At 37.5% G+C, this 121,896-nt stretch overlaps 5 protein-coding genes across 13 annotated transcripts in view; 4 read left to right on the forward strand and 1 right to left on the reverse strand.

Moving 5' to 3' along the window:
- Positions 1-1,434, reverse strand: part of iqca1 (IQ motif containing with AAA domain 1) — a 42,845-nt gene extending 41,411 nt beyond the window's left edge. The window contains exon 1 of one of the 2 annotated variants that reach the window (XM_060868570.1): positions 986-1,429. In XM_060868570.1, coding sequence (XP_060724553.1) covers positions 986-996 — 11 coding nt within the window. In that variant the 5' untranslated portion in view covers positions 997-1,429. Of the gene's footprint in view, positions 1-985 lie in introns of both variants that reach the window. The other variant, XM_060868571.1, reaches the window with a different exon arrangement.
- A 2,819-nt stretch (positions 1,435-4,253) lies between these two features.
- ackr3b (atypical chemokine receptor 3b) lies at positions 4,254-8,750 on the forward strand. Its single transcript, XM_060868572.1, has 2 exons — positions 4,254-4,417; positions 6,872-8,750. Exon 2 carries the CDS (start codon positions 6,901-6,903, stop codon positions 7,996-7,998), a length of 1,098 nt encoding a protein of 365 aa, XP_060724555.1. The 5' UTR covers positions 4,254-4,417; positions 6,872-6,900; the 3' UTR covers positions 7,999-8,750.
- Positions 8,751-51,935: 43,185 nt separating this feature from the next.
- trim63a (tripartite motif containing 63a) lies at positions 51,936-53,505 on the forward strand. Its single transcript, XM_060867163.1, has one exon. It carries the CDS (start codon positions 52,034-52,036, stop codon positions 53,081-53,083), a length of 1,050 nt encoding a protein of 349 aa, XP_060723146.1. The 5' UTR covers positions 51,936-52,033; the 3' UTR covers positions 53,084-53,505.
- Positions 53,506-58,810: 5,305 nt separating this feature from the next.
- Positions 58,811-70,299, forward strand: mlpha (melanophilin a). 2 transcript variants are annotated; one of them, XM_060867164.1, is made up of 15 exons: positions 58,811-58,853; positions 59,420-59,577; positions 60,470-60,691; positions 60,782-60,894; positions 61,750-61,791; positions 61,933-61,994; positions 63,231-63,320; positions 63,415-63,526; positions 64,835-65,028; positions 66,470-66,553; positions 67,127-67,351; positions 68,005-68,175; positions 69,367-69,531; positions 69,659-69,730; positions 69,918-70,299. In XM_060867164.1, the coding sequence occupies exons 2-15, from the start codon at positions 59,468-59,470 to the stop codon at positions 69,978-69,980; spliced, it is 1,725 nt and encodes a 574-aa protein (XP_060723147.1). In that variant the 5' UTR covers positions 58,811-58,853; positions 59,420-59,467; the 3' UTR covers positions 69,981-70,299. The 2 variants fall into 2 exon arrangements, with proteins under 2 accessions (XP_060723147.1, XP_060723148.1); XM_060867165.1 differs by lacking the exon at positions 68,005-68,175.
- Positions 70,300-73,471: 3,172 nt separating this feature from the next.
- Positions 73,472-120,608, forward strand: lrrfip1b (leucine rich repeat (in FLII) interacting protein 1b). 7 transcript variants are annotated; one of them, XM_060868578.1, is made up of 19 exons: positions 73,482-74,088; positions 96,335-96,421; positions 98,299-98,316; positions 98,906-98,953; positions 99,861-99,905; positions 100,852-100,902; positions 104,674-104,751; positions 105,010-105,039; positions 105,126-105,251; positions 105,792-105,962; positions 108,083-108,175; positions 109,417-109,509; positions 110,747-110,839; positions 110,931-111,057; positions 116,398-116,447; positions 116,574-116,691; positions 117,840-117,919; positions 118,013-118,117; positions 118,629-120,608. In XM_060868578.1, exons 1-19 carry the CDS (start codon positions 73,999-74,001, stop codon positions 118,737-118,739), a joined length of 1,614 nt encoding a protein of 537 aa, XP_060724561.1. In that variant the 5' UTR covers positions 73,482-73,998; the 3' UTR covers positions 118,740-120,608. The 7 variants fall into 7 exon arrangements, with proteins under 7 accessions (XP_060724556.1, XP_060724557.1, XP_060724558.1 ...); XM_060868580.1 differs by lacking the exons at positions 109,417-109,509; positions 110,747-110,839 and having other exon boundaries at positions 73,485-74,088; XM_060868573.1 differs by lacking the exons at positions 116,398-116,447; positions 116,574-116,691; positions 117,840-117,919; positions 118,013-118,117; positions 118,629-120,608 and adding an exon at positions 111,577-112,591 and having other exon boundaries at positions 73,472-74,088.
- Positions 120,609-121,896: the final 1,288 nt, after the last annotated feature.

Here is a 121,896-nt window from a genome sequence, read left to right on the forward strand (position 1 = left end):
AATTTCTTTCATTTCAATCTTTTAAATAGAATACACATTGCTCCAATAGATGCCCCCTTTACCCTCTTTTAACCCTCCTGTGTGTAGGAGTCCCCTTTGTGTATCTCTGAAAGGGTTCAGAGCGAGGGTGAAACTACCGTCTTTTCGTATTCTGATGGGGCCATACAGTGGGATCTCAGCGTGGGCAAAACCACTGTCAAGCGCCATTGGATGTAGGAGTGACCAAATCAAAGGAGACAGAGCATTGAGTGGGAGTGTGTGGGGGTTGGGAAGCAGCTGTGGGTGGAGGCTGGAAAGACGCTTCTAAAGCAACATTTACAATAAAACTGGGAGGGAGTCTTTTTTTTTTTTTTTTTCGGAAATACCCTACCCTGCAGCAGGCAGCAATACAGTTGGACTGAATAGCATTTTGCAATGAAAGAATATATTCTTTTCTAGGTATCCCAGACAGCTTTGCTAGGGATGGAAGGAATATAACTTTTTTCTGATAGAGTGATCTATGAGTTGTTGTTGATAGACCTTTACACTTTCACAGATGTCTCAATGTGTGTGCTGATGTGTGGCTCAGAATTGGCTCAGCCACAGGTTTTAGCTGAACATAAGCTTCATTCAACCAACTAATACTGTGGGAAAGGCTCTGGAGCCATAATTTGTTATTTGCCATAGGAACTGGAATACAATGGATCCCCACTCCCCCCACATTTCACTCTTCTACAGGGTTGCAGAGTGCAGTTTAGGTTGCATGCGTGTTTCATTTACACAGAAATTTCTGTCCTACAGTCAAGGATCATGTATGAAATCACGTCATTCTAGGCTATATTATAGGTTTTATTCAATGCATGTATAATTGTATACATTATATGGATAATGATATACAGAATATACAACATTCATGTTATTTAACATTCCACATAGTTCTATTGGTTGTGGAAACAATGCATTAATATGGTATCATATGTAAGAGGTCGGGAAGTTTTTGTCATACCTGTTTGACATCCTTCTATACGATCACTTCACTTCTCCACAAGTCAGTTCGCTTCAGTATCAGAGCTTCAGGCACAATATTCCACGCTGAACTGCGAAACTTATGTTAAAATGCTCAACAAAAACAAAAGCACGGGTTTATGCATGGGAAACCCGCATGAAATAACGAAAGTAAATACGTATATTAAACCATCATCCATGTCTAATCAAACTGCTGACTTTTGCCTGTCCTCGCGCCACGGGTAGTTTGCTAGACGCTTCGAGTCGCTGCCATGGCGACGAGATCAAAGTCTGGTGAATGTGAGCGCGCGCTCAGCTGGAGACGCGCTTAGCACAGAATGCGCGCAGCTCAACAGAGCTGTTTGAAAACAGAAGAAGACAATACTCATTAAATTATGTACCGCAACGGCGCAGTAATTAAAGGTGTTACCTTTTGTGATCATCTTATCTTATCGAGGGATTAAAAAAAAGAAAAAGAAACGCGAAGTGCCAAAGTTAAGCGCCAAATCTTCTATCCCCAACCCAAACTGTGGCGTGAGCGCGTGCAGCTCGGTTGCACTTTGTATTCAAATGAACTACGAAGTTCACAAGCTAAATAAATTAAAATTGTATTCCACAATTTTACACGTGTTTTTAGACACTATCCGTTTTGCGCATTTTGATTATTCCCCCAGACACCTCTCCAATCCCACAAGATTATTATATATTCAGTTCTTAATGTTCCCTGAGATCGTATCTATGTACAGTATATGTCATAACATATCGTTCACATAATGTCATGCATTTACGTTTACATGAACAGTTTTAAGTCATGGCATGGCGGATTGCACCTTCACGTGCTTCACACCTTCACACGTTGCTCACATGGGAAAACACATGATCACATGTAAAGACATATACGTTTTTTCTGTAAAGCAATCTGGCTGAAACTTACACTTAATCCTGTGGCTTCTGAATGGAAACATATATTTGGTTTATTATATCGATTATAACATAATTATGGGTGGTACATGATCTGTCATGCTTTCCTGTAATGTTGTTCATTCCCTTAAAACAGCTTAACATACAGGTATCCTCTGGACACAATATTAGATTAAAACTTAAAGAATCAATTTCAGCAGAAGAAATGAAATATTTCGATTAGACACCTTTCTATTTTAATGTATAAATAAAAACAGACATCTTGAAAAAAAATTATTGAAGTCAGGAATGCAAACCTAACTGGGGCCTGATAAATGGCTTAATAACAGAGAAAAAGTTTTTCCTCCCTCACCATCTTTCATTTTGACATTTTTTGACCATACCGGACCCCTAACAGAAACCAAATGTGCTTCAAACATGTGTTCATCGACCTACTGTTCCAGTCACTTCCTTAGCCCAAAAATTCCCATCCTCATTACTTTTAATAATAGACATCATTGGCCAATCATTGTTGTTTTGCACCTATTTAATGTCGTCTGTTATATTAAATAATCTGTGTGAACTGTTATAATGGAAATTCCCAATAGCACGCCTTGAATTTGTCTGCATGTGCATTCCTCCTGTTCAGCTGCAGTTTGCTTCAAATACACAGGAAATATGTGTGTATTGTTTGGTCAGGTGTTGCTTAATGCCTTACATTTATTTGCGTACTCAAGGCCTATTGATCCACCTCCTTCCTCATTAAAGAAAATGCTGGCACTGACTGAATGCATTTGGATCCATCCTGATTGCTGAATGAAAACAATATTTTCAAAGCCCAAAATTTGTAGTTGATTTACAATAGGACATGAACTCCAAAGAATAACTGGAGCGTATGGAATCTGAAACAGATTTTGTGTTCTGTCTAGGTGAAACTTAAACAATAAAGTATACAATAATTGAATTTGCACTGGCATGCATAACTCGCCCGTTTGCTACTTTCTCAACTAAAGCTCACTTGGAAAAAGATAGTTTACCCAAACAAGATTTAGTTTTTGTCAATGATTTTGGTTTTCTATTTTTGAAACTTCCATTTTCTGTGTCTACCACACAATATGCAGTGGATCTGAGCCAGCTAGCAGCCTTAAATCAATAGACTTGGGGGCAGCTGATCACTGGAGCAACAGGTGAAACCCTTTTCTGCCTATATTAAGCCTCTTCTCTGGAATCCTGTGAGCCTTTTCCAAGAGGATAGATGGTAAATTAAACTCACAACAGGAAAAACAACATCACAAACAACTGCAAAATAAAAAAATAACACACTCATAACACAGATGAATAAAAGAATTTTCCTGTAGTTCATAAAATGCTTTAGTACATAATTAAATAGGTCATTAAAGACTATTGAATTTATGCAGCCCTATAGAGATGACTGAACTAGAATCCAGAATAAATTATTAAAAAATGAATTATAATAATTTATAAAATGTCAACCATTAAAATAGCAAAACAATATCAACAACAATAATAATACAAATCTAAAAAAATAAATAAACTGTAAGAATATAATACAAGTATTAAAAATGAGGTTTAAGAAAGACAAGAATTTGGAGATTATAATCCAGAGAACAATTTAATTGCTAAAATGAGAGTTTGTTATATAATACAGGGAATATACCCTCTGCGCTTGTACCTGCTTGTACAATGTACCAACTTTAGCCTGTACAACACACTGTAGTTAAAATGCAAGTATATAACCAGAAATAAACTCATAATATTTAAGGCAGGTCATCTGTGTGGGAATATTTGTATTTATTTATTTAGGCATATATATATATATATATATATATATATATATATATATATATATATATATATATATATATATATATATATATATATATATATATATATATACCCTTTACAGCTATACAAAAAATTAATAACATATAAGGACAATACAAAACCATTAGAAAATTCATTACCACATTTGACCCTTGAAATTCATGTCTTATGAAACACCCAATGTCTAAATAACTGGCACTTTCAGCCTGTAAAAATGAGAAGTAGAAACATTTTATAGACCCGATAGAGCAGGTTTGGTTTTAAGTGTCGACTCGGGGTTCAGTCTCAAATCTGTTGGTTGTGTCTCAAATCACTTTATGCACTTTATCTGTGACGTCGTAATGCTCGTTGAACTGCATGATGTGTTTATATTGCCGTGTGGGGAAATCCGACGTGTCGCACGTCCGTTCTCATTATTGTTCAGCTAGACAGAAACTAGTTTCTACAGTTCAATTCCTCAGTTCAGCTGGTGGGAGGCGTTCCTGCTCTCCTCCGCATATAAACCAGCGCCAGTAGCGCAAAGCGAGACCATCTCTCTCTCTCTCTCTCTCTCTCTCTCTCTCTCTCTCTCTCTCTCTCTCTCTCAGACTCCCTCAGTCCCTCTCAGACTCCTCTGTGCTTAGGACAGACCTGGGACTCTGCAGGATTAATTACGACACACGCAAATCTGGAGATCGATACCAATAACGTAAGGATTGTGTCCTGCTTTTTCTTTTCTTACGGTGAATTCAATGCGATTTTAACTTTATACTTTGGTTGAAGACGTTTACACTGCACGCGCAGCTGATTTGGTCCCAGGGTGGGTATGTGGTGCTGAACTGGTTTTAACAGCTTAAAACCCTCACATACTCTGAGCTACTGAACCGGATTAACATTCTAGCAATTCGGATTACCTCGTTTTTAAGATCACAGTGTGGAAAAGTTATCATAAGAATGATTTCACTGTCTGAGCCACGAGTAAAGGTTATTAGGAAGAATGCATTTGTAAGCTTTGATGAACTGCTTAACCATTTGGGTTAAATGTAATAGACTTATTGCACTTATAAGCTCTGTTTTTAAACCATAAAATCTTTTTTTGTTTAATTTATGATCTCAGAGGAGAATGAACACACCCTGCTGTTTTGTACATCTGTTCTCACATGAATGCTGTGCAAGATTTTGATATGTGAGATGCTGTGACTATTCACAGTGACGCCTTTTAGTGATAATTTATTGCACTTTACTTTGCAAATATTTCTTACCCTTCAGCACCCTTCCAGCATTTCTTCCAAGTGTAAATAAGCAGGCAATTTTATTGGGGAGTGTAAACTTGTTCTCAAATGTTTCAAGTTTTTTTCTGATTTATGATATTGCTTCAATGCTTGTTTTTCATTCATTTCTGCTTGCCTTAGCATATTAACACTTTCACTACATTTTTTAGGCTCGAAGTATGTTTAATATCCACTGACCATTCCTTCCCTTTCTGAGCCAAATGCTTTAACTTGTTAAAGGAAAACAATGCAGAGTTTCAGGGGGCTTAAGGAGAGAGTGAGAGACAGAGAGACAGAGAGAGAAGTGTGGGGAGGGGGACTGAGTCGAGAGTTGCCATATTCACACAGGGAGCTCTTTGTGCCTTGAGGCCTGGGGGTTCAGGTAAAGTCGCCCGCTATATCTGAGAAGTGTAAACACAACAGTTTTACAACAAGGTGGGTGGGGAACACTCATAGACCACAACATTTTATTGCACCTGATGAGCCAGGTCGGAGCTTGACATCGTCTCCCTCTACCAATAATTACAGAGGAGAGCTGTATAGGCTATCGGCTCCACTGCTGCTGTGATTTTGTAACATCGGTAATCCTGTAGTGGTGCATTAAGAGCAGCTGTATCTCTTCTCATATTTCTCTTAATGGCATTAAGGTTATATGCTATCACTGTTTCTTGCATGGAACAGCCAGCCGGTGTGGTATAAAGCTAAACAAACTTAAACAGATTATATCAGTCAATGGCTCTTCAGCTGTGCGCACCGCACACAGACACAAGTGGTCCATTTGGAAGCTGACACTTTGTTTTCATTTCTTTGTAAATAACAGATTAAGATGTGGCCCTGGTTAGGTTAAAGATGCAGGATTTACTTGTATGTAATAAAGGTTTTGTAAAAGAAAAACCTTTATGAACTTTGATATGCTTGTCAGCTCAGTTCTACACTATTCTTTGTGTAATACTCCATGCACTTGGCTCCCTTAAAGACAGTAGAGTGGCTTTTATAATACAATGTGTTATACAGTACATCGATCAAGATGCTGCTTTCCCTGTTCTTTGTCTGTCCTAATTCCAGAGCAGATCTTTTACTGTACATGCTCATATTCAATGCAGTATTTCACCTCCAGAGCAATACTGCTTCTTTACCTCTTTCTTTCCTTCAGTCACTCTGATGCATTTTGGAATAAGAACTCTCTGTTTTCTGTCACTGTTGCTTCCTTATGGACTAAAAAAATACACGCCTAACAAATTATTTGTTATAGATATCATAATATCATGGAGAAGTGAAAAGTGGTGTTAGGTATTTATTTATTTATTGGTTCTAGAGCAATAGGAGTAAGGAATTCATAAGCTGTAGATTTTAGCTATAAAACTGTCATAGTAGGCTTAGTTATAATCCAGTTAGCATCTACAGTATGCAGAGTTTTTATCCTGTATTATGTGTGGAGCTATGTTGTTATCAGTGCTTTCTGTTTTTCCTAATGGACTGTGTGTGATAGCATTGTAAGACACTGATAACTGTCTTAGAGAAGAGGGATCTCCAATCTTATGCATTCTTTCTATCATTTGCATTTTATTTGATGCCTTTTAGATGCATTAGGCTGTAAGTTTCAGCTTTGATAATTCCCCTTTTTAACAGCCTAGCTATTGATAGATTACAAGCAATCCTGAGAAATGCCTCCCTGTTATGTATAAGGCTGAAAAAATTCCTTCAAACCACATGAGGTCCTGCCCTCTGACATGGGACCCTGGCGTGTTTGAGATGTTTTAGATTATGAATGTTGTTTTTAAAAATAAACATTCTTTGTTGCACATTTTTCTGTCTTCCCTGTACTTAATTGGGACCTGTTTACATGTCTTTCCAGTACCTCATAACTCACCAGTGGTTGTTTTACATTTCAGGATCAAGAGTTTTGGTAAGGAAAATCATCATGAGTGTGAACATGAACGAACTGACGGAGCTGCTGGACATTTTGAAAGAGCAGAACTTCTCCTTCCTCGAGGAGAACGGCTCCCGAGTGGAGACGATGGTGTGCCTAAGTGCCTTCAGCCATAACGCCATGCTCTACTCCCTCTCTATCCTTTACGTGTTCATCTTCATCATCGGCCTGGCAGCTAACACACTGGTGGTGTGGGTGAACATTCGCGCCAGCCGTGAGCGCCACGAGACACACTTGTACATCCTCAACCTGGCCATCGCTGACCTGTGTGTAGTGGCGACGCTGCCAATATCCATCAGCTCACTTCTGCAGCATGGCCACTGGCCTTTTGGCGATGGCATGTGTAAGATCACACATCTCATCTTCAGCGTCAACCTCTTCAGCAGCATCTTCTTTCTCACCTGCATGAGTGTGGACCGCTACCTCTCCGTGGCTCGTTTCGGGGACTTAGCAGGACACAATAAGAGAAGATGGATAAGGCAGGTCATCTGTGTGGGAATATGGGTGTTGGCACTGCTCGCTGCCCTGCCTGAGACTTACTTTCTACAGGCCGTCAAGTCCACGCACTCAGATATAACCGTGTGCAAATCCATGTATCCAGCCGAGAAGTTGCACGAGTGGACTGTAGGTGTTCAGCTGAGCTTCATTATCCTTGGTTTTGCAATTCCATTTCCTGTTATTGCTGTATTCTACGCCCTCCTAGCCAGGGTGATCAGCTCCTCAGCGGATCAGGAGCGCAATGCTAGCCGGCGCCTTGTCTTCACCTACATAGTGGTATTTCTGGTATGCTGGCTACCCTACCATGGCACGCTACTTCTAGACACTCTGTCACTTCTCAACACACTGTCACTGAGCTGCATCCAGGAGAATGCGCTGTACGTAGCATTGCATGTTACACAGTGTCTCTCGCTGCTACACTGCTGTGTTAACCCGGTCGTATACAACTTCATCAACCGCAACTACCGCTATGACCTCATGAAGGCCTTCATCTTTAAGTATTCCACCAAAAGTGGCCTGGCCAAACTAATTGACGTGACTCGTGCCTCTGAGACCGAATACTCTGCTGTTGAGAGCCAGGCCCCTCTGTGAGGAAATTTCCTGTAAATAAAATGCTAAGTGATTTTGCTGGACCCTCTGTATTGGGTTGAGAAACACATATGGGACAGTTACAAAGAAACTGACCTCTTATACTGCATTTCCTTTGAAACAGCATATACTTTGTAAGAGACTATAGAATATTGTATTTGTTCGGGTTATACTGTACATCTCTATACACAATCGAATTGTATTTTGTTTTGCAAATTCAAATGATTTTTTGAGAGGCATAATGACAGAAGCACTTGTACTGAATTGAAGGGTAAGACAGTAAGCTTCGGCGTTGACTGGTCAAGCGTATAAGGTCATAGGGGTCAGTCGAAATCCGCTCCCCCAGAGGAGACGCTTAGAGAACACACAAAGCCTCAGGGCCCTTTTTGACCTCAGGGTCGACTCTGTGTCCGTTTATCTGTACATTTCGACCACCTTTAGGCTGACTATCGTGGCATCACAAGTGTTTAGCCAATGAACCAAGACAGAGTTAATAAGGAGGGACACAAAAGAGCCAAAGCATGGTGTGCAGAAGTGGACAAGTCCAAAATCTCATTAAGAGACATTATCAAGGAATGACTGAAATGCTTGCATGTGTTATTGTATAATACCAGCTGTAGAGACCAGATATTTTTTTTAGATAGATGTATGCTTTTGTAAATACTAAGGAATATTTATATATTCATCAGTGTGTATGTTCAGTGTTTTGGCAAGTTAAAATGTACTATTGAAATAAAAAAAGGTATTCCTGAAAACGTAATTGTCTATTATTTCAAACACACATACCCACACACACCCTCACACCTGCAAAATAAAGAAAATCTAATACTGCTTGATTAACATCCGCTATGGCAATTAATTCTGATATATACCTTAAAGTTTTTATTAGTTATTTGGGGTAGAGACTTGGGATAACATCTTAAATTGAATCCTGTCGCAGAGATGCAGGGTTTAATGGAAAAAAAATCTTGATTGCAAATCCACTTGTAGCTTCACAGTTTAAAAGAAAATGTTTTTTTTTGTGAAAAGAAATCAAGACCAGCCGTCGCTCAATGCTTTATTTCAGTTAGTTGTACTATAAACAGCATGCCCACAATTTCTAAACAAATTTCAGCAAGATCTTTGTGTGCGTCATCAATTTATCTGTGCTAAACATCACATAGCTAATTGTACTGGAAATATTTAATACTATTTAAATCTGTCAAAAATAAACATAAACCAAAGAGTTGTGTATACAAAAACAATGCCATTTTGTCTCCACTTACACACTGTACTTTTGTATTAAACATTATTTGTATTAAAGTTATTTGTAAAACTATAATGCAAATATATAGCAGTTCAGTTACAGTAAGCGTGTTTAATATTCACCAGTCTTGTTTTAATGTAAAATCAATCCGTATGGTGGCCCTCAAGGGGAGCAGACATCTATACTGATCTAGTGGAGATAATTCATGTGCTTGCATGAGTGGGTGTGTGTGTGTGTGTGTGTGTGTGTGTGTGGGTGTGTGTGTATGTGCCTTTTGCTCTTGTGCATTCGCCTTCGGTGGCAGAGGGAAGGAGGGGTGGCTGGTTAATCAGTACCAGGGCTTCTTTTTCAGTCTTTCTGCTTTGTAGTTGTGAAAAGGATCCAGGTGTTCCTAGACTCAGCACAGAGTTTCAAAGAGACCCTCTTTCTCCCTCTTCATCACTGTGGCTCCAAGTGCACAGCAAATTACACTGTCTGTGCTAGGCATGATTACCGTCACCTCCCGATTGGAAACTCCCTACAAGAGAACAAGGTCTTAGTTTACCCATAAACATATAATATGAGGTGCCTTACAGTTCATATCCTAAACTAATATGTATAGGATGTACAGGAAATAACCAGGTGGTAATCCCCTTTAGTTTAAATTAAAGCAAAAAATGGAGTACACACGCATGTTAAAACCAGAGCAAAGTTCTTTTTTTGTTCTTGTTTCAACCTGTAAAAACCTGTACTATAATCCAGTGTGTTAATATAACAGACAGAGAAATGTTTACATTTAAATGGATTAGCAGTATTTTCTTTTTTTGGCAAATAGCACCCTCAGGGGTTGAGTATAGGACCAATAGGATTGGCTTAGAAGTGTTATATTCACCTTCTGTATCTATTGTACATAATATAATTCCACTGAATATTTCAAATAATAATTAAATTAATACTTACATTGAACATTTTAGTCAGTTAAAATAGTGTGTATTGTTTAATAACATACTCATTTAATCCATGGATTAAATATAAAAAAAAAGCATGATTGCAAATCCACATGTATCTTCACAGTTTAGTCTGTCAATTAGCACATAAGGTTTCTGTGGCATGAATTAAAACTGACAATCAGATTTTTGAAATTGAAAATGCATTTTGTTTTTACAGCAGCTGCAAACAATAAATTGCCCTCACAAGGACAGCTATTGCCAGGCCTGGTGGTAAACTCACACTCTGCTATGGCTTTGAAAGAACGGATCTTCTGAGTGTTAGTGTTATGAGGTGTGTGTGTGTGTGTGGGTGTGTGTGTGTGTGTGTGTGTGTGTTTGTGTGGATGTGAAAGCCAGTGGGTGGTGTTGGGGTGAAGCTGCAGGACAGAACACTCTTTCACAGTGTCTTCATTTATTTGGATGATGGAGAGACTTGCTCATTTTCTCACGCTCGTGCTTGTGCGCTACTGATTCAGAATGATTAAGCAATAATCTTGTCACCTAAATAATGCAGTGTGTCCTATTCTCAGGCTGAAACCAATTCTGCTGTCATGTTTTGTGAGTTTAGGGAAGTGCTAATTTCAACAAGATGAAGTCATAGGTGACTTGTTCCATAGTTAGAAAGTACTTGTGTGTATGAATACACTGATTTATTACCTTAGTCATGACCTCATCTCATGACCATTGGCCTGGGTTCACCAAGGAGACTCAGAAGTATGCCCAAAACACTGAGAAGAAAGGTCACATTAAAGACAGAGAGCTGTAAATTTTCTAGATCTAAAAAAGAGATCTAAAATCCTTTTTTTTTTTTTTTTTACATTGTGTATTGTTAAAGTGACTTAATTACTTGCCTATCTATTAAGGCTTTAATCAGACACAAATATTTTAATAGTTGAATTTTCTTATGACTTTTCTCATTTATAAATGTGGCTTATAAATGAGAACGATGTAAATTAACATTAGCATTTTACTCTACTGAGTTTTCTCTAAGAATGATCTAATGATTATTCCCTGTTAAAATAGCTCTAACATAAAAGCATAAAGAATTAGATTTTGTTTAAATAAAACCACATAATAGTTTACAATTGATTGGGATTGATACTGATCTTTCTCTTCCTCTTTATCTAAACTGTGTTAACACACAGAGACACTCATTATTCATATGAACAACCTTATAACCTTTATCAACTTCACCATTTGGCAAACACCCTTATCCACAGCAACTTACATGTTTTTGTCTCATTTTTATACAGCTGAGCAATTGAGGGCTGCTCAGGAGCGCAACAGTGGCAGCTTGGTAGACGGGGGATTTGAACTCACAATCTTCGAAGCAGTACTATAACAACTTAAACACTAGGCTACCAGATCATAAAACTGTTTTACATACTTTACTACTAAACACTGCTACTAATGTAATATGAGTCATTAAAGTCAACAGTTTGACACCCTAACCCTAGTTGGACTCTCGTCACCCGGTGCGCACTCTGCTGGGGATTGATCTGCATGGACAGCCAGTGACTCATGGGATTGCTGTGAATGGGGCTGACTGAAGACTGTCATGCCTTCTGTGAACCACTGTTGCATCAACCAGCTTTATGGTCAGGTCTTCATCAGCGATCATTTGAAGAATTAAGCAGGAAGGAATTAGTTTATGCTCTTGGATTAGCAAATTAGCTCTTGGTTGCCTAATTTTCACTTGACTATAAACTGTTGTAAAACTGACATTATTACAATTACATTATTTACTGTCCAGTGTCAACTAAATGAGAATGGGTTTCCTTCTCATTCAGGGTCAAGGTTTATTCCTCATATAATCTCAGGGAGTTTTTCCTTGACACCATCGCCTCAGGTTTGCTCATTAAGGGATAAATATTAGAGATTAATATTAATTTAATTAAACTTTAACCTTATTGTATTTTTATTCTGTTTCTATACTTCTGTAAAACTGCTTTGAGACAATGTGAATTGTTAAAAGTGCTATACAAAACAAATTGAATTGAATTGAGTATAGAAATTCACTAAGCGGTTGCTTTTATTTTGCTACTTTTTCCACATGCTGCTGTTTGTTTTATACCAGTCACCATACAATTATTATTATTTTTATTTCTTTCAATGAAACAAGTAGTGGTTTGCTTTTTTACTTCACTTTTCTGCATCTTTATTCAAAGATTTGTCTGGGAGAAAGAACAGGAACACAGAGCTAAAAAAAAATAAACCTTCTCAATACATTCAGGCTGATGGCTCTGTTTGGCTTCTGGTTATCTATGCAATGTGTCTGTGAATTCGGACAATCTGTTTTCAGCACTTGTTAATGTTTTGCATTGGGTTTTGTGCATGGAGTTATGTGGTGCATTTGTAGCAGCACTGCTTCTGACCCTAGAGTCTTCAATATGGTATTAAAAGCAGACCTTAAGGCCTGTGTGCTCTTACATTACAGCATAATTCTTTTATTGAATTAAACTATATTGATCAGACATTAGTAAAAAATAAGTCGGAAATGAGCAAGAAGAAACTAAGCATAGTGCAAAGTACAGTAGAACTGAATCTGAAACTAAGTACAGTATGTGTAAAGCATATGTACAGAAATGTGTCAAAAACTGTAATGTAATAACACACAGATAGTAGACAAGAAGTCACTGTAGACTCCTAAGGGGTCTCTATGGTGGAGGAATCTATTGGACTGAGGGAACAAGCTCCTCCAGAAACTCTCATTTTTAGCACTCACACTTTATGTGTTCACCTGATGAACTTACCACACTCAGAGTCAGTAATCTTTCTATATCCCAGGTATAATGCTTTCAGGATCGCTAGAGAGACCCTGAATTTCCTCAACAGTCTCAGGGGATAAAGCCGTTGACTGGCTTTGTTCAGCTGAGCTTGCAGGTGAACAGTCCAGGTCAGATCCTCAGAGATTTGAGAGATTTGGCAGGGGAGAGATCTTAATTTGAGGGTAGCCCTTCTGCTGCTTCTTCCCAAAGTCCACAACCAGATCTTTGATTTTACTAACATTCAGAGAGACAGTTAGTCAGGCACCATGCCTCATTAATGTAGGCGGCCTCCTTGTTGTTGTAAATGAGGCCCATAACCATTGTGTTGTCAGCAAACTTGTCTGTGGAGAGACTCTGGCATAAAATTGTTTTTTTTTATTTTATGTAATGAGGTCAGAGGTATTGATGCATGGGTTGAACAAATCTAATAACAAGTGATACAGATATGATGCCAGATGGATGACATTTAAGATTGCAGTATTTACAGCAGGGTTGGAACTTTCACATGCAGAGACTTTAAGTAGGCCAGAGAGGGAGGAGTCCATCATAACATTAGCATCACACACTGGGTGTCACCCTGCGAGCCCACAGCACCTTCTGTGAGAGTGACAATGGCCCATTCAGAGTTCCACTCTCTGTGTTTGGCCTCAGTATTTGGCAGCCTCTCGCTATCTTTTATTGTTTGGTAATGAGGCTAGATCATTTTTCATTTCAGCTTTATTTAACAAAGAAGTCTGCTTATCTGCTGTACAATGCAGGCCTGGCCAAAGGCTTGAAACTATAGAAGTTAGAGAGTGAGTGAGTGGTTGAAGGTTTCAATGAAATTCAACACATATACATGAAAAAGTCAACACAATTACCACACCATTGTCAGTGATATGCATATAATAAAATTATGCTGGCTAAACTTTCCTACTGTCAAGGGTCCAAATTCTGCATGCTTTATGTGTACATTTTCACACTGAAATCTTTAAAATGATTTGTGTGCCACAATTTCGGAGAAAAGTTTTATAGGTACACTACATTCATCATCCTAGGTAAAAGATATACTGTTTTCAATAGGAACAGATCAAGGCAACTTTGTTCTCTGAATGCACTTAGTGGTCAGAGATTCCTAGCTAATCAGTTTAAAGGATGTGTTGTAAAGAAGGAAGTGGACAGAGGGTGAACCATAAGTTTGTTTTCTCAGGAGTTCTCTGGCTTGAATGTTGTATAAGAACAAGATCGGGAAGATTATTTTGACAAGAGTGCTACATCCTCACACACTGGCCACCAGAATTATAGTAATACGGAGGACCCTTATTGTCTTGCTTATTTTCACAAGTGTGCTGGCGTCATTCAGATTTGGCCACATTAGCTGCATATACACTTTAAATGTATTTAGGCTCTACAAATAAGAGCTGAAGTCATGGCGTGTAGAAGAAAGACTCGAGGAAAGAAAAATTCCAGTTTTTCCAGCATGTGTTATTTAAGCAAAGGAAGCCTAACAAATGAGAGTCATTACTCTTGCCTATCACATCCAATAATAGCCTGACACTACTGATTGATTTTCTTGCTTATACATATGCTTTTAAAGCTGGCATTACAATAAGCTGACTAGAGAGGACTCTACAAGTGTTAAATGTTTGGAATTCTTTCCCAGTGAATTGTTGTCAGCTAATCACACACAATATTTATAGAAGAAATCTAACAAGCAGACATGAAATAAATCATAAGAGACGCTATGACTGCTAGTCTGCTAGCCGTTCCCTGTAATGCACCAACCCTTTAACTATTTTTAAAATTTTTATTTAACACTGATTATGATTCTAATCAAATGCATATGCTTGCCAACATCTTTTCTGCATCTCTCACTGCAGATGCTATAGTTCAGCCAGCTTTGTCAGGTGTCCTGAAAAGAAAATATGCCCCAGTCTGCAGTAAACCATTTCCTTTTGAACCGAGGCTGCTCAATGCTAATGCATATGAATGTGAGGCCATGCTACAAGCTCAGAGCCTGGGGCTCCTGCTTTCTGCTATTCTCAGGACATAATAAACAGGGCCCACGCGGATGAGTGAGGTGCAGGGGTGCTGTGGTCATCAGGAGGAGAAAAGAAGGTTGAGTTGAGCCCCTATTGCCCCGGGGCCCACTACTTTCACACGCAAGATGTACAGGAAGCCCCTAAGATGTGGCATGTATGTAGGTGACAGGAGAACTTTGAAAGGGATGTCAATTTTTATACTTCCATGTCTTATTATGGTTTAGATAGACCTCTTACTTTCATGCAGAATAGAATGTAAAGAACAAAGAAGAAACCTTAACATATGTACATACACTTACTATATTTTTAAAGATAGTGAATATGTTGGAAACCTTTTTTTATTTCTTTTATAATAGTACATGAATTTGCTTAAGCTTGTTGTATTTTTTTTCTTTTTCTTTCGTGGAAAAAATAAGTGCATGCAGCAAAGTTAGGCATGCAAGAGCAAATGGGTAATACTTTTAATAGTGTTTCTGCCAGGAACAATCACCTAGGCAAACAAACAAACCCATAATCAGAAACGGTAACGCATAAACAAAGGAAAGAAAGGTATTGGAATAAGGAAGCACCAAATAAACAAAGAGACCAGAAAAACAGGGTTAGCAATCATTGTCAAAAACATGGCAAACAGGGCAGTATATACAAGTATAAACAAGTTCCAATGAGTATATTTCAAAGAACTTGTCCAGGAAACAATGAACCAGTGATGTTAAAGTGGTAACAGAGCTGGTGTTGACCAATCAGCATTCAGTATTTATTAAGAAAGTAATGAGTCCTAAAAACCACATATTCATCACTACAGTAATATCCACTATGTCAAACCAGCACATTACACATATTAGTTGACATTAACATTAAATATAAGCCCAGAGATGAAATAAACTTTCTGGACTTCAATCGGTGCATTGGCCTGTATTTCTGCAGAAGAGTAACACAAAGCAACAGTAATACATTTTGTCACAGTACTTTACTCATATTTCTGTCCTTCCTGTAATGAAACACCCTCGAACACAATGGTATCATACAAGTAATGATACAATGTTTTCAGCAGCAACAGTGATTGTATTGAGGGATCAAGCATCTTAACAATGTGTTCTTTTGTGCATGGTTTGTGTCAGGATTTCACTGATTTATCGAGCAGACAAAGCTCTGTTTAAAATAAAAGGCAGAATAATTTAAACAAGATTCCAGCATGTGTAATGTGTGTGCCCTGTTTTTTTGTAGTTTTTTCTTTTAATTTATTGTCAAAAGTGCAAAAACCTACTTCTGTCGGTTTGTCTTCTGTTTTAAATGCCAGTGTCAATTAAAAAACAACAACTCTGAGATAGTTTTGAACCCAGGCAAGTGGTATTGAGAGCCAATATACAATACATAATCTAGTATGGCTAAATAGAAGGCAGAAGTTACAGAAATTCCAGATTAAATGTGTTCAGGGATGCAGTCAATCAAAGCCTCTTGAATCTGGAAAGAAAATCTAGTTATGGCATGTTCCACTAATTAATCACTGATTCCCAACATACAATCTTTGTTCCCAAAGATCCATCACTGATCACTAGTGTTCCCAACATCCAATCAATAATCACCATTTTTCCAAAGTTACATTCACTGATCAATGACGTTCTCAACACCCACTTTCGGTTATATTCACAAATAATAAAAAGTGAGCTATTCCATCTGTAACCATTTTCATTTGTGTATTTTTCCAAACTATTCACTACCACTGCTTCTTTTTATCTGGGTTAATTATAAGATTTATAGTTGTGAAAATCCATGATTTGTTTGGTAAGGAGTAAACCTTAGAGATCAGTTTATTTAATGAAGCTTGAAATCGTAATTTCTACCACCTAAAACTCTAGGACTTGCTTCAACCTACGTTCTGTAACTTCTGTATCTGATTGCTAGGTCCTACAGTTTGCTGTAGTTAGATATTTATTTTACTAGTAGCACTAGGATCAAAGTCTTTGTGTTTAATAATTGCTTTCAAGCTAAATAAATGCAATAGGGAGCTCAGCACCAGTGTTATGTAACATTACAGTATTTGTGTTTCCTTTGGACATACAGTACTTGTGGCAAGACTATGTTAATTCCTAGGCAATTGTTGATGCAAATACCTCTTCTCTGTTTTTTCTCTATGTAATAAAGTTATCAAACAGTTTCAGTCAAATGTTATTCAAAGACTTTGTGTTATCTCATGCAATTACATGTATCTGGTATAAAAGATGAAGTGATGGGTGCATGTAAGGTTGGGAAAATGTGGTATCAGGTAGATTTGAGTTATTAATATAAATTGTAGATCCATTATATGCCCAAAAGTGAGAGAGCTGAGCATCAGAGCAGACAGTATCCAGGTCTTCCCAAACATGGAAGCACACAATTGTGCTTCCATCTAAAATGTATTTGTATGACTTAGCAGTACTATTTCACTGGAACTAAGAGTGCCAAACGTCCCAGAAAAGTCCCAGTATAGCAGTACCACTGGCACAAAGTGAGGTCCATAAAGATGTTTTGGAGCCCTGACCTCCACTCTACTAATCACTTTTGGGATTAACTAAAACAAAGACTGCATGCCAGGCTTCCTTGCAAAATATCAGCATCTGACTTGACTAATGCTCTTGTGGCTGAATGGGCAAATCACTACGGTATGCAACATCTAAAAGAAAGCCTTCACAGAAGAGTTATTATAATAATAAATCCCATCAAAGGCTTTGATCAACCATATGGGTGTGATAGTTATGTGTTCACAAATCGTTGACAGAATAGTGTGTAAAAAAAGATGCCACTCTTTACTTCCCACACAAGCCTGAGTAACTAGCTTCAGCTGTTGCTTTTGCTTCCTTCTGCTTCCTCTCTGTCCATCCTGATAGAAAAGCAGCATAATGCTACAGGGCACTGAAACATTACTATGTTTCACTATCTGCAGCACCCAGATAAGATAAGTGAAGCGAGAGGAAACGATTAATGATGGCACTAAATTCAAAACAGAGCCATACATGGAGAACTCTCTACAATCGCCCAAATGTTCTTTTAGAGCTTGGGGGATCTTTATGCTGATTATTACTGTTCTGACCTCCGGTTGCTTTTATGGTTGTGTTGAAAAATAAAAACATAATTGTTACAGAATTCCATGGCTGAAAATTGAATGTGCACACCGTTGCTACTTCTATAAACCACCAACCTACTTTAATTCAATCCAATTCTATTTTATTTGTAAAGCACTTTACAAAGGACCTATCAGCTTAACAGGAGGAAAAAAATTCAGGATAAAAATGTTAAAGTTAAAAAAATATATTTATCCTTATGAGCAAGCCAAATGTAATAGTGGTGTAGAAAAACAACTTGAGCAACTTGTGAGTATGAGCATACGATTTCCAAATTCAGCACAGATTTTACATGAATTGCTTAATGCTGAAGCAATCCAATTTCAATTACATAGACCTGAGCACAAAATTGACCACAGCAACTACAGTCCAAAGCCACCGCCATGTCTCAGAGTGGCACTATCCAAAGCAATCCCAAGTAGTATCTCCAGGCTGCCCGTGTGGGGCCATCCTCATCAGCAGTAGCAGAGCGAAAAAGAGAGAGAGATTATTAGATACTGTATGCTTGTGATAGCATAATGATTAGTGGACAACGGCAAGACTAGGTATGACAGTGTAACTAAAACAATTTAAGTACTTTACTGTGCCAGTATGTAAGTATTCTACTGTGATTTATTTAATAAATGACAGCATGATACTAGTTTTCAGTGTCCAAAGCTCAATCTATAATCTGTTCCATATATATCACATTATATATATAGCATCAGAGTGTTCCTGTTCAGAGTGTATAACCTGTACTCAGGACAGTGGCTCAGCAGCTAAACTCCAGGGTCCCCAGTTTGATTCTAAGCTCAGGTTACTGTCTGTGTGGAATTTCAGGTGTTCCAACTGTGTCTGTCTTTCAGTTTGGATTTCCTCTCAGTTTCTTTCCATCTCCCAAAAACTCCCAGGTGTTAATATGTGTGCATGTTTTCCTGCAGTGGGCTGGCAATAGACATATGAATACATCCAGGATCTTCACACATAGTGATCACTCATATTCGTATTGTAGTTCAAAATAATCTTAGTTACTGTATGTACACTGGGCACTAATCTATTTGAAAATGCTAATGATACAGTTTTGTGCTATATAACTGTGCTATATATACACCGTTTCTTTTCTCTCTCTTTTAAATAGCATTTTACATTGAATAATCCTACACTGTCAGAAAGAGGAATATGATACAGTATTTGCATTTGAATAGTCCATGAACAGGACAGGTCTAGTCACTGAAACCCATGCTCGCTATCATGACAGTTGTGGTATGCAGATTTATGTAGGTAATGATGGAGCTTTGGACTTGAGCTTGTGTGACCATGCACTAGAGACCAGTCCTGTGCAGGGCTCCTATTCACTGTCCACAGTGAGAACAGATCAGGTGCTGAAACTTTGCAATAAAAAACCTGAGTGCCTCCAAGCAGTTAGTGGATACCTAACACCAAACCCCCACACCTGTCAACAGGTCACCTCCTGCACCTATCCCCCTTCTCGTTTTCTTAATGTTTTTTACTAACAGTGGCACAATACAAAATATTTTCCCAAATATTTCAATAGTCTTCTTGCTGTATAATCTGTTCAAATGTATCTTCCACTGTCTTTATTCAAGCGCAACAACCCTGCCAAATGTCTTTAGCCCATTAGAAAATGTTTACCAATGAAAGTAGCAGCTATCAGTAACCAAAATAATCCTTTCTCTAGTATAACAAAAATACAAAGTACTTTAATTAAGGAGGCAAGTTACTGTCTTAATGTGATGTAATCACCATTGTTCCCAACATTCGATTCACTGAACACCAATGTGTCCCAACAACCAATCACTAAAAACATGTTCCCAATGACTAATCACTGATCACCAATGATCCTAATGACCAATCACTAATAACTGATGTTCCCAGTGACCAATCACTGATCACCAATGATCCTATTGACCAATCACTGATCACCAATGATACTATTGACCAATCACTGATCACCAACGATCCCAATGACCAGTCACTACTCACCAAAGTTCCCAATGACCAATCACTTATCACCAATGTTTCCATCATCCAATTATTGAATTCCATTGGTACCAACATCCAATCACTGATCACTGTTGGGCCAAAAGATGAGTGACCGATTTGTTTTTCGGAACAAATCTTTAGGAATATATTGGCCTTAGGTAAAAACAGAAATACTCATGAAAGGATTATGGGAGCTGAATTATCTTTTTTAAGCAGGGTTCTGTGAGCCAGATAGGATGCAGTTTAACAATGTTGGTGGTAATTTTCATAATACTTTTTTATTTGCTACATAAACTGTGTGTAATGTTCTTACACAACATTTTGTAATTAGTCCCAGCTCAGTGCAGTTAAAACGTCTGGAGATATATTACCTGGTTTTATCTTGCTTTGTCTGACAGGCTGTGGAAGTCTATTAGTTTATTAAATAACATTTAGTAATACCTAAAGGAATCTGGTTGTTACTCAGTTTTATGAGTTGTGCTGACTTTGTGTTTGTACTGAACTCAATAAGAACTAGACTGGGGTAGTTTCATAAGCATCATTGTGGCTCCGTAAGGGATGTGGAAACACAATCTCATAAGTAATTGGCTTAATATAACCAGGACTTCAAGACGTAGCCCTAAAACTCAGCAGGAGATGGAACGCCCTACAAATAAGATGTTAATCATGGCTGCACATAACTCAGAATAATGAATGCAAGTCCACAAATATTGGCTAGGATAACATTTGGTTAAACTTTGTCCAAAGGTAATTCAAACAATTCTTGCTGTTCTATTCAATCTTTAAAGAACCTAAAAAAGCTGCCAGGGGACACAGCAGGTATTGCACTAATGCCACACTTATCAAGCTGCACCAAAGCAACAAAAACACGAGACCAGAGTTGGTATATGTTACCAAAACAGGCATAAAGGTTGAAGAAAAACATGTGTTATATGATATGTTTGCTTTAATTTGGAATTTACAGCTTTTAGAACCTTTGCTTATAATAAATGACATTAATACATGATTGATATCTTTTAATCCTTAAAGCATATTTTCAAATAATTTCTGAGTTCACCACAGACCCAACCCCCAAAATAATGTTAACACATGAAACATAGTTTAATGCATGTTATCTTAGCTCCAGGTCAACAATAATGCACTAACAAGATTTGATCATCACTAAAGCCATAAATGGGTTGATTGACAATTAAAAAAAAAAAAATTAAGAACTCACATTTTGCAACATTGTGGTGAGAGACAGAATACGTGTGTCTTTAAACAGTTTGATTATTACTTTATTGTTAATTTTCTAATTATTTTCAATGCTCATGGAAAAGTTCATGAAACAGGGAAAAACCCATTACGGTGTGAGTCAAAAGCAGGAAGTATAACATAAAAGCTGGGACGCAAAACACAGGATACAACGACTCAGAATTGATTAAAAAAAATCATGATAAGACTTAACAATGAGAGAAAGAAACCACGTGGATTAAATAGAAAAAATAATCAAAGGCTGATCTCAGTTCTGATGAATGAGCACTTTTCCAAAAGAGTAATTTTCCAAAACCATTTGCTTTATCAATCTTTTAATATCAGCACACCTCTCTCTCAGTTAAACTGAAATGAATCTGATGAAAAAGCCGGTATTTGCATTTTCAGTATATAAGTTTAAAAAAGTGAAGAACTAGAACAATAGTTGTTAGGATTCGGAAGTATGCATTTAATAGTTAATCCCTTGGTATGCCAGTGCAGAGAGAGCACACAGAGGTAAGATTTATTTGTCCCTCACTGGCTTTAAGAGAAGCTTAAGAGCTAACCAGAGGGTTAGGAGTTACTCTGGAGAGCTGTGGTCAGGTTCAGACTGTGTTTAGTGAAAGCAGGTGTAGAAGCCATGCTGTGAATACAGGCATCCCTCCAGCCAGAATGAGCCCATGATTTATCAGCCTCTGCTCTCCTTCAGACTAAACGTCTCCATGAAGTGGGTTTTAAGATGTCTGTCTCGCTCACACATGGACACAAACACCTACAAATACAGCATCAATGAATATTGTCTTTCAGTCTTCTCATAAATTCTCATGAATGCTGCTCTTCCAGTGCTTCCTCGCTGCCTCTGCTGTTCAAACATACCATGCTTCCTGTTTCTTTTATTGTATCCCGTGGCAAGCCTTCCATCACTCATGCCAAGGTTAATAGCACTAAAGAAAGTTTAAAAGCGTACAAGTGGGATGTGTTTGTGTTATATTTACGTAATAACGCATCAGCTCACCATAAATTGCATGTAAAGCTTTGCCAGCCTTTATCCCTAAGCCTAATTCCACATGATATATCATTAAAGTGAAAAGGAAAAGCCCATGTTATGTACACAGAGATGTGAGTCAGCCATGATGGATGATGGAATCGGGAGGAGTGAGAGTGTAGCTAACTGCTGGCAAACACACACCCTTCAGCAGTGTGACGGCTACACAAAAGATCCGGCCAGAGGTGACGATGTGGCTCGCCGCTTCCCTTTTAGTTTTTCCCCCTCGAGTGTGGGGCTCCAGTGCAGCACAAGCTCATCTATCATGATAAAAGTACAGGAAGAAAATGGGGAACTCTCTCCCGGGGCTCTAACTCTGCAACAGAGTGTGAAAAGACCTTTATGAGAGAATCTACATGAATGCCAGATACCTGTTCCCTCATTGAACTTATCACAGGAATTTATTATGGGTGAACGGTTTTTGCACCAAAATAGTGCAAAAAAAATACTTAATAGTTTGCACGAGGTATTTTATTTTGAGTAAGACCAACGGCAAAAATCAGTGCCAAAGAAAAGCTGATTGAGAAAATTGTGGTTTTTTTTTTATTTTATGTCAAGCACAAAAACAGGTTTTCACACTTCTGAGCGATGAATATCATGTTTTCAGGGTTATGTTTCATTTTTATTGGTACTAAAAGTGGAACAAGAGCATTTCTCTAAGGAGCATAACAAAGAAACATATAAAACTAAAAATACAGTGAATATAAAAAGTGAAAAAATGAAAACCAAGATTAGAACGTTTTCATCCTTTAATGTAACATAAGAAGCAAGAAAATTCAAGTGAAAATACAAAAGCCAAAAAAAACAACAACCCTTTTTAATATAAAACACCCTTATAAATGAGCATGTGACATATATAGCATGTTGGGGAAAAAAAAAACTATGGCATGCTTTATCTTGGTTTCATTTTTTACTTCAATAAAACCGTTTTAATAGCGAAGTGTAGATTTTTGAATTTACGGTATATCGAGATTATTTCCACCAAAAAAATGGAAACCAAACATTTTAAAACACAAAAACTAATTCACTGAAATTGAAAACACTGTTGATTTTAGTCTTGAGACATTACCTCCTTTTCATGTGTGTGCATCTATTATCACAAGAGAGTTGTGCAAGTGTTGAAAAGCTGTTGCAGTGTGGAACAAAAGTGCCACTATCTAGAAACTGCATCATGTGTGACATATCACATTTCAGCCTAAAGTCAGGAAAAAGCCTTAACAAGTTGTGGCATGTCTGGATGCGAAAGACTACGCAATTACACAGAATGTTTCCGTCTAGAATACTGAAGCGTTTCGGAATTTGTTAATCTGAGAAATTAACAGTCTAATTTGTCCTGTTCCACTGACTGAGTCTCACGTTGTCATTCCACAGATATAACACATGTACTGTATATATGTATAGAAATACACCTCTAGCATATGTACATTTTATCTTCTATTAATTTTAATCATTCTATTTTCTATTTTTTATAGATTGTATAGGTTTTTCTTTGTTGTTACTCCTCTTACTTCTGTTGCTGTATCACTTCTTTCATCTCAATGCAGCAGAAAGTTTCCCCTGCAAGCTAAAAGCCCATAAACATCTAAACGGACCTTTAGCAACCCTTCCCACATTTTTTTAATGTGTATAAAAGGAGACTTTCCTTCCCGAGAATTCCCAGCGTTATTGACTTTTCTGTCTATTTTCTGCCAAAAGGAGGCTTGGCCTGTCATTTGTGCAGCAGGGTCTCTGAAGTTGGTCACAGATGGCAGACTGACGGTCTCTGAGGCAAACAGTTTCATCAGCTGCCATCATCCTGGCCATTTTTCTCAGTGTGTGTTTGTGAACGGCTACTTCTGGGAGACACGGGTGCAGGCGCAGACATACGCACACACACACATTTGACAGATAGAGAAAGAGAAAAAAGGGTAATAAATGTCTGTGTGTTTGTGCCTGTGTGTGATGAGAGAAAGAGATTGATGCATGGGAGGTCTGAAGCTTGTCACTCTTCACTCGTCTCTAACAGGGATCTGTACGCTGGGACTTAACCCCGGGCCTTAGGCTTTTGAGCCGCTGTCACACACAGACAAACGCTCAAATGTGATGTGCGATCACAGACGCCACCGGCAAACAAAATGCGTGTTTACTAAGCTGACGCCGTGTTGTTCGTGCACCTTTAGGATCTGCAGTTTACTTATATGAATGAAAGCAGGTTTGTGGCTACACTACATTCCAGGGGGTGAGGTATTCCGAGTTTGTCAAACAAACGACAACAGGAAGAATTGCTAACACACACACACACACACAGACAAACTCCTTATTACACTCACACATTCATGCATGCACTATTTTTTGATTTGTGTATCAAGCCCATATTCACAAACCCATATAGGTCTGCCTAAACATTTTAATAAACTGTCATTTCATAGTACAGGTACATGTCATTGTATTACATGCATGTAATGTTGATTAAAGCCCTAGTTCTGTGCTGTAAGAATTTACCTGATAACTTATAACAGTGTTTTAATGCAAATGTCAGTGTAATGTCAGGTCACGACAAGTCAAGAAGCTTTTATTGTCATTTTAACAACATATAGCTGGTAAAATACACGAAGTACACTAAATACAAAGTAGAATAAACAATACTTGATGAAGTGCATGTGTCCAAATGTGTGCAAGACATTGCAAGACAGAAGACAGGGCAAGACAGACAGTACAATACAATACCATACAGTACACCAGTACATGTTCTGTAGTTGAGAAAAAATGCAAATATATATGCTACGGATGTAAATACAAAGGACAATTAACAGCAGGTTGTAGTAGCATTAAAATGAATGCCAGATAATGTCAGTTCTTTCTCTGGAAATTAAGGAGTCTGTTGGCTTGTGATGGCCTGAATGCTTCAGTCCCTTTATCCAGACGGCAGAAGGCTGAACAGCGTGTGTGAGAGTTGTGTAGGGTCATGCACAATGCTGTTGGCTTTCTAGATACAACATGTGGAGTAAATATTTGTTCTGTACATGTGTATATATGTGTAACTAACTAACTAACTAACTAACTAACTAACTAACTAACTAACTAACTAACAATGACATGTGATTATAAAATTATGTTATAACCCTTACAAAAACATCATAAACATTTAAAATGTCATCAATGAGTGCTTTATGTGAAGTGCATATATTTACTTAATCTTCTGTATAAGTTGTAAGGAAAATATATTTTGTAATGTATTATTGAAACATTTATGACAATTTATAAAGTTGCCAAAAATTCATATACAGTACTGTATGTAGCACTTATGTAAACTTGGAAGGACAGAAAGGTCAAATTTTCAGTAACATGCCTCTATGTGTCTTTATTATTGTTCTGGTATAACGCGTTTCTGTTGTAGTTTAATGTTTATAATTGTTTAAAACGGGGTGTCTAATTTTATCTGGAAAGAGACGGTTTTCATTTCAACAAAGCAGAAGCCTCAGCTGAGTCCATTATCCGACTGATCAACTGATTAAACAGATGGAACCATGTGTGACTCCTGCTTGATTGGATTGAAAACCTGCACCCACACTTGTGCTTTGTGGATAAGATTGGACACTGGTTTTAAATATAACGTTTAAAGTAGAATTAAAACTAATTGTTAATAGATATTATCATTGATTTCAAGAATGTAGTGCAGAACATGGCACTATTATTAAGCAATATTGCACAGGCAAGTGTGAGTTTATACTGAATGTTTGCATGGTTGTGAACCCACCCATATTCAGTAAGTAAAATTTCTGACAAAATATTGTCAAATGCTCTGTTTATTTTTTGCTAGCAGAAACAGATCCCAAAGAGGCCACACTAACTTTATAGCTCGTCGGCTAGCTCACTACCAAGCTCACATGGATCTGTATTTTTAGGTTAAATATTGGCATCCCTTCACACTTTTCATCGTCATCTGATGTGTTAGTTATAATCTAAGCTATATAAAAGCATTTTGTTTTCACATCTGCCGATGATGCCATTTACTTAATTGATGAAATTTTATGTGGAGAACACAGAGCAACAGAGTGATATCACAGTGAAACACCCTGGTGTGGTTATAGGAAATAGAGGTGCTTTTGAAATGCCACTCACCAGAACAAACTCTTGCATAATATTACAATTACAGTTACAATTATAATGTTTCATGAACAGGCAGTGATACTGTATTTTTTTTCTCAAGGAAGTAATTTCTGCACATCAGGAATTTTCCTATGTCATTCATCTCTAAAAGGGAATCTGAACACACACACACACACACACACACACACACACACACACACACACACACACACACACACACAAACACACAAACACACACACACACACACACACACACCTAGCAAAGAATGTCTTTGCCAGCTACACCCTGCCAAAACATCATATGCATGATTAGCTCTCTGCTTTGCTGTTCCTTCATGCCCCCGAGTGCTAATCCATTACTGCCTTTCACGGTCTAAATATATTACTCCATTTAGATAGGCCAGATTAAATGTGATTAGAATAGCCTCCCACATGTCCCTATTCAGGCTAAAGCTTATAGACACTAGGAGATCAAAGATATGATGAATTCAGAAAGCCAAGAAAGTGCCAAAAATGAGATGAGATGAAATCCCCACGTCTGCACTGAACTGACAGAGATAGCACGACCTGCCTTTAGTCTCCATCTGGACCCTGAATGCACAGAAGGATGGAGAGTCATGGACTGATTGGTTAAAAACAGAGACAGTCTATATCTAGCAGGAAAAATCAGTTCTTTTTATCTTTTTTGTTCTTTTGCTCTAAGGGTCGGGGATGAACTGGGCTTTATTTTTCCAACCAATTACCGCAGCTGATTCTGTGTCACTCCTCCTACAGTAAATCAACAGTTTTCATATGACCACAAAGAGCTTGAAAGTATTTAAGCTTTCAGCATGTGGGTTACACTTGGCTCATTAATCAGTATAATAAATAACTTTATAAAACAACCCGATTTTAGGAAAATAAGAAAATATCCTCATTTGGATAATTTATTAAAAAGTGCCAAGAATGACTTGGATGAAGGAAAACCCCTTTTCTTCCTTTGTCTTAGACTTCAGAAAGTGAGACACTCGACACAACACTGATCTCATACACGGCAACAGAGATGTAAAAACTAGATTTGAAGTAAAGCCCTGTTTGCAGTGTAACCAAATACCACAATAGATATAGTCTCAGACTGCCTAATCCTACCTAAGAGTCTTACATTTGTACAGTGAAGAGCATGATTGGCTTATTCATCACTGCAACTTTCATTTCAATTATTCATGCAGAAGAACAACATAACTAATGTTAGTAACTAACAATGTAATTAGGCTCAGGTGATCGATCAACTGGCAGAATACAACCTACAGTATTACTGCAGTATTGTGTATGTTAGTAGAAACATTAACATTTTGAATTTCAAAATGTTATTTTATATGAATTATGAAAGAAAAAAGAAAGAAAGAAAGAAGTTGATTGGCATCTCTGGAAAATTGTCCGTAGTGTGTGATTGCGTGAGTGAATGAGAGTGTGTGTGTGCCCTGCGATGGGTTGGCACTCTGTCCAGAGTGTATCCTGACTTGATGCCCGATGACGCCTGAGATAGGCACAGGCTCCCCGTGACCCGAGGTAGTTCGGATAAGCAGTAGAAAATGAGAGTGAGAGAGTGAGTGTATTTAAATTGAAAGGGCTATGAACTGTGATTCATGCCCTTATTACAACACAGTTGGTATACTGTAATGCTGTATGCTGGCCTTCCTCCTGCTGTCTCATCAGACTTCCTCAGCTTGTGCAAAATACAGCAGCTAGATTTTAAGAGGGACCAAAATGAAGGATAATATTTCTCGTTTTTTGAAAAAAGAAAAAAAAAGAATTCCAGAAAAATTCCAGAACTGATTTTAAAATCTTTATTTATGTACATAATAAAGCTCTTTCTGGCATTGCTCCACCCTGTGGAGCTGACAAAAGCTGATGGAGAAAAAACAAACTCGCATTTTCAAGCTGTCTTTCGCCATATTTAATCTTTGTCTTATGATGTTTTTGATCTAATGTGATATTATATAATGTTCTTTGGATCAGCCATTGCTGGCTTTAAATGTGAAATCAAATAATCAGTTTTGATTGGCATGTTTATTCAATTCCTTTGCAACACTTATTCTGGCACACCACCAGTACTGACAACCAGTACAAGCGAATTAAATAACAATAAACATGCCAAGTAAAATTCACAGTGTAAAGAAATAATGTGTAACAATACTTGTTGACTGAAATATTATAAAATTTGGCAGGAAAGGTGTCAGTGCTCTTGTCCAATTAAACTACACTACTTTATACCCAATATAGATACAGTGTTGTGTAATTTCTTGGCAGTAAGGTGTTGCATGTTGTTATTGCTACACAGTTCCAGGATACTTGGTTCCACCCAAAAAAGCACCGGGAGGTGAACAGGCAACTCTAAATTTCCCCTAGGTGAGAATGTGTTTGTGCACTGTGTTGTGATGGATTGGCATCCCATTCAAATCCCATTCAAATATTAGGATTTGACCAAAAAGGTTTCTTAAAATTTTACATTGCATCACTGGTACGTTTATTTTAGTGGACATGAAGTATATACAGAAATATATAATAAAAACTTATGACTTATGAGTCAGCACAAATCTTTTGTTCTCACTTCTACATGGAATAAAAGTAAATATCATTGCTTTGTAGAAAAATCAGGTCTGAAGGTATGAAAAATTGTGAATAGATGTTCTAATATGAACATTCTGACTTTGACATTAGACATCTGACATTTTCAATCAGTACAAACAAATTAATTATTTTATTACAGCAAGTCTGATATAAAACTAGTCTGGGCACTGCTAGGATAACCTTACACAGAATTTTAGTGACTGTATGTAATCAAGTTTTATATGCTTACTGTATGAACAAGTACTTAAGGCATCTCAGCCAACAGGAATGGGTTTCATATTTACTTAGATATAAACATGTGTGAAATCTTTTTTGTGGGATCTTGTCTATGAATATATTTTCCCTAGTGTCTGCTTTTATATGAGCCACTAACCACCACTGTGGAGTGTTACATGACAAAGAAATTTACTGCTAAACAATGGCACCTCCAAAACAGGTGGAAATTCCATACCTCTTGGTAAAAAAACGACTTTATAATTTACATTTAGAGCGTTTGGCAGACAAATTTAATCGGAGTGACTTACAAAACCTACAAAGTGCTTTGTATTAGTTATTTAAATGATATCCTCATGTTAGCACTGTACAAATAGGTCTGGATGCAAGAGCAGGTTTGAGCTATAACCTTATTTATGTGAAGTTGATAGTTTTGAAATGAAAAACAGTATAAGCGGATTTTCTTAAAAATCACATTAAAGATAATTTAAATGGTTGATCAAGAAGCAGATCTTCAGTTATTTGTGTTGTGTTTGAAGACAGATAGTGACTCAGCTGTTCCGACAGCCAGGGGAAGTCCATCAACTGAGGAACAGAGGAGTCTTGATGCACATTTTCCTGGTTCTTGGAGAGACAGCTAGTCTGTGAATAACCAGGTGTGAGCAACCAGACAGCCTGAGTAAAACAAAACCCTCTGTTGTTAGGTCTAATAGACCAGGGCTGGATACTTTGGTGCAACTTGCCAGATGGTTTATGAGACACACAATTACTTCACACAAGCAAATACAATCCACGGAATTAAGGACCAATGATCATTGAAAAGTCTCAGCATTGCATCTCATTTGAGCTGTAATACATACTTCTTGAATATTATTTCATGGTAATTATATAGGCTGTAAAGTCCAGATGTGCAATCACAATTCAACCACTGTGAATTACTGCAATGATTTATTAATTCCTCCTCATGTTTGTGGAAAGAAAGTGAGAGCAAAGACAACATCTGATCGGTGACTGGTGTAATTGGGTACACATCATTCATCCCACTGAATCATTCACCAAGAACTTTCCCAAATCCCTAAACATGAGAAACTCAACCTTCTGGTATGTTGGGGAGAAACACCAGAATTAATTCTGTAAATATTATTTGCCTCAGCTTGAAAGAGACGGGAAATATTGATTTAATCTTCGTTTTAGAGGGTGGGTCCATGTCATTATTTTAATGCTTTTGTATTTTAATCGATTGTAGCATGTCACAGGGAGCATGTGAATCAAATTACAGTCTTATCAGGGACTGATGAGATCTTAATGCATTACATTCCTCAGTGACAACTTCAGTTAGGTTTTTGTTCAATTCCCTTGTGCAGTCTGGCAGTCAGACTGGAGAACAGAATGATAACAGATCACGAGGTACTGAATCAGAAAGTCTCCGCTTTTGTTTTTACTTTATTGAAAAAGTCTAGTTTCTAGCTCTCAATGTTTAGTAGATCATGTATTACAATAACTATTACATATTTATTGTCTATTTTCCCTTCAGTATTTCAGATTAATGATTAATATAAATATATAACTTGATAATTAATATGCAGTATTTTTCAACGTAAAAAAGGTAACTTCTCATGAAACATATGAATACAGTTTGAGCAAACTGCATTGTTTTTTTTTTTATCTATTACATGCTGTTTGGACCCTACCAAAAACATATCTGAAACAAGCTGCTTTGGTTTATACATATTCTTAAATCCTCTCACTGCCTAACCTGTGGTTCAAACACATTTTCTGGTCGAGAAGAAGAAGAAACATGGTTATTTTTCTCCAGCTCTATGCTAAATGAGCCTTGCTCATCTGTTATCGTTAAACATAATGAATAACTTGACTCTAATAGGGTTTTGTTCATCCTCATTCATAACTGTCATGGCACACAGCTCCTATTAAAATCCCCCAACTCTGAGCCATGCAAACTCCATTAATCTTTGCACACACCTACACACAGATTCCTCATTACTCAAACCCTCGAAACTAAGAAATAAACCTGATCCAGTGACGCCAACCCTGCACTGACATACTACCCAAGTCTGAGAGCTCTGCTCATTCCATGAGGCCTAACCACACTCTTATTAAGGTGACAGGTTTTTTTTTTTTTTAAGTGTCACCTTAATGCAAAACCCACATTTTTCACACACATTCATCCATCAGTTTCAGGGTAAACCTGTTCAGTTTGACTATTTGAATTTGGTTTTGGGAACCAAATGTGGTGCATTTTATTTGAATATCATTATGAAAGCATTATGCACCATTTTAATTCTAATGAGCTAAAACATTTTTTCCTGGTTTATGTGCTTATGTTTAGTATCCTAAACTTTGAGCCTGCTACCAAGAACCATTTTCACTTAATCTTCATGACAACAAAGTAATATTTTATTCAGCTGACGCTTTTTTATTAAATCAAACCAAACCTGGTTGCTCAAATTGGTGAAGATGTCTACAGACATTTCTATAACCGCAGCTCTGACAGTTCTGCCTGCAAGGTATATATATTTTTATGCAATTAAATTCTGATACGTTATCATTTAAGGACAAGGACACAGTAACTTGTATGGCCACATCAAGGTTTAAAACATGTATAATCGCTGATAATGTGAAGCTTTGAGGAAATGTTTATTCAGTGTCACTACTTTATTACAGTCAGTGGTTTAAAGATGTAACTTTAAGGTTACTGACACAGGAAAGGGGATTGCATTTCTCAGTTTTTGTTGCAAAGTTGTTCCCTTTCTTATAAATTTGTTGTGTGTTTCATGGCGTTGAACGTAACACTAAAATTGATAAAAAGAATAAACTACTTTTTGACATGCAAATAAAGAAAAATCTAATCTTCTTATCTCTTAACGACAAACACAAATGCATGTCCAGTAGTGTATTTCTCTAGCTATAATTCACCTCTGGTTTCTTATTGAAGAACAAGGAAATTTTATTTTTACAGAATTTTTGGACTCTGTTGTATCCTAATATGAAAAGAAAATACTAATATAAAACTGTGTGTTTGTATTTCAGGTCAAAAAATGGTTGTGACATTTATGAAGCTTGCTAGGCTTCCAAAGTAACTTTCATTTGAGCTACCCCTTCTTTGTCTTTTGTTCAGAAAGTCTGGGTAAATATTAGATTGCTGGGATAAGGTGAGCCAGGGGCAATAGTCCTGCACAAAGAGAGAAACCACAGCTGTCAGTCTACTGTATTTAATCCGGACCAGACCTCAGGCTGCGTGTCGATAGTGGGGTCCATTTCAGTTCTGCTCTATAGGTGCTCTCTTATATCAAACGGACCGGAGACACTAAATTGTCAATCACTGTCATTCATTGCTTTATCTTGAGTCTTGCTAAAGACCATGTACACACCAACCAACTTTTGAGATTCTCCCAGGAGCTTCTTGATTTTCTCAGAGGGACATCAGAGAAATTTTAGCAGCTCTGTCAACAAAGGAAACCTGCTTTACGTTCCAGGTTCATGTTTAAACTCAACATACTATATTTTATATGTAGGTGACAAGGCTTTTTCTTTGACAATGACCAAGGCAATAAAGTCAACAAGAGACTTTTAGACTGATTGAAATTATATCTCGATGATACCTTGCTCAATATTAAAATGTTTTAAACACAAAAACAACTTCTTTTATTACTGTGTGATTCTAACGAATAAACTTATTTACTTATAAATTATTATTTGACTTTTACAAAATAAAACATTACTGCATTATGTTAGTTACCATTTGTCATTAGGATCCCAGGTAACCTAAACATGAACCTGGAGCACTTTAGAGCTTTTTCTTTACAGATGATTAGCTAATAAATGTACAATTTTTTGGGGGCACAGTGGCTTAGTGATTAGCACGTTTGCCTCACACCTCGAGGGTTGGGGTTCGATTCCCGCCTCCGCCTTGTGTGTGTGGGGAGTTTGCATGTTCTCCCCGTGCCTCGGGGGTTTCCTCCGGGTACTCCGGTTTCCTCCCCCAGTCCAAAGACATGCATGGTAGGTTGATTGGCATCTCTGGAAAATTGTCTGTAGTGTGTGAGTGAATGAGAGTGTGTGTGCCCTGCGATGGGTTGGCACTCCGTCCAGGGTGTATCCAGGCTCCTCGTGACCCGGGGTAGTTCGGATAAGTGGTAGAAAATGAGTGAGTGAGTGAGTGAGTGAGTGAGTGTACAATTTGTTCACCCTTGTTTAAATAAATGCATTTATGATCCTGTAGGATCCCAAGGCTTCCCACCTGGCTTTTGAACATATCTTAATTTTTGGCAAGGATCTCCTCGTTCAGGTTCAGCTGCAGAGCATCAACATTAGCTAAGACGCTAAAAAAACATGCAGCAGTGTGTTTGTTTTCTTCTCTTCTTTTAAGCCAAGTCATGATCTGACTCGATTGAAATCCAAAATATTTGTACAGGTAAGCTCCTGAAGAGCATGACTCAAATCCACACCCAGCTAAAATCAGAGAGGGAGATAATTACATTTCATCTAAATTAGCTTATGGGGTTGTTACAGAGTGAATAGATTTAACACTACTTGTATAATCACCTGTGTTAAATGCCTATTTTGGGTAGCAACAATAATGTTTGCTTTGGTATAAAGCCCAGGAATGTTTCTGACAAATTCAAACCATGTGAGAGTAGAATCTGGGACAGTTCTGTTACTAGTTCAACTGGTCCTTTAAATCACACAATAGTTTTTGTCTATGGTAAAGCACATTATTCTGATGAATAAAAACCAGCAGATATCGAATCTGTAAATGATTATAGAAACATTTTTTAGTCTTCTGGATTTTGTAAATATTGTATCATGTTATTTTATAAGTCACAAATAGTGTAAATAGACAGTTCCTGTTCTGCACTGTTTATTATCTCAGCTACTACTGTATCTGTATCATTAAACTGCTGGGGATTAAACTTTCCAATGTCAAGGGCTTTTATGGCCAAATCTGGTGCTGTGGCTAAAACCTCGAAAGTAAATGTGAGCATTTTTGACACCTCACATATGAAAACAACATTTTTTTAAACCAAATCTGTCACTGTGTTATTTATCAGCAGTCTATCTTTGAGCTCAGTGAAATTAGAGCCGTACATTGATGAGATGTGATGAGTATTGTAACACATAACGCTCATTCTTGAATGTCTTGCTCCATGTTTCTACATCATTTACATCCCTTTTGATTTGGAGAAATTTAGAGTAAAGACACGATTTAATCCTGCAGGACTCCTGAAGTGCATACAGGATACACGGCACTATATTCCATATCTATAATCTTTGATTGTATCTTGGCTTTAAGCCTATGGAGGATTATATACAAGCTAGAATATACTCTTGAGAGCATTAAAGATGTAGTGATGTATGGACACCAGGTTTCATGCGCATGACCCTTCTAAAGATTGAACTTGAATTCATGACAAATTATTAGTCACTAGTCAATTTAGAGGCATTATTTTTATATTTCTCTTACTGAGTACTCCTAATATACTTAATTTGGCATTCCTATATTGTAGAAACATGTTGCCAGGTGACCAGATCATGCTTGAGGGCTCAATAAATGGATAGGAGGTCACCGCTCTTATTTCCTCCAATTCATTAAGCGCTTGATTGCGTTCTAACGTACGTGACTGCAGCCTGCACTTAAAATTAACACTGAATGACCTGGCTTTGTTTCAGTCCCAGCATGAATCCCTCACCTGGTAATAAATCCCACACGTTTAACTGCTGCTTTGTTTGTCAAAGATCATTATCCATGGGACCGAGATCCATAATTTAGATGTAATTACCCGGATGACTGAAGCTGTGTCAGTATATGTTGCAAGAATTTCCTTTGCCATATTCAGGAAATAACCAGCAATTTGTGTGTAAAAAACTGCCTTAATTACAATCTTTAATTAGTTGTGAGAGCATAGTTCAAGGTGAAACAAATAAAAAAGTCAAAGGAAAACATTCCTTTCTCCAAGAAAATGTCCAGTGGTGTCCAGTGTCTCTATAGTCCTCTAAACAGTAATGTCCTGCATAAATCTCAGGCTCTCAGGGTATTTAAGTAAAGCCTGCATACCATTAGTGCTATAAACCAGCAACACAAGTAAATATCAAAACACAAATTTCACATTTAGCAATGTTCTTCTCTGGTGTTTCGGTAGAAACAGTGTAAATGATTTCCCTTTGGGAAGATGTCTAATGTACAGTCGCTTGCAAATCTGTTGTTGTAGTTTGTAAAGCTACCAAAAGTTGCAAACAAGCAAATTCAGACATGACAGTTAAACTGCAGTGAGGTGTTTGGGATGCAAATTAATGCTCAGGCATCAGGAGAGGAAACACTGTTGCCCCTTTTCCACCAAAAAGAATCGGGTGCTGGTTCAGAGCTAGCACTGGTGCTGGTTCAAAGTTGGTTCCACTGGTAAACCTTCTAAGAACCGGTTTGCCTTTCCACCGGCTAAAGAGCCATAACAGAGCCGAGTCTGACGTCACTGTATACGTGTCACGTATCCCAGCAACTTTAGCGCAGCAGCGGCAAACACATCAACAATAGCGGATGTTGCTTTACTGTTAATGCTCATGGCTTTGTGAACCTACATTAACACCCAAACGGAGCGAATCCAACGTGTACGTGCAGCTCCATGTAATCTGTATAAATGGAGGTTGTAACCGAGAAAGTACATAACGTTATTTTTCATTAACACAGAAAAAAGTTAGCCTTAGCATGCAGCTACTTACTATCATGTGTGCTTAAAGTAAAAAGTATTAAACATTAGTATACTTAAGCTACATTATCAAATGCGCTAACAGTAGCCCCGCCCACAGCCCCTGACACAAGCGGTTCTTAAGTCTAGACCAGCAACGTTTTGGTGCTACTTAAGAACCACTTTTCCTGGTTCAGAGCCGGTGCTTTGGCGGTCGAAACAGAAAGAACTGCTTCTAAATTAGGCTCTGGCTCCGAACCAGCACTCGAACTGCCTCGGTGGAAAAGGGGCACATGTACTCCTCCTGTGGTGTGTTCACTGAGCCAAGCTGCAAGCCTCAAACACCAGGAAGGGAGAGGACAGTGAAAACACACGCCTGTCTCGGTCCCCTGCCGCCCAGACAACCTGACCTGCATTGTGGATGAGATTGCAATCAGCAAACAAGCAACCTCCAAGTCAATCAGAGACAATAAAGCTTTTCCTCGCTATTACATTTTTGCCTTGTTTTTAGCTCACTTCAAAGCAAAGCTTTGTAACACAAGTAAATGCTTCTAAGAAAAGAGTTTTAAGGAACAATTATGAGGGGTCACATAGCAGCAATATATCCTTAAACTAAGCTTTTTCTTTTCCATTTCCAACATTCTGCCCAACTAAAAGATTTAATTGCAGTGCTGTTGACCTGGCAATGACCTGCAATCTCACACAGGATGAAACAGACCCCAATTAAAAGCGCTTCAGCTCTGAACTAATCTAGAGTATTGGCCAAGAACCAAATTTGTAGCTTTGGCTCAGGAATCTGCTTGTTTGCTCAAAAAATCACTTTGCTTTTAAATTCTTTTTCATGATTTTGTTACAAGGATTTCCCACTAATGTGGTTGTATTTTAATTGACTATAGTTTCTTGAATACTTAATTTAGCATTTGCATTTTTGAATTTCTCCACAGACAGAGCATGTTTCATTGTTCTGAATTTGTCTATTAATTGTGGGGAGCATTTCCCCCCAGATCGTTTTCCATACACCATCAATAAATTCAAGCCAGGTCAAGGAAATGCTGCAGATATTTTTAGTCACTCATTCAGGCAGTAAGTCTGGTGGCCTTCCACTCATGCCCTTTGATCTCTTGACTTTGCTAATGAAAATTCCTTGTGAGCGGCTCAATGAACACAAGCCAACCGAGCTGGATCTTATCATCCCGATGAGGTCATCCTTGGCACAGACATTCCATAAAACAATATCTTGCCGACATGAGATCGGAGACAGGAGTCCTGGAAAAGCATAGCAGGCAAGCATGAAGAAACATAAAGCAAATAGATGTGGAGATAAAGAAGCAGGAATAACGAAGGAATAACCGTCGCATGCATGTTTTGACCTGCATTGTAGCAAGCTGGATACGCTCCAGATTCAATTAGAAAGTTGCTGGGATCTCTGGTTCTCAGTCTTAGAGAGTGAAATGACCAGGGTAAAGCAACACAAGGAGCTGGGTACCACTTGGGGTAATTTCATGGGTATTTCCAGAATCTCTGACTCTCCAGCTGTCCTGTCAGAGCACAGTCTGAGGCATGACACTCATGGGATAGCCTTGGGAAAAACGTGCAATGGCTAATCTGAATCACAGAATGCATTTGGCTCACAAATAGGGGTCAAAAGAAGAGAAAGGGTACTCTGGGACAACCTATTGGAGAAAACGTTTTTTGGAACAGAAAGAGTTTCTGATCTTATGCATAGTTAAAGTGATACCAGCACCTGCTAATGTGTTACCCATATGGCTATATCCACATGAGCTACAGTAATAATATCCTCACAGGTGTAGATTAAACGTTGGAAGGGGGTAAGCTGGGGGGATTTAATTGCTTTTGGTTTTAAATTTACCAACCGTAAAATGACAATTAATGCATACACTCACAAGTCACATAAGGCACAGAACCTTAAGGTACAGGATTCAGTACTAACTGCATGCATGCTGTAAAAAACATTCTGAATTCACCAAACTGTGAAATCACACAGTGACTAACGTACTGTAGTTCCAGCTACTCAGGCTAGTTGACATGCACATTAACACTCTTAGGTAATATTTCTTAAGGTTAATAATTGACTGAAAAACACAAACTAATAAGATTTGGGTTTTTTTTTTGTGTGTACTGTATGTCCTAGCTTAGTGGCTATGGCATTGACTTACCCAGCAAATGGATGTGAGTTTGAATCCCATGTCCACCAAGTTAAAACTGCTGGGCCCCTTCGCAAGGCCCATAACCCTCAATTGTACAAAATGAAATAAAAACGTGTCACTTTGAATAAGGACGTCTGCCAAATGCTGTAAACCCGGCACTTAATTTTTTTTTGCTGCAGTGTATTATGTATTTTATTTATGTATTTTTTTGTTGTTTTATTTATTTAAAATGATCTTTATGTTTTACAATTGCACTATGAGGAGCCAGTGTATGTGTCCTCTTTTCAAATGCAGGTACTTCACAGATAGGAGAAAGTGTTTGCTATGGTTGCTATGGAAGTTCCAGTATCTCTTGCAGACTACAAGTGACCTTGAACACTCAGTAGAAGGGAAAGTTTTTACTCTAAATGTGAGAAGTCTCAGTCAGTTAGACTCAGAGCTTTAATAAAAGCCATATAAAATTCTGCTCTTTATTGTAGTCCATTTTCATTTACTGAACTTACTACATTAACTGCTCTATCCTGCTGGACACAGAGCTTGTTCCAAGAGCGCATTATACTGTATGTACAGTATAAATAATTTACAATTGCCAAGGATAAAACTTGGTATGCATACATTTGATCATCAACAATGCATCATCTCTTCCTGCAGCACATCCATCGCTTCTAATGAGGGTTAATATGACATAAGGTATCATTCAATTTCATTAGTTTAAAGGAAGGCAAAATGTTTGAGTTTAACAGGTTTGAATACACATCTGGGTAAGCTTAATACAGTATATTTATAGTAGATATAATTGTTTACTTCTCCGAGTATTTGGAAAGCTCTAATATAAAATATTTATTGTGGGTCAAGTGACCCAAGAGAGCAAGAAAAAGACCATAGAATTGGCTTTGAACTGCTGTTACTGTGGTGGGGTTTGCTCTCGGGTCTCCATCATTGAACATTTGATGGCTTCAGCAAGAAGGAATTTATGTTCAATCTATAATGAATTAAGAAATTGTGCTAATGCTCATATGTTTCTCAAAAGTGCCTGGTGACACAAATTGTGCTTGACTATAGGTAATTGGTAATAGTAGACTATAGGTAAAGGTGTAGGTAATTATTTATAATCACACTCTCCAGTGTTACCCAGATGAGGATGAGTTGCTTTTTTGAGTCCGATTCCCCTCAAGGTTTCATCTTAATATCATCTCATGGAGTTTTTCCTTTCCACTTGCTTATTCATGATAAATATACAATAAAATTTTAAACTTTTTTTTTATTTTTTTTACCATTTTTATTCTGAATTTTTATATTCCTGTAAAGCTCTTTTGGGACATTGTCCGTTATTAAAAATACTATACGCATAAAATTCAAATGAATTGAATTGAATGTTATCAGTTATCATTTTGAGTATTTATATTAATTCATGTTTCATTTTCTTTTTATCTACAACTTTGAAGGCCTGTAAATAGAATATAGAAACTGATCTGAGATCTGTGGTCATTTTTATGACACCAGATTCTGGACTATCCTGACCAACTCCTGAGAGAACAAAGTTAAAGACCTCACATTCATTCTGTGATGACCCCGAGCCACTTTTAAAGTGACACCATAAAACAACCATGGAGGCTGTCACTTTTAGCTACCATGCAGGCTTAACAATAGATCTAAACATGCAAAGGAAAAAAAAACATAAATAACTATGTGGCACCAGCACTTAAATGTCAACCGGAACTTCAGCCGCAACTTTACGAGCTGCAACTGGACCTGAAAACCCCTGCAAGGTTTCTGTAATCCTTCCACAAAATAAATCTAGAATGACAATACTGAAATTCAAAGAGCCAAGCAGATAGTATACAAGATCCTTCTCTATAACCCTGTGAACCCACATTAGGCCTAACATAGGCAAACAGCACTATTATTTACAGGTCTATCCTGCTGAGTGAATAATACCCGTGACCCAGAATATACTTGGCCAGTATTCAGTTTACTCTACTCCAGAAGTCTTTAGATGAGAAGAGTGCAGAGATTTTGGTAAACTCCTTTTAATCTGCCAGGCTTTATGCTTCTGTTTGTTCCATTACTCTCAGTGAATAAGATGCTGATGGATATGATCTCCGTCCCGCCATGTAAGTTTATCTTCCTCCAGAACTCAAAGCAATGTTTGGGATGTGGTCTTTGAGGACATTGTGCAGATAAAATTCCAGAACCACACAATTATGAAAACCCTGAAGCAGAAAGACACTCAGTCACATTTTCTCAAGTCCTTTTGAGGCTAGGATTTAAATTGAGGAACGAATAACAAATTAGAATTTAATAAATTATCACTTCCCAGATAACCATCATTACAATCTGGTAGACCATCATTTTTTAGAAAGTGATATATTTGTTGGAATGTCTGACTTAGTATACACTTTGGTTTAATGGTACTGAGTGTTGTTTATGCTATGTTCCAGTTGCATTTGCTTGCTTTCCCTAGAGTTCCCAGAAATGGTGCCCCATGCTTAGAAATGGAGTAGCAACAAGAAAATTACAAACCAATGTGCCATATTCGGACTGTTAAATATATTTGGCAGCTTCCTAGATTATAGCAAATAATTGGCATAAAATCTAATATATTTCTGTAGACAATGCTTAAAAGAGGCATGAAAGAACAATGGCATATTAGGCATGATCTCACAAGCCTATTGCAAATTATATCACCATATAGATTATTCATTCGTTCATTCATTTGTTCATTCATTTATTTTCTGTGCTGCTTATTCTACACAGGACTGAAGGGGCTGCTGTGGATGGGGTGCATGCCACAGGGCACAATTGTGCTCACACTCACACACATTTTAGAAGTCTTCGGACTGGGGAGGAAACTTTGCCACTGTGCCCCCTGTATGCAGGTGAAGTAAATAAAAAGATGACGTATAAAGAGAAACATTACACTTGAAAGCATTCTGGATATAATTCATGTTTGGATTATCATATTAAAGCAGCCAGTACTATTTTTGTTCACAAGGTTGAAAGTTATCTTACTGGGAGCAAAGTATGTTACAGATATGGTTAGAAATCACAACACATTATTAAACATGTCAGTTTGAGTATCTACAGTACATGTATTTGTTTTTTTCCATTTACTTCTGGAGCTGCCTGAATTTTCATTTTAAGTCAAAGTTTTCACAAAAAAGGAACTGTGCATGTTGTACGTGCAAACTGAGTTCACACAAGTGCATTAAAATTCTCTAGAGATAATTGTGTTTGCAGTGAAATAGTTTTGCTGGTCATCAAAATGAGTAAAAATTTCATTGGTCTATTGGTTGCTTTGTTTCCTCTCAAAATGATGCCTTCCAGCCACTGTTTGTTGAAGAACAGCTTTAACACTGAACGAATACATATTAATCCATTATACTTTGTGTTCCATCATAAATCAAGCACAGCTAGTAAATATATAATTTTATAAAGTATGTTGAAAATACCAGATATTTACTCTCTGATATAGAAAGACTCTAAGAAAAGAGCGTTGCCGGGTTCTACACAGCCTTAAGTGTTGTAAATATAACCCTTTTGAAAAGATTCTTTGTATTGTTGGAAAAGAATAATAACATATTATGTCATCAAGTATAATCCAAAACACCCCTGAATTAAAGCTAACATTCTGTTTTTTAACCTCAGACAATTCTCCCTACATATCTACATATGGGTGCCAAATTAAAAACTGGTGGTTGTGTTGTGCTATATGGAGCATTTTGCTTTCGTGCCTTGAGTCCACTTCTTTTTTATATTTTAAAGAGAAAGGGCATTGCCTTATTTCATTTGCTGTTTGCAGACTGGTAATCCTATCCTAAAAGCACTGATAACACTTTACATTAATGGTACTGTACATGAATAATCCTGCACTAATACCTGATATAATATTCACTTAAGTATGAACTAATGATGATCACCAACAAATGAAGAGCTCACCTTGGCTATGATGTGAGTACACCTTAAATATGCCTGTGCATGTTAGTAAGTTTATGTTTTAATTAACATATAGGGGGAACTAAATAAATTCTGATGAAACTATTGGTGCATCATTCTACATTCAATAAGGATGATAAGTGTACATTTTGAAAGCAGCCACAATGTCTAGTGATGTTTGTGCATACAACTGCATATGGCAGATTATATAAACAATTTGAAATGATGCATGTTTAATTCATATTTACTGAGCACATTTGATTTATTTTACCCCTTGATGATAATCAATGTACTGAATGTATGTAAGGTGGTCGTTATTCATACATGAATTAACACCGCTAATTAAAGCTAGCTCTTCATTATTGGTGATTAGTACATGTCTTAAATCATTATTAATTAATATTTAAGTAAGGATCAATTCAGGTATCAGTATATGATTATTCATATACTGTTATTGTAGAGTGTTACCAAACATTCCTGTCTTGAAGGGACTGGTCTCTAGGATGACTGAATGGTTAGATGAGTATGAATATGACATACGTATGATGAGTATGTCATAAATCACAAGCTATGGATTTCATCATCACAAGATCTCAAGCCAATTGAACACATATGGCAGATTTTGGAGCAAAAGTGCTCTGTGTTCCCTACCACCAGCATCAAAGCAACAATCGAAGGAATATATCATTTGGATATATGGCCTTTGAGAACCTATGCCAAGGCATATGGAAGATATTCTGCCAATTTGCTGTGGCATGGCACCTTAGTATATTTTTTGTCTCCCTTCTGTATAAATCCAGAGGTACAGAACATTAACAACAAGAAAATATGAGTCACCAATAACTGTATACAAATAAAACGTTGATTCAGTAACCTCCGACTTTATGCTTGTGGATATTTGTGCCGGATGCCTGTTTTTTTCACAAAGGGTTACAGCATTTGTACTGACGCCAGCCCTTATTCAAACCCATGGGTGCCACCCATCTGCCCTTTGTGGGCAATGCCATATCTGAAGGGGCATTGGGAGTTTCAAAAGCGGAGGTGAAAGATCAAACGCTGAGCGCCATGGGAGGGAACAATACCATACAACTCCCACATTTTCTCACACATTCAACTGTGTCACGCAATGGCTCAAGTTGCCAGATTCCTGCCTCATTGTCCCTAGTGATCCATTCAGTCTCGAGACCTATCACATAAATAAACACATAAGCTCTATCCAGATCAACATTTGTCAAGAATATGAACAGAAATGTATGCAACATGGTTCTTTGTTGCATTCTTTACTCGGTTATGTTGTTCCTCTGTAAACCAATCATTGGCATCTGTTAACTGTTGTAACCATAATGATCTGATAGAGTTCTTTAAACCATTCGCTTTTGAACCACATATTCCCTGTTATATACTATGGTTGTCAGAAAATGTTAAATAATAATGGCATGGCTCCAGCTGAGAAGCTGGGATAGCTTCTTTTTTGTTAGATGATGTGCTGACAGTAAAGTGGATAAAATATTCAGTTTGAATCATGGGACTTCAGAAAAATGCTTCATACTGACAGAGATAATGCTGATTTGATGCATTTGAGAAGGTCTTGTAGAGAAGAAGAATTTTTTTTTCTTTTTCTTTTCAGTTTTGGATGAAACTCTTATATACCTTTTTGATTGTGTTGTTGTTCAAGATCAAAAGCACAACAGTTTATGATATGAGCAATTGAGAGCTTCTAGAAATGTCTTTTTATGAAATTCTAGTGCCACAGTGCCACATACTGTACGTGGACGAGGTGGAACAAACACTAATCCAAAACTAATACAGCTTGATTGTTTTGTCTTGGTATTTCATTGTGTCTTTCATTAGGTACAGATAAATTCAAACAACATGATTTCACTGGGACAGATTTATATCATGGCCAGATGTTAGATGAGAGGAGAGTGGAAAGTAAATCTTCAGTTTGCCTCATGGGGCTTTAAGAACGATGATTTGCCCTGACAGAGATGTATATAATATGAGGCCATGGTTATTTTTAAAAGTCTCCCCCTATATTTTTTCTGCTGGATGTATCTGATGCTGAACTTATGTGAAAAGGACAGACTCCTTCATTAATTTTTTGACATATTCATCCTCAAGAGGATAAATGGAGATGGTGGCGAGTGGTCCGACTGTGCAGCCTGACATGGGGCGTAATTTACTCACCACTTAACCGTGGGGGAAACACTTCCAGTTCTGCAAGCTTTGTGATGACTTTTATCTTAGAAAATTTGTAGTCTTAACTGACCTCCATGTCAAAGAGTACAATTTAGCATGGCCCATATATTTTCATGGCTACCTTGACATTTAAAACATATTGAATCAAATGAAACAGGCTTCATTCATGTCATGAATGTTAACAATACTGCTAATAATGTCACATGAGCTAATCCACATAACCTTAGTCTGATTTCAAGGATTGTTTTATTTGTGATTTTTGATTTTTCACTAAGATAGCTAGCTAAACTTCCATGTGCTAGCTAACGTTACTAAGCTTTCAACTCTATTTGTCATTAAAAGTTTGATTCTCTTAAATCTAAAGAGCATCCTAAAACCACAATCTTGAAAAAAAAGTTACAGCAATTGCATAATAAAGCTTGTAGCCATCATATTATTATTTATTTCTTTGTGAGTTAGCACTAAGCTCAGCAGGGCTGCTATTAGTTTAGATTTCATAGCTGTTTGTATGCCTTGTGATAACAGGAGATAGCTAATCTGACTATTTAATTCAGAAGCACTGTTAGCTTTTTGAGTTTACAACAAGCTTTGTGTCAAGCACAGTTAGCTATTTTAGCTAGCAATACATTCTTTATAAGTTTTGTTGGCAGGCTTAACTAAACAAGTTCTGCAAACATGGTAAAGCCCATATTAAACCAGGCATGGTTGTCACGCAGGTAAGATTTTTTTGATTCCTCATGTATATTTTGCTTGTCGTTTCTGACAAGCAAAATATACATGAGGAATCAAAAAAATCTTACCTGCGTGACATTTTTCGTGATACAGGATATAGACACAAAAACATACAAAGTACACTTTTCTGCTATTTAAGTTTAATCACACCAAATACACTAAAATACACTAAAAAAGAAAAGAAAATCTGTAGATTTGTTTAAGACTGACTGTTTAAGGGTATTATTTAATCATTTCCTTTCAGTATGTTGCTTATCATAATAGTTCATATTTGGGCAGTGTTTGATATTTTCTTTTCATTGTCAGTGATAAAAGTGCAAATGAAAAAGTTAAAAGAATATACTGAATTGATGCAAAGCTCTACAAATAAATCGCATAAAGTTATTTTCTTTATTTATTTACAAATTAATATATTTCACTGTAGCTGTGGGCAGCTTATAATTACATCTAACTTATTACGGATTTACTAACTGACATCTGTTTATAATTTTGTATCTGGTTATTATATATTTTTAATAGCAGTTTGATCAATAATATTTAGATTATTGTGCTCTTAGCATGAAACACTTTTCTCCATCAACATATTCTAGGTCTTTTTTAATATATAAGATATATATATTTTTCTGTCTGAATTTTTTTTGTAACTGTATTAACTGTATTATTATTCAATCAACACAACAGTTCAAAAATGTAATTGTAACTGTAATTTGGCAGCCAGCTTCATTCATTTTTTTTAATCTTGAAAAAAGTTCCAAAATCTACTCTTTTCTTGAGGCATTACTTTTTTTTTTTTTTGCAGAAGTATCTGGTAAAAGTATCCAGTGACATAAGAAATTTAGCAATGTATTGCACCATGTATTTGTTCTTATGCGCACTAAATATAGGATGGAGTGAAAGGAGGGTGCCTGAGGGCATGTGCATGGAAAGACTGACAGGAGGGACATAGAAAAACACAACCGATGGGGCTGTAACAAATCTCCACTTTTTCCAGGTGTTTTCCTCAGGCATGCGATGCACTTGCTTTGATCACACATACTGTACTGTATAACTTCAAAATATATTTTCACACTTTAAAATAGTAAAACAAAAATATAAATTAGGGGGCACGGTGGCTTAGTGGTTAGCACGTTCGCCTCACATCTCCAGGGTCAGGGTTCGATTCCCGCCTCCACCTTGTGTGTGTGGAGTTTGCATGTTCTCCCCGTGCCTCGGGGGTTTCCTCCGGGTACTCCGGTTTCCTCCCCCGGTCCAAAGACATGCATGGTAGGTTGATTGGCATCTCTGGAAAATTGTCCCTAGTGTGTGATTGTGTGAGTGAATGAGTGTGTGTGTGCCCTGCGATGGGTTGGCACTCCGTCCAGGGTGTATCCTGCCTTGATGCCCGATGACGCCTGAGATAGGCACAGGCTCCCCGTGACCCGAGGTAGTTCGGATAAGCGGTAGAAGATGAATAAATGAATGAAATATGAATTATTTCTAATTAGCAACTTTCCAGCATTCTTCAACCTGGAACTGAAATAGTCTGAATTGGGATAACACCCTTATCAGCCACAATAATAGGAACACCTGTACCACTGTTCATTCATACAATTCTCCGATTCAACAAACATTCAATTCAATTCAAATATATTTGTACGGTGCTTTTGTTGCCATGGACAGCTTTACAGGACATGAGAAACATAATACAAACATTACAATTATAAATATACAAAGATTCATACAAAATCTCAAGATTAATATATTAATATTAGACATATTAAATGTGTTTGTATTTATCCCCAAAGATCAAGCTGAGGTAACTGTGGCAAGAAGAAACTACCTTTGATGGAAGAAACCTAGAGAGGAACCAGACTCAAAAGGGAACCCATCCTCAGTTGGGTGTGTGTTATTTTGAATAATGTTCTTTCTACAGTCTGGCAATTGTGTATTGATTAGAAGGTTCTCGTCCTTAAAGACCACATGTAGTTGGCATATCCTCTTTGAATGTTTGAAATCATCATGAAGCGGAAACATATATATAGGTTTAGTGGAAGCTGATATTAAGAGGAGAAAAAGTGTTTGATTTTAGGAGAGTGTGTTCTTGGCTGAAAGAACCCGATGTGGTCTCCTGCTGTTGGAGCTTCAATGTGTCATTTCTGATATGCTTTTCTCCTCACCACAGATGTATAGAGTGGGTGTAAAGATTGCTGATATTCAGTTAGCTCAAACTAATCTGGCCCTTATCCTCTGACTCTCTTTCATTTGCAAGGCATTTCAACACAGTATTACAGCTTACTGGATGTTTTTGCATCATTATATGCAAACTCTAGAGACTGTTATGTCTCAACAATGGTCAGAGTCACCGAGATCATATTTTTCATCCATTCTAATATATATTATTTGAACTGAAGGTTTTAAACATGAATAATTTTATGCACTGAGCTGCTCCCATATGATTGGTGTAATGTGTAATTGCATCAATGAAAGCAACTAAATTGTCTATTTTGTGTAGATTTATGATATAGAAGATCATTTCATTTCCAGGTTCCAACACTACAGAATGAAAACAGAACAAAAAAGAAATAAATTCAGATGAATATTGCTATGGTGTTATCTTTATATTCATCAGTGATGTTATGCCTGATTTATTCAGGCCTGTTTTCTTTCCATTTCAGGGTTTTATAATAAATTCTTTTCTAAATTTCAGATTTCCTGTTTAAACAGTTCCATACTGTATACGCATCATCACAGAGTTCACCGCCAGACAAGCCATAATGTGCCAGGAAGTTTTAGTAAATATAATCTATTAACCGGAATCTTGTCTGCACAGCGTGCTAAGTCTGTCACAAGAAACAAAACCAGCTCCTGTACTGTTTCTGCTTAATGCAGTCACACCATTGTGCCTCATTCACTTAAGCATAATAAACTGGTATTGTAGGCGCACTTGGGAGCTGAGATCTTTCTGCTGATAGTAACTTGACTTCCAACAGGCAGGAAGCACATTCATGAGTGTGTTAAGAACACAAATCAGATTGTCACCCTGATGAAAGGCCACTGGGTATTTCAATAAATTAGTTTTGCAAACAAAGCCAGGCGACCTTTCTCTAGAACAGACCAAAATTACTGTAAGATTGTTTCAGATCTGAATGATGTACAGTAATTTAACACAAAACTGAGAAGTTTTTACTTTTTTCTCTTTTTGAATCTATAGCCCTTTAACTATTTGCATTTCAGCCCATAGTTGCATTGTTTTCTTATGCATTTTGTATTCTATACACAAGACACCCACACTAACACCTTGGTAGTTACATTATTATAGTTTGTTTTAATGACATTGCTGAACGTCTGTAGAACTGCTTTATATCTGATTGTATTATAATGCAATATATACACATCAGTATACAATCCAATAATCAAGGCATTTTTTACAATAATCTTGTATATTTTTACAGCATACTCTGTTCTTTTATTCTTAGTCCATTCATAGTTTTATGTTGAAATGAACTTGTTGCTGTCTGCAAGTTGCCAAACAAAGTTTTTTGTATTGTATACAATGACAATAACATACTTTTTTCAGTTCTTGGGCAACTATGAGCTCTAATTTCTGTGCCATTTTTCTGTTGCATAAATAAGGCACTTTTGTACCTTAAAATTGTAGATTGATCTGCGTATACTATGAAAGCAGCATGGTGTTTGGATGATGGTAGATTTTCTAAAATAAGCTCTGATACGCCATCTGGTGGTCTTTTTGCATTGTTACACTTTTCACAGTCATCTTTGTTTAAGATGTTAAACATAAAGAAGTAAATAACTGGATTATTGATGTACTTCAAAAAAACAGTAAGAAGGTTTGTTAAGAGAAAGTCTTTTTAGATACAGAAAAAAGGGGAAGGGGAAGTCATTTTAGTTACCTTAATGGTTAAATGTAGATTTTAAAGAAGAGATTTAACGCTGATGTAGCAAATCAAGTATAAAATAATTTGTTTATATGCACTACTAGAGATTATCTTTATAAATATACTTTTAAATGGTTTGTGCTTTAGTTTTAATAGCTTATTAGTTTTTTAGTTTGTCTGTCTTGTACTTCTTCCCCCTTCTGAATCTATAAATAATTCTAATAATATTTCTCAATGAATTTCCAAGCAAAACCTTTTCAACATAAAAAAACAAACTCAACTTTAGAAAAACAGAAAAATCGGATTAGCCAATTCCCGGCCCCTAGCCTATCCCTGGTGTGTAGAAGATTGGTGCTTGTGCTGTTTATCATTTTGAGCCTGAATTGTGTGACCCGAAATAGAACGCCAGTATTTGGATGTTTTCAGGGTTTCTTAGTAAGTGTGCTGATGTGATTTGATCTATGCTCTGACATATAATCTCACCTCATGACCAGACAACATGACCCCAGAACACAGTGCAGAGTGAAAAAACAGTGATTCTGACACCAGGAGACACACAGGTGTTTGATGTCATATATTCATACACCACTATCTAGCAACCAGATGAAAGGTCAGAAGCCTTGGCAGATGATTGCATTCTTAGGATCTTTTGAGCAGCATGTGAACTCAGAGTCCTTGGAACCAGCTTCACCTTCACCTTTTTAAGGCACTGCCATTTTTACTATCCTGCCCTAAATTTTAGATTTATTCGAAACCTCAGCACTGAAGTGTAGTATTGATTAAACCAAGCTTAAGGCAAAGAGGATTTTTTTGGTTATAAAAGAGAAGTTACCAAACTAATACTCTGGACAGTGACATCAGGGTCATGGTTACACTGGAAAGTGTTTCATAATCAAAGTGTCATGTACCAGTTGGATCACATGCTTGTTTATGTTTACATGGATGAAGAAGGAGGGAGTGTACTGTCTCTCTGTGTGTTTGTGTGGAAACTGACTGTCTGTATTAGAATTACATAATAAATGACTTCTAATGAAAGACATTGTAGACCAAGAACTGGGATATGGAGATACCTAACAAAACAAAAACAAAAGTGTGAGCTGGGATCTTAAAAAAAAGATAGAACTTAATTTTCACTTAAAACAAAAAAAGTTTGAACTATAAAGTTAAATAGATGTTGTTGAATAGAATCCACTGATGCAACAAATGAAAGACCTTTGATTACAGATGAACAAGTCATCGAAATGATCATAAGAAGGACTAGTGATAGCAGCTGTTTCTAAATTCTTCTTAATACTTATTTTAATATATTGTCTGTCAAGAATGTATTGATTTTAGTTCTGATAGATGTGCATTCATCTGTTACTTTTCTGTACTACTTATCCTACACAGGGTTGAGGGGCACAAGATGGGGGATACTCAGGATGGGGTGTCAAGCACATCACAGAGCACAATCACTCACACACATGTATACACATACATTCACAAACTACAGACTATTTAAAGACACCAATCAGCCTACAAAGTGTTATACAAATAAAATAAATTGAAATAAATCAATGCATGTCTTTGGAACAAGACTATCTGTAGGAAACCCCTAAAGCACACACACGCACACACACACACACACACACACACACACACACACTCTCTCTCTCTCTCTCTCTCTCTCTCTCTCTCTCTCACACACTCTCTCTTTCTCTCTCTCTCTCTCTGTGTCTCTCTCTCTAACACACACACACACACACACACACACACACACACACACACACACACACACACACACACACACACACACACACACACACACACAGAAGCATAGAAGCATGAATCGAACCCCCAAAAAGGCAATGTAACCATGCTAACCATAAAACCACCATTTCCCCCTAAATATCTCCTACCACCATGGTGCCTATGGGCTTCAGAGGAATCTCCTTGTGGACAGTGGTGATGGTTGTGGTCTGGAGCCTTCTTTGAAGGACAAGGATACAAAAGAGCCAATCTGCGAGACGAGCGCAGCGACATATACACATATACACATATACATTCACTGTCTCATTCACAACCAGGGCAATTTGGCATAGCCAGTCCACCCACTGGCATGTTTTTGGAATATTGTAGGAAATGCAGGAATCTGGAGGGCATACACAAAAATCCCACACCTTAATTATCCTTTATAAAGAAAAAATTTTAACATCATATAATTTAACAAACATTTTTCATGATAGATAAACAGAGCAATGAAACGTAGACTAAATAAAAATACATATTGATGATACATTTACTACATGAAAAAATGTCTCTCCATGAAGTATTTTCATCTTGCAGAAAGGTGTGACATCCAGAAGCATGTTCCAGCCTGTTAGCTTGATGCCATCGTGGACAACACCTGTTATTTTGAAAGTCTTTACAATGAGTGCTTTCCGTTCAGAGGAAAGTTGCACAAGCCGTTTCCAGGGGCAGTTAGGTAGAAGTGGTACATGTCTGTTTACAAAGAGGCAGTGGTGATATTGTGCAATAGTTTTTTCACAACAGAGGGATATCTAGAAGCATTACTAGAATCATCCAAAAAAAACTTTAGAAAAGTAGAAACCAATTGTGAGAACATTTGAAGCTCATTGTTGGATACAGATTTGGACAGGACTGTATGTTTCATCCTGTCATACATATGTTTTGGAACAGTATGTGATAATTTGATATGATGAAGCAATAATAGAGCTTAATGAAACAGTGCATAATAAGTAGTAAACAAACATTGAGTTATGTACAGCTTCACCTGACATGTTGTTGAGCAACCAGTGGAGCTCTGTATGAGTGTTTCATTGGTCACATGCTGCTTGTTTGGCCAGTGCTGTGTCAGTGGTCCCACAGATGGATTGTGCTTGGGGGGGGGTTGAGCTGCTAAGTTTAGCATGTGACTACCCAAGCGGGTTATGTCAAGAGGCTGCATGTCTTCTCCGAATCAAGCTTCACAAACAAGTAGAGGATGGAATCTTAAAACAGCCATCCCTGGATCAAATGACACAACGGCCGGCTGGTATATAAGTGAAGAGGGTTGCCTACTGGACCGGTAGATCAAAATAAACCTTGACAAGAACAGAAACACTGAGGAGAGCTTTACAACACACAGAAGCAAGGAACCAGTGAATATCTATACAAATGGACATTCAGAAAGGCCAACTGGTAATGCCCGTAGGTCCTATGGAGAGCCTGGAGAAGCAGCTGAGCTGCCCCATCTGCCTGGAAATGTTCACCAAGCCGGTGGTCATCCTGCCCTGCCAGCATAATCTCTGCCGTGGCTGTGCTAATGACCTCTATGACTCTCGCAATCCCTACCACTACTCCGGAGGAATCTTCCGCTGCCCAACATGCCGTTTTGAGGTGGTGCTGGACCGCCATGGTGTCTATGGGCTTCAGAGGAATCTCCTTGTGGAAAACATAATTGACATCTACAAGCAACAACTGGAGAACAGTGGTGGTGGTGGTGGTCTGGAGCCTCCTTTGAAGGCCAAGGATACAAAGGAGCCAATGTGTGAAGAGCATGCAGAAGAGCGCATCAACATCTATTGTATTTCCTGCCAGGTCCCTACATGCTCCATGTGCAAGGTTTTTGGCCAGCACAAGGACTGCAAAGTATCCACCCTGAAGAGCGTTTATGAAACCCAGAAAGCTGAGCTCCAAAATGCAACTGAGTTGCTTGCAACTAGCAACAGCTGCGTGCAGGCTATGCTAGTGCAACTAGAGGACACCAGCAAGACTGTGGAGGAGAACAGTCAACTACAGAAGCAGAGACTGGGAGAGAAGTTTGACTTACTCTATGCAATTCTGGAAGATCGTAAGGCCCACCTGCTGGAGCAGATCACACAGGAGCAGGATGAGAAGGTAGCAGTGGTGCGATCGCTAATTCAGCAGTACAAAGAACGGTTGGAGGCTAGCAGTAAGCTGATGGACCAAGCTACTCAGAGTTTGGACAACAGCAACATTGCTGACTTTCTCATCAATGCCAAGAAGCTCATTGCAGAAGCCAAAGACACAGCCAAAAACTCCCAATTACAAAGGCCAGAGCCTGGCTTTGAGAAGATGGACCACCTCAGCCTGTTTACTGAAGAAGTAGAAGACGTCCTCGCAAAAATGGACTTTGGTGCAAATGATGAGGAGGAGGAGGAAGAGGAGGAATTTGAAGAGGCAGAAGAGGAAGAAGAGGAGTAATCATTGAAGATCTTTGTTTGATACAGAGACTTTTTATGGAGTAAGAATAGATGAAGAAATTATAACAGCTTTGGTTAGCACAGGAACACAATATAGCTGCTTTTGAAAACTGTGATGTGTGTGTGCAATCTTAAAAGCGTTTTTTTACATGAAAAATTGCACCATTTCCACTTTCCACTTGACTTTTATACTTTTTTCTATTTATACAAATGTTCATATTTAAATATTTCGGTTAATATTCAGGTTTACACCTAAATATTACATTTGTTAGGATTGTTAACTGAAAATAATTTTTTAGCTGTAGAATACAGCTGTTAGCATTTAGTTTTAGTGTGTCTGTCAAAATTGTTGAATACTTGAAATGATGCAGTTAACTCATGAACTACTGTAAAAGTTTATTGTCATTGGATAATTCAATGGGAATAAAGTGTTTAAAAAAACAAGTTTTGTTGCTTAAAAGAAATCTCCTATACTCAAATATCCACACACAGGATTTCATGTACAGTAGTTGTTGGTATGAACAGATGCAACAGTAATAACAAATTTTCCTAACTTTGGTGAGGCAGACTATTCAAAAGGCAGACTATTCAATAGGGCAGACTATTTTTGCAGGGTGAGAATGAGACAAGCCATGTAAGTCCAGGAATAGACGACAGCACGCCTCATGTTTCCATCCACGACAATTACAGCTGCCGACTCACATGCCTGCCAGTGCTATGTGGCCAGGGGTCAACACTGATTCCATCAGCTACAGATAGTTGCTAGGGTACAGATTTAAAACAATAGCTGTACAGTACAGCACAAAAAAACGAAGAGAACATAATAGTAAAGACAATGTATTTGTAGTGAAAAATGTGTTGATTTGTAATTTTTATTTTATCTTGTATTTTCTTTTACAACCTGATACATTACAATACTGACTCTACAAGACCTTTGAAGGTGTGCAGATCTTTTAAGTCCTGTAAGTAGCAAAGGTCCTTGTGTTTTCAGCATGTCCCACAGATGCTCTATCGGATTGAGGTCTACGGAATTTGGAAGCCCCTTACGTTTTTTCATGTTTCTCAAACTATTCCTGAACAATTTTTGCAGCGCAGCAGGGAGTATTATCCTTTTGAAAGATGGCACTTCCTCTGTACTTGGCATACAACAATGTTGAAGTAGGTGGTATGCATCAAATAAAATGAATATGAATTGCAGGGCCCTGGATTTCCAAGCAGAACATTGCCCCGAACATCACAATGCCTCCACTGGTAACCACCTATCCTCATGATGTAAAATAAATATGGTTTGCTAGACCAGGTGACCTTCTTCCAGTTTTGATGCTCACATGCCCATTGTATATGCTTTTGGTGGTGTACAGGAGTCAGCATGGTCACTGTGACTGGTTTGCCTCTATGCAGCCACATGCACAGAAAACTATGATACACTGTGTGTTCAGACACCTTACTATCACAGCCAGCATGAACATTTTCAGCGATTTGTTTTAAAATAGCTCTTCTGTAGGCTAGTCTTCGCTCCTTATGTGCACCAATGAGAATTTCGCACCCATGATCCCTTTCCTGGTTCACCAATTGTCCTTCCTTGAGCCTTCCTTCCTAAAAAAAAAACAAACAAAAAAAAACTGTAAACAAACAAACAAATAAACAAATAAAATAAATAAATAAATAAATAGGATACAATTGTTAATCAATGCTATAAACCAAATAAACTATTACAATTATCAGACACTAAATTCAAAATATTTCCAAATATACCACTGATTAAAAAAATTCCAAAGACACACAAGAAAGAAAGTCTGTTATATGAGATTTTTCTTAAAAGCCGTCATTTTGTTGTGTTGCATAGCAGAACATTCCTTTTTCTCTCTATGACAGCTAACCATTCATGCTCCAAGGTTCTTAACTTACTCAATAACTTGGTGCCTCATGGATCAAATGCCCATAACCAGGCAGCTTTGAAGCTATAATATTTCCTACTATATCAGTGACTGTTTAAATGGAAACTGATATAGAGTTACCGTACCATACTGTACCGTGGTGAATTTATACAAATTCTACATATACAATAGAAAAATATACAGAACCCTGAAATGCTTCTACTAGACACCCGAAGTTTAGTTTGGGGTTAAAAGATGAATAAATGACATATCAGAATTTCAGCTTGCATTTCCTGATATTTACCTCTAGATGTGTTTAACAGCTTAGAACATGACCTCTTTTGTTTGAAACAAAATACTTTTCAAGTGACCTCTTAGTTTGAGCCCTTGGTTTTATCATCAAATACTGCATTTGTTATTAAAAATGATAAACCTACATGAAGACCAGAGAGCTGTCTTTTAGAGAAAAGCAAGCCTCTCTGAAGCTGAGAAAAGAGTAAAAATTGATCAGAGCCATTGAAAAGCGTTGGACATAGACAATACAACAAACTGGAATGTCATGAAAAAGAAATAGATGTCAAACAGGATGGCCAAAGAATACAAGAGCAGTTGATGATCGTAAGAGCTATGAAGTAAATTTAAACAACAGTCAGTGACTTTACCAAAACCTCAACAAAGCAGTAGTGAAGGTCTCACAATTGACCATTCAAAGAAGAACAAGATGACAACCACACACCAGTAGCAAGAATCAGAAGGCCAGATTGGAATTCATGAGGAAATACAGAATCAAGCCACAAAAACTCTGTAAGAAGAAGAAATGAGCCTCTAGTAAAGTAAAGAAAAGGCTAAAGTGTGGAGAGGAAAGTATCTGCTCATGATGTGAAACATACGAGCACATTGGTCAAGCTCAGCTCTAAATTTTGTAACATTTCTAAATAGAAATATCAGGAAATAAAAGCTAAAATTCTGATCTATGGAATCATATTTATCTTTTGATCTCAAACCCAATTGTCTTTATAGCAAGAATTTAGCAAAAACAAAAGAAATGAGCAGATTAAGAAACTTGATGGTTCAATATTTTCGGATGGAATTGAAGGATAGAAGTCATATTTGCAGCCTTACAGCCGAAGCAAATAACTTTGAAATTGTTTATTTCATTTGCTATTAAGATGATTTGTAATGTTGAATTCTACAATTGCTATAAAATTATATCTGGTTTAACAATACATTCATTACAGATTTATTCATGGAAAGTAATAAATTAAAAAATAAAATAAATAATAAATAATAAATAATAAAAATAATACATTTTTATATAATAACACTTCAGCTGCTGTCTCAATGGCTGACTTGATGAAAACCCTGAAACGCCACACCTCTGTTAAGCCCAGATGCTTGGAATAGTATTTTACATTCTGGTGGTATATGTATACTGTGTGGCATGAACAGCAGGTATCATGTTTCCAACATGTTGATGATGCTTTAGTACCAAGTACATTTGGCCAAGTCATGCAATCAGTATTAAAGTGTATCCAAAATAGTGGCTCACACATAGGTTTGGTGTTGTCATGATAGATTTATTTGTATATTAACCTAACCTGATCTCTATTTGTGGGTGATCACCCAGTGGAAGAACCCTATAACTCATGCTAACACATTCACCGGTACTTAAAAAACTGCTCAATTGTGTATAGTTACACCGAAAGGTGGAAAAGAATTTAGGGGACTTGACACAGTTCACTGTACAATTTTATTTAGGATGTGATAAACTTCACTACTTTTGTGCCACTAGAGATAATTCATTATTATTGAAATTACATTGTCCTTTTATTGAACAACAGGTCTCTGATGTCTACCAAATAAAGTATTAATGTCATTTTAACGGATGGATCTTTGAAGTCTTTCTTCTGTAAAGGCTGTAATGTTCCTTTGAGTCAAGGTCACACCAATTCCCCATGAACAAACTACTGATTCTCCTCCACTCTGTTTTCAACAATTTTGAAAAAAGATGTCTAGCTTTTTCCTTTATTACTTAGCTGCAGTTCTAATCAGCATATCTAGTCTGCTCCAGAAACGGCACATTGCAAAATAGGGCTTGAAGCTCAAAGCAGCTTCTTTAAATAAGAACAGGACTTCCCCTGGATGGCGAACATGGACCAGTATATTGCATCTAAATTTAGACTTGTGAATCAGCTCGCCTTTAGCCTCTGCTGTACCTCACTGAAGGACAACTCAGATAGCTTACAAAAAGCAGAATCAGAACTCCTACTCCTGCTGTAACCAGCAAAATAGGATTGTGTGTCAGAAATAGTATCAAAATGCAACAGTATTATATTTCATTAACTTCTCATTGATTGGCCTTTGTTCTTTGTTTAATAAACTATTTAAATGGATAACAAATTTCATTTGAGAAAGATGCTATATCTTTTTATATCTAAGTATTTTCCATGTATGAGGTGTTAAATATGGGTGCAAAACAAGGACACAATGAACAAGGTGACCTGAAAAACATGACCTGGGTTTCTGCAGAGTGTGCATCTAAGAGCCTTGCTGTGTAAAAATATCCACAGTTCATTTTCAGATGCGGCAGTCGCTGCCTGTACATGGTCGCGCAGTAAAGAGACTCTTTCTCTCTGTCTCCTTGCCATGTGTCTTGCTGGCAGAAAGTGTACAATCAGGTCTAGACAACTTTGCTTGTCCCCAATACAAAGACACTAATGCAAATAGTTATCTTTGGTGGGGAAAAAAAAATAATCAGTTAAAGCCTGGGAAAGCCTTGCTGTAAGTAAGTAATTAAACAAGACAGGACATAAAGTTATAGGAAAATAATTAATAACAAGATAACAAGGTGCCATGAAATGATGTGCCATGGTTTCCAAGTTGGACTATCCCATATATCTCCAGGTAGTCCACATGGGGCCATCCTCAACAGCTGTGAGCACTTCTAAATGCTGTCTATTTGAAATGTCTATATATTTGGAAAATGCTCTTTTTTGTCCCTCTATTTTTGGGTTTTCCAAATGTAAAAAATAATTGGAACTGCTTTAGAAAGTGAAAGTCACATTTTGAAGTATGTATAATATATTATATCACAAGAAGGGGCTGGATTTGGTTATTTGCACTTCAGTCATGTACTAGGTCCAACGGAACCATACTCTGGGTTCAATAATATAGTTTTATAAACAATAGTTAGCAATGGCCAGTGATAACATTATGGCTATATACATTTGACTGCAGGGGGCTCTTGTTCTGGGTTCATGAGCAGAGGCTTTTTTTTCATAAATGTTGGAACCAATTTATTGCACTAATGCATTATTGTCTGTGTGGACTCACATGTTCTCCCATTGTCTGTGTTTCCTTTGGGTTCTCCAGTTTCATTTCAACACCCAAAAAATGCCACAAGGTGGACTGGATGCTCTAAATTGCCCTTAAGTGTGAATGTGTGTATGCATGGTGCCTTGTGATGGACAGGTTTCACACTGACCCTGTTCAGAATAAAATGATTTTTGAATTCAAATGAAAGCATGACCTTAAAATTAAAGTATTTGTATCCACATGAAGAAACTGACACACAAGACATACTTTTCTTTTACATTTATATTTATAAATGCACCAGGATACAGGATTTTATAAGTAAAGTTTTGAAAATCAGTATGTATCACAATAGCTTCTTGTCTGTAGATGGTAGAGGAATGACGCTTTCCTTGAGCTATTTTAAATGAAAAAGCACTCCATTCACTGGAAACACTAAGCCTGTCTGTCTCTCCTTTTTTCATTTGAAAATGTAAGCATGTGATCAGCACAGGAGAAATATTTCAGCCTGCTTTAGTTCGCTTCATTTTCAGTGGCGTCAACAACAGCAGCTGATCTGTGTTTAACACGAGGGCGAGAGAGGTAAATACTCTCAGATCTACTTTAAATATTGTAATATTGATTTTGCAATGTGTTATTAAAGTGATAGTATTGCAATAGAACATGCAGAAATTAATGTCTCTTTAAATGCCTTAGATGCCTTCTATGCATGATTAATCTGCCTGAGCTCAGTTAGTCCAGTTCTAATCTTTAAATCATCACCATATGCACAGGTCTACAGATGGACATCAGATCAATACAATATGGATTAGGATTCAAAGCATCGACATGCCCCCTAGACTGTAGTTTTGCAGTTCTTCTTCTTCATCGTCAGTTCAATTTATACATTATGTTAATCAATAATTAATACTGAACACATCATCACTGCAAACTGTAAATGATTAAACTATGATGCCTAAGTTCAACTTAAGAAGAAGAAGAAGAAGACTAGCTGCTTTCAATCCCAATCAATATTGTATTGAATTTATGTTCTTATTTATGCTGTGAGAAATTCATGTTTAGCAAAATATTACAAATTTATAGATATTTAACTTAATTTGGAATAAATTCCTTACAGACTCACTGTTTTAATTCTATGTGAAATCCAGGTCTTTTTTTTTAAGGCTACAGTAAAAAAAAAAAAACAACGTTGTAGCATGGATAAGAAACTGGACCTATCCCGACTCACAGATGAGGAGGCCAAGCATGTGTGGGCGGTGATCCAGAGAGACTTAGAACTTAGGAAGAAAGAGGAGACGAGACTCGGGTGCGTTCGACAATTTGTAAATTTGTATTTAGTGTTTAATTCCTCAGACATTCCTTCCCTTTATCTTGATATTTTGATATCTTTATACTGTTATCTTGATTGATGCAGTTATTTTCACTTAGCAACAGGCTTTAGAGCATTTCAGGGTAAGGCAGTAAAGGTCATGTACAAGCAGGTCACTCCTTTCTGTGAAATAGTGAGAGCAGTTCTGTGCTGAACCCATTCCCATGATGATAATCACAGCAAAGTCACAAGGTCAGATTGCTCCACAACTCTGCCTGGGAAAACAAGGTGGTTTGAGAACTTGTCTTTTCTGTCCATTTAATACAAAGAGTTTTTCAAGCAGAAATTTTTTGAGAAATGTGTTATCCCACTCATTACAGATAGAATCCAAATTTCCAAAATTTAACCCAGACTAGAAAGGTTGTAGAGAGAAATGTTATTTCTATATTCAGCTTAGGCCTGTGATTGGAATATACTGGTATACAACAATGCTCGGCCCAATCTATGTTGAGAAAATTAGTCATGTATTCAAATACAAATATATCATTCAGATTAAACACATAAGATGTTTAAACAAATATTAATATGAATACGAAGTACACTATTGTTTTTTTGTTTGTTTATCTGTTTAAGTCTTGAGCTCATGGGATGCAACAAAAAATCATTAAACCCAGCAGGCTTGAAGCAGTAATTAGATATATAGCTTGCAGGACAAGAACACTGGCTATGTGCATTTACATTCATCTTTATAAATGGCGATTTATTTCCTGGGACACAATGCTAAGTTTCATATTTTAATTAAAAAACAACAACTTTCAGTTAAGGCCTTGCCCTATGTTAGAAATATCTGATAGTGACTCCCCTACTCTGTTGTTTCTGTGTTCACCAGGGGGTTAAGGACAATAATTGAGAAAGAGGCCACAAAGCGAGAGCTCCTGACCTCTCAGTCCAACCTCACTGATTCCCACTGCATTCGCTGCCTGCAGCCCTTCAAGTTCCTGGTGAACAGCAAACGGCAATGTCTGGACTGCTGTCTCTACACCTGCAAGACTTGCAGCCGCTACAGTACAAAGGAGCATGGATGGGTGTGCGATCCATGCCGAATGTCCCGGTCAGATTCATCCCTTTAGGGGAGAAAAGCTGGCATGTTTGAAATGAGTAAGGACTTTTGACATTTACTGTTGACTTTTTACTCATACAGGATCCTAAAAATTGGAACCCTGGGCTGGTATCATGACAACATACACTCTCGCTTCAAGCGTTTCGGCAGCGCCAAAGTGATGAGGTCCCTTTACAAGAGATTAAACGAAGAGGGTGAGTGCTAAAAAAAGCATACTGATAGCCTGGGATGTGTTAAAATGACCTCTCACATTACTGTACTGCATTATCATACTTTTCCATGCATGCCCTAAGCCTATTGTATTGAGGGGCCTCAAGTGTTTTGTTACACAATGTTAGAGTAAAGGATATTTCAAACACACGCGTGTCATTGCCATGAAAGTCATATGACATGGGGAAAGTCTTGTGAATTCCTAAGCATTCACCTTCAGAATAATGTCCTACTCATTAAGCCAGACCGCTCCTGTCAGTTCATCTTAAGCATTCATTGTCAGTGTGTGTATGAAGTAGATCAGTGACTTGTTGTTTAGTGTCAGAGCCAGAGGGTGTATCCAGAATACTGAGGCCAACAAAGATCACATGTTGTGCTGGTGTCTGAGCACGTTCTGTTGAGGTTATTTATGACTATCCTGCATGATCAGACAAGGTAAATAGAGAAATGGAAAACATACCTAGAATGCATAGCAGGCAGGAGGATTACTGAGCATGACCCGAGCTGATTGTGGTTTAAATCACTGGGCTTTTGAAGTGTTTGAGATCTTTACAAGCATATATCACTCTATTATTTTTTAGCTTTAAAATTTCTTTTTCATATTGAAACACTTCATTAGCACAACCTATACTTTAGATTTTTTCCACTATCATGATACTGATAATCAATATAATTAACTGCCCTTTAGGAATAACAAACTTAATCAACTGTATGGAAAAACACAAAGTTTATTCTTTCAATCATTAATGTCATATAAATGAGTAATACGACCAGCTGGGTTCCATAAAAAGCCTGAACTAATGTTGATATTCCAGCATTAATCCTCTTTGTTTGTCCAGGTCGCCGTGACGATGATGTGCAATCCATGCCTGACGTCCACAGTGAGTGGTGCTTGAACAATGCATTGCTTTGAACAAGAGCAGCTGTTCATCTCTTATAGTCACACAAGTAGAAAGGAATGAATCCAATGTATCATTTCATTTAACATGATGATTGATTGATTGTATAATATTTAATGTTAGATGTATACAATGGACATGATGATGAGCATATGGATGCAATGGAAGCCCAGCGTTATAAACAGGTAAACCATTTCCACTGAAACCATTTTCCCTGTGTTAATTAATAACATGTCATTTAATTGTACTTTTAAACAATTTTAAGCCCAATTACATCTCAAAAATAACATTCTTGAATTACAAGTCTTGAATCTAGCCCCAAGAAACACATCCATAGTAAAAGCAGACTCGCTTTTCTTTTTTCAGTCTTTACATGGTGAAGCAAGACCACTGTAGCGCACACACATCTCTGATATACAAATATTCTCCACTCTCTTATCCCCTTTAACCCTTTCTCAATCTTTTCAATATACAGTGTATTCATGTTAGAAACACTATTGTCCTGTCCACACTTATACTTTACTTTTGTTTGTTTGTTTATAAATATATTAGATTTACTTCTGATCATTTACTATCAAAGATGATCGTAAATGGCCACAAAATATTTATATCCAATTTGCAAAAAAGGAAAAAATGTGACTCTGGCAACCCTCTTATTTAAAGTCCTATCTGCTGCTGTTCCTCCATTGAAAATATAAAATATTTATAGAGCGAGCATGAGGCAGTATGATGCCTGCCTCACTGGGCCTCCATATTTGACCACTAAGTTCAGTTATAACTCTATGGAGCCAAATGGGGAAGTGAGCACACAGGCCCATGATTACAACTAAAAATCTTGAAGGTTTAGGAAACATTGTCTTACATCTGTAAAAAAAAAAAAAAAAAAATATATATATATATATATATATATATATATATATATATATATATATATATATATATATATATATATATATTTTTTTTTAAAGCATTGTTTAAATCATGCTTATTCAGATGAGATCATTTGTATTTCAACGTAATAAAAACTAAAGTATAATTTGTTAAATGACTAGTATACGTATATATAACAGGATTAACGTATACATATAGATATATCTCTTTTTATGTTTTCTTCTGTTTGCCATTTTACAAATGAGGATATATAGTTTCATAGTACTTTGTTGGTGACATCGTGTCATAGTGAAGCTGGATTGAGTGTTGAAGAATGTTTTTTTTTGCACTCTCTTTATTTTGCAAGGCTTTATGCTTGGACTTATCTTTTCTAATGGCACACAAGCATCTTGTAGGATTGGTTAAACTTTCAAATGCATGTTTCATTCCATCTCAGTTATTGTGATTTTATAACAGTGATTTCTAAAGTGCATCTTTTTCATTGCACAAATACATTAAATACTTTGTGCTTCATTCCCCAACCCAATGAGATACGAAAGACAAAACGTTTACTCTCTGTCCACCCTATGGACCTGGAAATAGATGACTATGGCAGCCATTCCCGCCGACATTCTGTGCAGGCAAGAGTGCTCTTTGATTCATATTTACTTCAAACATCAAACATGGAAATTTCCATAATTTATTTTTTCCAACATTTATTTTTTGATCTTTCAGTATGTACAAGATGAACGTGGAATGCTGAGGAATGATTTGGAATACAACGCTGACCATCACCATCATCACCGCATGAATCGGAGGAAGAGTCTGGACCGTTTCTCACGACCAGGTCTATAAGAAGTCACACACACACACACACACACACACTCATCATTTCTCAAATAATTATTAAATAATGAATGATAAGCAGTTCTTATATAACAAATTAGGTCTTTTGCAAAAAATGTCCATTATACCACAGTACTTTCCCAATATTTACAATTTGATATTAACTAAACAACGATTCAACTATACGTAACATTATAATTATAATGTACAACACTTTTTCTCTATTTCTATCAAAATGATCAAACTAAGCACTTGTTATTTAAGAGTATTAATGTTAGCACCTTTAAAAATTCTACAAATACCAAACCTGTAAAAGAGCCATTGTTGGGCCCCATGATAAGGCGAAAATACTCCTAACTTGTAGCCAGTGACATACTATATGAAGGATAATCATAAAATTGTTTAATTATTTATAGGCCAATGACCAACCTGCCATCCCAAACAGTTAGTCAGCAAACTAGCACCTAGCAAGCTTAAATTAGCCATGAGAGGGATCACAGTATCAGAGAGTAGACTTGCATTATTTCAGTGCTTATTTTAACAATATTATATCTTCTGAAAAATATGTTAGTGAAAACTACTACACTGTCCTCTAATGAACAGTCATATTGAGCCCTGTTGGTCACTGCTACAGGATTTTTCATGGGACCCATTTGGGTTCCTGTTCAGGTCTATATTAGAATTCAGTGTGATATTACTATACACTTTATTAGTAATAGGATAAAATACAAATTAAAATCAATTAAAATATAGTCATTTTATAACCAAATAATTTTACATTTAATACCCAGAAAGCTTTATTTCCCATTAAAATAGAGTAATAATAAGAGTAAAGAAAATAGAGTTTCCTTAATAACCTAAAGATCGAAGAAAATTCAAATAAGATAAGACAAACAGAAATACTGATCAAATAAGATCATCTGAAATTCCATTCAGATTTTTTGACAAAGTGTATATCTAACCAGAAATCCATCCATTCAGCCATTCATGAAGAGTTCATGAAAATCAATAACAACCAGGTTTAATAGCTACATCCTTGAAGGAACTTTGCCTTAGATTATTTTCAGTGCACTGCCTTGTATTAAGATATTTGTCGAATGATTAGAAATAGATCTACATCTAGTTTTCTCTAAAACTGCTTTGTGATCATGCCTACTAGTAAAATGCTCTACAGATCAATGCAATTGAACTGAATAAAGGAACTCAGCTTGAAAAATAGTGAAAAGTCTTTTTCTAACATTGTTCCTCCATTAGTAGAACATAAGGAGCATAAAAAATAATTAATATCTATCACTTTACCCCTGTTTAGATGATGGCTTGTACTCTGAGCACAGGATGGCCCGTGCTCGCTCTCTATCCAAGATCCCTGCCTTACCACAGCGCTCTTACTACCTGGACACCTCAGAAGAAGAGGAGGCTTATTGTTTCCCAGTCTATCAACTCCCATCACGCCGTCGGAGCCGGGCCTCCTCTCAGGAAAACATCACTCACAGCACTCCTCCAGTATGCATCTGTATAAAAAATGAATTACGTTCATAATTTAGAGAATACGACTTGAATCCTGAGGACACATTTAATAGAAAGAAGCTTTATACAGCACAGTGTAAGCTAATTATCATGCTATCAGCAGGATAACAGCACCACCAGAGGCTGTAATAAAAATATACCTAATAGTCTGAGACATTCACGTCAGGTGATCTAGTGGGTTGATATTTTTTAAATAACATTATTTTAAGCAGCAATTAATATTTTAAAGCTGAAGGTATGAAATGCAGTCAGTATAATAAATGTAAACAAGGACAGCCAATGTGACTGGAGGTTTAGTGAGTTATTATATATTCATTGTTGAGCTATTTATAGATCTTTCAATACCATTAGCTATCTACCATTAGCAGTTCGCCTTGCTGCCTAACCAGTTATGTAGCTAATGGAATGAATGATATACTAAGCTGCAATTAGAGAAAAAGTAAATAAATGTAGTTAAATCTAGCCAGTTAATGTCAGCAGATTATCTAAATTTACTCCAACATGCTTTTTCAAACTAGATGCCATCTAGTGTGTTAAGAAGAAACTTCATTTTATAGAGTCTTTTCTTAATCCAGCAAATTTTAATTTTATTTATTTATTTATTTATTCATTCATTCATTCATCTTCTACCGCTTATCCGAACTACCTCGGGTCACGGGGAGCCTGTGCCTATCTCAGGCGTCATCGGGCATCAAGGCAGGATACACCCTGGACGGAGTGCCAACCCATCGCAGGGCACACACACACTCATTCACTCACGCAATCACACACTAGGGACAATTTTCCAGAGATGCCAATCAACCTACCATGCATGTCTTTGGACCGGGGGAGGAAACCGGAGTACCCGGAGGGGAGAACACGGGGAGAACATGCAAACTCCACACACACAAGGTGGAGGTGGGAATCGAACCCCGACCCTGGAGGTGTGAGGCGAACGTGCTAACCACTAAGCTACCGTGCCCCCCTTTATTTATTTATTTATTTATTTATTTATTTATTTATTTTTATGTAAGGGTTCAATGGTGAAGTCTCGTGCTTATCCATATTCAGGTTCACAAGGTTAATTATAGCACTTGCTACAACGTGTAGCATAAGAAGATCACTATAGGTAAAGAACTGGTAGGATTACTGATAAGGTGTATTCTTCATTGATGAATAATTGGAATGATAAGGTTCTAAATTAAAATGCTTAAAGGCTAATCTGAAATAATTGGATGCTAAATCATAGTTAATTAAGTCTCAATTTGACCATGACCCTGACCCTCACCGCTATGTGTGATATTACTAAACTCCCAAGCTTGCCGATTTCTGTTATCAAACATGAGCATGGCTTGTATTTTTGACACTTATTTGCCTTATTTGACCTTATTTGCTCTTTCTCTTTCTCCCACCACCAACAACCAATACTTGAATGCAGATCAATGAACTGAACAAGAGAATGTTTGCCATTGAGAGTCTCCTGAATCGACTGGAGGTGAAGATAGCTTTGCCTAATGATCAGGTAGAAATAATGGGATAAAAGAATACTTTCTAACAGTCTAAACAGAATTCCATGCTATGTGATTGCTTGTAAAAAAAAAATTGTTATAATACACTACATGACCAAAGGTATTTGGACGTCTGAACATCATACCTAGACATGGGTCTTCTCCCAAATGATGAAGTTAGAACCATCCAGATGTCACCAGACATTTGGCCATATAGTGTATTTTGGGGAAATGCTCAGTGAAAGTCAAAATCAGATATTCTTTGATACTTTATACCAAAACAAGATATCCATGCACAATGTGTGGTTAAATGTAATTAATTCTGTCTTTAGCAATTTTTAATTCTTTGAACTAGATATATCTAGCAGAAATAAATCAAGGCAAGTGAGCCTGAGATTTCTTTTCTTCATCTAAACTTTAATCAGTTCCTTCAACAAGTGTTATTAGTTTTACTGAACCAATAGAAGCCCCAGTGAGTGGGGGCTTCATATATTTGAAATAATAAGTTTCTTTACTTGCCTTGACATACTTCTCTGCAATCAATTGTTGAAGGCAGAAAAGTGAACAGTTTCCCTGTGTCCCTGTAGCAGGCGCAAGTCTCAGCAAGCCAGCTGGAGGAGGAGAAGCTGAAAAAGAAGTTGGATGAGCTGATGAGTGACAGAGCACTGTCTTCAGAAGAGGATGAACCTAAGAAACCCACTCAATTCAAGGGGTCTGGTGTGAAAGGTGTCCAACACACTGAACAAGCATCAACAAGACAGGAAGCAGCCTTGAGCTCGTCTAGTGATGAGATGCCTACTGAGACTCAGAAGGTGAATATAGTACACGCACATGTCTTGGTATAAACAAAGAAGTATTAATGCTGAGTAACACACCGTACTTTTAATAAGATTTGTTCAACTTTGTTTCTGTTCTACTTTTCATTTTGACCAGAGAAAGTATTGTAATAAAAAAAAAGATTCATTAGTATGAGCTTATCAGATGATATCTAGCTCTTAAAGAAAAAACAAATCCTGATCATGTTACTTTATGATTGTTAAAGTAATGAAATTCGGAGTTGACGTCTTTTAGTTGAAACTTCTTTAATTTACAGCACTCTGGCACACGTCTTTGTCTAGAGCAACTTTTGTTTATCTAATTTATATAACTGGGCAGCTGAAGATTAGGGGCCTCGCTCAGGGGCCCAGCAGTGGCTGCTTGGTGGTTTTGGAATTCAAGCTCAGAACCTTCCGATCAGCAGTCCAACATCTTAGCTACCTCTGAACTGTTTATTGACATGCTGCTCTATATTCAGTGGTGTCCCACGTCCACACAGTGCCTCTCAACCCCCAGATGATTATTTATCTGTAACTAAAAATAGTGGTGCAGCAGTGTTTTAACCAACTAACAAAATAGCACCACAATTGTAGACATATTTACATAGTCTCCTCTCAGCTAATTGCTATTCCCTCTACATGGCTTTCAGAGATCCACCGCTGCGGCTCTGTGCGACATCACAACCGAGGTTCTAAGAACTATTAATGCCACAGAAAATGCTATGAGTGAGTTGGCCCCCTCAAACCCTAATGACAGACCTCAGTTAGAGGTCACAGACGTAAAGCAAGCTGATGCTGCTTACAGGGAGCTTGAGAAAAATGTAAGCCCACAGATATTTTACATACATACAGTCATGGCATAAAATGGCATCATGCAGTCTGTATTCATCCATATTCTGCCATTTATAATGAATATCATTCACTGTCACATAGTTAGCTAGTGAATGATTCATTGATTCAGTGAGTGAACATTAGTTAAAAGGTCCATGGAGAACAATTCTAAGCTTAGAGTTGTGCTGTGTTTTGTACCCTGGGGTGAAAAAATATTTTGAGCAATTATACTTCAATTATATAAGTAAAAGTATTGATAACATGACAAAAATCTGAACAGAAAATCTAAACTGTTGTCAGGTGAAAGAACTTAAAGAACTTAAGTGATAAAATGTTAATGTTTTTAATCAATTGAATGAAATTAAAGAACTTTTGTTCATTCATCTAAAGCTGCTGAAATATTACTGGTATTTTAAAGAATTCACACCTTTTATGTCAATAAACATCATTCAATCTCAGTGTCAGTTTCCGGTCATATGCACAACCAATGCTACATAGTTTGAATTGAATGAATTAATCATAAACATAAGAAAATATCCCATAACTTACCAATATTTACAATTATCTAGTTTTTATTAGCATCTTGTTATTGGTCTTGATGCCTAGCCAATTATGTTAGCTTCGGGAATAAATGCTAGGCTAATATGGCATTAGAGAAAAGGAAAGAATGTAGTTAAATCTAACCAGTTAATGTTAGCAAATTAGCTAATCATGCTTTTTCTAAACCAATGTCCTCCAATGGGTAAAGAAGACAATGTATTTTATATGAGTCTTTGCTTAATCCAGCATATTGAATTTTTTTTATTCTAAATTTCGAAGTTTGATAGTGAAATCTTTATACAGGTGCACAAGGCTAGCATTAGCACTAGCTATAGTGTGTAGCATGAGAAGGTCTTCACTAATGACAAACTAGTATTATTCTTGATAGTTTTTTTTTACATTGATGAATTTAAATTGAATTTTAATTGATGATTGGGTGCTAAACCAAATGCTCGAAATCAAAACTGCTTAACTGCAGTTGCTATACAGCCAAGGCTAGATAAAATAAGATATGTCCTTTATTATTTCTACAAAGTATTTTTAAGGTCTCAGCAAAAAACATAAGGAATAAGAGATTTTATTGTCTCTAATTACTCAACCATTTTTCACACCAGTCCGCAACACTGTCTGCTCTCTCTTAGGTATATCTGACAGCCGGGAAATCATTTGACATGGAGAGGAAGTTGAGGCAGATTGAACGGAGTGCTATGAACCAATATACAGGCCCTCTCACTGACTCTGAACTCTCTGAGCTGGAGGATCAGCTTTCAGCAGCTGCTGCTAAAGTGCACAACACAGAGAGCGAGGTAAAACGTTTAAAATAAACCTGACACTTATACACTATATGATATCTATTCCACTCTGCATTCTTGACCTACTGACAGTTATCGTCTAATATACTATTATGTAATAAAGTACATTTTTCTTTTTCAGGTGTCAGACATCGAGAATAAAATTGCTGTTCTTAATGCGTCAGGATTATCAATAGATAAAGCCAAGAAAAAGGTAAATTGTTCATTTTAGACAGCAATATGTGAAATGCAACTTTATTCAATTGGATTTCTGTAATTGAATGAATGAAATACCCACAAATGAAATTCACTGGTCTAATGCAAGGGAGCTTTTCTTTAATGTGTCATCAAGTTTTCTTCTAGAAGTTTTAACCTAAATGTTTTTTTTTCTGTATATGTAGGCATCAAGCATGCAAAAAAGAAGAAAGTCCCAAGACATCCCTATAAATAGAGTACATTTTTGAACCTGAACATGAAGGAAACGCTGATTTAACAATAATTTTCTACAGCTTTAATTCACACTACTGATTTAACAACATTGCTTTACTTTGTTCTGTTGTTCTACTTTTCTTTATACCCAGAGGACGTATTGTAATCTAGCACAAGGACCTTTTTCCTGTCCTTTCCACACATTTGCTGTGACATATAAAAATACATGAGACATGCTTTTATAAATCTTTCCTCTAGCTATGACTTATCACTTATGAACTGTCATGAATGCTTAAATGTTTCTTTTTTTGGAGTAAAAGAAACATATAAACAAATTCCCATGAAACCCTTTTTTGGCCCTTTTTCAGTTACTGGTTAAATATGATCTAATATTCAACACTGGGATTATTAGCAGCATGCAGTGTTCAATTTGCTCTAACATGTTAAATATTATGATTAAATGTATATATCAAAGACCTCTCAGTGGACTGCTGCTCCAAAGCACATGTTCCTTGTGTAAGGATTACACAAATAACATCATGTCCCTTCACCCAACCCAGATTGCACCCTTTTTCACTCAGTAAAAGTAGCTTCACAGACCAAACACACAGTTTAACTGTAAGTAGTTTATTATTTTATCAGTTTTATTAGTGTAATAGTTTATTGATAATTTTAGGACTTATTAGATAGATAAGGTTCCACCCTGTCATACCTGAGAGATGTTGTACAGTCTAATGGGCAGGGAGACAGAAGAGTTCCTCAGTCTTGTAGTGGCGCATGACAGAGACAGCAGTCTGCCACTGCTAATATTTACAGTTATTCAAAAGTGTTAGTTGTCCCCTGGTTGTTCAGCGGCAGGATCCCGTGTACTCATCGCTACAGCCTGGGTTTGATTCCTGGGCAAGGAACTAAACCAGCTACTGAAGGGTAAACTCTCAGTACCAGTCCTGAGACTGAATAATATACTGTAGGAGGGTTGTGTCAGGAAGTACATCTGGCATATAACCTGTGCCAAATCAAATATGTGGACCAGATGATCTGCTGTCGTGACCCTGAACAGGGAGCAGCTGAATGAACAACAACATTCAAAGGTGCTAGTTGTTTGCTGGTAGCATTCCATTTTACAAAATAGAAACTAACCAATATTTAAGATACAATTAATTACAATTATGTATGCATACTGAATGCATAGTGTAGGATATTAATTATATCCATGTATGAATACATTGTGACATAATCTAAAATATATAAATCAATCAAAAATGGAGGACATGTAACATCAGCATACAAATGCTGATCTGAGATGAGATGTGTGTATACTCATCTATTTTTTGTACTGTTTAGCCTATAAAGTGTCATGGGGAACCCAACCTATCCAGGGGGCACACACTCACACACACACACACACACACACACACACACACACACACACACACACACACACAGAGAGAGATCCATATATGAGATCATTGTTATTTTGTACATTGTTATTTATTGCATTATATTTCCTTTATTATTGACTGGCTGATTTAACTACATTGAACTACACTATGATAAGAAAAAAACTTTTTCTTTAACACCTGTGACTACACAAGAATCTGAAAAAGGTTCCTATAAACGAGTCAAATCGAGGAACTAGTATTATTAATTGTTATAGTCACTGATTAATGACTAAATGACTAACTAGGAATGTGTAACAGTAAGTTGCTTAGCACACTGACACTGACATACAGTAAACCAGAAGCTCTTTATAAATATATAAAGGTAGGGTTACATAAAGGTAGCAGGGGGTGGCTGGAAAGTGTTTATTTTAAACAAGCTTATAAAATACTCCCCCTACTGGCGACATGATATAACTAATTAACCGCTGATCGGGGGAAAAAAGTATATATAGTCACCAGGTGTGCTGCTGATTAGATATCTGACAAGAACAAGTACAAAAAGATACATTTTTATTTTTACCATTTTAGCTTAAGTAAATTCCTGTGGTCACTTTACACAACACAATACTCCATTTGTTGTAGTTGTCCAACAAAAACACACGAGGGCGCCAAAGCACCATTTAGACATCCAGGTGTTTTAAAGCTTCAAATGTGAGTAACTGCTAACTGATGTAAGTAAATATTAAATTATAAATTCTATTTAAATCCTGTTTTTTTTTAACCTCTCCAATTACTGAACAGTTATGTTCTGTCCTTAATATTGAAAGCTTAGTAACTAAAGCCTATTCTTTTCCTAGTACTTAATAGAAATGACCTAATATTATATGCTAATATTTATTCAGGGTTATAAAATTGGGACTACTACTTAATATGCAGATATTTTTATTTACTGCATTGCGATCATATCATTTTAGATGCTGATGCTGTTGTTTACTATTTAAAAATCTGTGTTATGCTGCTACAGCAAGAAATAAAATGCCAAATCTTACTTGTGTTTAAAGCCATTTGATCTATTACTATTACATAAGATGTTAATGGTCAGTTTTAGAAATGATTGGTTTGAATTGTAGAGCCACAAGGATGAGGCCAGTGGTGCTCTTTGCAGTCCATAAGAGTTCTTGCACTTATCCTAATGGATCTCATATTGAATCAGAATTGTGCACTTTGTCATGCTGGAATAGATCACTAGTGCTAGTGATCTTGTTGTAAGCAGGATTAGTGCTCACTTTGGTCCCTTGTACCTTAAGGAGAACCAATGATTTTTAAAACAGAAAGTCGAATTTATGTACAAAATGAGGTAAGTAATGCCAGAAGATCACAAACAAGCTGTGTTCATGAAGCCATCTATTCAAAACAGTAAACAAAATAAAGGTTAATTTATTAAATTTAGTCAGTTTGTATGGTGCTGATGTATGATGCTGAAGTATTTAGCTAGGATTTAAGTAAGAATTGTTAGGCTAACACACATGTTAAGATACCATAAAGGTGCGGGGCTGTTTTTATGGTGCTATAAGGAAATAATCTTTACATTAGATAAGTAACATTCAGTAACTTCAGATCTCTTTTTTTTTTTTTACTTTTTATTAATGCAGTCTGTTTATACTGTTTTTCAAAAAATTGGCTATGAATTTGAAAATGATTGAATATTTTCCTAAACTCTGTGATTTTTGTGATTGTAGTAAGGAATTGATTATAGGATGTTGCTCAGTCCAGCATCTTAATCTAGTCAATGTATTCTACTCTGTTTTCACATCTTACTATTAATTATTAATCTACTGATGCTATGAATAATTTATTCGTTCATCTAGTTTTAACACGTTCAGCTGTTTTTATTCGATTGCATTTGTGTGCTTTGTTGCACAGTTTCACATATTTGTTGTGATACTCAGGTGTCCACAAACACAACATTTGGCTTTGAATTATTTGCATTGTCATATTTCACTCCTATGAGTTTTGGTTTTATAGATCAGCAAATTATCCAAAGGAAAGCCATTGGTTATGTTCTGTGTATCCCCGCCCACATCCAGGAGCACAGGCTGAAACACCATTGGTTCAGAAACATCCAGCAGCTGGAACTGAAACCCGATTGGTTCCGAATCCCGGAACGAGCAGATCACCTCCTTCGGCTCTGATGTCCTTCGGGCTTTTGGCGTGTCGTAAAAATAAATGCAAACTTTTTTCACGTGCAGTTTCTAGTTATTTGTTTGCATTTGGACGCCGTCGAGCGGATGCACGTTTACGTCGTGTTCCAGGACATTTGCACGGTTGTGATGTTATATTCTGAGCTGTCATCAGTGTGTTGTCTGTTATCGCAGTGGATTAAGGAATTGTCATGATCCTGTGTGAATTTTCTGACACAACCGAGGCGTAGTTGAAGGAGCAACAAGCTCCTGTAGGATCTGTACACGTGCTGTGGGGCTGCTATGTGGGATCCACTGGGGGAGATCCATAACTCTGTTGTCATCGCATGGGAACGGATCCAGTACAGCTGGACACTTCTGTTTAAATAGAGATCCAGTTGATTACACCCGACAGCGCGTTTTGTGTTTATATTCGCTGGACACTTGTTTGTGTAATCTTTAGCTGGACGTGATATCATATCGTAGCATCGATGGGAACTCAGGTGACTGGGAGGAAAAGAATCCCGAATCGGGAGAAAGTGTCTGCGGAGGATGATGCTCTGAGCCAAATAGCTCGAGAGGTAAGTGTTGATCGTGTATAGAAACGACACGTAGGCTTATCTGATACTGGGATCTGATGGGATCTGGTGTGATCTGCTGTGCTGGGATGTTGAGCAGCGTCATACTGCGCAAAAAACCTCCGAAGCTCGCTGAGATGTTCAGTACTATCGGCTCTACTAAACACATTGCTGATGAAGACACGACTTATTAGAAGCCCAGAGCATTTTGTTCGCTCTCAGCCTCCGTAGCGCACAGAGAATCATCTTAATGCGTCGTCACGCCTTGTTTTTCTTTTAAATAGCCCTTTGATGAGTGAGTATGAAGATCTATATGGTGCTGGATGACAAAAGACGCTGTTATTCGCAATAGGAATCAAAGGGCGCTGTTGTTGCCGTGACCCACATGACGCGCGCGCGCGCATGGGAGATTTCCCTATTAAACCCGATGAAGCGGTTCAGCTGTCAGTCTGTTAGAGTCAACAAATCAAAAAGTGCATTATAAGGTTTATGTAGCTGTTTGAAAACGTCTGGGATTGAAACGATTCCAGCCAAATTGAAAGCCAAGAGAAGCTGCGAGACTGCGAGACGTCAGACGCCTGTGCGTCACACCCGGTCCGTGACGTCAGCAGTTCACTAATGTGTTCATGTGGGCTAATCAACCCGGCTATGTTGTGCAATTGCTACTGTGGAAATGGAAGGTGGAAAAAAGGATTTCCTCTAATGTTACGTAAATTAAATATGAGATCCCTTTAGAAACATAGATTCATATCCCCAAATATTCAGTTCTTAAACCAGTGGTGTCCAATCTTATCCACAAAGGGCCGGTGTGGGTGCAGGTTTTCATTCCAACCAAGCAGAAGCCACACCTGATTCCACCTGTTTACTCAGTTGTTCTGACTTTTAGAAGAATCTGGTGTGGCTTCTGCTTGGTTGGAATGAAAACCTGCACCCACACCGGCCCTTTGTGGATAAGAAACACTGCCTTAAACGTATGACTAAATTACAGTATGTGAGTAATAGCTGCTCCCTGTAGCTTTCTTTCTGTACACTACATATAAATGGCGTGATCACATTTCATATCAGTATTATACAGATAACGCTGACATCCTCTTAGTTATGGTGGCACAGTAAGTAACATTTCCACCTCACAGCTCTAGAGTTACCTGGCCAAAGTCAAATCCTCCTATGTCTAAGAGATCTCTACAACTTCCCATTTTCGGTGATCCTGTACCCACTGTGGCCTCAGGTTCCTGTTCTTGGCTTACAGAAGTGAAGTCAGATGTAGTTGATGAGCTGTTGTAGCCTCAAGGTTTGACATGCATTCTGAGATGCCTTTTTTCTGACCACGGTTGTAAAGAGTGATCATTTGAGTTACCTTAGCCCTCTTGTCTGCTGGAACCACTGTGGCCGTTTTCCTCTGACCTTCCTCATCAACGAGGCATTTCCGCCTGCAGGGCTGCTGCTGAACGCTTTGAAGTTTTAGCACCGTTCTATGTAGATGTGAGATTCCCAAGAGATCAGTATGATCTGAAATACTCAAACAAGCCCATCTGGCAACAACAACAACAACAACAACCATACTACCACCTGACTAGCTGAATGGATAATTGCATAAATAAGCAGTGCTAGTGATTCAATAAAGTGACTAGTGACTATGGTATGTAACATCGCTCACTTCCATAAAGTGTAAGCATCTCTGTTTTTATAGAACATATCAAATGGAACGTACTACAATACAAGTGCATGGTATGAATTAAAATATTTTTAAATTACTGGCTTCTTTCATGTATGTTATCTCAAACTTACTCTATGGGAAAATGCTGATGTTGCCCATGGTCCTCTTGACATGCTGTGACCTTTTAAAGTTAATGGTGTACATCTGGAAATCATTTCCTCAGTGCCAAACCCACACAGGGATTTTTCACCCAAGACAACACTTTCCTGAAACTTGTCTGCTACACTCTGACTTAAATTTACGTTCACTTAGCTTTAACAGGCTACATGGAGAAAATAAATCTCAGCATAGAAGAAAGTTTAAGAACATTATAAAAAGATTTAGAATTAACAGTGACTTCAGGGCCTCTGGTGTTGTGTCCTCATAAAACTCTAAATCTCTGCTTCTAGTGACCGTTCTCAGAGGAATCGTTTGAATGAAGAATGCTTTAAGGTATTCACTGAAGCTGTGCAGAAATCTGTATTGCTTTCTTCAGCTGTGTTTCAGGACCGTATTTAAAGTCCTGCGCTGTACTACAGGTTCAACTATGAATTTCTGGAATTCAGGCCATGACTTATTAACAGAGAATGTTTTTGTTTCAACAACACACGGGACGATAATAACTAGAAAAACGGGTAAAATGATGACACTGATAATAACTGGTTGAACTGGAAACATGACCAATGATGGGAACATACAAATTAATATCAGTTAATATATTACTCATCATATTTTCAACAGTTTTCTTACAACAGTGTCCTCACTGTGGAGATCTTTACACACACTTCTTTGAGTTACTTTACATTACATTAATTAATTACTTTTAATTCCTTCATTACAATGCCACTTAACTACCTGCTGGTAGTATTGTCCATTGCTGTAACTCTATTTCTACCAAAAACTGTAACGAAGGAGCTTTTATTTATTTATTTTCCCAGATCTCTCACCTCTCACTCCTCATTTTGCAGATTTCTGACTATCTGAGACGATTCTTTGCTATAATCTGGCACATCTGCACTTTTTCTAGATTTTTTTCCACATGAATGTCTGATTAATATGGTGTTGAACATGGGGGGGGGTAAACATAGTAAACATCATTGTAAATGTGCTAGGGAGTCAGCACACAGACACAAACACACAACACACAGACACTGACTTTACTCACAATAAGGAAAATTCAGCACCAGCCCACATTTTCACACCTTAATTATTAAGCACATCATTAACACTTAAATAGGGTGGAGTTTCTCTGTGTAAGTAGTGACACAAAACAAAACCATGAATCTATAGCTGAATGCTGTAGCCTTATCTTTCTTTCTTTCTTTCTTTCTTTCTTTCTTTCTTTCTTTCTTTCTTTCTTTCTTTCTTTCTTCATGCCTTTATTTTACCAGGAAAAGCAAATTGACATTAAAAATCTCTGTTACAGGAGCATCCTGACCAGAATATGCACAACATCCAAACACACATCGCACAAATGAATCAAATTACAATATAATAAAATGTATTATGAGAAGAGAATCAATATCATACATAACTGAATCAGGTAAAACATCTACCACCAGATCACTTAAAAAGCATCCAAAGAGATCAGCTCCTTATGAGAAAGCAAAAACTCCCTGAGATGATATGTTGAAGAAACATTGAGAGAACCCAGACTCAGAAGGAAACCTCATCCTCATTTGGGTGACACTGGAAAGTAAATAATATAAATGTAAATAATGTCATTTCTACAACAGTTTATAATTGTGCAACCAAAAAGGCTCCTGAGAAACAGTTCAGCATTCAATACAGACTTAACACTAATTCCTTCATGCCGAAGTCTTCAATCGTTTGCTGATGAAGACCCGAGCACAAAGCTGATCTATACAATAGCAGTTCAGAGATAGTGATAGTCTCCAAATTGTTCTTTCGACAGCAATCCCATGGGTCATGGGATGTCTAAGCAAATCTATCCCAGCAGAGTGCACCACCAAAATTATTATCATAGCTTATTGCAGGACTAGAATCACTTCTCTCCATGGAAGTCATTTCCAGTCTCCTAAAGATTTAATGCAGAATTGTACCTTGTATTAAAAAGAAATAAGATGGATCATATACTGGGCTATATGATTGTGTCATACATCTTTTTATCACACTGAGGGCAGCTGAGGGACTCGTGCACCAACTATTACAAAAGATGTAATAATTTATGATACATGGGTGTGTAAACTTTTGAACAGGGTTATCAGTGTAAATTGTTATTTTGTCAAGTAGGAAACATGTACATATCTAATATAGCTTCTGAAAGACAGTACTAAATGAAAAAAAAAAAATAGTTTAAACTGGGCATCCTGTTCAAAAGTTTACACCCCCCTAGATCTCATGTTGTCTACTTGAGCATCAGTGAATGTTTGCAGCTTTTATAATTGTTCCGCATGAGTCTCTAGTTGTGCAATTATGTAGCTTCTGTTGAAAAAAAGAGTGTAAACTTATGATCTCAGCTGTATTCACATGACATGCCTTTTAACGTACATTATATAAAAATTGAGTCACTGGCAGTCATATCCCCAAAATCTAATGGTAATATTAAGTATGTGCGGTGTAGCTACTCTCTGGAGCTTTCTATCTTCTTTCTGTATACATGCTGTGCAATACATCAGAGTGGTGCTATTTATCTATCTATTTATCTGTCTATAAATAGTACTTTATATTATAAAAATGAAGAACACTTCAGCATTGGACTCTTTTAAGAAAATAATCCATGACCCATGGGGGTGTGATGCAGTCTGACACGAAGCAAACTGCTTCCTCTTCAGTAGAATTAGATTTTTAAGCTAAAGAAGGAAAATATTAAACACTTTTGGTGTGTTTGGTGACTTGGAGTCACATCTGGTTGCATTACTGTTATCTTTAGTTCTTTCATTACCCCAACTTTATAAAAATTGATTTATTTTTTCTTCATGTGAAAGGATTCCCAGATGTTTATGCTAGGCATATGTCTCGGTTAGGCTCTTGCAGCTGCTTGAGTTTGCGGTGCTTTATAATGGCATATGCTATTTATTCAATTCCATATTATTTGTACTTTTATCAATGGATAAAAGGAATCTAAAAATTTTAACTTTAGTTTTAGTTTTTGAATAAAGTTTTTAAATCATATTTATCCATAATGAGCAAGCCTAAAAGTTAGCAAGGAAAAACTCCCTGAGATGATATGAGGATGAAACCTTGAGAGGAACCAGACTCAAAACGGAATTCATTCTCATCTGAGTAACATCGAAGAGTGTGTAATCATAATTATAATATGTTTATAAAATGCTCATATTTTAACGAAAATAATTTATTTCTATAACTGTATATAGTCAAGTGCAATTGTGTAACAGTGAGCTTTTTAGCAACTCAAATGAGCATTAGCATAAGCACTGCCACTGCTGGGCCCTTGAGCAAGGCCCTTAACCCTCTCTGCTCCAGTGGTGCTGTATCATGGCCGACCCTGCTCTCTGACCATAAAAGGTGAGATATGTGAAGAAAGAATTTCACTCTGCTGTAATGTATATGTGACAAATAAAGGCTTCTGTTCTATAACAGTCCCATATATCTCCAGGTAGTCCATGTGAGGCCGTCCCCAGTATTTCTTCCATATATTTCTTCTCCTCTGTTCTATTGTCACTGCCTCTTGAGCGCAGTCTGGTCATTCAGAATTGGTCTGAGGTGTAAACAGAGAGACTTTCACTCTACTGTGTTTATACTGGACTTGGCTCCTTGGCGTATGCAGCAGATCCAAAACATGGCTGGAGCTAGTTGGAAATTTTCAGTAGTTTATAACCCCCTTCAGCCATGTTTACTGCATCGCAGACAGATGAGACAAGCTGTAGGATTTCTTCCAAAAGTTTGTATTTAGTTTCAAGAGATGAGCCATACATGTGGAAATAGTTTACAAGTGACCAGATATTTCTTTCCATAGTTACACATCTATAGATATTGATTTATTAGGCAACCTTTGTTATAAGAACATTTGCAACATTGCAGATCTGTCGAAAGCTGCATAGCTATTAACTGACACCCTTAAACCCACATCCCCTTGTCTAATGTTAGGAATGTGTATGGTATTTGGCAGAAACACTTACATTGTATCTCCTTTTATACAACTGAGCAATTGAGGGTTAAGAGACTTGCTTAGGCAGCTTGGTGGACCTAGGATTCAAACTCACAACCTTCTGATCACTAGTTCAAAACCTTAACCACTAGGCTATCACATGCCCACACAGGAATGTCTAGTCTTATTGAATTTCCTGATTTAAACATGCTCTGATGTGGCCTTTGAGGTGTGATTCAAACATGTTAACCACTAAACCACCATCCCTCCTAATTTAGAAATGGCAAATTTTGTACAATTCACATGATTTTCTTTACCAACTCTGACCTGACTTTGTGTAACAAATACGAAATATTTGGTTTTTACCAAAACCTGTGGTTCATACAACATTCTGCCAGTGCCACATAGAGTTGTGAGTATGATCTTATATGGCTTGTAATGTGAAATGCATGGGACCGATGGATATACTTTTAACGAGCATTCGAATGAACAGTGAAAATATCCTTGTTACCCCAAGATCACATTTTATGTGGCCCTAAATTTTAAACCGAACCCAGATTGTGCTAGTTGATGATGTAAGCACAATAAGTTTATTGTTGTAGGTTTGTTTTCGTTGTATTAGCTGACGCAGAGAACATCGAATTCAGCGAGGATCATCTTGGCACAAGTAAAAAAACTTAAAAGTCTGCTGAAATTACACAGTGAAAAAAATTGCTGCCTTTTTTCCTCTTTGACATACCGTATTTTCCGCACTATAAGGCGCACCTAAGAGCATTAAATTTTCTCAAAAATCAGCCGTGTGCCTAATAATCCGGTGCGCCTTATGTGTGCACTGAGTTCCAAAAGTCTGTAAAAATGTCATTGTGCGACTTTGGTAAGCGCCCCGCTTGATTGACTGTTGGATCATTTCCCGCTGACACAGGGACGTGTCATACATACACTATGTACGCTGGCAGCGATAAACCAATCAGAGAACATTACGTAATACGTACAGTATGTACGCTTACCTCCGCCAGGCCTCTGGTCGGTATACTACCGGTATGTTGCAAAACAACATTTGTTTCTGCCTAACCATTATGCGCTCCACACTCCAGTCCAGTAGGTGGCAGTAAATGCACCTTAAGTTGGTTTGCCAGCCGCCAATTAAAATCAGAAGAAGAAGACAACATTTGTTTGTTTCTAAGGACCCCCGAAAATGGCACCAGTGAAGAGACATGCTTACGAGGCACAATTCAAACTACAGGCTATCAGTTATGCGGTTGTAAATGGGAATAGAGCAGCTGCGAAAGAATTCAACATCAATGAATCTATGGTTCGGAAGTGGAGGAAGCAATAAAGTGAACTGCGCCAAGTTAAGAAGACACAGTAGATGAGGACTTTGATGGATTTGTGGGAGAAGATTGATTAAAAAATAATGTGTGTGTATTGTTAAATGTGTGTATAGTAGAATAAAGTTGAACTGAACTCACTGTTTTGCTTCCGTTACCTTTTTTGTAGACCGTATGTTTTAGCATGCGTCTTATAATACGGTGCGCCTTATGTATGGGTTAAGTACAGAAATAGACCCCGTAATTCGGTGCGCTTTATAGTGCGGAAAATACGGTATTTATTACCATAGCTGCACATACAGCAAGGCTAAAGAAGAAATTGAGACCACTCTCCTTCTGTTAAATTTGATGCGTCTGACTTAAGGGCCAGCACTGTGAACTGGTTAAATGAACCCACTTAAACACACTGTTTATACAGTGTAGTTGCTAATCCCTGTAAACCTGATATATACAAATGACCTCTACCGTCTATTCTGATTAACTGTCCTCTTTACATGTAAAATGAGACACAGCAAGCTCTGACTGGTTTACACTCATTACTAAATTAAAGACCTCCTAACTGTAGTAACGCAGATATAATGGCATCTTCTGAGCTGCAGTGGAACCACACCGATGCCTGGTGTCCCTTCAGAATGGGAAAAGTATGGTGATTAGAAGGGTTTTTAAGGAACATCAGGTTTGGGAAACGTACATCGCAACCGTACATAATTAAATGTTTGGAGAACTGTAATTAAACGTGAATTTTTCATTAATTAACATTTATGTTAATGTTGCCATAACAACAAAATAAAACAACAAAAATGGATTTGATGGCAAATGGCGGTTTTCTCAAAGACAATTTAACACAGCTGTGTGCCGTTTTATTTGACCTTGCAGACGTTGAGTGAATATGATTTTTTTACCGATTTCAAAAATTGAAAGCAGCTGGGCAGCAGAAAAATAGATACTGAGATTTGAAGCAAGTAGTTTCAGGTCAAAGTTGGTCAGAATGAAAATGTAAGGAGTGAAAAGTATGTGTTTCTTCCTCTCATAAATTTATTTTAGTATTTTAATTCAAGATTTAAGTCACAAACAAATCTTCCAAAATAGTACTTCATACTATAGATGACATACTATAGTCATGTACAGTATGTACTAGTAATAATAGTACATCATACTTCATGACATACTATACAAGTACAAGTGTTTTTCACCTTCTTTTAAAATAAAATGTTTTTGTTTTTTTATGTTAAATGTTATTAAAAAAAACTATTCAGTTATGCTAACTACATCTAAGCAACAGCACCATGTTTCACTGATGCTGTGCCTTTAACAATAGACAGAGTTACTGTTCACCACGAAGATCCTGTGTGAATGTATTTAAAAATTTCTCTAGGAATTATAAATGAAGTGCCTGAGAATGTACATTTCCCAGCAAACTGGCTCATGCGAATTACAACTTTGCAGTTGTGTGACCACGCCGTGGCTGTACAGGAACAGAAAAGGGAGTGTGTCATTTTCTAAATTTAACATTTGTCTTAGTCACACATGTTGAGCTCAGTGGAACATTTGACCAAATTCACATTCATTACTTGTTCCACCTCATGGCGCTCTCTTTTTCTGACTCGTGTGGCAGAAAACACACAGCCAAAAGTGGTGTGTGTATATAATAGAGCAAGGCATTATGGGATCTAGTATGGGAGAGACATGCTGAGGAATAGGCGTGGTGGTTTTGGCTGGCAAATGGGAAAAGGTCAGGCAGGTCAGCACTGGGCACAGAATAAATGCCAGAGGGAGGGAAAGAAAATACACATAATCCTGGCTTCACTGCAGCAGAAGAAGACTGCCAAGTCTCTACTTACTGACCTGGATCATTAAGCCCCTAGACAGTGTTAACATCCGATGATGACAGTCCAGTAAACATTTTAACGTCCAGTTGGTAAATGGCAGGGCGGCCTTTTATCTGACGCATTATATATATCCTAATGTATTTCTCCTTGAGGGTGTTACAGCTAGAACAGTGTAACCTATAATGGAATATTTTTGAGAAGTGTTTTTTTATAGTCTTATATGGTCATGCATCCATCTGCATGTTCTCATAGAGTAATTCTGTGTGTGTTTGTGTGTGTGTGTGTGTGTGTGTGTGTGTGTGTGTGTGTGTGTGTGTGTGTGTGTGTGTGAGTAAGAATGGGGGCTGGTAGGATAAGCTTTAATCTGCTGCTTAGTACTTGGTACATGGAGGTGGAAAGGAGGAAGTGAAGCATTATGGGACATTACGACATTACAAGTGGATTACACTGGATCTCTGAGATGGGTGGGGTTTAAGATGTGTGTCTCAGTGTGTCTGTGTGATCTAGTATACCTAGATCTCCCTAATAAACAGGAAACTTTAGTTTAGTGTATAAGATTTGTTCTGAACTAATGATACTACACATTCAGTTTATTAAGTACAACTATATTATACTAACATTCCATACTTACCATTCAGGTCACTGTATAGACTTTCGATTTCTGATTGTAAACAAAGATTTTATCATAAAAAAAAGATTAAAAATGACGCTGGGATGTCTCTGATTCCCTCTAGTGGCTGGTTGCAGTCCAGTTTAAATCCGCCCATTTTAGCGAATGGAAAACTTGATTAATTGAAATTTTTAAGCAAAATATAGAACAAATTATTTTTGGCAGTAGTGTTCTGAAATATATTCATAATAAAAATATTTTAGAGGATTTATAGCATGGTAATTTCATGGACCAATTTCATATCAAATGATCACTGCTGATTGAATATACAGATTGAATACTGTTGATTAAAAATATTCCTTAGCACAGCAAAATGCTGTCATTGCCAAGTCAAGTCAAGTCAAGTCAAGAAGCTTTTATTGTCATTTCAACCATATATAGCTGTTGCAGTACACAGTGAAATGAGACAACGTTTCTCCAGGATCAAAGTGCTACATAAAACAAAGACAGGGCTAAGGACATGTAAGTAGTCTTTGCCACATAAAGTGCAACTGTGCATCCTGGTGCAAACAGTGCAGGACATGACAAACAAGACAGACAAGACAGTGCAGGACAAAAGACAGTGAAGACACAAAGTTACAAGACAATACAAAAAGTACAAAAAATGCAATACACAAAAGACAATAAACAGTAAACAGAAACAGCGCCGACTGACCAGTGTATTTACTGTATGTGAATACTGAATGTTCAAACTATTTCCCTGCATTCCCTATTGAAGGTCATATAGCATTGAACTAATACTGTCAGCAAAATTACACCACCTCTCGTTGAATGTATTTTTGAATATCGGCAAACAAGCAAGATTAGCTATTAGCTATTAGCTATTTATTTTACTCCACTGAAGATTAATGACCGTGAATCACGGTGAATCTGATTTTCCCCCCAATTTCTTTTCTCCTCTCAACACAGGATGGTACAGTATGAGGACTGACTGTGCTAAATTGCCCCTAGGTGTGAATGAGTGTGTTAATGTGTTGTGCTATACAGGGTACTTTCCTGCCTCACAAACAGGCTCTGGAATTATCTGTCGAGGATGAAACAATGATTAAATATAGATTTATGTATGGTTGGATGAAAATTACTTAGTATTTAGTGTGCTAAAGGAGTACATTTAGACTTCAACAGCAAAAAAAAGCACATTTAGAAGTTTTACTGTCTTGCGTTGAAAGCTCAGAGAATAACTATTGTATGTAGATTAACATGGGAGAATGTTGGATGTGTCACAGTTGCTCAGGTTTAATAATTTGTTTATATAAAGTTTGGCAAATATGTATTTGGCACATTTAGTGAGCAAAGGCTTTCACCCCAGAAGGCATTTTTTGAAGAAAAGGCATGTTGAAGCTTGTTTAAAGTTTGCTACAAGACATTTAGAAAAGCCTGTGAGTTACAGGGGGATTGGAGCCTTCTGGGGTGAGCGTGCATTGAGGTCTATGTGGTGGAGTGAATTGCCTATTATTTCCACTGTATCTGCTTGCTTTAAGTATTTCTGAAGCTCTTTCAGAGTGGTCCTTTGCTCTTTGGCTACTCTTTTGACTAATGTTCTGACACCCAATCAGAAATCTTGTTGAGAAGGTCTTGGGAGGGTTCTTTGCACCTACCCATCATGAGATGTTGTATACTTTCATTCAGTGGTGGCTAATCCTTTGTCTAATCTATCTACATGAACTACCCCAGCTGATTCTCAGTTGCACAGGTAAGGAGGTAGAACTCAGTGACATCAGCTGCTACCTTGGCTTGCCTTGGTGTCCTGCTTTTTCTTAGAGGGTTCAATACTTTTTTCCTGTGTCATATTATTTTAATAAATATAACTTTATGTGTGTACTTTTTTTATGTGTGTAGATTAATACCAATGTCTGTTCAAAATCTTCATGCGAATTGCTGCATTGGAACTGTGTTTAATTAAAAAAATTGTTGATGTATCGAATACAGTTTTCCCCAACGGTATTTTGGGGATGCCAATTCAACCGCATTATACCACTAATATATCGATGGCGGTCACAAACACAAATAATAACTGTGGGAGCTGGAAGAATTGGCCAAAGTTTCTGTGGGAATGGGCAAGATTTGGCAAAAACAGTCCCAAGCACAATTCCTAGTGCGAAACCTTGAAGGCTTTGGTCTCTGGTTTCTCGGCTGCTAGGCTGAATTGCACCTGTTCAGATCGCTGACCTCCATTCTGTGAGCCCTGAAAAAGGTCCACAATGCATGAGGAATTCATCAGTGTTGAATGAGGAATTGGATTTTGTTTCCAGCCGTGTGTTTATGTCAATAGTCCTAACTATCCTGGAAATAATGTACTGCTGTTTAAAAGGAATTGATAAAAAAATGATCACATTTGCCCTGAAAATTGTGATGAACTAACTTTCTGTGCAATAAATTGTCTTCTGCAGGCTTGGCAAATCCTGGATAAACATCAGCTTATCAACTCTAGCATGGTTGGTTATCTGCGTTATCTGTGTCACTGAAGAATGACAGAACTCAGTATTTGTACTGTATGGCTGATGATTATACTACCGCATGGTTTGGATAGCTAGACGCTAAAAAGGCCTTCAATCTCTGATTGATCACTTTGGCAGGTATTGTTATGTAGTGGGGGACGTATCCTTCAGAGTAACCTAGCTATCAATGGCAGCAGGTACCATAGCTGGCTTACAGATACCGGGTTCGTGGTTCAGTCTAGAGTGTCTGTATGACCGTTTGTGTTTGCATTGGTTTCATCCAGATTCTCCAGTTTCCTCTCACCTCTAGAAAACATTTCTTTGCTTATGCCCCTGGTAATTGATCCTGTATGAGGATAAGTGTGTGCTGCTGTGATGGACAAGTGATCCAGGGTGTATATACACAGGGTGCCTTCTGCCCAATTTTCTCCAAAGGTGATTGCTTTAAGACTGCACAGGAAGCCTGGCTTCTCCTTAAATTTCATCAATTCTAATCAAAATTGGGCTTGGGGGTTTGATACTTACCTCCACCCTGCATGAGCAGAGTTTACATGTTCTCCCAGTGCTTCAGGGGGTTTAATCTTGGTTCTCTGGTTTCCTCCAAGAGTCAAAGACATGCATCGTAGGCATCTCTAAATTGTCCTAAACATGTGAATGTGTGTGTGATTGTTTCCTGTGATGGACTGGTACCCATGCAAGGTGTCCCATGTATTGTGCCCTCAGTACGCTGGGATAGACTTTATGTTCCCTGTGACCCTACCTTCAATAACCAGTTTTGGAGATGGAGGGAATTCAGTTTTTTAGTGATACAAATGATCAAGTATCCCATTGCAGTATTGACCTGTTGATTTATTTAAGTTAAACATTTTTAATTCAGAAGTTGATTTATTTAATTGAGATGTTTTGGTGGCGTATAGCCTGCGTAAAAGCCTTTTTGAATTCCCTAAAACAAAGCTAATAGACATTCGGAGAATTAGTGCCTGTTAGCCGTTACTTGCTGTTTTAAAGGCCCAAAGGATTAACTCTCATTGGACAACAGTCTTTAAATATATTGTTTTGTGGTCCAGCCTGGACATACGGCCTCACTGCGAGTAAGTAAAGTGAAGTCATCTTGATGTTTATTGGACAGTGCGCTCCGTGATTGTGTTCCTGGTATGCAAGTCTTAAGTCGTCTTCTTATGATGATTGGTCATGGACAGAATTGCTTAGAGCCAGCAGTCTGTGTAAATTGTAAATAACATATATAAACTCTGAATACAAAATTTTGTTTGATTATTTGAGTTCAGTACTGAACTTTGGTCTCATTGCTGTGGCCTGGGTGTGATTCTTGGGCAGGGAGCAAACCCAGCCAGCCACCAAAGAGTTAACTCTCAGTGCTGGTCTCAAGCCCGGATAACAATGGGCTACATCAGAAAAGGCATCTGTCAAAAAAAACATGCACCAGATCAAATATGCAAACCAGGTGATCTGCTGTCGTGACCCCACACAAGGAGCAGCCAGAAGAGCAACTGAAGTTTGTCGTTAATAAGTCTTTCTAGCTAGATATCACTTTCTTCTGGACCTGATTTCAGAAAAATCTTTTGATGCTCGTACTTAGGAAGAGAGACTGAAAATTAAACAAGTGAGCAGACCAACAACAAAAAGCTAAACAGGTCCTTTTATAGTACATTAAAAGTGATGTATTAGAGTACATTAGGCTGCAAAAAATGATTTAGCTAGTTATATTATTTGATTTAGGTCAGATTAATCTACTATTTCTTACTGTAGGAATACAATAAACTGAATATAATATATAATGTTTATTTATCTATCAACACTGTGCTGTTACACTAGCATTTATGAGATGCTGTACACAGCTGCACGGTGAGTGTTTGCTTTACCCCTCTGATTACATGGTTTACTGTGTCATGCTGGTGTAACCATCAGCTTACAATGCATGGCTAAAATTCGTTCGCTTGCATTTACAAAATGCTATCGGTGGACGAACCGTGATCTCTTATTAGCTACCAGCAGGCTGTGTTTTTTTAGGTAAGACTTATAAAATAAGCAAACTGGATTCGACAACGACTACAGACTTGTTTTATTTGGAATGTTTCAAAGCTCTGAATTTGCTCGGAGAGTTTCCAGAGTCACCCTTGAGCACAGAGAGCTACTAAAAACAAGCACTTCCTGCAATCACTCACTCACTTTTACCTTAATTTGTCTCTGTTTAACAAGGAGCGTGGGGCTTATTTCTATGACAAAAAAAATTTGCAGAAAGAGATGACATCAAGGCTATTTGAAGGGAGAAATGTGGCCTCATTACTAAATTTCCTAATTAGGAGGAGTGTATTTTAAGCCATGGCACAGGCTTAACAAGAACAGAGGAAAGGAAAGAGAATGTGTGCCTTGCTTGTAGAGTAACCTGCCCAAAGAGTGTGTTGAGTTTTAGAGTTTTGCTTTCGAGTAGTCTAAACACCTCAAGCACCTAGAATTCTGCTAGCATGTTGATACATGCACAGTATTATCCTTACCACTCATTAATCTTTACCAGGCAGGAGATAAAAATGTAAATGCTTTGCTGGCTGTTTATGAAAGAGATCACACCACCCATCCATGTCAAAATTGATATACAATTTTTCTTAACATGTTTTTTTTTCTATATACTTTATAAGCTTTGTTATACTGGATATTCCATGTTGCATATGGGACTAGATTTAGTTTCATGTTTCAGAACAAAGTGCACATGCAAAAAAATACTACTTTATGTACTAGTTCCTCTGCTGTCTTAGTAAATGATGTGATTATTTGTAGGCCATGCACATACATTTGAAATTTAATGCCTTAGTAAATTAGTTGATGATGTTGATATGTCTATATTTCACCAACACACTTCGAGAGTGGACGCAAATTCAGGTTGTTTAGTCAGAGCGTTCACAAAAATAGGGACAGTTCAATATAATAGGAAACGATCACAAAAATAGGAACAGTTACCAAAACGGTCCAGCAGACATCAGGTTCAAAAACAGACACAGGTCGATGAGGATAGTAACTAGTTCCAAACTAAATAATACAAAATTGATGTCAACGGAAGGAAATATACTACAAAAACAGGTAAACAAGAGCAGAACTGTGGAAGAGAACTGAATGTATGCGTTAATCACAGGTGACATAATAAGATGGATGCTGACAGGGAACATGGGAGTGCGGTTTGTTGAGTCATGTGATGATGTATGTTGTATGTAAACACCTCTGTATATGACCTGTATTTGAATGCTAACCTTTAAAGTTGCAATGTCTAAACTGTTTTCTAGCTAAATTGAAACTCTGCTTAGTAATTTTGGGTAAACAACTCAGTGATGCGCATGCTTAATAAACTACATAACAACTATCAGTTTCTCTGATCAGTTCATCTCAGTCTCTGTGAACACAGTGAGGTTTAGCCTGTATTTAGGGCACTCACTTTAGAAAACAAGAAAACCAAAATATAGCTTATGTTGCTAAAAGTGCTACCACAGGGTAACCCAGTGAAAAGGAATGATCTACTACAGCTTAAAGCATATGTGTGGTCTGGATCCCATTACATGCATGGACATAAAAATATGGCAGTATAATTTGCAGCCGTTCTTTTTTGTGGTATTGTTAAGTCTACAGGGATGGAGTCAAAGCAGTAAATATCAAAGTACACATCTTGTTGCCTATATTTTAAACACACACACACAAACACACACACACACACAAACACACATATTTCTGTCTACATCTATGCTAACTAATTTTACACTTAGTAAGTTAAAGAATTTGGTTCTAGTTTCTTTCTTTCTTTCTTTCTTTCTTTCTTTCTTTCTTTCTTTCTTTCTTTCTTTCTTTCTTTCTTTCTTGTTATATGTACACTTTGTCTCTTTTTTAAATAATAAAGTCTAATTTATATTAGTCTGGTCTGGTTCCTCTCAAGGATTCTTCCTCATATCATCTCGGGGAGTTTTGCCTTACAAATAAATTGAATTGAATTGAATTATAAAAAAAGAGGAAAAACAAGCAAAATAATAATAATAATAATAATAATAATAAGAAGAAGAAGAAGAAGAATTAGTACTTAAAAGACTTCTTGTGGTCACCAGACAAATGTCCACACAAATGTTCTATGTCTGCATCCATGCTAACTATTTTTAACTATTTTTTCTTTAATAAATAAATAAATACTACTAAAAAGTCCTCTTTCAGAGAACAAATTGTCCTTACAAATGTTCTTGTGGACATTTGGTCCCCATAAACAACACAGATACACACACAGACCCCTGGCACAGATGCCCTGGTACATTCTGATAGTTTTGCTACACACTCATGTGGTTGTGTTTAGATTGTAATAGGGCTTCACTACATGGAGTCTCTTGCAATTATCACATTTCTTCTAACCTTGTGATTATGCTGTGACCTTATTTACCCTTTTGGTTTTGATATTTGTAAGGTCTTCTAAGTTTTTAACACTTTCCTCTGAACAGGCTCAGTTCCCAAAAAAATGTTTCAAGTCTCTGCTAAAACAGTGGGCTTCTTTGAGCCAAAAGGCGTATAAAGCCTTCCGTGGAAAAACAAGGGATCAATCATTTAAGCCATAAATAGGCTGTTCTGGCATTCACATGCTTTTGTCTTATGATTTATAGACTGCTTTCCTACTTGTGGGCTTGTTTTTCTGCCTCAGTCAAGCACAAAGGTCTTGCTGCATGAGGGACTGCCACTGGTACAGTGACTACAGGAAAAAGCAGGTTTATATTGATATACAGGATGAACAGCAGATGTGACAGAAAGAAGATTCCAGTCCTGCATGCCTTATACTGTTTTTATTCCACAGTTATCACACTTCTCTTCCACTTTCTCTTTAACATAAGCTCCATCACCACAGTAGGCAGATTGCAATGCTTAATTTTTAGAAATGCACTGCATCACCTCATAACCCTGATGAGTTAATGTAGAAGTATACTCAAGAGCAAATCTTACCCAGAAGGCATTGCATTTTTATTCAGTTTTCTTTTTTAATGTCAGAGAAAATGTGAATAACAATGTTTGTTTGTAAAGACCTAAACAATGCATTATAGTTAATGTAATAATAGTAACACAATACACACACATATATAAGCTTATAAAAATCCCCTGATGTGGTCATTCTTGTCAACACAAATGACCCAGGTGGCCTTAGCAGACCTCCATTCTTCTGGCCCACCAGTCCTTTTCTTCTGGCCCACCAATGTGATTTCCTTATGTTTTCCTTTGTGTATCAAAGTCCAGAAGAGTTTATAACACGTCTTGATGCCGCAACTCTCCACACAATAACAGATCGCACTTGTTTTTAAAGTGAAGCTGACATCTTATGAGCAATAGGGACAAATCTGTCTTTATGCTGTTCGCCAAAGCACAGAAATAGTGTCAGTACAACACCAGCAGCCAGTTGTTTCAGTCTGTCATTTCAAGAGCTGATAGATTAAAAGGTTTATTGACACACAGCAGCATCATAATTTTTGACTGCTGGATTTGTCCACGTTTTTAAACCCAATACGGTGAAAGTTATTATTTATCATCTTCCTCTGCTAAGTTACACAAGTTGCTTAGGACTATTTCCATGTCTCACCATGAAAGAGAAATCTTTCACACCTTCAAGAAGAGATTTGACTAGCTTATGCACAAAAATATTGAATCTGTCCCCTGTATGAAGCCAGTGTTTCCATGTACACTTTTAGGGTAAGCCAGAACTCTGTGAAACATTTTCAAACAGAACCCTAAACCTAAAATTATTGTTTACATCCCAATAAGCTGTGGGATGCTGTCAGCAGACAGTTACATTTGATCATCAGCTCAGGTAACCATGTCCCACGTACCCATGGGTTTCGTCCAGGTTCTGCTGTTTCCTTCCACCTTCTTCCATGTTGGTAGTTGTATGGTCTATTTTACATGACCCCAGGTTGTGAATGTTTGTGTGCATGGAGTACACAGTTCTCCATGAACCCGACCAAGACGAAGTGTTTATTGAAGAAGGAATAAAAAAGCCTTTGTGAAAGAATTGGAGATCCTTGTCTTAGACAGTAAGTCTGGTCACTTCTAAAGTACTGCAGAGCATACTTGGGGGAAAAGATATTGCAGCTCTAATCTGAAACAGAATCACTGGTAGAATCTTTTAAGCACAATGCTGGCTTTGTTTGCTGTCAACAGACTGCATGAATGTTTAGGGAACCCGAACATCTGTGATTTGTCCAGTTTTGTAAGCTCAAGCTATATGTTACAAGACAGGGAGTGATTGTTTTTGAACAGTGTTTTAAACTCATGGTATCTTAAGTATATAACCTAGTGAACCAGCATTAATGTATCCAATGATAGAGATTTAAGCACTTCTGTACGTCGCTCTGGATAAGGGCATCTGCCAAGTGCTGTAAATGTAAATGTAAATGTTGTAGTGATATGCGATTTGAATAAGTCAGCCCTTTGCTCTGCTTTGTTTAGAATGACACTTCTCATACAGTACATGAGCCATTGTCATGTTGCTTTAAGCTATGTTGTTAGTCTGTAAGTGTGATTTAATCAGTATACTTCCATAGAAATCTCTTTTCAACATCACAGCTGTTTGTTAGAGTCAGTGGTCAGTACTACTCTAAGTGATCATTTGGAAAGATGTAATTAGTTTTTCAAAAGAATTTTAAAATGAATGGATTCATGTATGGTAAATATGACGTATAGTGCCTGAGGTCTGTCCAGCCATTGTAGTTTGTAAACGTTTGCCTCATTGTATTCTGAGGTTACACAAGGCCACATAAATTAGGGCTCTGGTCCAGAACTGTTCAATACACTGCTGACTTCCCCTGAACATTTACAATGAAAGTTCATAACGGACTCTTAATCATGTGCATAACAAGGAAGCTGATAGAATTGCACCAGAAATCACAAACATGATGCAACATAAAAAATATAGAATACAGGATGAATACAAACTGAGCAAAAGTCTTAAAAGAGCTATAGTGGCTAAGTGAATTTATACAGACGTTCAGGAAGCACTGATCACATGTATCTTAGTACATTTCACTGTATGACTGAAGAGAAGGTTTAATGATCAGAACGCCTCCATGTGGTGGCACCCAGAAGAGGAGCTGCTCCCTGTTGAGACTGGTTTTTTCGTTATTCCGTCTCAGGGAACTTTTCTTAACTGTCGTATTTGCCTTGCAAATTAGGGACTGCATTTCTGTTTTCTATCTACTGTTTTAAAAAAAAAACTCTATACAAATTAAAAAAAAAGAAGTGAATTTACTTTATTTAGAAACATTTTTTGTAGCACAGCACTCTAATTGATTCTGACTGGACAGAAGTTCTTGATTTATTTTCATTTTACCGGAGCGCTGACAGTCAGAATGCATTATTTTCTGGAGACTTGTAGATCAACTGCATCAGGATCTAAACTTAATAATAAATAAAATAAAATAAAAATTAATTACCGTATTAAATCCATTATCCATTATAAGTACTTTCTATAGTCAGGGACAAAGCAGTTTTTCAAAAGTCTTCACAATGGAAGGTAACTTAATAAACTACATTATTAATTTCAACAGAAAGAAAAAAACTAATTTTGGTGACTGTTTATGCTGAAATAAACTAATCGAATGAATTAAATGAATAAACTATGGCATGTACTGCTGCTTTACATCTGGCTGCAACACACAACCCTGTCAATGATTATTTGACTCTAACGCCTCCAGGTTGTGTTGTATTCCTTATACACTGTACCATTATAGGGCTCTGGGTATGAGCTGATACTAGACATTGATCAAAACAGACATCCGCTCAGAAACAAGCCAACTCTCTGTAAGCATCTGCTGCCAAGCTGCCGGAACTACATCTCCATCTGGATTTCTGTAAAGCTGCCTTGTGATAATGTCTGTTGTTAAAGTGGTATATAAATAACAGTGGCTCAGATCTGATTTGATTCCTAATCTGATCCTATATGATCTGATATCAGTCCAGTCTTTTAAGCTGTTAAATACAGGAAAAATGAGGAACAGGAGGGTTAGTATTATTGGTACTCGTGGTGTATGGCTGCTGCATCATTTACATTTATATTTACATTTATGGCATTTGGCAGACGCCCTTATCCAGAGCGATGTACAAAAGTGCTTTTAAGTCTCTATCAATGCACCAGGTTACAGATGGGATATCATCAAGCTAAAACTCTGTTCAGGTGCGTTTTTTTTTATATATACACAAACAACAAACAGGGAAAATAAGAGCTAGTTTAAGTTTATCAGGAAGAGGTTGGTCTTTACCTGTCGTTTAAAGACAGCCAGTGACTCAGATGTTCAGACATTTAGGGGAAGTTCTTTCCACCTCTTCGATGGCAGATCAGAAAGAGTCTTGCCGTATAGCTGCTTCTTACCCTGAGAGATGGTGGGAGCAGTCGAGTAGTGCTGTAGATCTGATGGAGCGACGCGCAGTGTGATGAGTGATAAGAGCTTTGGGGTAAGAGGTAATCCATTTTGTGCTTTGTAGGCAAGCATCAGTGTTTTGGATCTGGTGTGTGCAGCTACCAGAAGCCAGTGGAGGGATCGCAGAAGTGGGGAGGTGTGTGAGAATTTAGGGAGGTTGAAAACAAGTCATTTTGCAGAGGAGAAATTGCGTTCATAGGTAGACCTGCCAGTAGTCCAGTCTTAAAATGACAAGAGACTGAACAAGTACCTGTGTGGACAAAAATGGCCGAATCCTTCTCATGTTGTAAGAGAAGAAACTGACATGAGCGTGTCACATTAGCAACATGCGAGGAAAAGGATAGTTTATTGTCCATGATTACCCCAAGGTTGAGAGCTGTGACTGAAGGGGAGAGCAGATCTTTGTGTAGGGATATTGCAAAATGAAACCATATATCTACACAGAGGAATAATTTGGTGATTTTCACACTAGACATGTTTGCAGCAGTCTGAACAAGAGTACAATTGTTCCCAGAATCCCCTGCAGCACTGATCTGGTTTAAGACTCACTCGGTTGTATCAAACCCTAGTGCATTTGTGTTCATCTTACATCATCACAAACATGCGTGGAGAACACAACATGGAGTCAATCCATGTCATTTTTTTGGTGCTATTATAAACAGGAAGGCGTCCACGTCCCACAACGTTTCCCTAACAGCTTACTGTGCTTCCTGAACAAGTGCAGACCCAGGTTGTGTGTGTACTGTGTGAGAGTTCTAGTGCAACCGCACTCACACCACATCCTGCAAGTAGTCTCGGGTTCAGTATCGTGCTTTGCTTTCTGATCCGTATGAAAGCTTTCACAATACCAGTTTTTTAAGGGAAACGTGCACTGAACGTCAGACTAAACTGCCAGCGTGAAAGGCTTCTCAAAACATCTAATAGTAGGTTTCGGGTTGTGGTGGATCAGAGAAACAATAGATGTGAAGCGCGAAGACACCTGACAGTAGACGGGACACTGTTCCACTGTTGTTCTAACTCTCTTTATTAAATCAGTCCATTACCTGATGCTCTACCTGTAATAATGATCTACTATATCACTCTGTCACTGCTGGTTTTAATCTGATTTCTGGATGAGATGAAGAGAGTGGTGGCCTTCACCACTTTGTGTTATCTATAAGTTTGGCATTTATGCAACACAATGAGCACTGTGATGAGATTAAGGAAATGATTAATCACTGAAAACCTGCGAATGGTCTGAGGATTGGATTAAAGGGATAAAAAGCATCTTCTAAAATCAAGAGTTAATTTTCAGCTGAAAAAAAAAAATCAGAACCGCTTTCAGGCTGGTTGGATATGCTCTAGCATTGCCACTGTTTTTTCATCGACCATGGTAAATACCGGGTTGGTTTATTTATTTATTTTAATTTATTTGTCCATTGTGAAGCATATGATTTAACTGCTAGGAAACATATCTCAGTTGAAACATTTAATATGAAATGGTATGAAGTTATGAGAGTCAGGATTGTACATCAAGAACCAGTGGCTTTGATTTTTTTTCTTTTCTTCCTAATTGTTGATGGTTGTAATGTTGATGGTCTGTTTACATGCACAGTTTGGAACTATGGAAGTCAAATTCCTCAAAAATGAATCATTTGGGCAATAAAGCAGACTCTGTTTCTGATTTCCTTTTGTTTTAGTTCTTAATTCTCTAAGGGATACTTGTGGTACATTTTGTTTTATAGGATTGATTTTCAACTGGTCCTGATTTAGCACTTTCTTTTTTTCTGTTCTTTCGCCAGGCGGAGGCAAGACTGGCGGCCAAGCGGGCGGCCCGGGCAGAAGCTCGAGAGATCCGATTAAAGGAACTGGAGAGGCAACAGAAAGAGGTGAGACCCTACTGGTTAAGTACATAAAATGAAATAAGAAGCATTACAACACTAAAAAAACGAACCGACGATCATCTTAAAGTAACAATTTTGAGTATAGATTAGCATCACTTCTACTGACTTCCTGGCCTCCGAAAGGCTTCTTTATGAAACCTTCACTGCTAGGTCACTTTATTTGTAGGATTCCACATAATTAGATCTTTTAAAAATTTTCCCAGAGGGACAAACTATAGATATTGAATTTTGTTTCTCTTTATGGAGCATGTGCTTTTAAAGTAGAACGTCCAACTATAAGGCATGTGCAACCCTGTTATATACTTTACAAACAGCCTCAGGATTACACGAACATAAGCACGTACCATGTACAGTCACGCCTGCTTTAAAGCCTTGTTAAAAGGTCCTAAAGTAGATTAGTAGGTTGTGGTACTCAGGAGAGCGAGCGGGAACTTTCCCCAGTTAGTGTTACAGATTTGTGAATAAGGGGCTCTGTGTGTGGAGAGGGTTTAAGAGAAGATTTCTTCAGCAGGATCAGTGTATGTGCATAAGGTAAGTAAGAGAATGACTCGACACTGTGCTGTCTATCTCCTCTGTAGGTCTGTGGGAAGAAAAAGATCGTTCAAAGTCATTAAGATGTTACTTTGGTTAATTTGTTAATGAGTTAAATAAACTTGATCTTTGATGCAGATAGACATGAGCTGATACTGATATTAGATAAAAGGTTAATATTTATTATTAACACCTTCATAATTCAAATGTTATTTATCACATACAGAACATAACCATAGTTCCACAGTATGATGTAGTGAAATGCAGAGAGCGTTTAAAAAGAGTTAAATGAATTTGTAACTTGCAATAAAACCTTGACAATGAAGCTATTCATGAATTGTATTGTATCAAAAGCTCTTATTAATAAGAGCCTATTAGCCTAATAAGATGCATTCATGCAGTGTTTCTGTGTTATAATAGAGGCATTCATTTAACTGTCTCTCTGCATTTTTCTGGGTAACAGTTTAGCAGTTAGCTGGTTTGCCTTGCACCTCTGGGCTTGGGGGTTTGTACAGTATGTGGGAGCTTGTATGTGGGAAGTTTGCATGTTCTCCCTCTGGGTACTCCAGTTTCCTCGGAATGTTCAAAGACATGCATTATTGTCCTTAGTGTGTGAATGAAGATATGAAGTGGTACAGAAAACTACCATGGCTGCTGGCTTCATGCCATGTTTACACGTTTTATTCAAACTAGCAAAAAAAAATCACACCTGGCTTTTGATTAGACAATTTGTGCTTTAGTTTCTCATTTTGGAGAACCGCCTACGTCCTCGTACATCGTTTCATTACACCTGGTCTATCTACAGCTGTATTTCACACCTTCTGCATTGCTGCTAACAACATGTTATACATACGTACACAAAACCAAAGGTGTGTTTCACTTTCTGGAATCAGCTGACACTGTCCCAGTCTGCATGACTCTATATCTTTATTTTTCATGCCATTCTGTGTATCGATTTTTATGCCTAATGGCAGTGATGCTGTTGTGGTCCAACAAACATCTAAAATGATTGCATCTTGTTAACAGCAAATAAACTGATGTGGATGTCTTATTTTGATGTCACTTTACCTTTTGAATGACAGGAAAAGCTTAGCCCATCTACAGTAGCTCATTTATAGAGCATTTATATATCCTGCCTACATCTGAGACACACAGAGTGTATAATTATTTGTTTGTTCTAGCTGAGCGATTTCCATTCCAAGCTTCAAAACGGACAAAAGCTAATAGGTTTACAGCAGGAACAAAACCCTGCCAACGGATTATTCTTAAGGGCTAAAGATAACACAACTCTTCTTTTTCTCTCTGTTTCTGCTTCATGGCTTTCCTTCTAGATTTATCAGGCTCAAAGGGTAAGTTGTGTTCTTCACCTCACTGTCTCCTGTCCTTATCTTACGTCCTAGGATTATCGTAGGTTTTTGAGGATTCAAAAGGAAACAGTTATAGGTAACATCATCAGTCCCTACAGGATTTCGTGGTTTTGCGATCGCAGAATTTAATGCAAAGTCAGGCAGACTTGATTCTTAAAAATCATCTCAGATTTTCCACAAATTTGGGTCAAGGCACATCATGTGACATCATCACAACACATAGAAATAATTACATATGTGTCTTCACTGTTAGGAGTTTAAAAGAAGAATCCTGTGCTTGCAATTTTACCAGTTCAAGTAGTTTTCTGTAGAAGAAGAAAAAATAAAAAAGCAGTTTGGACTGTACCAAAAAACCCCCTGAGAAATCATGGAAGGTCTGAGGAATGGAAGAAAGGCAGCTTATTTAATATTACATACATGATAAATATATAAAGGAAAGAGGATTAAACATTATGTTTCACTTTCCAAAGCTGAAATTAGTTTTGTACGATAATTTCACACCCCTGATGCTTTATCTTTCACCATCTTCTGTATTCTCTTCTGATTCTCTTCTCTTCCTGTGTGCAAACAGAAATATTATGGGCTGGACAGCAAATGGGGCCATATTGAGCAGTGGATGGTACGGCATGTAAAACGTGTCACGCAACATCATCTTTAGTTGTATCAGAAATATCTGATAGTAAACCCAGCTTCTTCTTCATGAAATGTTCTCCGCAAGCAACTCTGCATGATTCGAATCGAATTAGATGGATTTTGCTAATGCTGTGTGTGTTTAATAACGTGTTTACTATCTGAAGTCTGAAACACTTTTATATCATGTTTAACTGAGATGCCATTAACATGCAGCAGTCATTTGACTATGCTACGGTACGTTCACACATACAGCGACAAAGCGAGCAGGAAGCTTTTTTTCAGTGACTGAAGGTCATCGGCTGAGATGAGTGACAGCGAGCAGTGAATCAAAATGATCAGAATTAGAATACTTTATTAATCCCCATGGGGAAATTGGGTTTGTTTTCTTAGCTCCATTGGTGACTGAATTTGGGCATGTCCAGAGATGCAACAGAGTTGATATGGTGCAGCAGCTAGCAGTAGGAGTGAAGGCAGTAGAGTCCACGTGATCCGTGGCAGAAACCTTCATCTCTTATAAGACAATGGAGATATACACTGCTGAATTTTATATACAAATGCCAAATCTCTCCAGAAAGTTTCATTTTAGAAGCAAAAAATCTGATTTGTTGTCAAGTAGGAATGAGAGTTGTGCCACACACTGATTATTGCTATGCCAACCATTTGTGTCGATACTGCCGACTACATACTGTACTTCATAACTTCATGAAGACTTGCAGAGAAAATAACTGTATGTGTGAACGCAGCTCTCGGATGTGATGTGTGACAGATTAAGAGCTTAGGGCATGCCCAGTATTGTGACCATTAATTTGAAAGTTCGTCCACCTTTACCTTTGACCCGCAAGTTTGCTGCAGCTTTTATTTTTTTCTCCCTTCCCGCTACATTTTCGCTGCAGGAGGACAGCGAGCGTTACTCACGCCACTCACGGAGACACACGTCGGTCTGTACTTCTTCTCTCTGCTTCCCTCTGCTTTGCTTTCACTTGCAATTTCAGAGCAAAAAAAACAACAACAACAAACACAGTAACCTCTGGTTTATTTTAAAGTGACCATATAAAAATAATATGACTTGAGGTGTAAAACTTCACTCTGTGAATTAATAAACCACGACATGGCATGCAGTTACAGCAAAACATGCAGGCTGATATCACCACCAATATGTCATTTATTATTCTCCTGTAACTTCATATCACAAACTCTTTTCATTCTTCTTATATCACGGCAATTTGCCAGTAATAACATAAGTGATGATCATTTATTAAATAGTGACACGTTCTTTTTGTTCATCAATTTTTTAGTTGTGAAACTTCCATGAAACAAGTGCATTCCTGTTATCATTTACATTATAGTAGCTTTAACCGCCGTCCCTTCACTAGACTATTTTTTCTCTTCCTTTGAATTAATAAGTTATTCTTGTGGTTTTAAACAAATTGGTATATTACTTATTATATCATACTATTGATTTTAATTATACTTAAATCTGTCTTATACTTATGCATACTTGTATATGTCTGTTAAATAAACACTTTTTAACCATAGTACCAATAATATTAATACTAATAATATTATTAATAATAACAATATTTAATACTCAGGATTAGTATACAGTAGTTACTGCAGCTTGCCTTTGTAAGATGGCAGATCTTAGTTTTTTTTTCCTAAAAACTCTTAAAATTCCGTAAAAGATTAGACTTTTTATTAATGGTTGGTATTTTACAGAACTGTTTCTCAGACAAACAGACGGTCAGACAGTCCCACAGGTTACCTCTGGCTCCAAACAGACATGAAGCCGAAGTCATGCAGCTGTTTAGTGCTGCTTGTTCACAAAGCCAAGGTTTGACACTAACAAAGCATCAATGACCCGTGTTTCTTGTTTCCCTTGCTTAGATCTCGGATGACGAGGAGCGGATGTCTGTTGGAAGTCGGGGCAGTTTGAGGGTTAGTATCAGTGCAACCTCTGGATATTATAGATCTTATATCACAGTAATATACTATATGCAACATTACTTTTGTTTCATGACCATGCCATTGCTCTGAAATAGCGTAGAAAAATCATGTATTTAAAACAAAACCCATATCCAGTAATCCAATCAAAGTAAAATGTCGGTGTTGAAAGCATCTTTTATCTCAGGCTTCACATTCAGAAATGAATTCAAAATCAAGCACAATATTTGGAAGAGCTTGCAGTTTTCCATAATGTTCAGATTTTCTGCAGATTTTTCCTAAAGGTGTAATGTGACGTGTTTACAACGAACATTCAGTCAAAATCCTCTTCGATTCTCAGCTAGGATAGAAAGTCATTAAATATCTTCACTGGTAGGAATTTAAAAGAAGAGTCCTGTTTGTAATTTCACCAATAGAAGTAGAGTCCCACAAAAAACTCAAGTTGCATCTCAAATTTTTGAAAAAAGTTGCAGCAAAATCAAGCCGCAACAATCAAATGAATTGTGTTGAAATTCCTGACATGTATATGTCTTTGAACAAAGGACACGAGAGGAAACAGCACATATATGAATTATGTCATGGACTGAATATTATACTGTATGAATAAAATAAACCAAACTATGCCTATTCACAAAGAGCTAGAAGTATTCATTAGCTTATGTAATGAATCGAAAAATAAAAGTGATTCAGTGATTCTTAATTACAAGTAAAATGTATCTTTGTAATGCATTTGAATAAATATTTTGATTGAAATACAATAAATGACGATATTGGATGCAGCATAAAGTAAAGTAAGATTAGTAGCTTTACAAAAGAACAAAAGATATGTGCAGTGTTACTTCACTGAATGACCAGTAGTTATCGATACAGGAGGTTGTAGGGATCTGGTGACTAATTTAGTGATCATTGCCACTAGAATTCCTGTAACTGATTTTAAGACTTAACCCATGTGTAAACTGGACACTTTCATCTGATGTGTTTCTAAATGTGTTTCTTATTTATTAGCTAAAGGTTGTACATGTGTATATAGCAAGGGAGGACATATAATACATTTATTAGTATTAAAGATCTGCTGCAAGGTTCCAAATTATGGTGGCTCAATAAATGATTAGGCTAAAAAAATCTGGTAACAGAACGGAAAAACATAGCAAGATAGTTTGCTGGTTAAGTGCAGACTAAGGGAAACATTCAAATCTAGCTAGTATATTTATTGTCACTTGATATGTCTGTTTGTGAGGTGATGTTTCGGACACCAATTTGTCAATGTTTTCACATACCTGGGATTCTAAAATGATCCTCTGTTGTTTGTTCTTGCTAACCAGACTAGTAAAATAGTATAAGCAGACAGTAAAAATCACTCTTTGTTCAAGCAGATCATGCAGATGGATGTAGTACAGCAGGCATTTGAAGCGTGTTGTTTGCTTTATAGTTAAAGCATTAAAGTGCCATAAACACCATGATTAATTTTAAACATACAGTCTCTCACAGCTGCTGCCATCACTCTGAAGGTCTGGACACCTTAGCAGCTTTTATTGGCCTAGGCTCACACAAGAAGGCGTCTGAATGATCAAGCACAGTTTGTTTTGTTCAGTGTCATGTTTAGGGATGTGAAAATGTAAAGTAGCTGTCTCTACAAAAACAATAGATTGTTCATTTAAGTACTGTGAACTTTACATCATTTGGAAAATCCAGCATTTAGCTGATCCTCATAAGTTCTTATCGTCACAATTATAAAAACCATGGTTTTCTTTTTCCATGAGGTACGTAAAGTGGTTTTGTTTCCAGGTGGATCGTTAAAAAAACGCAACACACACGTCTCCTGGAAATCCTGTAGAATCCAACCAATCAGATGACGACTTTGATACTTGTGAAGTGTTTGCAGTTTTGAAAGCCATATGCATCTGATATTCAGCCAACAGTTCATGAGACTAAAAATACATTCGAAAACACTTTTTATGTGATAGTCAATAGGAAGCAAGATGCATTGTTTCTGCTTAAACAAACTATCACAAAATCAGCTTGTCCTACTTTCCTGGCCTTTCGATTTGTCCACCCCCGTACTATAAGCTATTTATCCTTGTCTCTTTTTGTTTGTCTACTTGTATCTGCTTCAAGCTGAGTTACATTATTTATTTAACACTCTAACCCATATCTTAGACAGCTTAAAACAGTATACAGATCCTGTGCTTGGATTATTGGACTACCAGAGACTTCAGTGTAAAGACTGGTGTGAAGCAACCAGACCTTTTATCCATTTATTTAATAATCCTTGCTTTTTATCCTTGACTATGAGTAACATGCAAGATTATCTTAGTTTAACACATTTGCAGATTTGCAAAACCAAAGACCCTCGCTGATGTTATGTTATTGTTTCCAGATGTGTCATGACAGCCTCTGCACTGCATTAGTCGCTATTAATATTGAGCGTAACGGATCAACAAGCAATTTCTTGTGTATGTGTGATTCTGATTTGTGAGTTTGGAGATTTTTTTTATTATATAAAATCTTTCTTGTGCTTTAAATCTTAAAACCTAGTCACTTCCTCTTGGGCATATATCAATAATCTATGTTGATGCTGTGTTTTACCAACATTTTATGCAAGATTAGTTACTATACTGTGCCACTTATTTTCCTTGGAGATATGTGGCAGTATGTCCAGAGGGCAGAGCTCAACCATATACATTGATCAGACATAACATTAAAACCACTGACAGGTGACATGAATAGTGTTGATTATCTCATTACACTGGCCAACTGGTGGGATTTATGAAACAGCAAGTGAACAGTCAGTTCTTGAAGTTGGTGTGATGGCAGCAGGACAGATAGACAAGTGTAAGGATCTGAGCCTCTTTGACTAAATTGTGAACACTAGATGACTGAGTCGGAGCATCTCCATAACATGGTGTTTACAGAGTGCAGTGGTTGGTTATTTACCAAAAGAGGTTCAAGGAAGAACAACCAGTGACCCAGCGACAGGGTCAGGATCAACCAAGGCTATCTGATGCATGTGGTGAGCATAGACTAGTCAGCATAGACTACAGTAGATGTTGCACAACATTGGGGCTTTTCATTACTCCCATGCAAAGGTTGGGATGAAGGGAAATGTGTGTTCCTTTTCTGGGATGTTCTGTGCTAGGTTTTCAGGATGTAACCTTGGAAATTAGGTTAATATTAGCTCATCTCTGGCCACCTCAAAGGGGCAAACTGATGAAAAAAGGTATGATTAAAACCAATCAAGATGAGCTGCTACACTGAATGCTAGATGTGTGTGGTATGGTAGCCAAGTGCTTAAGGTGTTGGACTACTGATTAGAAGGTCATGAGTTTAAATCCCAGGTCCATCAAGCTGCCACTGCTGGGTTCATGATCAAGGGCCTTAACCCTCAATTGCTCAGCTGTATAAATAATACAAATGTAAGTCGCTCTGGTATCTGCCAGATGCTGTAGAGGAAGTGTGTGACAATTCTCAGCTCAATTCTGCTTGAGGCTCTGTCATTATTAATGTTGTCCTAATGTTGCCCCACTATAATCTAGGGTCATGAGCTGCTGCTGGTTTGTAGGTTGTTAACTGTTTTAAAATCAACAACCCGCATGCTTTTTATATAATAATATATTCTCTTTCAATGATCACAACTTCCTTCCTTGTAATATACTGTATGTATCTCTGGCCATATATCCCTTTGCTAAAAGAGTCATTCTTCCTTGCTAAGTAAGGTCTGTTTTTTGTTCCTCTTCTGTATCTGCTTTCTCTTTTCTGGCTGTTCAGCCTACGGACTATGGGGGGGTTTTGGGCTCCGGTTCCAGAGCTTCGTCTCGGGCCAGCTCAGCTCGTGCCAGTCCAGTGGTGAGCCTCTATCTTCAGTTACTGTTTTTAATCTTGGCTTCAGGTCCAGTCTCTATACTAACAAACAAAGAATATATATGAAATGCAAGAGAATGAGTGGCAAATTTTGAATGATTGCTACAAAATATATGGGAATTTGGCACTTGGAGATCTTCCACAGCTCCATTTTGCTACAGTCCCACATGTATTGTAGCTGGAAACAGCCTTCTGTATTTAATCTTTAAATCTAATGATCTTCTACTCTGATTTTCCCTGTAGGTGGAAGAAAGGTCAGACTTCCTGGAAAAGGTTAGTCATCTTTAAAAAAAGCTACGTTTACGTAACCATGAATAATGTATTGTTTCTTGATATTTATTGCTTAATATCTTCTCTAGGGATCAAGGACAGCATCTACTCTCTCTGCTGCAACTTTGGCCTCACTAGGTGGCGGCTTTTCTCGGAGAGGCAGCTGTGATACCTCCATATCTGTTGACACAGAAGCCTCCATGCGAGAGATAAAGGTCATTTTTAAGATATTCTTCCTCTGCCGAGAATTTTGAGCCCATTTTCCAGACTGGTGACTAGAGATCCCAAAATTCTCTAGATACCTCTTGAGGGATCCTTTTTCCTTTGTTCATGTCCCTGAACTTTTCAACCCTGTTTGCATGGCTGATTAATATATTATTTTAATGAAATATTTTGTGTGCCAACTGCAAACGGCATGGCTAGGGAGCCTGTGGTGGCCTAGTGGTTAAGCTACCAATTGTAAGGATGTGAGTTCAAATCCCGGGTCCACCAAGCTGCCACTTCTGGGCCCCTGTGCAAGGCCCTTAGCCTTCAATTGCATAAAAAAATTAGATGAAATGTAAATTGCTCTGGGTAAGGGTGTCTGGTGTCAAATTCTGTAAATGGGTACCTCTGTCGATTAATGTGTTTCTTGATAAGTCACAGCTTGAGGACATTCCATCCATTGCACACACTACCTCTAAATTATTTTGAGGTGTCTGAATATGTGTCCCAAAGTTAACAAAGGCAGAAATTTTTGGTTGATAAATTTACAGGACTCTCTGGCTGAAGCTGAGGAGAAATACCGGAAGGCCATGGTGTCCAATGCTCAGCTGGATAATGAGAAGTCCAACTTGATGTACCAGGTGGACACACTGCGAGACACGCTGATGGAGCTGGAGGAGCTGCTATACGAGGCACGCAGGGAGTGTGACGAGAAAACAAAGGTACATGACAATGAGCAGTGTTTTTCAAAATAATATAAGAAACGTTCACAGCCAGTAATTCAGCACAGAGGTCTGGGCTCGTTTCGCATTACATTTGGTCAGTCATTAATAGGGTTGGGTATCAAAAGAAATTTTCCGGTTCCGATTCCGGTTCCAGTTCTGCCATACGATTCCCGGTTCTGATTCCGATTCCATAATAAATGTGAAAAATAATGCACAATACTGAAACAATTCCATTTGTGTTTATTAATCACTCTATAAATATTTTAAACAGAGCATTTAAATTCATAACAATTTAAATTTAAATAAATCCAACATCATATTTAACATCCAGAATTACAACTTCGCAAAACAGTTAGCAATTTTTCTGAAGAAAAATTAACGTCTGCTTTCTCTGGGAGAAGACGAGACCTTTCCTGGCTTATTGTATCTCCAGCTGCGGAGAAAAACCTCTCAGGGGGGTAGATTTGCTTCATTGTTGTAGCTTTGGAAATTAATCCACACTTTAGACTTTTTTTTTAGACATGTTTAACCAGGGGCGGTTCTAGCCCTTTTTTAGGGTGGCTCCAGTCCCCCTGTCTGTGATCTCAGCCACCCTAAAACTATAAGTATATTTTTTTCTTTCAAAAATAAAAAATAAAAATGACGTTAAAATGCAGGACATGTTTTCGATTGGAAAGAAAATTATTTATCAGTTTGATCCAAGAGCGATTTTTTTTTCTTTGCTTTTACGCGCGTGCGTTGTAGTCTTTCAAAAGTGCGTCATCAGCTGTCTGCTTTATTTGAACGGAGAAGCACAGGCACGCGCAGCGTGCACGCGCAGTCAGAGCTGGAGGCGTTTATCTATAACGTTAATCAGCGGTTAAACCACAAAGACGGCAACCAAAAGCAGTGAAATTTCACTATTCTTATTACCAGAGTTGTAGCACAAACAAAATATTAATGCAAACAATCCATTCAATACTAAATAAAAATAACATTTAATGATTTGGTCTTTGTCTTGTGAATATTTTTATTAATGACTGCATTCATTGGACACACTGTTTGTAGAGAATGCACACATACATGAACTGATTTGATTCAAGACTGGCATCATTACATCATGCATAAAATATTGGTGTCCACTTTTGCCATTTAATAATACCATAACTTTTGGGTTACTATGTAGTCATATAATATATAATATAAAACTCTTCTTGTTTTAAATTCTCACTGAGGGCTAAAACCCCCTAAAGATGAAATAATAGAACCACCCCTGTGTTTAACACAAAGCGTACCTCAGCACAGCAGCGCGAGTGACTGATTTCTGTGGTAAACTGTGTTAATTTGGTTGCGTGACTGTAAACAGTGTAAACAATGAATATTCATGAGGTAAGACATGGCTATTTAAAGTGACCGCTCCCAACGCTTTGCCCGTCATCGCATCGGAACCGCGTTTGGAACCGAAACTTAGATATTCTGCGCGGTTCCGGTTCCTGTTAAAAAACTAGGGTAATGACTAGGGTTGGGAACCGAGAACCGTGTTCTGAATAAGAACCGGTTCTCGGTTCCCAACCCTAGTCATTAAATTCATTAATTACAACACTGGGCAAGAGTTTCCTGTTCTTTTGCTCAGCAACAAAAGTGGCAGACAACACACACACACAAACACACACACACACACACACACACACTCACACACACACACACACACACACACAAACACACACACACTCACACACTCACACACACACACACACACACACACACACACACACACACACACATATACTGTATATAATGCTTAAAGGCACTTAAAAGGTGTTTAATTATTTCTTGACATAAGTTAAACTTTAGCTTTTTTTATATATATTTTTTCTTATTGTTATTTTATATATTTTTAATTATTGTGCTAGCAAACATGTTGTTTGACAGATTTATGATGCACTTTATTTTAGCGAACTTTTAAAATAAATAAAAAAATAAATAAAAACATTGATTGATTAATAAATTATACTCATTGCCTTTCTCAGCATACATCTTCTTGTCTCGGGTGCTTCGCCTACTCATTTTCCTTTTCTACAGTGACCACTGCAGATGTTATCATTAATGTTCAGGTGTGAACTTCTCGTTTGTGTTAGGAGTGTGATCGAGAGCGGCATGCTCACAATGTCCTGCAGTTCCAGTTCGACGAAATGAAAGAGACGTTAAAACAGAGTGAGGAATTACTAAAGGTAAATCGTTGAAATGACTACTATTTAGTAGTTATTGTCTTTCCTATAAAATCAGTTAAAACTGTTGTCTTCTCAAAGATTTCCTCTATTTTTGCCACATTAAATTCTCCTCAGACTAAATGGAATATAAGACAAAAAAGCATATATATAAGCAAAGAAATTAAAGTTATTTAAAGTGTTTTAATTGTATTTATTGAATCACAGAGGTTATGCAGCACCCACTGAACACCCACTAAGTAATAGCCCCCACTGAACCAAATAATGGGTTGTGCCACTTTTTGCAGCAACATCTGCAAGCAAACACTTCTGATAACTAGAGATCAGTCTTTTACATCACTGTGGAGGAATGTTGGCCCAGTCTTAACAGAGTTGCTATAATTCAGCCACATTGTAATGCTTTCCAGGATAAACTGCCTGTTTCTGGTCCTGCCACAGCATCTCAATGGGGTTCAAGTCGGGACTTTGACTAGGGCACTCAAAAACCTTCATTTTGTTTCTATAAAGCCAATCAGAGTTAGACTTGGTCTAGTGCATCAGATAGATGTCTTGCTGCACAACCCAATTACACGTCAGATAACAGACTGATGACTGGACATTCTCCTACAGGATTTTCTGAAATACAGCCAAATTAATGGCTCCATTCATTTTAAAGATACTGTTGGGCTAAACAGAACATATTCTGCTGACCATATCCCATAAGGCTCTGCGATGTTTTCTTTATGTTCTTCTATGTTAGAGTTGTTCTTTCCCCCTTGCAGCTCTTGCATGGATGCTGTATTTTCCCAGTTTCTTTCTAATTGTGGAATTATGAAAGCTGTGTTTAGCTGAGGTGAGGCCTCTGGTTCCGTAGATGTTTCTGTGGGTTCTTTTGTGGCATTCTAAATGAGTCATTGATGCACTCTGAAGGGATTTTTGTAAGCCAGCCACTGAAAATTCATTACAGGCCCATGTTTTATTCTGTTTAGACATAATTGTTCTCACTGAAGTCCAAAAAAAGTGACAAATATTCACAAATAGAAGAAATCACACAAATGCATTTTCACAGCACTGTAGCACCAGTTTAAAGGTTAAAGTGAGCCAATTTGTGCTTAGCATCTCTCATCTCTACAACTTAACTGTTTCAGTTAGATATGGTCTGTGTTTATTTTCTTATTCTGCACTTGTTTTGCTTTTTCCTTGTTTTTCTCTTTTCCTTCATCTCATTTTTCTCTTTTCACCTTTTTTTCCTGGCTGCTGTTCAGGATGCACAACAGTTGCGCTCAAAGCAACAGAGCTATATTAGCGAGATCTCTGATCTACAGGAAACTCTGGAATGGAAGGAGAAAAAAATGAGGGTACTCCGATCTTATAGACATTTCTGACTACAATGTACCTTTGACATTAGTTTTTTGTTAGTGTACAACCCTATTCCAGAAATGTCGGGACGTTATTTAAATTTGAATAAAATGAAAACTAAAAGAACAAATCACACAAGCCAATATTTTATTCAGGTTCATTTGTATAGGTCTCAAAAAAATGCATGGGGGAAATAAATGACTGAAAAGCAAGAAATTATGAAAAGATTCAGCTGGGAGAACATCTAGCAACTAATTAAGTTGGTTGATAACATGATTAGCCATAAAAGGGATGTCTTAGAGAGGCAGAGTCTCATAGAAGAAAAGATGGGCAGAGGCTCACAGACTCTCCAATCTGTGAAAGAGTGTGTAAAAAGATTGTGGAATACTAAAAACAATGTTCCATAATTTAAAAGGCTTGGCAAAGGCTTGGCAAATCTCATAATCTACAGTGCATAACATCATCAAAAGATTCAGAGGTACTGGAAAAATCTGTGCATAATGGACAAGGCTGAAGACCTTTATTGGCTGCCCGTGGTCTTCGGGCCCCCATATGACCCTGTCAATGACGTTACTAAATGTGCCCAGGAATAATTCCAGAAAACTCTATTGGTAAACACAATCCGCCGTACCATCTGCAGATGCCAACTAAAGCTCTATTATGCAAAAAGGAAGTCATATGGGAACATGGTCCATAAGCGCCGTTGTGTCCCGATGGCCAAAACTCATTAAAAATGGACTATTTCAAAGTGAAAAACTGTTCGATGTCCAGATGTTTTCAAACTGTTTCGAGAAGAAGAGGCGATGCTACACCATGGTAAACATGCCCCATCACAACTATTTTGAATTGTAGCAGGTATCAAATTTGAAATTAGCTCATCTAGCTCATCTAGGTTCCACTGTGAATAAAATATATCGTCATGTGTTTTGGAAGTCTTTTAATATTCAAGTTTAAAAACATCCCAACATTTCTGGAATTGGGGTTGTAGAGTTGCTAGGACATCTTTTTGTAATCTGTGCTAAAGAGAGCAGTTTGAATAGTTATTTTTTTCCCAAATAACAATTAAATGGAAGCAGAAATGAAAAATGATACTTGAACAATGTGATCCAGCCACAAATCAAAGTTATTTTACCTTACTTTATATAACCTTCTGTGCTCTCAGTATTTCTTACTCCTACTTCACCTTGCGTTCTTTTCTTCTCTTCCTTCTCACTTCCTGTTGCTGGCCTTGTACAGGCCTTAGAGAGGCAGAAGGAATATTCAGACTTAATCCAAGATGAACGTGATGCACTGAGGGATGAGGTTTTCCGGCTCAGGGATGCTCTTAAGGTAGAGCAGATCTGAATATGGGAACAGCTGTTAGGTTAGACCTGTGGCTGAGTAAGTGATTAGGGAAAAAAAAATCTGTCTGCTTTCACAGAAACATGGCATATCCCTTGGATCTGAGGTGACAACAAATGGCGAGACAGGAATCAACATGACTAATGGACCTGAACGTGTGGAATCGGCTCAAAACACACCAGCTATGAGTGCCGACAGTATTTTAGGTAAGTAACTATTGGTTGCAATAGATGCACTAGTAATTGTGTTTAAACTAACTGCATTGCAATAAACCAAATCCTTCTAATGGCTAAAATGATTTTAATGTCACTTAATTTCTTTTTGGGCCTAAGCATCTTGCAAAATTAAATGTTATCTAATGTTCTTCAGTCAACTAATTTTTGTCTACAGAGTATGAATCCTGCACTGAGTTTAATCAGTTACTTCCTTTTTGTCCTGTTTGACCAAAGAAATGAATGTCTTGTTCGGCTTTTCTTACTGTATTTCATCTAAAACTTTGTCCAAACTGATTCCAAACAAACAAAAAAATTTTTGTCCAAACAAAATTCCTCCAAACTGATTCATTTATGTGAAGAAAGATGACGTTTCTACCTTTCCCTTTTTTCCACTTTGTCCCCTCATCCCGGTGATTTTCTTCATTCTTTATCTACTCCAATCAGTCCTTCCAGTCTAAAAAAAATACTAGTGTTTGTGCACTCCTTCATATTTTGCTAATGACGTTCCAGAGAGATCTCCAGAGGACCAAGTGCCTGAAATGAACATCACATCATACATGGAAGAAAAGTCCAAGATTAATGCAGAAGTAAAAAGAGCTGAAGATATGGTTTCAGGGGCAAGAGCATCATGCAGTATTGTAAAGATTCCAGAGGACCACAGAGTTGCTAAAACAAATGAATTTAAAAGGGCTCAGTTAGTTTGTGTTGCAAAAGTACCAGATGGAAACAAGAAGATGGAAGAAAAACCTTGGATGGAGGAGAAGACAAGAGCCACAGAAGTCCCAGAAAGACCTTTGACTCAAAATCTAAATGAAGCACTTGCACCATGTCAGTTTATTACAACTTATGATCAGCTCAATCCTACAACTAGTCATTCAAACCAAGCAGATGAAGAAACATTGAAGAAAATGGAGCTACCTGGAACCACCAAAAGCTATCAAGATCCCAGAAAAACAATTTCCAGCATAGACGTAGAGATGTCCAGCACCAGAAGAGGAGATCTTTCTTCAAGCAGTGAGCAGGACTCTGAAGCAATGCTGGAACTTGAATCAGGGGATGTTCAAAGTTGCTTGTTTACCATCCCTGTGGAAGAGAAAGGCATTGCTTCATTTTTAGACAGTTGCCAGGAAGCTTCTGTGTTTGACTTTGAAGTCATAAGTCTACATGGAACAGATGAGTCCAGAGTTGAGCATCAGGATGAGACAATCCGTCCTGGAGACAACGCCATGCACAACAGGATGAGGCTTAGGAACAAGAGAGGACAGGACTGTAGTGTGTCCTAATTTTACTTTTAATCAGCCAAGTAAATAGAAAATAGCATTCAAAACAAAAATTTGTACTTCACAATGTACGAGTTTGAAATTAATGTATTACTGATGACCAGTTTCTCAGATTTAATAGTACTCTAAATGACTACTTCAGATGAACCAGTTAAGTCTGGCAATGTAGACAGTATTAGCATTAACCTTTTTAATCAAACATGCTTAATTATTTAATTTCTAAATATATACAGTCTTCTCTAAAATTATTGAAACAGCCAGGCTGTTTTTTTTGTCCTTCCCAAATCACTGAAGACATTTGGGTTTTGAGTTCAAAGGATGAATATGAGATGATACTGTAGATCAGTTCAGCTGAAGTTCAGCTTTCATTTCTTGATATTGATCTAGATGAGTTAAACAATTTAGAACATGGCACCTTTTGTTTGAACCCACCCATTTTTCAAACGATAAAAATATTGGAGCATGTGATTTACGGGTTTTTAGTGTTGCCCATGTGTGCCCTGTCAATTGTTTAAACAATGTTTAAACAATGAATAGCTCTGATTGTCTGCTCTTTGTTAAAAAGATGGTTTTTGACTTTGAAGACTGCATTTGTTGTTAATAAGGATAAACCAAAATGAAGACCCGGGAGCTGTCTATGGGAGCAAAGCATGACATTTCGAAGCTGAGAAAAAGAGGGAAAATCAAGCAGAGCTAATTTGCAAGCATTAGACATAGCCAATACAACAATGTGGAATGAAGAAAGAAAACAACGTTAAACAGGTCATCATCAGCAGTTGATATATTCTGAGAACAGTGAAGATAAACCCAAAAACAGTAGTCAGTGTCATCACCAACAACCTCAGCAGGAAAGTGGTGAAGGTATCAAAATCCAGCAAGACTTTGATTGCAGAAATATACAGTAGAGGCTGTACCACAAGATGTACATAAAGGTATATCTTATCTTATCTCTTATCACTCATCAGCAGTAAGAATCAGAAGCCAGACTGAAATTTGGAAAGAAATACAGTGATGACCCTCAAAGGTTCTGGGACCAAGATGAACCAGAATGATGTTAAGCCAAAGTTTGAAGAAAGAAAGGATTGGCTCCAAAACATATTGTGTTGGTGCTTGCATGGCAGCATCTTTATGTTGGTGTAACTCATGCCAACAAAACTTCATCAAGGGAAGAAGTGGAAGCATGTATTGAGCAGCGTATCACATCCTAAAGAGGAGACTGAAAGGAGAAATCCCTCAAAACAATCAACTGATAGAAGTTGTGGTACAAGCTGAAAATCATCACAAAAGAAGAACACTTTGGTGATGTCAGTGTGCCACCGGTTGGATGCAGTTATCACGAGCTGTACATATATTTTTGCTCTTCTAGATATTGGGTGGTCTGCCACCAAAGTTGCCATGTTCAAATTTATATTTTATTTGTTACATATGCACAGCTACACAACATGCAGTGAAATGCTTTTTATGACTGTGTAAAAATATAAAGTGATTTTACATTGTTTAAATATACATCTAAATATAAATAACAGGAAATGAAAACTGAAATTCAGGTCTATTGTCTCATATTCATCATTTTATTTTAAACCCACATCATTGGGTTTTGTACATTTTACTACTTTTGGAATAGTATGGCTTAAATACTAAAATAAATGCTTAGCTCACTTATACACAACTTATTCTAGCTTTGAGTTACTAATTCTAGAGCATGTTAATTTTTTTTTTAGTGTGTTATTTTTATTATTGTGTATCTTGAGAAAACTTATAGGCTCTGATATTGAGAAAGAAATTCCAAAACTAATCAGTCTGTTTGTCTAGAATGGTTTGTAAAGATGAATTTGTATCGTTTCACTATGAATCCATGGAGTGTCAATATCAGTGTTTTGAAGAATAAAAACACGCTCTGAAGGATCTTGTAACACAAAAATGAAATGATTTCCTAAGATCAGATTTCTGTTTTATTTATTTTTCATTCCTTTATGTAACGCAAGAACACCCTTAAATATTACCTACGGTAATCCTGAGTCACAAGTATTGGTACTCTATGAGCCAACAGGAAATCTTCACTAGTTCAGATAGAAACCACCCTGACATTCACCCTTCATTAAACATATTTAAAAAGAAAATCTCTAGAAATACACTGACCATTAAAAAATGATAAATAATTGCATAATTATGGCACAACAAACATCTTGCTTCTAAACACTGATTCTCTACATTGTAGTTAGCTATTTAAAATATGAATTTAATTCTTTAACAGTTTTTTACCAGTTTATTTTAAAATCCAGCTGAACGATGTGAACAGACATCATTCTTAATAACAGTAGTTATAAATAGATCATACTAAATGTATCCTCAAAGCATTTTCAATGCTGTGGTGAGGAATTTAAGAAACCAGAGTTAAGGTGATTTTAGGAATAATTCAAATAAATCAATTGTAAATAAATTGTATATTTTGTATAATATAATAAAATGGTAAATTGTCTACATTTGCTATACACATTCGCTATACACTGACCCTATTAGAATCATTCTGTTAATACTGGCTAATATTAATGTTTCATGGCATGGATTCCACAAGGTGTTTTGAAATTCTGGATTGTGTTCATGTGGTCAGGAACAACACATCAGGTTGTCTGATACCATGCACGATTTGTATCAAAGAGCCCAGTGTGTGTCAAGAAAACATTTCTCACATTACACCACCACCAGCTGTTACGGTTCAGCCCAGACTTTTGGCCATGTGCTTCTGTTTATGTTCCGTTTACTCCTCCCCGTCTCTGCACACCTGTTCCCTATGTGTTAATTTTCACGTCTGTTTACCCATGCCGCGCTCCCATCGGCATCATCTGCCATCGAAATTATCGTCAGTGTTCGTCAGTGCATGTTGTTCTTCCACGTCCTTTGTCCTGTGTAGATTTTGTCTTTGTTCCTGTTCTTTGTAGTTAAGTTATTAAACCTTGTTTATTTGAAGCTTCCTGTATCTGGGTCTGTCTTCATTCTCCCCGTTATGACAGAATGATTCCGCGCAAACTCAGACCCAGCAGGACAGCTTCCAACCTGGACCGGTTTATTGGTTGCATATTTTTTTCCCCTCCTGGACTGTTCTTTCAGTCTGCCTGTTTTCCCCTGGACTTTTTCCTTTTTTCAGTGACATCGCTCTACATTTTATTTGGTGAGCGACGCCACTTCACTTCCGGTTCACCGCGGAGGACGTCACCTCACTTCTGTTCCGCGCAGGATGTCACATCCTGGTCTTGTCCTTTTTTTTGGGGGGTCTTGCGGCATCGCCCCGCACCTGTTCCGGTGGGGGACGTCGCTCCACTTCCTGGTTTTACGTGGAGGACATCGCCTTACTTATGCTCCGCGGGGGTGTTGTAGGCCCGTGGCATAGGATCTTTCCCGCCCTCCCTCCCTCTTATTCTGGTCTTTGAGATGTGGTCTGGCCGTGATGTGTCGGGGGTTGTACTTGGCCCTTCTGCTCGGCTGTGGACATCGCTTGGCCCTTCTACTCAGCTGTGGACGTTGCTCGGCACTTCTTCTTGGCTGTGGACATCGCTCTGCGCTTCTTCTCGGCTGTGGATGTCGCTTGGCCCTCTCTGGCTGTGCCGCCGTGTGCCTTGCTCCCCCCATCTGCCTCGCCGTGTGCCTTGCTCTCCCCATCTGCCTCACCGTGTGTTTGCTCCCCCATCTACCTCGCCATGTGCCTTGCTCCCCCAATCTTCCTCGCCATGAGCTTCTTGTATCTGGGTCTATCTCCCGCCTCCCGTTATGACACCAGCCTGAACTGTTGACACAGGCTTGGCAGGTTTGGTCCATGGGTTCATGCTGTTGACTAGTCTTACACTACAATCTGCACATCACAGCAGCCATCAAGATTCATTAGTCCGGGCAAAATCTTTCCAATCTGTCCATTTTTTTGGTGCCCAGGGTTATATGATATGAATGCTTTAATGAAAATATAGCTGTTACGAACATATTGTCATACATTTTATGCATTCATTTTACCCATAGTGTATCATGGTTCAGACTGTTGTGTGTATCTGTCATTTTCTAGAGATCAGACTGAGGAAGCTGGTTGATGAGAGGGAGAGTTTGCTTGAACAGGCAAGTTTCATCTCTACCCACAAATACAGGGTCCTATTATTGACATTTAGTTAATCATTGATCTGTGTGTGTGTGTGTGTGTGTGTGTGTGTGTGTGTGTGTGTGTGTGTGCTTGTGCGTGTGTAGGTAAGGAAGCTGAAAGCAGTCGTGGATCAAAATCAGAGGAACGGCACCAATGAAGCAGTAAGTCCACATGAAGATGGCCTTCAGAACAACCTAGACTCACATATCATCGACTTGCAGAGTAAGATGTGTTTATTATCCCTGCTTTCAGTTTTCTTCTATTCTTTTGATTTGTATGTTTGTTTTAAATGTATCCAGTGAAGTTTTTTGCATGTTGCATGGAATGGTAAAGTGATTATATTGTATGTAGAGAGAACACAAGACTTTGGAATATAAATCACTTTGAATCATTAAACAGCATAATACGAACAAACGACTCTCTCTCTCTCTGAAGTCTGAGATTCTCCACATTGGCTGCAGGGCAATAGGGAGATCTTTGTCAGTGTGTAATCAAAATGATCCAATAGTAAATCCTGTAACCCAGGGTGGTTCAAATCTTTTTTGAGGGTCCAACTACAGTACAAGGAACTAACATGACTGAATGATGATAGCAGTACTTAATCATTTGTTCATGGCTATCAGTAATACATAAGTTTGCAGTAGTTGCATTTTATTTGACTGTGGCACTTCTTTATTACGATTAAACTTACAGTGAAATGTTAGAGAATAAACACATATTTTCAGTTTAGTCATTCTGCTTCTGTTGCCGAGTCTTTTATTCATATCATCACTTAACTAAGCAGACTTTCACACATGCCTCACACCGTTAGGGTTGGGGATCAGTTCCCATCTCCACCCTGTGTGCACAGAATTTGCATGTTTTCCCTGTGTTTTGGGAGTTTCCTCTGGGCACTTCGGTTTCCTTCCCCAATCAAGTGATATGTGTTGCAGGGTGATTGGCATATCTAAATTGTCCATAGTGTGCAAACAGTTGTGTGTTCAATTGTGCCCTGTGATGAGTTGGCACCCCTTCAAGTTGTCTTCTACCTTGAGCCCCAAGTTGTGGGATAGATTCCAGATTTACACGACTTTTTGTTGGATAAGAGGTACAGAAAATGGATGGATCTCAAATTTGACTACAGTATTATCAGAGTGCTTTGCTAATTCTGTATTAAGACCAACGTCTACCAGTTGATCACCCGTGCTGTAAAAAGCAATTTTGAACTCTCTAAATATAAACTCAATAGATATGGACCCGTGTTTTGGATATTTCACATGTAAGTCTAAAGATATGAGGCTAGACCAAGGACTAGTACTTTGCTATATTGACTATTCAGTTATGCTTCTGTGTTGTTCATAATATTGTATTGTATTTCATTATCATTGCAGGAGATGCTAACAGGCAAATCAGCGACTTGAAATTTAAGCTGGTGAAGTCCGAGCAGGAGGTTGCAGCACTTGAACAAAATGTGGGTAGCAGAAATGCGTAGAAGACAACCTCGGTAATCACTGATTGCTAGCTAAATTTTCATTCCACAATTCAATTTCTTTCTTCTACTCAGATCATTCGTCTGGAGGGGCAGGTGACTCGCTACAAAACAGCCTCTGAAACATCTGAGAAAGTAGAGGACGAGCTGAAAGTGGAGAAACGTAAATTGCAGAGAGAGGTACTGTGTGAACAGGAGCACACTACTAATCAATAGACCCATTACTAAATTGAGTCACTTCAATCACTTTAGTCATGCATTGATATTTTACGATATTGTGTACAGGTAAACTGTTCGTTCAGTCATTTGTCAAGGACAGAAGACATGTTTTCCAACTGAGAATAATGCAACCTCAATATTATGCAAAGAAGGAGTGACCAAAATCAGAAACGCTAGGAGAGATATCTTGGTATTGTAAGAGTTACAGTATTCAAAAGAAGTTCAAACCCAAGAGTTCAAACCTAGACTGTCCCATAGGCATCTGTGTCGAGGATAGAAGAGAACAAGAAATGTTAATGTTAGTAACAGTGATAGTAGTCAGTCATATAAATCTGAGCTTATGTATGTTGAAGAGTAAAGAGGTGTTGAAATGTATGTTGTGGTCAAATGTCTTTTAGATTAAATAATATCTTCCTAACTTAATCATAGTTAGATATAATTTTTTTTTTTTTTGCTTACTTCCCATTCCCAGCTGAGATCTGCTCTGGACCGTATCAGCGAATTAGAAGCCAGTAATTGCCACCTGTCCAAAAGAGTGGAGAAGATGAAAGCCAACCGGAATGCGATGCTTGCCCAGCAGTGATGGCTGCTAAGCTTCACTGACAATCTGGAAACCTGCTTTTATTGGCATCAGTAGCATCTGCACTTGTTATCCTCATATCAAGTTACACATCAAACAGAATCTGTCCCCACTACATCACACACGACGCTGCATTAAACAGTCTACGAGCCATGAGAAATCAGTCTGAAAAGGGAAAATGATATACAGATAATACTAACATCCTAGGACATGGACATCTTTTTGGAGTCTAACTTTTGGCTATGGTGTAGTGTCCCCAGTGTATACCAGAGAGGTTGGATCATAATGCAGTTACCTGAGATCAGTATATTAAATTATGGCGCCACCTTGTGGAACATGCACTTTATCACCGATGCGCCATCTGGTGGCGTCGAGAATTCATTGTGAGGAAAGAACTGATTTGGGTTATTTGAGGCCAATTACAGTTATCTGGATTAACTCTCTGTTCTGTTTATTATACACCAAGTATTATATGCTGTTAGGGTTTTTTTCCACTTTTACTAGAAAGAAAACTAGTCAAAGGGCTCCCCAGAGGGACAAAACCAAGTGTTTTTTTTAATTGACCCTCTTTTAAATTTAGAAACATGTAAAATTTTGGAAATTGTAAAATATGATTCACAAAACTGATATATATATTTACTGGCCTCATTATTAGGAATACCGGAACACCTGATCGTTCATGCTATTAGCAAATTACCAATCATGCAACAGCAGAACAATTCATCAAATCGCAGAAAATTGGCAGTTGAAGAAAAAAAAAAATAGTCTATGTTCTGAGATACTTTTCTGCTCACCATGGTTGTAATGTAGTTACTGTAGATCTCTGAATCCACTTGGCCGGAGTCACTAAGATCTAATTTTTCCTCATTCTCATATTTGATGTGAATATTATCTAAATCTCTCAACCTGAGTGTGCATGATTTTATGTATCACACCGCTGCCACATGACTGGCTCTTTGGAAAAATACATGCATGTACAGGTGTCAACATGTTCCTTTAAAGTGGACAGATAATGAATCATAGGATCATTTCAGTTTATAGTTATATTCAGTGGCGTTGCTAGGGTTGGAAGAGATGAGGGATAAATCCCCCCCTAGACTATGGCTAACAGTTGCATTATTATTACCTCACCATCTCTCACTGTTCAATTCCTGGATACTAACAACAGTGGCACCTGCTGAACGGAATATTTACTGTTCAGTTTTGCAGCTTGACACACAAGTTTTAAATCTGCGTATAGCAGAATGATGAACGTGTAAAATAAGAAGTAATGGACAGACGGGTTTTTTTGTACTGGTAAGTCTAGTACTTTAAATGTTTTCAGTCTTCAAAAGACCATTGGCTACATCAGTACATCAGCAGCTGAAGCCCCCGAAGCCACATCTTTGCAAAGCCGGCAATTTTTTTGTGAAAACAGGCAGACAGATGCCCAGCACAGGCATGGAGGTCATCCTAAATAAAAGATTGAAGAATTTAAATGAATGTTATTTTGCACATTCCTTATTTACTATATTGAACATAATCTCCGCATTTATTTTTTTTTTTCTTAATGTGTTAAATTGTTTTAACAAGCACAAAGTTTTTAGCTAAACAGAACAGTACGGGTTAATCACAGACTAGTTGCTAATTCCACTGAACTAGCTTCAGATCAAATGGGCCTTTGTAGAGTGTGTTGGTTAAAGTGGCTTTAAGGCCTGTGTCTTCATATGTAATGCACAAGTGGATTATTCCTTATGTTTGTTGTTTGTTTTTTTTGTTTTTTTTACAACACTGCACATTACCTGTGATTCAGTGTGCAACTCGTGTGCAAGCAACATGTCTGGGTAAAAAAGTCTGGGTCTGCTACAAAGAATAAAATATATGTATCAGGAATTCTATCAGGCAATATTTCTCAAAGATTTTAGGGAAAAGCAATGGACTGGTATCCTGTCCTCTATGTATTCTTTGGATAATTGTGTTGACAAAACTAACTTATTGCAGTTCATTCATTTCATCGTCTGTAACTACTTTCCTTGTCAGAGGTACAGTGGCTTCAGACCACTAGACTGCAGTTGACTTGCAGTATGTTCAGTTCCATTTAGGCTTCACCAGACTTTGCATTTCCCATTTTAATGACATTGTTCACTTCTGCTTAACAGTGTGTGTGTTGACTTATAAATAGTACATTTGCATACATTTATAGCTGAATACCCTGTTAGTTATTTTTTAACAAGTAATGATTACACTTCTTCCTAGTGGACTCAGGCTTATGGACTCCAACTGCACACCAGTTACTGTAAGATGCAGATAAATTCTAACTTCTATCTTATGTCTGTAAAAGTATTTCTGAAATGTCTTTCTGCCTTCTAGCTTTGCATTTGCATTACATATCCTTCATGACATTCCATTATCACAGAACAGCAGAGGGAAAGCAGTAGAAAGTCTAATAAGACCAAGAAGGGACACTAACGTTAGGTTAAGGCAGTGACTCGTCTTAAGTTTCCACTAGTAACTAGAAGGTTCAATGCACTTAAACATCAAGCATCCAGTGTGATTTGGTTTCAAATTAAATAAATCAAAACATACAAATAAATACCATCTCAGTAAGGCAGGGCGAGATGTATTTGACCAAATTCTGATGCATACTTTTATAAACACCATAAATGTAAAAACACACCAATGCCAATGCCACTTTATTTAGGGGTCTTTTTGTTGTTGTTGTTGTTGTTGCCATTGTTGTTCATATGTTTTCTTTAATATGTCTAAGTGTGTCAAATAACAGAAAAGCAATTAGACCTGCTCAGTAGTAAGAAGGACTGCCAAAACAAGATGTAGACAGGCACAGAACTTTCACTTGGATATCACCAGCTTATAACATCAGTGGAATTTGGAATGAATGAATGTTTTTTTTTTTTTTTTTTTTTGTTTTTTTTTTAAGTGATCAAAAATATATTGCAATAATGCTTAGAATTCCTGAATTAAACTTCTTGTTGTAACATCGTCTATGAAGCCTGCATTCATAGTGCTCTATAATTGTCTATGATTCTTTGGAAATTGATATTTAATAAGGTATAGGTGAAGATGAATTGGTGAGTTACATTAGCACTGGAAAAAGTAATTATTTTCCAATAATATCACATCTTAAAGTGTGTTATCGCTTTATCTCTTTGAGCCAAGTCCC

This window comes from Tachysurus vachellii, chromosome 4 (assembly GCF_030014155.1).
Source record: "Tachysurus vachellii isolate PV-2020 chromosome 4, HZAU_Pvac_v1, whole genome shotgun sequence".
Lineage (NCBI taxonomy): Eukaryota > Metazoa > Chordata > Actinopteri > Siluriformes > Bagridae > Tachysurus > Tachysurus vachellii.

What these genes read in the sequence shown, in the direction of transcription:
- trim63a (XM_060867163.1), top strand. Translation starts at nt 52,034, where the DNA reads ATGGACATTCAGAAAGGCCAACTGGTAATGCCCGTAGGTCCTATGGAG.
- ackr3b (XM_060868572.1), top strand. Translation starts at nt 6,901, where the DNA reads ATGAGTGTGAACATGAACGAACTGACGGAGCTGCTGGACATTTTGAAA.
- lrrfip1b (XM_060868573.1), top strand. Translation starts at nt 73,999, where the DNA reads ATGGGAACTCAGGTGACTGGGAGGAAAAGAATCCCGAATCGGGAGAAA. An exon ending in ACTCACGGAGACACACGTCG is followed by an intron (nt 99,906 to 100,851) that starts GTCTGTACTTCT and finishes TCCCTTGCTTAG; the next exon opens with ATCTCGGATGACGAGGAGCG. An exon ending in GGTCAGACTTCCTGGAAAAG is followed by an intron (nt 105,040 to 105,125) that starts GTTAGTCATCTT and finishes TATCTTCTCTAG; the next exon opens with GGATCAAGGACAGCATCTAC.
- mlpha (XM_060867164.1), top strand. Translation starts at nt 59,468, where the DNA reads ATGGATAAGAAACTGGACCTATCCCGACTCACAGATGAGGAGGCCAAG. An exon ending in GGACCGTTTCTCACGACCAG is followed by an intron (nt 63,527 to 64,834) that starts GTCTATAAGAAG and finishes ACCCCTGTTTAG; the next exon opens with ATGATGGCTTGTACTCTGAG. An exon ending in TAGATAAAGCCAAGAAAAAG is followed by an intron (nt 69,731 to 69,917) that starts GTAAATTGTTCA and finishes CTGTATATGTAG; the next exon opens with GCATCAAGCATGCAAAAAAG.